At 38.9% G+C, this 144,179-nt stretch overlaps 1 protein-coding gene, 1 long non-coding RNA gene and 1 pseudogene across 6 annotated transcripts; 2 read left to right on the top strand and 1 right to left on the bottom strand.

Moving 5' to 3' along the window:
- Positions 1-13,388: 13,388 nt before the first annotated feature.
- LOC311605851 (prolactin-5A1-like) lies at positions 13,389-17,581 on the top strand (the record flags this gene model as incomplete). The annotated part of the gene is made up of 4 exons (XM_084796708.1): positions 13,389-13,661; positions 15,459-15,566; positions 16,425-16,613; positions 17,399-17,581. The coding sequence occupies 4 exons, from the start codon at positions 13,389-13,391 to the stop codon at positions 17,579-17,581; spliced, it is 753 nt and encodes a 250-aa protein (XP_084652834.1).
- A 57,180-nt stretch (positions 17,582-74,761) lies between these two features.
- LOC311604898 lies at positions 74,762-108,740 on the bottom strand. 4 transcript variants are annotated; one of them, XR_014781733.1, is made up of 8 exons: positions 108,676-108,740; positions 106,471-108,033; positions 105,827-105,928; positions 96,236-96,541; positions 88,456-88,515; positions 87,311-87,427; positions 75,666-75,784; positions 74,762-74,887 (listed from the first exon to the last, which is right to left on the bottom strand). It is a non-coding gene; the product is annotated as an uncharacterized lncRNA (long non-coding RNA). The 4 variants fall into 4 exon arrangements; XR_014781734.1 differs by lacking the exons at positions 74,762-74,887; positions 75,666-75,784 and adding an exon at positions 84,365-84,592; XR_014781736.1 differs by lacking the exons at positions 74,762-74,887; positions 75,666-75,784 and adding an exon at positions 84,365-84,592 and having other exon boundaries at positions 106,471-106,626; positions 108,676-108,721.
- LOC311605093 (myosin light polypeptide 6-like) lies at positions 97,701-98,220 on the top strand (annotated as a pseudogene). The gene has a single exon. The product of its transcript is annotated as a myosin light polypeptide 6-like (transcript).
- Positions 108,741-144,179: the final 35,439 nt, after the last annotated feature.

Raw genomic sequence — 144,179 nt, 5'->3', positions numbered from 1 at the left:
AACCATATGGCTAATATCGACTTGTAAATGAGTACACGCCATATGTGTTTTTATGGGTCTGGGTTACCTCATTTAGGACGATCTTTTCTAGTTCCATCCACTTGCCTACAAATTTTATGATTTACTTGTTTTTAATAGCTAAGCAGTACTCTGTTGTGTAAATGTACCACAGTCTCTTTATCCATGCTTCAATTGAGGGACATCTGGAGTGTTTCCTGTTTCCAGCTATCATGAATAAAACTCCTCTGAACATAGTTGAGCAAATGGCCTTGTTGTATGATTGAGCATCTTTTGGGTATATGCTCAAGAGTATAGCTGTGTCTTGAAGTAGTACTATTCCCAATTTTCTGAAAAAGGACCAGATTGATTTCCAAAGTGTATGCACAAGTTTGCATTTCCATAAGCAATGAAGGAGGGTTCTCCTTAGTCTACATCCTGGCCAACATATCTTAGCCATTGTGTTGGGTATAAGATAGAGTCTTAGAGTCATTTTCATCTGCATTTCCCTAATGACTAATGATGTTAAATATTTCTTTAAGTGCTTCTCAGCTGTTCGAGGTTCCTCAGTTGAGAATTCTCATTTTACCTCTGTATCTCCATTTTTAATTGGATTATTTGGTTTGTTGGTATTTAATTCCTTGAGTTTTTTATATATTTTGGGTATTAATCCACTGTCAAATGTAGGGTTGGTGAAGATTTTTTCCCAGTCTGTAGGCTGCTGTTTTGTTCTATTGGCACTGTCTTTTGCCTTACATAAGCTTTTTAGTTTCATGGAGTTCCATTTATTAATTGTTGATCTCAGAGACTGAGCTTTGGTGTTCTGTTCTGAACATTGTCTCCTGTGCCAATGAGTTCAACGCTGATTATCACTTTCTCTTCTAGTAGATTCAGTGTTTCTAGTTATATGTTGAGGTCTTTGGTCCACTTGGACCAGAGTTTTCTTCAGGATGATAAAAAGCTGTCTATTTGCATTTTTCTGAATGCAGATATTGAGTTAAACCACCACCATTTGTTGAAGTTGCTTAATTGTTCCACTGTATGGTTTGGCTTCTTTGTCAAAAATCAAGAGTCCATAGGTATGTGGGTTTATTTCTGGGTGTTCCATTTGCTTACATTGATCAATCAGTCTATTTTTATGGCATGCACTGCCTTCACCAGAATGAATCTTAGGCATCCAACAAAGTATACATTCTCACAACTAAGCTTGTTAACAACTTCAAAGTTCTCTACAGTGTCCCAATCAGTACTTCACACTCCAGGAACCTCAGGAGAAGGCATCTAGCTGTTCCTCAAGTGATTTGGACAGTACCTTTCTTGGCCAGAATGGAATTCTGCCAAGGTTCAGCATTCCTAATCACCCAAATCCCAGGACTATGTGCATCTCAGTCTATCACATACATTCCTCATAATTTCTATAGCTTTGCATTCATATGTTGTATGAGAGTAGATTTGGTTAAAAGCAAGGAAGGGAAAATGCCATGCTACCAACATTAATAAGTTTCAAATTGCACATCAGAGACAACACTCAGGAACTAAAAAAAAAGCTTCTTCATGAAAGAAATAACACTAACTCATCCAAGACCCCTCACATAATCATTCATCTAAAATCACCTGGCACCTTCTATCTATTCCTGTGGGGCATACTTCATTTGGAATCACTTGGATATCAGAAAGTATATATGTCTTTAGCTGAATAATATATCTAAATTACTCCTAAATCTTTATTTGACATGTAGGAGGACTAAGGATCAATATCAATATTCATATCAATAATATAAATGAAAAGTAATTGACTGTCATTTGGTTCTTAGGTTAATCCTGCAGTCAAGGAAGCTGAGAAGTACCCTGCCTGGTTGGGACTAGCATTATAACAGGTGGCTGATGAAGACTCTTGCCTGTATGCTATTCATAGCCTTTTAAACTACCTAGACAATGATGCTAAAAAGGTTGCTAAATGTATGATGCTCCCAAGATGCTGAACGGCCTTTAGGAAATGCTAAGTGCCCATTCATATTGTCTGCTTCTGAGATAGTCCATAATCGTCCACCTCTTTGGTCCTTCTGTTACACTTAAACATTTTCAATGTGTGTTTGCATACAATGGGTATCTTCTTTTTCCCCTCCACGAGTGTTTTTTTTTTTATTTATTCATGTTTCAGTCTGATTACAGCCCCTCCCTCCTGAGTATCTTATTTTAAAAAGTAAAATTTATTCCTTAAATTTAGTTTCTAAAAAAGATCTTCAATTAATAGCAAATATATTTTAATCAAAAATAAAAATTTTGCTTGGAAGTAAGACCCTGGATAACTTAGTTTAGAATCACAGTGTGTTAACATGAGCCAAGTGATTATGATAATAAGTCTATCTCTTCTGCCAAGAACATGGAAATCTCAAGGTATTTTATGAAAGCCAGCCACTATCTAGGATCCAATTTTACAGAGTAATGACAAATAATACAAATGTTGTACAACTGCACTGACTCAAAATTAATGAATTTATCAATCAAAAACATGGGAGGATACAAGCATAAAATGACACTGGGTTCCTATAATAAGCAGCTTCAATCACATGCCTTCATAGTCTGGTCTCCCAACATTACTATAGACATATTCCATATGCATTCCTCACTCTGATTCTAACAAGGATTGTGTAGGCTACTTTTAAAATTACTTTCATGTTCAAATTATTTACAACTTTCCTCTCAACTACTGGTTGCTAAAATCAAACTGCAGACAAGGCAAAAATCATTAGTTTCTACAATATTTCTTCTTTCTACTTTGATAATTCCATTATTTTAGCATTTCTAGAATTGGATTGAGGATCGGGAGAAATGTAAATTCTCATACCACCATCTTTTGAGGTCATTCAAAGACTTATTGCCCAGAGATTCCCACCTTGAATCCTCTCAGTTTTAGATGCCTTTTGCATAGAACATATTAATGAATTCCTATGACACCATCAGTGGGGACAGCTCTCAGGCTAATGCCTTTGTCAGGAGAATTGAAATGGCCACAGCCCCCATCTACTATTCAGCTTCTTGACCCAACTCTATCAACCAGAAATTGCTCAAGCCAACTTTTATGGAGATATCTCCAACTGATATGGAGATACCTCAATCATCATGACCACTTAACATGCACAATTCTGGAATCCTGGCATTCAGTTCTCATCTCCTCTGTTCATATAGATCCAGAACGGATTAAAATGCCAAAGATATTAGCCGATATTCACCTGCAAAATGAGATGTCATTTTCCTTTGCTGTCAATCCCATGAGTAATTTTATCCACCGAAAAACAATCTCTTCATTAACATAGATGTTATTCACAGGATCACTAATTATTACACTCATCCTGACATTTCAACCCCTAATCTATAAACTCACTTAGAAGAAAAGCAATACATTGAATATAGTAAATTTGCCAACTGTCTCTATATCATATTGGACCTCCTCTAAAGTTGCTGGGATTGCCAGTTTGTTTTTCCAGACAGGATTTGTTGGTCAGAGGTGAAAGGAAAAAAAAAACACAATAGAGAAAATTAGTAAAGACAGAGTGGGCAGCACACAACTACCTACAAGTGCAGGCCCAGGGAGTCTAATGCCTTCATTTTGCATCCCCAGGAACCTATAAGAATGTGGTACCTATGTATACAGTCAGACACACACAGAGAGACACACATTAGACAAACAAAAAAAATCACAAAAAAACAAATAAACAATGTTTTTAAAAGAAAATAAATGTGTAAAATAGGATACAACAGATAATCACTGTTATAATTAATAAAACATGATACTGGCACAGCAATAGGCCGGTGGATCAATGGAATCAAATTGAAGACCCAGAAATGAATCCACATATATATGGTCACTTGATTTTTGACAAAGAAGCCAAATCTACTCAATGGGAAAAGGATAGCATCTTCAACAAATGGTGCTGGTCTAACTGGATGTCTACATGTAGAAAAATGCAGTTGGACCCATATTTGTCACCATGCACAAAACTCAAGTCCAAGTGGATTAAAGACCTCAACATAAAACCAGAGACACAAAATTGGTTACAAGAAAAGGTGGGGAAGAACCTGGAACACATTGGTACAGGAGACAACTTCCTGAACAGAACACTTTAAAGCCTTAAGGTCAACAATTAATAAATGAGACCTCATGAGGCTAAGAAGCTTCTGGAAGGCAGAAGACACTGTCAACAGAACAAAGCAACAGCCTACAGACTGGAACAAGATCTTCACCAACCCTATCTGACAAAGGTCTAATATCCAAAATATATAAAGAACTCAAGAAATTAAAAACCACCAAACCAAGTAACCCAGTTGAGAAATGGGGCTCAGAATTAAACAGAGAATTCTCAACAGAAGAATATCAAATGGCTGAGAAACACTTAAAGAAATGTTCAACATCTTTAGTCATCAGAGAAACGCAAATCAAAACAACTCTGAGATTCCATCTTACTCCCATCAGAATGACCAAGATCAAAAATTCAAGCAACACCACATACTGGTGAGGATGTGGAGAAAGAGGAACACTCCTTCATTACTGGTGGGAATGTACTCCTTGGAATATACCCAGAAGATACTCCAGCATACAACAGGGACATATGTCCAAGAATGTTCATAGCATCCTTATTCATAATAGCTGGAACCTGGAAACAGCCTAAGTATCCCTCAGTAGAAGAGTAGATAAGAAACTGTGGTACATTTACACTATGGAATACTACTCAGCTATTAAAAACAAGGAATTCCTGAAATTTGTGGACAAATGGATTGAACTAGAAATGATCATAATGAGTGAGTTAACCCAGAAGCAGAAAGAGCCAAATGGTATATACTCACTTATATCTGCACACTAGCCCAAGGAGCATGTCCCATGAAAGTCTTCACTTACCAGGAAACTGAGACAGAGGGGAGGACATCCTAGTGGGACTCTAGATGTGAGAATCATGGGAGAATGGCAAAGTTGCAGGATCCAGAGGATCCTAGAAACCTACAAGAAGAACATTATGATAGGCAGATTTGGGCCCAGGGGTCCCACTCAAACTATGACACCAGCCAAGGACAATACAGGCCGTAAACTTCAACTCCTACCCAGATCTAGCCAATGGACAGGACATTCTCCACAATTGAGTGGAGAGTGGGGTCTGACTTTCACATGAACTCTGGTGCCTCATATTGGACCACGTCCCCTGAATGGGGAGACCTGGGGGCACTCAGAGGAAGGATAGCAGGATACCAAGAAGAGACTTGAAGAGACTTGAAGTCCCCTTCAGCCACAGTCGTAGTGGAGGGGAGTAAGAAGAAAATGAGAGAGAGGGAGGAATGGGAGGATACAAGGGAGGAGATAATCATTGAGATGTAATATGAATAAATTAATAAAATAAAATTTAAAAAAAGAAAAGATTCCAATAGGTACAAAAATTGCCAGTGCACATAAGGACCACATTTAGATATCATACCAGTTTCTTCCCTTACAGCTGAGGATTGTGTTTCATCTCAATCCATCTCTGTCATCTGTCTTAATGATATAAATATATCAGAAAACAGGAAAGTGATTATTATTTCTTCATTTACCAACATATTTCTTCTTGTCATTTCTCTGATATACTTAAGCTCATCTCCTTCAAAGAGAGTGGAGGTGCCAAGATCATTGTATACATCTAATTTATTAGTTGTTGAGAGAGTTTAGTTGTATTCAGAATCCTATTTAATTTATTTTCCAGTAATTTATTTATATCTTCCACACAGAGGATAGTAATTTACCAAGGGGAATAGATGGATGAAAAGAGAATTCTATAAAATAAAAGTGCTTGTGATATCATATAAGGTAATGCTAAAAAAAAAAGCAATAAATAAACAATATGGCATAGACCTGAAACCAAACTTTTAACAGAAGAGATGGGACAAGCAAAGGTATACTGAAAAGTCAGTAAAGAGGAGCTACAATGGATAATTAGTAGAAATATAACAACTACTTCCTATTGAAACATAGTGAATCTTTGTTCTGTTCTTCTGTGTATTTCTTCTTCTGATAACATTTAAAAAATGAACCTTGAGTAGTCAGAATAACAGCAGTATTGAGGAAAAAAAGAAACCTAACTGAGAAACTGAATACTTGCAATTCACTCATCACAGACACCACAAGGGCCAAAGGTGACACACGAAAACCTGCTTTTCAGAAGTTTCTGCTGAACTTGTAGGAGAAGGTTTTACAAACATCAATATTACTATTCTAAAGACAGTAAAATTAGTGATATTAAATGAAAAAAGATTTGAAATACAGTGAGGCAGTGACTGCAGTTGAGACCAAAGCTTTCCCAGAATCCCACGGTTAATGGAGAAAAATCACTCACGGAACTGTAAGGAAGGGAAAATTGACCTCTGGCTCCTCAGGTGAATGAGTTCTAATATATTTGCTACCTTCATGAACAGGAGGAGAAGAGAATTTGTAAAAATCTCAGGAAGTTGATAATGACAAGATGTGATGGATATTGATTTACATTCAGAATTGTAGACGCACCAAGATAGGAAAGATGTTTTCTTCAAGGCTGTCAAATACAAATAGCCAAAACACTAAGAATGTAACATTTATATAATTCCTGATTGTGTCATGGATTTTCTTGCTATAGGTAGTCTATTGTATATATTTGTAATAATGTTAAGTGTATGTGTAAAAAATAAAAAAATTATTTTAAAAATCTCAGGAAGAAGTCAGATCCAGAGTTATGGGTGTGGAAAGTGATCATGACCCATGAGATTCTTCTGAATAAGTTGGTGAAAATCTGCTTTGAGACACTTCTGTTTAATAGTGATGGGATAAGAACATAGAATGTAAAGGAAGTCGCAGTGGTAAAGCTGAGGGCTGGAGAAGTTAAACTTAACAGGAAAGGAGTTCCTGATAATCAGTGTCCCTTAAATTGTCTCTGTGGTTGAGGAGCCTGGGAGCTCATTAGTTGGTCCTGTGAGAGCTACCACCAGTCACTAGGAGGAAGTCAGGGTGAGAGCTTTGGAATACGCACTGAAGACTGTTGTGTCCGAGTGTTTCATTTCTGCTAATCCTTTATTCAACTGTGACAATGTCTCATTATGAAAATCCAGAGGGAAAAAAAAAAGAAGATAAAGGAATATAATGTCTATTCATCTCTGTTCCCTGCCATGTGACTTGAACCATCAGGGTATGAGGGGAAAGACTGCATGATGTGAGCATGAAATACAGTTGAAACTAGAAGAGGACAAATAGAATATTTGAGGATGACGCCTAGGAGACATGAATTGTGAATTCAGAGGTCAATGGTTCAACACCATGCTTAGAAACATCTGGAGTGGCTTTGGGTTTCTGTTATGATACATTCTATCTAAAAATGTCATAGAATAATGAAGAGCACAATGCTCATAACTGAATTTTTTGTGATTTCTCTGTGAAAAGTAGCTCATACTGAGTGGCTGGCTTTCATAAAGTATCCAGAAATTTCCATGGTGTTTATAGACTCATATCCTCACCCCATTTTATTCATCTGATCTATATTTACTTACTGTGAATCTAAGTCAAGTTGTGCCATGTTTATTTTCATGACAAACATATTATATGTGGTAATTTTTTATTAAAATGTCCCAGTGCTGTTGATATATTTGTTAGTAAGTGAAGAATATAAATTTTGATAATTAAATATTTAGGATACACATACTCCTAAACCATGCTTCTTAATTCTGTAAGAAGATTCCCACAACATACATACACTAAAAACATTCTTCTTGCTGTTTGTAGTTTAGTGTGTGTGTGTCTGTGTGTGTGTGTAATATAAATGTATATGTAAAAAATAAGAGAAAAGAAAAGAAAGGAAAAAGAATACATGCACTGCCAATAGGTATGCATAGCCAAATGTTAAGAGTATATATATACTCTGCTCTGCTTAAGAATATGGAGAAATTAGTTTGGGCATGATCTATAAAATCCTAAGGGAACTAACTTGAGAGTGCTAAATGTGTTACCATGGATACTAGGGTGAATAAATGACCTGATCAGCTATACATTAACCTGATCTTGGAACTAGATACAAGTACCAGTCCGAGGCACAGCATGACTAGTTACAACCAACTACCTTGTGCCAGAATCCAACCTTGCTCAGTACAGAAAACCCATATTTCATATTGTAAGCTTGACCAAAACTCTGTGACTATGTTGCTCTAGATCCAGTAGGGAGATTTTCAGTGTCCCTTTGATAAATAGATGTAGTGTACCTACCACTCTTATCAAAATGATTTTGAATCCATGGATAGTTGTTATCAGCCTACGTAACAAAGATAAACTTTATAGTGATTGGTGCTTGCTGGCAAAAATGAGTACCAATTAGAGCGATGAGATGAAGACTGCTCCTGTGTTATGGTTGCCTGGTGGTCCTAAAATAATTTTGAAACATGCAACACATTCGTGCTTCAATTCATTCTGCAAATACTTGATAAATGAACCTAAGAGCCCGAGGAAAAAGAATGAAGTAGCAGGAAGTGACTACATTCCTCTCCCTGTGACATGAAATTCAGACATCAGGAAGTAGATGTGATTATGTTGACATATAACCTCACAGAAACTAGTCATTGTAAGCAAATTCAGAAAAGTATGTCTAGAGCTACAATGATAGTCATGAGGCAGTTAGCATCCCCTGAGGGGTCAGAGTCACGAGGGGCTCTTGCTGAGGAGTCCAAATCTCCTTCCCTCCTGTAGGCCACGTCTGCATAGCTTTAGGGGTGGTCGAATAGACTATAAATGTGGTGGGAAGTGAACTGAAGGCAGGATTCTAGAGAAGCCGATCTCCTCAGTTGGTATCTACACCGTGGTGGGATTTTTCAGAGATGCAGCTCTCTTTGATTCCACCATACCTCTGTAAGTACTCCCTTCCTTGTGCTCTCCAAAGGCTAATGAATTCATAATTTTGCACCATTGGCCATTTGCACAGAACACTTTCTTTGCTGTCAGGCAGTACGTACAGCATTCTAATCTTTGCAGCATAAGGTAAACGGTGCAGGATATTTAGAAAAGTGGTTTTCAAAAAGGTTAACCTTCCTGGTTCCAGAGGCACATGAGAAATGTTGAAAATGTATCTTCTTGATTGAAGTGAGGAGAAAAGGGGGGTGTGCTGACGATTTCCATGTGTAGAACGTAGAGATGTGTCCACATAGGGCCCAATGCACAGGACAGCTCCAGAGCAAGGGATAATCCGTGTCAGAAAGGCAGTGCTACTGAAACTGAGAATGGCTGCTGGAACAAGACCACTGGAGTCTATGGCTCTAATTTGTCACAACTCCTATGTCTCGCAGCTGACACTTGCAGGTTCCAAGTCACCACAAACTGACTTGAGGCCACCTAATGAAACTTCCAGTACTCAGCTAAGGTATAGAAGGCTAGCAGATCTTTGTCTGTTTTTTTTTCCCCATTCTTTTTATTTATTATAATTTACTCACATTACATTCCAATTGTAATCCCCTCGCTCATATCCTCCTGCTCCCACCCTCCAACCTCCTTCCACCCTATTCCCCTCCCCTGGACCTCTGACGGGGGGCTGGACAGATGGACAGGGGCCCTCCTCCCACAGTCTGACCTCAGTCTATGGTCTCTCATCAGGGTAGCGTGCATCCTCTTCATCTGTGTGCCTGCAAGGCCTCCCAGCCAAGGGCAAGTGAACAAATCATGGATGTGTGTCTTACAGGACTTTAAGAATTTGGTTCACTCCAAATAAATTTGTAAATAAAAATGTATGTTACAGTAGCCAGTTATTTGCTTTTACATTCTTTTTTTTTTTTTTTTTTTTTTTTTTTTTGGTTTTGGTTTTTCGAGACACGGTCTCTCTGTGTAGCCTTGGCTGTCCTAGACTCACTTTGTAGACCAGGCTGGCCTCGAACTCACAGCGATCCACCTGCCTCTGCCTCCCGAGTGCTGGGATTAAAGGCGTGCGCCACCACGCCCGGCTGCTTTTACATTCTTATAATACTCTTTTCTTTTTGGGGGGAGGGCACAAAAAGAATTAATTTTTGTTTACTTATTAACAATATAAAGAAATTAATCAAATGTGAGGCACCAGAGTACATGAGAAAGCCATATCCCACTCTCCACTCAACTGTGGAGAATGTTCTGTCCATTGGCTAGATCTGGGTAGGGGTTTAAAGTTTACCGCCTGAATTGTCCTTGGCTGATGCCTTAGTTTGAGTGGGACCCCTGGGCCCAAATCTGCCTATCATAATGTTCTAATTGTAAGTTTCTAGGACCCTCTGGATCCTTCTACTTTGCTATTCTCCCATGTTTCTCTCATCTAGAGTCCCAATAGGATGTCCTCCCCTCTGTCCTAGTTTCCTGGTAAGTGAAGGCTTGCGTGGGACTCAGAGGAAGGACAGTAGGTTACCAAGAAGAGACTTGATACCCTATGAGCATATACAGGGGGAGGTAATCCCCCTCAGGAACAGTCATATGGGAGGGGAATAAGGGGAAAATGGGAGGGAGGGAAGAATGGGAGGGTACAAGGGATGGGATAACCATTGAAATGTAACAAGAATAAATTAATTTTAAAATTTTAAAAAAATAAAAATAAAATAAAACTGGAGCTGAGGGTATAGTTCAATGGTAGAATACACACTTAGTGTGAGTGAGGCCCTAAGTTGAATTCCCAATGCCACAAAAAAAGTTAAATAAATAAATAGATAGCAGCTTAAAAAAAAAAAGAAATTAATCAGACATAGGTTATTTTTAAGGAGAGGTCAAGGGCAAAAAAAAAAACCCTTAAATTCTAACTTAGCAATAGATAGACTTAAAAAGCAATTTGCTTTTTTCCCCCAGTAAGTGATATTTATATATTTATACATATGCATGTGTTTATATGTATACACATATAAAGTGAATTTCATCTTGCACACCCACTGTACTTGGCATAGTATTTCACAGGACATCTCTATAAAAGTCCATTTTATACCACAATTTTTTTAAGAAAATGAATTAATAATAATTCTGGTATGTATTTTAGGAAATGTGAAAAAAAAACAGTAGCTTACTTAGACCTTGTATTTATTCATTGATTATTACATTGTGGTGTGTATGTACACCATATCAAGGGTCAGATAAATTCAGGGAAGAGGACCATGTCTTTGAAGAATTAAAGTCACTATAAATTCTAAAAATATTTTAATTAACTAAATATTACATTCAATATATTGTTTCATTAACTTGTAGCCTACAGATTTTGTGATATATTTAAGTATTTTGTCTCTTGAGTGTAGGTAATTCCTATGCCTGAATATTTTCACAAATCTCCAGTGTACTTTTGGACAATTCAAGTTACATTCACAAAGTCTCTGTAAAATTTAGTTCCTGAAGGCTTGCAATTCGTTTCATCTTTTTATTTGCATGTGTGCATATGTGTAGTGTTTGCATTTCTGTGCATGTGCGCCATAGAGAATGAAGGTTTCGACGTAGAGAAAAATCACTCTCCAAAGTTTTTTGACCTTATACATAGAGGCAATGAAATGAAAAGATAACCGTCATGGCTAGTCATGCTAGCAAGCTTGTGCTATAGAGCCCAAGTCCTCACCTGTGGAGGTGTACCTATAGGCAAACTGCAATACAGTCAGGCCTTCCCTTGGAATCTGGGAATTCAAATTGCAGTCTTCACACTTTCTTGCCAAGCACTTTAATCTATATATCCCCAGTCCAAGATTAACATTTCAATATAGAGAGAAACTTCTCAGTAGTATCTTTGAAGTATAAGATGTCTTTTTATAATGGCAGTTGGTGTTCTTTCCCCCTTGAAGTGACAAAGTTCTGATTTTTTTTAGCTTGATGTCTGTGAAAATTACATTGATAATTTTTTGGATTTCCTTGTTATTAACTGCTGAGTAGTATTCCATGGTGTAAATGTACCACAGTTTCTTTATCCATTCTTCAACTGAGGGACATTTAGGCTGTTGCCAGGTTCTGCCTCTTATGAATAAAGCTACTATGGACATGGTTGAGCATATGTCCCTGTCGTATGCTGGAGCATCTTCTGTGTATATTCCAAGGAGTGGAATACATGGGTCTTGAGGAAGCCCTAGTCCCAGTTTTCTGAGAAAGCACCAGATAGATTCCCAAAGTGGCTGTACAAGTTTGCATTCCCACCAGCAATGAAGGAGTGTTCCTCTTTCTCCACATCCTCGCCAGCATGTGGTGTCACTTGAATTTTGCTATTCTAATGGGTGTAAGATGGAATCTCAGAGTTGTTTTGATTTGCATTTCTCTGATAACTAAAGATGTTGAGCATTTCTTTAAGTGTTTCTTAGCCATTCGATTCTCCTCTGCTGAGAATTCTCTGTTTAGTTCTGAGCCCCCATTTCTCAATTGGGTTATTTGGTTTGGTGGTGTTTAATTTCTTGAGTTCTTTATATATTTTGGATATTAGATCTTTGTCAGATGTAGAATTGGTGAAGATCTTTTCCTAGTCTGTAGGCTGTCACTTTGTTCTGTTGACAGTGTCTTCTGCCTTCCAGAAGCTTCTCAGCCTCATGAGGTCCAATTTATTAATTGTTGACCTTTGTGGACAAATGGATGGAACTAGAAATGATCGTACTGAGTGAGTTAACCCAGAAACAGAAAGACTCACATGGTATATACTCACTTATAATTGGGCACTAGCCCAAGGGGCATGTCCCATGAAAGTCTTCACTTACCAAGAGATAGGGATAGATGTGAGGACATCCTGTAGGGACTCTAGGTAAGAGAAATATAGGAGAATGGGAAAATAGAAGGATCCAGAAGGTCCTAGAAACATACAAGAAGAATATCATGATAGGTGGATATGGGCCCAGAGGTGTCTGCTCAAACTACTGCACCAACCAAGGACAATACAGGCAGTAAATATTGAACCCCTACTGTGATCTAGCCAATGGACAGGACATTATCCACAGTTATGTGGAGAGCAGGGATTGACTCTGACATGAACTCTGGTGCCCAATATTTGACCACTTCCCCTTGTTTGGGAGAACTGGTGGCACTCAGAGAAAGAATAAGCAGGCTACCAAGATGAGACTTGATATCCTTTGACTATATAGTGGGAGAAATGGTCCCCCTCAGTCATAGACCTAAAGAAGGGGAATAAGGTGAAAGCGGGAGGGAGGGAGGAATGGGAGGATACAGTGATGGGATAACAATTGAGATGTAATCTGAAAAATAATTTTTAAAAAAAATCAACATCAAATAAAAGAAGAAAAGTACATTGATAATGAAACCAACACATTGTCACAAATTCTAAAGGTGGGTTTTGTCATAGCAGAGGTCCTGTCTTATCAATCTAGTGAAAATTGTTGACCGAATTTCTATAGTGGAAGGTATAGTTATTTTCCACCCTAGTTCAAATATCACATTCTATGCAATGGAAGGCACAGTGCTAGACAAGGCTTCACTACACAGAGTGACTCTTATGACTTCACACGAATCAACTGTCTCTGTGACGTCATTCCTTACAGCAAGGGCACTCCTGCTGCTCCTGATGTCAAACTTGCTCACATGGGAGAATGTGGCCTCTGTGCCCAGGTGTATCATGGCTGATGGAGGCTGCCAGAAAGTCCTCAGCTACATTTTGAACATGACAAGCAACACATCTGATGTCATCAACCACCTTTCTTCTGAAACGTTAAATGAATTTGTAAGTACCTAACTTATTTCTGGCTTCTTCAGGAAAAGGTCCCTATGTCAATAACTGGATGCACTGTATGTTAAATGGGAAGACATCATGAGCCAAATTTCAAATAAGACACATTCACAAGCATAAGAAGGCATTGGCCACTAGAATGTGGAGGAGAAAAGGAGTTAGTTTCACAAAGTCACTAAATTTTGGGGAAAATATTAAAAGTATTTTTAAATACTTTTGAAAGTAATTTCAAAAGATTTTTCTTTAACATATTTTTAAAATTTCTACTCTTTATGGGAATCCCTAAAGGAAATGACTGGAAAAGGCTCTGAATTTCTATTCTTGGGTTCTAGGGAAGGTTCCACTGTCATTCTTTACTTAGCACACTGCTGGTAACCAATAAAGGAGAATCAAGTTGGATAAATACCTTAAATTGAAAGAATTAACATGACTGAAATGATGTTAGGAGAGGAAAATAACAGCCACAACAACAATAATAATGGTTTTTCAAACCCCCCAAATCTGAGAGCCTGTTTAAAAATTTTGAGACTATGAAGTTACCACCACAAAATGAGGACTGTTAGAAACATAAACAGGCCTTATCTTCCTGATAAATGTACATTGAAGTCTGGCTATCTAAGTCATCACAGGAGACAAAATAGATGAGGGCATCAGCATCAAAGAGTTTGAACACAAGACCACCATGTGTGCAATAAACATATATTAATATTGTCCTCTTTAGTAGCTGCTTTGTTTTTTTTTCATTCTTTATTCTTAATTGGCAACCTTTCATCTTAAAAACTCATGAAACACTCATATTTTATCTGATTATTAAATTTGCATGATAAATGTAATAAATGATATATAGGAGCATTCAATATTTTAATATAATTAATATGTAAATATTAAATTATATTTTACATGTAAATTTTTATTGTGTAATACTTTCTAAGGTATACTTTGATACAATTTCAATCAATCAACACAATTACATTTATATTCAGTGTATATAGATGTAGTGCTAATCAAAAGAAAAAACATAATTTTGTAACATGAAATTAAAGGAAGTGTATCAGTTTACTCCAACAGGAATCAAGATTTTAAAGATATATATGTACTTGGTGTTGAATTCTAATCCTGGACAAAGATGGTCATTGAAATGGTATTTTATAAATTTGATGTCACAATGCTTCCTTTGCAAGTGGTAACTTTCAGGAGTGTGAGAAATCAGACCTGTAAAGTTGTGAAGAAATGAAAAGCTGAAAGGTTAGTTGAAAAAATTAGATTAAATCGTCAATGGAAAGAAGGAAATAGACCAAGGGTCTCTTTTTCAATTTCTTAATGTAGGGATTTTAATGTACTCTTGCCATCCAAGATGAGTAGGGGAAGTTTCACAAGACCTCCTCCCCTACAGGAAGAGTTATAAGCAATTAGTGGCTTCCCCTGGATGGAGAACCAGCATTCTTCAGGGAGAAGCTCCTTCATATGCTGTCCAGTCCCAAGTGGTTATTTACAAACACACGTACAGATGAGCAACATCAAATGACGTAGGGGGTTGCATTTATCTATACACATGCATATCTGTTTGTGTGTGTGTGTAACAATAATAAAAAGAGATCAAAAAGTTGAGAGGGAGTGGGGGTCTAAGAACATGCAGGGAGGAGAGTGTGTGGTGAAAATTATGTCAATACAGTGCTTATAAGTGAATTTCTCCAAAAACTAATAAAAATAAATGTTTTAAGCACCTAGAGAAAACTCAATTAATCAATTCCAAAACCCCAACTAAATTATCTTCTTTATTATCACTTCCAGGATATGCAGTATGATCCACATAAAAAATTCCAGAACAAGCCTAGCATAACCTGCCACACTTCATCCCCCTCTATCCCAAGCAGCAGAATGAAGGCTGAAAGAATGCAGGTGAGTCCTAAAAACAGGGTCCATCTAGACAGTGACCACCTTCAGGAATGACGGGAGAGGATAAGCCACCCAAGGAATAAAGTACACATAAAATAAAATTTAGAGTAACTTTAAAGCACAGCCATGAATTGTTCATGAAATATTCTCTATTTTAATCACAGCTTTGTCATTAGGATGAACTTATTACGTAAGAGAGTTTGAATGGATTCAAATTATTGTCATGAAATTTACTCTCACTTGCAGGCATTTGAAAAACAACGAGAGTTGCCATTTTTACTATTACTAAAGCACTTCCTTGGATAGCATTGTATACTACTGATTGTGACATCAATTTTTTTTGACTTATAAGATGTTTCTTTCTGTATTTCTTCTCTTCTGCCTACTTTTTCATTCTTACCCTGGACTTCATTCTCCAGGGTCTTTCCATGCCGGTCCAGTACAATACTATTGATGTTTCATGGGGTACAAATATGGCCTGTCACAACTAAGAAGACAGTGCTAATGTGCTTTTACTATAATATGCTCATCTGATCACCTGCCCATGACCAATCTCAACATAATTTAAAGTTATTATCATAATATATGTGCATATGACATGCATATAATCTTTTCTCCTTGATGAGTCTCTGGACCTGCAATCTATAAGTCTTCTATACACAATAGCAATTGTAGAACATAAGAAAAATGAAGGAAAAGAGAATGTCTATTGAGAGCCAGTCCATGGCTAGCCCTTCACAAACCACTGTATCAATATTGCTTCAGTTAATCAATGAAAACTCCACTACACTGGTCATCACATGCCATTCAACCTGCGGCTGTACACTTATTTTAATGTGATGTTCAATTGTTTTTGCTTAGACTGTCAACCTACTAAATGTGACAATCAGGATGCTGGCTGCCTGGAAAAATCTTCATTACCATGTAGAAAACAAGATGGTGGATCTTGATGAAACTCCTAATGCTATCATACCAAAAGTTATGTTGCTTGATAGACAAATCAAAAGACTCACAAAAAATCTTCAGGACATTAAGACTATACTCAGCCAGGTGAGTTGTTTCTTTAAACTTTACTATTCCTTCTCATGAAAGCTGTAACATCAATAATAAAAACTAAACTTTGGACTAATTCTCTGTCTACTGTAGTAGAATTTAGGAAAATAACCTCATAGACAGTCTTGAGATTAAAGTGTGGTAACTCAGATGTTCTCAAAAGTGCTCCACTCAGCACCCCACAACCCAAGCATCTCAAGAAATTTTAATGATTCCTTAGGAGTACCCTGAATAATGCCTTTCCTGGACAAAGTCAACATGTCCTGACTATTTCAGCACATCTTAACATAACCATCCCTAACCTGGATGCATTTTAACCCACCAGGTGCAATCCTCATAATTTCTGTAGCTTCATGTGCAAGATTTATGGAGAATAGATATTGTTGAAAGGAAGGACAAGAAAATTGTCTACTAAGAAAATTAATAAAGTACAAATCATATATACGAGATAGCACTGAGAAAACATAAAGTTCCTCACAAGAGAACTGTCCCTTGGTCAAATCCATGTCACTAGTCAAGCAGAAATTCTGTCTACTCCTACAATGATATATTTCATCTGAGATCAACTACATTACAAAAGTTATATTTGTGGATCTTCTGTCTACTTTTTAGATAACTAACACATTTGTAGTACCCTGGTCCACATTCAGGAAACTCATAACTTTACTTAATATTTACATTCATAGCTTTCCTCAAAACATTATTCAACATTTAAAAGTAATGAGGACCAACAAATGTTAATAATATAAATAATAACTGGTCAACTATGATTTTATTATTAGGTTCATCCTGAACTTGAGGAAAACGAGGACTACCCTTCCTGGTCGGGAAAGCCGTATATACAGCAATCCAAAAGAGAAACTCAGCTTTTTGGTTTGCATAGCTTGTTCCTCTGCTTGAACAATGATGCACAAAAAATTTCTGATTATGTCGATATCCTGAAACAGCAAATTGTGCTCAAGTGAACGGAAAGCTCTCATTCTGCCTGTCTACTGGGACAGTCCATGCTGATCCAAGCCTTAAAAGATTCTTTAAATTTTATAGTATTTCAAAGTGTGATTGAATGTAAATGGTCACCTATTTTCATGACTTTTATTTTTAATTAAAATATAATTATATCATCTCCTCCTGCTCTCTACTTCTTCCAAATGATTCCTTGTTCCGTACTTCACTGCACTCTCTATAAAATTCATTATGTTTATTTAGTTATTATTTTATATACATATAATACATCATAGTTATATGTATATATAACTGAATAAATATATAAATACAGCCTGTCAAATCCATTTCTTGTTGCTTGGATATATGTTTTTAGGGATGAGCACATTATATTGGATAACCAATTATGGAGATTATCCCTTGGCAAAACTAACTCTACCTCTGTCAATAGTCGTTAACTATTTATAGCCCTTCATCTAGAGGTGGGGACTTATGTGATTTTTTTTCATCCACACTTGGATGTCAACTGATGTAAGAATTGTGCAGGTATTTAGTCATAATGTTGAATTTTCGTGGTATAACATCAATATCACATATATAGAAGACACAATCTTACTATAGACTCCCTGGTCCTCTAGCTCTTGACATTCTTTGCACGCTCTCTTCTATGATGTTCCATGAGCTTTAATTTTGGATGTCATGTTGTAGACATATCAATAGGGAGTGGCCATCTCATGGCCAGTTTTTCTCTCTATTTTGATTAAGAGTACTTTTCTGTAATAATTTCCATCTACAACAAAATAAGCTACTTTAAAGCAGAGCATTGTCATCTCGATTTAAAGCATATTACCATCCTGGTTGTCATGGTTTTTAGGCATCAGAGCTAGGTAATACTATTGATTGTTCTCCTCCCTTGGCAGTTTGCCTAGCATCTTCAGAGTCTACAGAAGCTGGTCCTCAGGCAGGAAGCTTTGTATCAATTTCAGCTCAAATCCTCTCAATCTTGTGTATCTTCAGGAATATGGGCTTACTTCCATTTCTGAGACACAACCAAGGGCAATATCATAACCTACATTTTGGGAGTCTTTTGGACAACCCTGATCAGCAACTGGAAAGGACTATTCCCATGCCTGGAACTGGGGTCTTATTACATAGTCTATGGCTCTTGGGGGAGCATTATTATTCTTAGAGGCTTAACTCCATTGACACTATACATGTGTGGATGTGCACATACCTACTGTATTATATACAAATTAATATGATCCTCTTATACATGCTTAAACATAGTTAATCTTACCTATCACCCTCCTCATTGGCCTTCTCTACTGCCCTTCTCCACTTCCACCTTTCCCATTTCCTTCTGCATGTCACCTAACCCTGATAGTCCCTCTCAAATGCTCCTCCCCCTCCCACCATGGTCTCTTTGTACTTTCCTGCTTTATATACTTGTTCCAGGAAATAAACTCACTCCTGAAATCTGAAGCTAAGACCCATGGACAGGAGATAAAACACAGCATTTGTCTCTCTTGGTGGGTCTGGGTTACTCGCTGAGTAACTTTAGACATATTAATGTCTAACAAACTTCGTTTTTCATCATTTCTTTTGTTCATTTAATAATAAAAATTAAACCCCATCAAAATTTGTCACAAAAATGAGTTTTTCTTAAAAAACACAATGTCATGATTTTCACTTAGATTCACAATAAGTTAATGTGAACCAAGTTATTAGAATCAAGGAACAAGATCTTGATCCTGCCAAGAACATTATAATCTAAAATATTTTATGAATGCCAGCCATTGACTATGAACCATTTTCACAGAAAATGAGAAAAATTAAAATATTATACACTTCTATCACTAAATCACATAAAAAGGATAAATACAAAGGAAAATCCTACTGGACAAGCCTAACTGAAGAGTGCAAAATATGGGGCATGGTATTGGAATCTGAGAGATTGATATAAAGTAGTCAATTAAAATAACACAAACTGAAAAGAATGAATTTCCTCAGACTGAATTGTCCAACAAGAAAATATTCAACAGTTGCAGCATCGTGTTCCAAAATGAGAAAAAAGAATGGTGTTGCTTCAAAGAAGGGAAAGCTGAAAACCTTTGAACTTTGGTAGAAGATAGAATCCTAGAGAAACAAAAAAATCACTGCCACTTCAGTTAGAGTAAATCTGTAGATCTCTATAGTGCTGATCAGTACTATTAAATTTCAGAAAAAAAAATTGTACAAAATATTGAAAAGAGACATGAGGGGATGTTGCCTTACCTACAAAGGAACAAAAAATTCATAACTCAGTGGAAAAACTATCAGCAGAGTGCAGAAACACTGAACTCTCATGCTTTCTGACCCACTATTTAAGATAATCAAAATAAAAACATAAAGAGAAGTGACATGGAGCTGGTGAAATGTCATCGTAGTTAAGTTCAATTGTTGGTTCTACAGAGGACTCAGGTTTGGTTCCCAGGGTCCACATGTTCGCTGCTCTGACTTTCCTTCAGTGATGGAATATTATATGAAACTATAAGCCAAAAAAAACTGCTTTTCTTCCCAACGTATTTTTGGACATGGTGTTTAAGCCCAGCAACATAAACCCTAAGTTTACAGCCATCCTTAGCTCCAGTACCAGAGGATCTCATGACCTATTCTGATCTCAGGCACCAGGTGTGCATAAAATGTATATATGTATATGCAGGCAAAACACTCACACATAAAATAAATGTAAAATTATCTATTAAGAATATATATAAACACCTATATGCATGTATATATTTTTCAGACCAGATGGAATTTTATTTATCCATAAAAAGAATGAAATGCTATTATCTACTGGAATTAGAGATCATTAGGCTTAGCCAAAGAAACAGACTAGTAAAGAAATAGCTCGTATTTTCTGTCATATACAGAGAACGTGGAGCACAAAATTCATATGGTTATCGACAAAAAGTCAGTGTCAAGATTGTTACTTTCTTAAGGTTTTTGACCAAGGAGACCTTGGAGTCCTTCATGAGGTAAAGGCTATTGCCAGTGCTGTGAGGTGTGCAGCAAAGTCACACAGTAAGAGCCTAATCATAAAGATATAATATGTTCTCATTTCAGATATGGAAAAGGCTGATCTGAGTTGATCTCTTCACTGTGCTTGTGAGTTCTACAGTGCCAACCACACTATGATGTATATACCAACAGACATGCTCATCAGCATCTTAACATTATCACAAAGCCAGGTAAAATGTAACCAGTGGTACAATAGTGACACAATTCTTATGGGTGCAACCAACTACTCTGTCCTTAGATAAAAGTCTTATTTTATGTGAGGAATCCGGATTTCATACTGAAAGCCAAGTCAAAACTCTATGGTTGAAGAAGTCCCAGACTCAGCAGGAAAGATTTCCCTGTGGTTTGCAGAAAGAGATCTTGTGTCCGATAGCATATAGATTGTCCTCCTTAGCCTAGGTTGCAGAGACAAACTACATGGTGGTATGGTGTTGCTAAGAGGGACTCATTCCAGCACAACTGAGAATAAATGACTGGTGCTGCAGCATAGTAATACAATGATTTTAACAGAATAAAAAACGTCTGTCACCATTCCATGGCTCAGGAAACACTGCAAAAAGAGTTGTCCAAAAAAATGGGAAAGAGGCTGAAGAATTGGTTGAAGTTAGGAAATAGCTATATTTCTCTAGGTATGACATGACTATTAAAATTAGGGATAAGAAGTGCCTTGTCATCATATGACATTTCTTGGAGCCCAGTCAAAGGGCAAAAAGACGCAAAATAATAGAGACACAGGTAGCAGTGTAGTAAAGACAGTGGGGCTGTTAATCCTCCCTGGGTAGGTTGAGTCACAGGAAATTTGCCTGACATTCCAGAATGGAACTCCTAGATAGTTTGGAAGGCACTGTGCTGGAATATATAGGTGGAACTTTTTTTTTTACATTTTTATGTCTATTTTATTTATTATAATTTATTCACATTACATGCCATTTGTTATCCCCTTACTCTTATCTTCCCATTCCCCACACTCCCTCCCTCTTCTGACTTATCTGCCTCCCATAGACCTTGGGGGTGAGGTCCTACCCCACTGTCTGGCCACAGCCTATTAGTTTTCATCAGCATAGCTTACATCCCCTTCCCCTGTGTGCCCATAAGGTCTCAAAGCTGGACTCTGCTGGAACACTAAGAGTTGTAGGGAAGAGTAGGGAGATAGAAGATCCAGGAGGGAGCAGGAGTTCCCCGGGGAGACCATCAAGGCTGCGGATAGGTGGAAATTTAAATGAGAGCAGGGCTCCACTGAAGTGGGAATCCTGGCTTGACATCCATGCTGTCTGTGAGTTTTCCAGTCATGCAACTCTCTTCAACTCAACCACGTCCTCATAAGTAATCCTTCCTTTGTGCTTCTGTAGTCTCCTCAATTCACAATGTTATGCATCTATGCTTTGGTAGAAGGGTGTGTTGGTGTCACTCAGTCCTAGGAGAACTTTCTAGTCTCTGCTGCATAGGAACACTGCACAGGCACAAGAGATGCTTCCATCAGTGGTTTTCCATCAGGGACCATTGCTTGTCTCAGGTATAGGAGGCAGTGTGTATCAAGTGTCACAATTGGAGTGAGGATGCAAAGGTGAGTGTGTTATTCTACTTGAGTTAAACATTAGGGAGATGACAAGATGGTCACTTATGCACAGGACACAGCTCCAGAGCCTTTAGAAGAGCCACATAATAAAGGGCTGCACTCTAACATTGGAGGTATGGCAGGAAAGAGACCCCAAGAGTCTATGGGTCCAGTATGTCCCAACTCCTCCAGGAAAGAGTAGTATTTTCTGATTCCTAGCATTATTATTGTACTATATAATCTATATTATGTAGATTATATTGTAACATATAATATTGTATATTATATAATATATAATTATACATATAATCATATAATATATATTTATACTTTTGTAATTGCCTTACTTGAATCTACCAAGTAAAAGTTGTAGTTGTGCATTCTAGTTTATGCAGTGCTAGGAATATGTGTCTCAAACTACTTTGAGAATTTGGCTAATGTCAATAGCTTTGTAAAAAAAAACAGCCTGTTACAACTATTTCTCCTCATATTTGTGATAGCATGTTCAGAGTGATGAATTAATAACAACTATAAAATTTATTTTATGGAATGAAAAACTGAAATTGTGACTTTAGACTTTGTAAATCTCTCCAGTGATAAATGGCAATGACTGTGTGTGTTTATCAATATTAAAATAAATTCACAGAAATGCCATTTTCTTTCAAAAATTATAAGTAATATGAATTCTGACAGTGTTATACTAATTTTATATTTAAAGAATGTTTGGTTAGCTGATGTACTGAACAAATTTATTTATGTTTGATCATTTCAGTTACTAAAGTTTAGGAAGCTACACACGTATGAAAATTTAATATGTTTTTTTATTTGGGTAGTGGTTTGTTTTGTTTTGCTTTGTTTTGCTTTGCTTTGTTTGAGGCCAGAAGAAGGTGTTGCATTCCCTGGACTCTAATTTGTGATTGTGAGCAGTCATGTGATTCATTGTGAGCGGTCATGTGGTTCATTGTGAGCTGCTATGTGAGTGCAGGGAACTGAACCTGCATCCTGTAGAGCCAGTGATCTTAACGACTGAACTACCTTTGCAGCTCCAACAATTACATCTTTTATGCTGAGCATTTCTAATTCCATTTATGAAGATTTCTGTGAAAACTACTTCAGCAAACTCACACTTTGATCAGAAAATCTTTTGTTAAAACATCGTTAAAACCAAATAGCAGTTTATGGGTGGTGCATATTTCATGTATTTTTGTTCTTGAGATTACCATGGTTGCTATGTTAAAGGTCTGTTTCTGTCCATCTGGGGAAAAGGAAATTGATGTAAAAACCATCTTGGATCATTGTCACAGGTTTGGAAGTTGGGTGCCAAGCAGAGCGAGTCCTGGGAATTGTCCTATCATGACATTGAAGACAGAGTATTTTTCTTTACTAGTAATGCCAACCATCTGAGCTTGGATTGACCCCACAGCCACACATGTGTACATGTGTGTAGATAGAGCAGATAAAATGTGACACTTGCAGTGCCAGCATTCCACTACTCAACACTTCTAGCACGAAGACTATGTGGAAATCTCTTAAGTACTGGAAAGACTGGCACGTTGTGCTGATTTCTTTCCTTATATCAGGCACGCTCCTGTTGCTGTTGCAGTCAAGCCTGCTCCTATGGGAGACCGCGCTCTTTGCTCCAGGATGGGGAATGGGTGCTGCTATTTGGCCTTTCTGTACATGTGCAGCATCCATCTTCTCTGAGTGCATCTATGGGATCTCTTCAGAATCATTCAGAGACTTCGTAAGTAACCTATTTACGTCCATCATCTACTCAAAAGGAGCCTTTGCGCCAATGTGTAGGGTGTCCTATAGGTAAACTGAGAAAGCATCCCAAGCCAAACTCCAAATAATAAACATTCAGAGATATAGAAAGCATCTGCTATTAAGAAGCGAACAAGGAAGATAGGACCAGTTATGAAATCTTATTTGCAAAAAAAAACAAAAAAAACAAAAAAAAAAAAAAAAAAAAACGATTTTAAAAGTTTTCCAGTGATAAACTATATTGATTTTTAAAGGATAATATCTAGTTGTGACAAAGCTCTCAAAGGTGTGCCTAAACAAGGACTCTGACTTCCTCTTCCTGGGAGCTGGGGCCAGTCACCATTGGTGTTCTCCACTGGATTCTTCACTTGGTGAACTGCAGATATACAGTAAAGAATTGCTTTACAGAAAGAAATTTCAACTGAGAAGAATTAAATTAAAGAAACAATGTAAGCCAGGGGAAAGCAAGGGGATCATAATAATAGCTGACAGCAACCCCAGACCTGAGTTTTTTTTTTTAAAGAACTTTGAATCATTAATTTACAATTACCAAAATAGAGCTGCTCTTGTATTGTAAACAAGTTGTCTAACTTGATGAACGGAGTTTCAGGCTGTATGCTGCGTGCTGAGTCAGTTAAAGAGGCCACAATAGATGAGAGCTTCACTTCATCTCTGAGTATGAACACTGGGTCTCAATAACTATAATAACTACACACTCATATTTCTCATTTTTCATGACTATACTTTCCTTCATTCCTCTTTATTGATTGACAGTCTTGGGATTTATTAACATTACTAGAAGTTCATCAAACTTTCACAATTTGGTAATTACTAACTTCTACACGTATTAAATAATATATACTTAATAAACCTTAATATCTTAAAAATCTGTGAATAACATATACACATGGAAGTATACTTATTGTACTTTCAATTTCTCATTGTGTGATATTTCTAAAATATGCTAATTTTTATGACTGACTCTGTTACAATCAGCACAATTGAATTCTGAAATTTTTATCAGCTTTGCATGACCAGGGGAGATAAATTCAGTGGTAATTGAAAGACAAGGTACAATTTATAATGTCTGGTTTGTACTAAGAGGAAGAAAGAAATGGATAAATACAGCCGTTTATGTCCCATGGCACTGTGCTCAAGTACTACAGAGAGACAAGTGATGTTTCATAGTTTGTTTTGTTCTGTTTTAAAATTGTGTATATACGTGTACGAGAGGGTGTGTAGGCTTCTGCACATGAGCGCAGTACCCACAGAGGCCAGAAGAAAAGATCAGATCCTTTGGAAATGAAGCTACTGGAAGTTGCAAGCCACCTGATAGTAATAAAAGTATGGTCCTCTTAACCACTGAGCCATCTATCCACCCCCAGTATTTCAGGGTTATTTTTCTAACTGAAATGTAATTTCATCCTTTCTACCCTCCTTCTTCTCCTTTCAGTTCTTCCTGTTTCATGCCCACCCTCACCCCACTCACTCTCATATACCCTTTTTCTGCAACCATTATTGCTATGTATATAGGAAAATAGAAATATAAATGCAGTCTGTTGAGTCCATTTAGTGTTGCAAGTATGTGTTTGGTTTTAGGGCTTACCACTTAGAATTGGATAACCATTTGGGGGGGGAGGGTCATCCCTAAAGAAAGTAATTTATCCTTTCTCAGCAATCTTTAATTTTTTCTATAGCTCTTAATCTAAAGGTGGGGCCCTGTGAAATTTCCCCCATGCCCTTTGGCATGTCCACTATTTCTGCCATTGTTTAAGTCTTGTTCAAACAGCCATATTGCTGAGATTTTATGGGTGTAGCTTCTTAATCATGGCTAAAAAGAACACTGAAGAAAGTATATAAAGTGAGAGGACCAGGAAGTATTTATTTACTTATGCTATTGATGCTTGCTTTCCAAATAGTAACTTTAAAGAAGAGTAAGGACACAGAAGGATAGTAAGTAAGGAGAAAAGATGGGAAGCTAGAAAATTAGATGAAAAATAAGATTATAAATCTAATGGGGGAAAATAGAAAAAGAGCCACTTAGTCTTTTCTTTAAAGATTTTTCTAATGGGCGGGTCCACACAGCGGGCACGGGTCCGCAGATTCGAAAGATAAGGTCCCTAGTGCATTCTGAGGAGGAGGATTGTGCTCCAGAGCTACACAGAAATGTTCACCCCCGAGAGTGTGCTGATTGGGAAGAAATACTTAACTCAATGTATTAGAAATACTCAATCTGAAATCATCCAGGATGGCCGTCGATGACACAGTGTCTGATCCACAGAACAGCAGTGGCTGCACAGCCACCAAAGGACCATACTGAGAGCTCCAAAACACAGTGCTGGTGTTTCACAGAAAGAAGGAAATCCTGTCATGTGGACGGACCATGGGACCAGGTTCTAGTGAGCTCCCAGGGACCGAGGACACCGCCGCTGCACTGCTTTTTGAGTTGCAGCCCAGTGCAGTGTGGGCCAAGGAGATGGCATTAGAGGAGGGGGTGCTGTTTAAGTCGAGCCAAGTGAGGACTGCACCACCCACACCACAAGCCTCAAGAACCTCCTCTCACTGGCCAGGGCCAAGAGCTGGATCAAGAAGTGGATTCTAGGGGCAGCACCCAGATCGCAGCCTATGGCAGATGGAGCTTGTGATGGAACCAGAGACTCAGGAGGCACGAATAAACAGAGCCACAAGTTCCCTGGGACAAGAAGCTGAGCTGGGCAAACATCAATGGTTTCTGCAAGCTACTCAACAAAGACTTTGAGGGGCCTCCACTTGCCACCTGCTTGATCGCCGACAAGATCCAGTACCCACAGGAGTAGGAGGCCATCCAGGCCTTGACGGCCAGCAACAATCTGGTGAACTGAATGGGAAGAGGAGAGCTGGCCCTGAGGACATGGAAGCAGGAGAGCTGACCCTCAGGAAACAAGAGCAGGAGAGCTGGCCCTTAGGATGGGGGAAGCAGGTGAGCCAGCCCTGGGGACTTGGGAGGAGCCTGAGAGCCAGCCCTGAGGACACGGAAGTGGGAGAACTAGGCACACCCTGAGGACAGGGGAGCAGGGGAGCAGGCACTGCTCTGAGGACACGGGAGCGGGAGAGCTGTCCCTGCCATGATTACAGCTGGCCTTGCCAGGATGACACTGGAGCGAGAGAGCAGGCCCTGCCCTGAGGTCATTGGAGGAGGACAGCAGGCCCTGCAATGATGACACGGGAACAAGAGAGCGGGCCCTGACCTGAGGACAAGAGAGCAGGCCCTGATCCAGGGCTTTGAGTGGACCTCACCCCAAAATCTACCCCATGTATGACCTGCTGGAACACATGAAGGGGCCTGACTTGCAGATTCAAAGATCAAGAATATCTGTGACACATGGCAACAGTGCCAGTAAGGATCTGATAACAATAGTGTAGGCCCCCAACCAGACCCATGACTTGTAGCAATGAACATTTGAAAGTAAACATATGTGGACAAAAGGCTATACTGCATGATACACTACAGCTTCTGTGACAAGATTTTTTGTTTATTTGTTTTATTTTACTGGTGGGGAGGAGGAGACTGATTTTGGTGCATGATGTGTAAATCACAGACATTCAAAAATTAAAAAATAAAAACAGGCTAAGGTCAAAGGCATGAGCTACTACACTGAAAAAAAAAAAGATTTTTCTAATGTGCCCTCTTCAAAAGTACAAACTTAATCTATGCACTAATGCTTTATACAAGTGTTCATATACTTAGCTCCAAACTCCAAATAACTAAATGTTTTCACCTTCCCAGAATGAACAGCATACTCCAAGCAAGGAGACTCTGTTTAGTATTCCAATGAGCTGCCCCAGTGCTTCCTCTCCTACTCCAAACCATGGGCAATCACAAGCAATCAAGGGAGTGTTCAGCCCAATATCCTGGAGTTAACTGAAACAGTGTGCCTAGCCTACTGTGATTTTGGTTATTATAAGCACTGCTTTAGGTGCGGTGGCCAGGCCTCTGGGAAAATGATCAGCCCAGGGAAAACCATATGAGACAGTTGATAAATTATAAGTAAAATCAAATCTAAAACAAATTTGTGCAAGAGCCATAAATTATTCATGACATTTTTCAATTTACTAACCACTGTTTTGCCCCCAGATCAAACGTTTGATTCTATAAGAAACATAGAAATTATTTAAACGTAACTTGCACGCTAACATTTACAATCCCCTGTGGGTGTCAGAAGCAGGAGTGGGGTTGCGGTTATTATATTATTAAGAAGATTCTGCTATTAGCGGCATTTTACACTCTTGAAAGCACAGGATTTCTTCCTGACTCTGCAGGTTCCCATGAATACATTCCTTCTGTCCTTAGCTGCTCAGTCCTACTTCATTTCACTGTCTTCTTGGTCTTTCCAAGCATGACTTGTAAAATACTACACATATTTCTCAGGCAGCCACTGTGGCCTCTGAGGACTAGGTCAACCATGCTAACTATGCTTTATCCTTGCTATAATCTCTGCCATGGACAGCCACGCAGAACTGTATTAACATTGTTACAAACAAGCCTCAAAAAAACACAAAAACCTTGTTACTAAAACTACACTAGTTATCACATGTAATTAAAATTGTAGTTGTATACTTATTTTAATGTAATATTCAATATTTTTTTTTTGCTTAGTCTGAAATCATTCTGAATATGACCATTTGGGACAGGAGAAGAAAAATCTCTAAAATATTTAGTGGCCAATGACAGTCTGTCCAAACAGTGAGCCTACCTTCTCATCTGCTTGATGTAAGCTAAGTAACAACAGTACTGTTAAAAATAAATAATCAACCCTAGAAACTGATTGTTTGCAGCAAATACGTAGTCACCCATCAAACTCAGAACATGGACCAAAAGTAAAGTAAGAAAATCTATTTCCCAGGAATTTCAGCTGAATTCCTGTAGGCCTGATGTACTCTCTTAAGAAAACATGACAATGTGAGAGCCTGGCAGTGGGTAAACCACTTGCTTTTTATCAGCTTCTTTTGACACAGGTCTTTGGTTAAGATCATGGTTACTCAGGAACAGCATCTGGTAGTGTTAAATTACTGCGTGCAATTGGGTTTGAAAAGCTCTAAGGCTATCAAGGTAGAGTGAAGGGGGAAATCCTGATTTAAAAAACAAAAACACAACAACAGCAACAAAAGCCCACATCACTTTTTTGTTGTTATTTTAGAAGTAGGGCCTGATAAATGTTTATTATTAGCCCTATAATTATTATGACAGTGGTACTTTCTAACCCTCTATCAGTCAATAAAAAGACAGCCACATGCTATATGTTTTAAAGTAGCCTTGCTTCACCTAGAGCAGGGCAGATACTAATCCCCTAAACTATCTTCTATACCTCCCTGTCACACTCCCATACCATCTACTTCTAATAGTCTTTTAATAGCGTCTATCAAGCTACCTCCCATCCATAATCCCAAAAACTTGCTAATGTTCGTCATCTGGGCAGAATCTTCCATCCATGCTGGCCATGTGCTTCTTCCTCCACCTAACCCATGGCGCTGGCCTCCTTCTTTCTCTTCCTTTCTAGTCTCCAAGAATCTCATCAGAAGCCTGGGAACCTTAACCATGCCCATCCTATTGGCCCTGCCCCTCCCAGTGTGTTGGCTTTTTATTGGTCAAGCAGGAACAAGGTTTTAGGCAAGGTAACAAATATTTTGGGGTATGTGAACTTGCTCATTTGGGCAACAACCAGACCAACCTCCAACATCCCTTGGTGACAAATATATCAAAACTTGAACCTGGATCAGGTAGGAGTCCCAAAGGAAAAGATTGACAGGAGGCAGATAACTATTAGCTTTCTAGAGTCCAATCCAGAAGGAGTTCAGCTGGACACGACATGACAACTCGCTTGAGAAGTGAAAGTGAAGCCACTGTTCACTACCATGAAGGAAGGAGAATTTGTCGGGTAAGAGGCTCCCCAGTTAGGCCTCCATCATAAGTAAATGGAGGGCCTGCTTATCCAATGTCCAACTGCAGGTTCGTTGGCCCCCAACAAATGGAAAGATCAACAATGCTTGAACTTTGTTGCATGTTGCAATCAAACATGCCCTCAATCACAGATACCTGAGAATTATAGAAAATAACCAGACATGACTGGATATGGAAATAAAGTAGTAAGGTAGCAATAAGTCTCAGTTTGACTTAGTGCATGTAATGACCCACTCAACCCACGTACAGTAGACTGGCATAAGTGAATGAATATGGAAACAGAAGCAGGGAACTTCACGCCTTCTCACAGGGGACATGGTCCATATTTGACCCCTGTGACTAAAAATACTGAAAATGGACCCAACAAGAGAACATGTACTGAAGCCCCACACTTGGAGAATTGTGCTTGAGGGTATGGACTGTTCGGTAATCCTGTATTTCATGGGGAAAGGGAATATGAGGGAAAACATTGCTCATCCTGAACTGTTCACCGTCAACAGACAGTGGCGGATGATAAACTTTTAGATACAGGAAGGGCTAAGGGCTGGTGATAAAGGGAAAGACTCCTAAGTAGGCAGTGTATGGCAGGGAAGAAAGGCTCCTGCTCTTCTTTGGCTCCTGGTATCACCAAATTTGCAAGAGATTTAAATGCACTGAAATCATACACTCTGCATTCTGGGAACAATTCAATAGAAACCTATATGCTAAGCCCTACAAGAAAACATTAAAACCAATGTAAATTGAAAAGCAAATTTCCAAATAATCAATATGCAACAAGAGAAACCTCAGAGGAAATGCTATGAAATATTTTACAAAACCAAACACGCATGCACGCACACACGTGCACACACACACATATCCTTAAGTCTCACATCAGCTAGACTCCCACAGAGTAGGTTAGAGAAATCCAGATCTCTTACCTTGGGATGCATGAGATCTCCCTACAGATGCATCACCGTTGGGATTGAAATTGGACTATATCAAGATATGAACACCCATGCCTATGGGCTCCGCAGTTTTGTGATTACAAACAAGAATTGAACAGCAGATTAGTTATTTGAAAGTGTTGCATAGGTACACAGTGGAGTTTTATTTAGTGTAAACAAAAATGAAATCTTCAAACTTGCAGGAAATAAAAATCAAGCAAAGTAAGACAAATATTCCCTCACTCTCCTACATGAAGATCATATTTACAAGATATGTATATGAGTGGATGGAATTGGGAGTATAGGCTCATAACGTAGAAAGCGACAAAAGGAAATCAGTCAGTCGATAGGGCACATATGACATGAAAACCGGAAGAGAGGGAGAAGGGCACAACACAGGGGAACGTCAGGAACATAGGGAGGTGGAAAACTAGCAAAGTGTAATAGTGTTGGATGTGCAATTTTAGATGTCTTTCATAATTAGTTATTAATTAATTAAGAGAGGGACAAAGTGCATATACATATAAAGTAAGTAGACCAAAGCAAAGATAAAATATTTTTAAACCAGTTGAGTCAGTACCAGTGAACAGAGGACAAGGCCTCAACAACACACAGCACAGGCCTTTGGGCCCTGGGGGTTTCACATGCACACGTTAGAACTCCATTGTGGAACATGTAGGTCTACACAACTCCATGTATTACATGTGTGATTAGCTCCTTAAATACCTCCCCCAGGATATGCATTTCAGTGTTGTAATTAGACCTGTGGTGCTCTGTGCAGTGCATCTGCACCCTGGCCCATTGTGGGATTAGTCAGCTTAAACCAAGGTTTTGCCAGTCTTCCTCATTGATATATGCTAATTTTGAAAGGCATACGGACAACCATCTCTACTCTATCCTCCTGTCTTAGACATGAATTTGATTATCAGTCTTCTGCTAGCTTATTATTTATAGACAGTGAACAATATGCCAAATGACACATAAGATGCCCATTTAGAGGACAGTATCAGATAATAAAGAAACAAGGTAGGCAGAATTGTTTGTTAGGATCACAAAAATGCAAGTTTATTTACTATTTTGCATGCTTTAACAAATGTCAGTAAAGACCCTCAAAATTCTAATCAAAATCACATGAAAGCAAAAAGAATCCTAGGCCTCTAAATATTTACCCATAATGCAACAATATCTTAGGCTCAGCAGCTATACAAACCTCTGTTAGTTGAGATCATTTGTCCTACCACTTTGTTCTACAAACTAAGGCAACATAAGTAGAGAGAGGGTTGTGTGTGTGTGTGTGTGTGTGTGTGTGTGTGTGTGTGTGTGTGTGTCAAATATGGAGATAAATAGTGCAGCCAGAATAAAAATTCAAATCCAAATTTCCTACATGATTAAGGTAACAGTAGGAGGTGCTTTGGTAGATCTTTTACAACCTGCTAAAGGAATAAAGTCAGAATGAGAAGACAGAATGAGAAAAGGGCAGTGCTCCAAAGAACAGTTTTGTCATTGAGTTCAGTGAGAGTTCCTAAGAAAAAGCTGGGTTTTTTTTTTACTTTATTAATTTATTCTTGTTACATCTCAATGGTTATCCCATCCCTTGTATCCTCCCATTCTTCCCTCCCTCCCATTTTCCCCTTATTCCCCTCCCCTGTGACTGTTCCTGAGGGGGATTACCTCCCCCTGTATATGTTCATAGGGTATCAAGTCTCTTCTTGGTAACCTGCTGTCCTTCCTCTGAGTGCCACCAGGTCTCCCCCTCCAGGGGACATGGTCAAAGGTGAGGCACCAGAGTATGTGAGAAAGTAATATCCCACTCTCCACTCTACTGTGGAGAGTGTTCTGTCCATTGGCTAGATCTGGGTAGGGGTTTAAGGTTTACTGCCTGTATTGTCCTTGGCTGGTGCCTTAGTTTGAGCGGGACCCCTGTGCCCAAATCTGCCTATCATAATGTTCTACTTGTAGGCTTCTAGGACCCTCTGGATTCTTCTACTTTGCCATTCTCCCATGCTTCTCTCATCTAGAGTCCCACTAGAATGTCCTCCCCTCTGTCTCGGTTTCCTGGTAAGTGAAGGCTTTCATGGGACATGCCCCTTGGGCTAATATGCAGATATAAGTGAGTATATACCATTTGAGTCTTTCTGCTTCTGGGTTAACTCACTCATTAAAAGCTGTTTCAAACAACAGATACAATGCGTATGGGCTTCAGCAAGGCTGGGAAAGGTGGGTCACCATTCACAGAAGCAAAGATGGCATAACAGTGGTTGACATTCAAGATGCTTTTGTGAAAGGATACATTGAAAGGGTGGGATTCATCACCACCAGCGTGACTATGCAGGTGACTTAAGATCCAGTGTGAAATTATAGAGTTTGAGTGCCTTAATGATGTAAAGAATGTTTCTACATCAGTGTCTGCTGGTGTCAAATGAACATCAATTAATAGTAAATCCAATAGTCCAATAGGCACTGGAGGTAATGGGCAGGAGTGAACGCAGGTGGGATAGAGAAGTGATGGATTTAGCTTGTCAAAGGATGACTCAGCATTCTTTCTGAAGAGATTATATACTGTTATTATCTCCACTGCACAAAATTATACTGAGGTGAATGTACCTCTATGACTCATGATGTATCACCGTATTGGCAAATTTCAGAGGGATTCAAATGTCCATTGAACTTATTTATTTGATAGACTTGAGAAAGTTAAGATGAGCATTGTTCATTCAGTAGGCAGATACAGACTAGAGAGCACCATGCTGCAGCCAGTCAGACACACAGAGCCAATTGAAGTTAGGAATATCCCCACTTAAGTCCTGAGCAGGCCCAGGAGTGCAAGACAGCTGGACCTTACCAGATCCCTGGACTTTTGCAAATGCCAAACAGTGAGAATTGTAATTTAGCATCAGGAGCTAAATAGTGGAATATCTCACATTCACCAGGCAGAACCCAACATTTTTCTTTGAAGGAAACAATTGGAACAAGCAATTGGATCTTTTCATGTTTATTACTCTGGGATATTGTGGTAAGGCCCTCTAGATGACGTCCACCTTTAGAAATAGATGTCATTATGTAATGCTAAAATCTCATGTCTTAAGTATTCAGAAACTATCTAGAACAGTGGGCATTGCAGGTAAGAATTTGATAGATGGTGCTTGCTATGGGTGCCCCAAAACCACAAGGTTATTGAAAACAACCAGCGGAGCACTTGAGGTCCTCTGTAGACTACAAGCTTCTGTAATGACCAGCCCACATGGTTACTAGTATATTCTACAGATGTGGTTTTGCACCTCTCTTTGCTATCAAATTATTGAAACAATGGACTCAATGAAATTACATTTTCTCCAGAAATCGCTTATTGTTAGAAGGAAAAGCTTAAGTCATGGACTCATCCTGCCAAGGAATTTGCAGCCAGAGCTAGAACTTGTCTCCTAGTGTTTTGAAACTTGTGAGATGATCTTTGCTAAGACTTAGCACTAACACAACTGTGGGAGGCTAAACAGGCTTTAGCTGAACTGCTTATGTATGTATGTATGTTCTTTGTCTTCTATTTTAAATTTGTTCACATACCAGGACCCCAGCTTGGGGTCACTAGATTTCTGAGTCTGTTTTCCTAAGGTTGCATCAAATGAATCTTCCTTTTCTGCCTTTTAGTATTGGTCCAGCTTTTTAAATTGACATTTCAAGATTTCATGGACAGCACCGGTTTCTCGGGTCCGCTCTTTAACCCAAAGTCTGAAACTACAATTGCCACTGCTGCTTCCTGCACACAAAACCAAATAATAAGACTCCTGGTGCAGATAAAACATGATAGAGGCTTTAAAATATGGAGAAGTAAAGATGAGCCAGGGCTAGAAACACCCAATGATTTTGAAGATTTGATACTGTTAAAAAAAAAAACATTCATTACACAGGGTAAAGTATCTAATGACCTGCTCAGCTACATGTTAACACAATCAGCAAGCTGTGCAAGTTATAGTTACTAGCCTAATAGTGGTACAATGTTTATAGGTACAACCACCAACCCTGAAATTAAATTTCAACTCTGAGTTACAGAGGAAACCAATGCTTTGTACTGGAAACCAGGCCAAAAATCTTTGACTGGGTAATTTCTGGGCTCAAATAGGGAAGCTTTTCCTGGTGTTTTAATAAATAGATCTGGCATATGCCTATCATCTCTCTCAAAAGATGTCTGTTACCATAGGTCAGGTTGGAGAGACAAACACTATGGTGATTGGTAGTAATTGGCAGAAATTCCCAGCAAATTGCTGAGAATAAGTGACTATTGGTGCTGCCTGGTCATTAAATGGTCACAAAAGAGTCAAAAACACCTACCACTTAATTCAGATTTGGGCAACATCACACAAGAGTTGACAAAAAGAATGGGAGAATCGTAAGGAAAGGGGTGAAGTGTGAAAAAAATAGGCTCTCAGAGTGTAACATGAAAATATGTCACAAGAGAGCAGAGGTATCTTGATGGCCCACGACATAAACTAGACCTTAGTCAATGGACAAAAATAAGCAATATGATGTAGATATAGCTAGGCTTGAGGTTATGGTAATGAGGCTATCATCTTTCTCTGGATCCCAGATGTTATTATTCACCCAGGTCTGCATAGCTTACTGGGTGGCGAATATTGGAAAGGTAACCAAATGAGGAACAGTAGTGGAGCTGCTCACCCATGCTGCAGTGGGATGTTTTTTTATTCAGACAAGCAGCTGTCTCTGACTCACCCATGCTCCTGTAAGTAAGTCTTCCCTTATGCTCCTCTGATCCTATCAGTTCATACTTTATCAAGCTGTGTTTAGGGAGAATAATTTCTTGGTGTCACATAGAGCTTAGAAAACTTTTTAATCTTTGGTGTATAAGGCAGCTGTATGAAGCACAGTAGACTCCTGGTGAGTGTGTTTCTCTATTTAATTTAGAGGCTAGAGAGATGTGTCGGCAAACTCCAATTCACTGGAAAAAGGAATGATGCATATCAAAATAGCAGCACAGCTTAAACTGAGAACCATGCCTAGAATAAGATACAAGACCACAAGCATCTAAGGGTCTGATTTGTCAGATCTGCAGGAAAAGGTAAGTAATGTTTTTTTTCATTACAGGTCACTATTATGAATTGCTTAACTTGAATCAAACTAATGAAACCTACAACTCGCAGTCTAAAGTAGACAAAGCTAAAAGATGTATAACTCACACCCTCTGCAGAAGTTGCTTAAGGCCAAATAACTATTAAATCAGAAAGTCAGGCTGCTGTTAACTATTTCCCTTTATTCTATTGATACTATTTTCAAAAATAATGAATTTATAACAGCTATGTGATTTTTTTATAAAATGGGAAACAGTATTAGACTGAAAGTCTCTCCAGCGATAAATGAGGATAAATGGTGTGTGTGTGTGTGTGTGTGTGTGTGTGTGTGTGTGTGTGTGTGTATGTTTCTTTATGAGATATAAAGTAAATTCAGTGAAGCATTATGTTCTCTGAAAAAATTATGACTAATTGGGTTTTCAATTATATTGTTTTAATTTAATTTTAAAAATTGTTTAACTATCTTGAATAATGCATAATATAATAATTTTATAATAGTATGCATATATATGTTGGCTACTTGAGTTTAGAGATTTTCACAAACATACATTAGCAATTCCCAGCTTTATATGACTCCTTCCAATTGAATTTATTTACATTTATTAAATGTTTATGAAACTTAGTTCCAAAGGCTCACATTTTTATAGCCTTCAGAGCAGTATCACTAGAGGTAGAAGCAATTTTTTAGGTGGAGCATACCTCTTGTATCTTTCTCTTGAGATTGAAAATTGTTGACATGTTAGAAATGTCTTCCAAAAGAACACTGAAGATGAAAAGAAAAAGAATCCTTGAAAATTCAAAGGAAGGAGTCATACAGAGCAGAAAGAGGAGATGAAATCAAGTCTCTAGGGCATCTCTTATGCTATTGAGGACAAAGTGTAATTCTTAACAGGAAGAGGAAGATCCTCAGCTGACAGTGACCCTCAGAGCAGCAGTGTGCTCCCTGTCCCCAGACCCTCAGCTGTGGAAGATGGAACAGGTGAGGTGCAAAGTCCTTGAGCTTGGCAATTTTCTTCCACAAGCTACTAGTGAGAGGCCTCTGGGGAAGTAATTCACCCAAATAATCTACCTATTTTCTCAGTATATTTTGATAATTTCAAAGTCCCAATTTTCTCATGGGTTTTTGTAAAACTCAAATTTAAAAATTTCTAAAGCCTTCTGCAAAGGTACAAACCCATAATGAGCTAGCAACTTCAGTTATGACATCACATTTATGACAGGGCTTTCTTCAACCTCAGGGTTAAAAATTCCATTCTTCTAGCTCAATCCATTTGTCCACAAATTCGGGAATTCCTTGCTTTTAATAACTGAGTAGTATTCCATAGTGTATATGTACCACAGTTTCTTTACCCATTCTTCTACTGAGGGACACTTAGGCTGTTTCCATGATCTGGCTATTATGAATAAGGCTGCTATGAACATGGTTGAGCAAATTTTCTTATTGTGTGCTGGAGCATCTTCTGGGTATATTCCAAGGAGTGGAATAGCTGGGTCTTGAGGAAGCCCTATTCCCATTTTTCTGAGATAGCACCAGATAGATTTCCAAAGTGGCTGTCCTAGTTTGCATTCCCACCAGCAATGAAGGAGTGTTCCTCTCTCCCCACATCCTCGCCAGCATGTGGTGTCACTTGAATTTTTGATTTTAGCCATTCTGATGGGTGTAAGATGGAATCTCAGAGTTGTTTTGATTTGCATTTCCCTGATGACTAAGGAGGTTGAGCATTTCTTTAAGTATTTCTCAGCCATTTGATATTCCTGTGTTGAGAATTCTCTGTTTAGTTCCAAGCCCCATTTCTCAATTGGGTTATTTAGGTACTCTGGTGCCTCACATTTGACCACGTCCCCTGGAGGGGGAGGCCTAGTGGCACTCAGAGGAAGGACAGCAGGTTACCAAGAAGAGACTTGATACCCTATGAGCATATACAGGGGGAGGTAATCCCCCTCAGGAACAGTCACAGGGGAGGGGAATAAGGGGAAAATGGGAGGGAGGGAAGAATGGGAGGATACAAGGGATGGGATAACCATTGAGATGTAACAAGAACAAATTAATTAAAAAAAAAAAAAAGAAAGAATGCCCTGTACTCCATGCATATGTGTAAGTTGTTGCTCAACTAGAAGAAAAAAGAGAAATCTGTCAAAAAAATTCCATTCTTCATGTGTTTATTCTCATCAGGCATGAAGATGGAGCAAACAGGACTGCACTGTTCTTGTCACATTTGTGACAAAACTGCTGATATCAGACATTGAATTAAAAGATATAAACTAGTGAGAGTCGGATGAGTGACAATCATCAGAAACCCCAAGACATCAAACCACCTTAAGAGGATGACATACACACCAACTCGGGATTAATGTATGGTCCAAGTGTCTGACAACAGCACATGCATTTTGTGAACATTACAGAAGCCAAGAAAGCTGACAAGTTTTCAAATTATACGTCTATGCAAATATGGTTTTTAATGAAACATTTATAGATAGAGGTTGATTTTACTTTTCCACCCCACCTGAAATATAAGCTGTGTTTATTGGTTTCCTACACAGGTAATTTGTAATTTCACATTCAAAGAGCATCTCAATGGTTTCCTTCCTTATATTGGGACACTCCTGCTGCTGCTGCTGCTGCTGCTGCTGCCAGTCTTGCTCCAGTGAGAGAAAAGTGGCTTTTCCCCACTGTGTAACTTGGAAATAAATGTTCCCAATGGACGTTTGACTTAGCCTGTATTGTATCTAAGTACATCAATATCCTTTCTTCCAAAATCATCAATGAATTTGTAAGAACCTCCCTGTACTTATAGCTTTTTCTAAGAGAGGACTTCACACCAATTACACCTTAATTAAGAAAGTGTCATAATCAAATCAAGTAATACACAGGAGCATGAAAACAGGCACCACTTACATGTGAGCAAAGAAAAGGGGACAGTTTCATAAGGTCTCCAAATTGCAAACTTCAGTGACTTTAAACATGTTTTTCCCGGTCTGAAGTAGTTCCACTGTTTAACTTTTAAATTTTTTAATCCTGACAGAAAGCCTTAAAAGGTAGAACTGAAGACAAATGCTGTCTTATGTTTCTAAATGCAGGGACCAACCTCCATTGAGACTCCTTACTTAGTGCAATGCAGATACCAGCAAAGGAGAATTACATTGCAAGGACTAGCTGCAATTGAAAAGGATTAAAATCACATACAATACAAACAAGGAAAACACAACAACAATATCAGTATTAATACTAGTAGTTTATCAGAAAATCTTTAACCTTCAAGGTCTTGTTCAAATTATAGGTATGAGGTTGTTATGAGAAAAGGGTAGCTGACTCAGAACAGTAAGTGGGCCCTTTTTTCCAGATGAAGGTTCTTTAAAGGCTGAATCTGTGTGCTGCTTGCCAGCCCAGAAAGCCACAATAGATGACAGACCCAGTAAAATAAGCTTGAACACAAAGTCACAATGTCTAAGTAGCACAATTCATATTTTCCTATTATCCCTGATTGTCTTTAACTCCTCGTTCATTTTTATTTATCATTCCACATTCTTCACTATCCTAGAACATCTTAAAAATCTCTAGCAGTGCATTAAATTTTCACAATTTTGATGATTATTAATTTTGGATAGTAGTTAAAATATAAACTTAAGACAATATAGGATAATATATAAACACTATAGTATATTTCTTATATTTTAATTGTTCATTCTAAGCTTCTATGCTGAGGTTTCTATGACTTTCTGACAACCAACACATTTGCATTATGAACTGAATTGAAGATCTATAAATAAACCCACACACTTATGGACACTTGATTTTTGACCAAGAAGCCTAAACCATACAACGAGAAAAATGGAGAGAAAGTCAAGGAAATTCCCCTAAAATCAGGGACTGGACAAGGCTGCCCACTCTCTCCATATCTCTTCAATATAGTATTTGAAGTTCTATATAGAGAAATAAGACAACAAAAGGAGATCAAGGAAAAGAGGAAGTCAAATCATCCCTATTCGCAGAGGATATGATAGTGTATATAAGTAACTCCCAAAATTCCACCAGATAACTCCTACAATTAATATACACCTTTAGCAAAGTGACTGGATACAAAATCAACTAAAAAAAGTCAGTAGCCCTTCTGTATACAAATGGCAATCATACTGAGAAAGACATTAGGGAAACTACACCCTTCACAATAGCCACAAGTAATATAAAGTATTTAGGTGTAATTCTAACCAAGCAAGTGAAAGACTTATATGAAAAAAACTTCAAGTCTCTGAAGAAGGAAATTGAAGATGACATCAGAAGATGGAGAGATCTCCTATGTTAATGGATTGGGAGAATTAATGTAGTAAAAAATGATCATCTTATCAAAAGCAATTTGCAGATTCAGTGCAATTCCTATCAAAATACCTACACAATTTTTTAAAGACCATGAAAGATCAACTCTCAACTTCATATGGAAAAGCAAAAAACACAGAATAACTCAAACAATGCTGTACAATAAAAGATCCTCCAGAGCAATCTCCATCCCTGATCTAAAGATGTACTATAGAGCAACAGTAATTAAAACAGCATGGTACTAGCATAGCAATAGGCTAGTTGATCAACAGAATCTAATCAAAGACCCAGAAATAAATCCACACACCTATGGACACATGATTTTTTGACAAAGAAGCCAAATCTATACAATGGAAAAAGGATAGTATCTTCAACAAATGATGCTGGTCTAACTGGATATCTACATGTAGAAAAACACAACTAGACCCTTATTTATCACCCTACACAAAACTAAAGTCCAAGTGGATTAAAGGCCTCAGTATAAAATCAGACGCTAAATGTGTTAGAAGAAAAAGTGGAGAAGAGCCTTGAGCTCATTGGCATAGAAGACAACTTCCTGAACAGAACACCAACAGCTCAGGCTCTAAGATCAATAATTAATAAATGGGACCTTATGAAACTGAATAGCTTCTATAAGGCAAAGGACACTATCGACAGAACAAAATGACAGCCAACAGACAAGAAAAAGATCTTCACCAACCCAACCCTACATATGACCAGGGGCTAATATCCAAAATATATTTTGATAAACTATGTTTGATCAACTATTTGCCTTTTTAGTTTGGCTAAGGGTATATTTTTCTTGTTGACTTTCTCAAAGAACCAGCTCTCTGAATTGTTTTCTTTGTTTCTAATTTATTGATATCAGCATAAATATTGTTTAAATTTGTGTCTGTTCACCTATTTTCCTCTGTCTATGGTGATTGAAAGTTTTGATGAGTATACTAATCTGGACTGGCATCTGTGGTCTTTATTGGGTTTGTAAGACATATTCCCGGGCCCTTTTTGCTTTTATGGTCTCTTCTGAGAAGTCATATGTGATTCTGATAGGTTTGCCATTATATATTAACTTGGCCTTTTTCCTTTCCAGCTTTTAATATTCTGTTCTTTGTTCTGTACATTTAGTGTTTTGATTATCATGTGGTGCGAGGATTTTCTTTCTTGTCTAATTGGCATTATGTAGGCTTCTTGTATGCTTATAGGCTTCTCTTAATATTGGGAAAATTTTCTTCTATGATTTTATTGAAAATATTTTCCAGGCCTTGGAGTTGGGAATCTTTTCTTTCTTCAATGTCTATTATTCTTAGGTTTCATCTATTCATGATGTCTTTGATTACTTGGATGTTTTGTGTCAGGAATTTTTTTTTTAGATTTAACATTTTCTTCCATTGTGCCTTTTATACCCTAGATGCTTTTCTCCATCTCTTGTATTCCATTGACAGTGTTTACCTCTATAGGTCCTGCTTTTTTCCCTGAGTTCTCCCTCTCCAGGCTTTCCTCAGTTTGTGTGTTCTTTGTTGTTTATATTTCCATCTTCAGATCTTAGACCATGCTTTATTGATTTCCTGCACCTGTTTGTATTTTCCTCCATTTCCTTCACTGGTTGTATTTTCCTGTAATTCTTTCAGTGGTTTATTCATTTCCTCTTTAAAGGCCTCAAACTGTTTTCCTGTACCTTCTTGTTTTCTTTAAAAATCTTTATTCCTTTCCTCCATTATCATTTTCATAAACATAGATTTAATGTCATTTTCTTGAGTTTTGGTTGTACTAGGGGTCAAGGATGTTTGCTGTAGGATGACTAGGTTCTGAAGATGCCATATTGCTCTGGTTTTTGTTGCTTGTGTTTTTACACTGGCCTTTAGCCATCTGGTCGTATATGGTGTTGGCTGGTGTATCCTCTCACCCACTGGAGTTCTGGGGGTGTGGAAAAAGGTGTGGGAAGAGCCTTGGGCAGGAATCTGGATTTTCCTGTAGCTGGCCTCCTCACATTGTTTGGGAATGGACTCAAGACTGGTGGATGGTCCACAGGGACTTGCCTGAGGCTCTCCTCAGATGTATAATCCTGGTGACCAGGTGGGCTCCTCAGGAGCCTGGGCATGCTCTTCTCACTAAGGAAAGTGCTAGAGTCCTCTCTACCTTACTACTGGTTTTCTTGCTCCAATTGTAATGAGGTCCAGCTTCACAGAGACTATGCTCAGACACTGTGCTCACTGAGTCGGGAAGCCTGATGTTGAAGCTGTGCATATGCACCCCGGTACCGGAAGGTATCCACTCCAGGGGAAGGTCGCAAATTGAGGCTGAGAGCAGCAGTACCTCTATCTCACGGTGTGTGCCCATAGTAGGAATCATGCAATCCCAGTACCACAGACATAGGGAGCAGGCATGAGGCCTGGGGCTGAGGCAGTACCAGAGGAAGCCTGGGAATTTTTCCCTCAGTTTAGCCAGGTGATCTGAGATAGAAGAACAAACATCTTCCACACAATTTTTTTTCAATACTTCGTCCTTGGTGGCAAAAGTAAGAGACATAAGACAGATGCTAGGACCTCTGCTCTGATCACACCCACCTTTCAAACTTGTGACATTGATCTGTACTGGTTTCATCAAATTGTTTTTGACAGACAAACATTGAAAATATCAGTAATGTCTCATTTCCAGAGCAAGAAATCATCAAGTATGTGTCACATTTTAAAGGCTTTTTAAATTTAGTGATATGATTCTGAAAGACTTATTGGTATCAAAATTATCTCATTCTAGGATGATGTCAGCAGTGAAAATGGTTGACACACAGGCACAGCCTACTTGGACATTGAAGACAGGCAATTCCCAGAGCAAGGAGCTCGTAAGACTAGCCTTATTGGCAAGTTCTGAATTGCGATAGGTAATAAAACTATAGAAAATGATTGGATACATCAATCTGTGGCCTTCATAGGGAACACACATAGATACACATACACACACACACACACACACACACACACACACACACACACACACCAACCACACATACACACATGAAAATGAAAAAATAAACAGTGAACAAATGGGAGTCCCAGAAACTAGGTTTCACAGAACTTTTAGTAAAAAGTATTTGAAATGTCCCCAATAAAAGTGTAAATTTTAAAAGATTTTCGGGGTCTAGGTAATTAAATACCTAAATTTAAGGTATTTAAACTCAAGTAACCACAATAATTAAATACATAAAATGTACGGTGTAAAAAAATAACTAAGACATGTCAAGTGTGGTGGCACATGCCTATAATCCCAGAACTTGGGAAGGCAGAAGCAGGTGATTCTCTGTGAGTTTAAGGCCAGCCTGATCTACAAAATGAGTCCAGGACAGCCAAGTACACAAAGAAAGAAATCCTGTCTCAAAAACACACAAAGTAACTAACTAACTAAACTAAAATATGTTGAATGTAAAAATAAAGGGTAACCAGAATCCATGTTACTTTTAAGTTTTCAAAAAATGTGCTCCCCAGAATTAATATTTACAATTTATAAATGCATAAAAGCATGTACATGCAGGCTCACACACACACACACACACTCAATTTCATATTTCTCAGCTTTGAAATATCTACAATCTAAATGGTCTTCTGTTTTTGTAGTTGTCATTAATTCATTTATGTTTCTTGAAAACTTTATCAAGAATGTAAAGGCAAATGGTTGGCACTAACATGTGTTTCTATTCACAACGTCATTTGGCTTGAAGCAAATTCTCAAAGCCATATAAGACACACGTCTGCTAGTATTGTCTACCTTAGCTGACAACCGAGTGCTTCACTATGCTGATTCACGGTTAGTACTCATGGCTAGCACAGACTTGTAACCAACAATTGTTACTTGCTTATTTATGACATTGAGATGGATTGGACACATAGACTCCCGTGTCTTATTCCAGATAATCTGTCAATTTCAGTTGTGCTGCCATTTTCAAATGGGTTATTCTTTGTTCTGCAGTTGTCCTGTGTATTGAATGCTGTGTATATCACCCTAGTGCCTGGAAATGAAAAAGAAAATATAGGCACTGTTTCCTTTCATGTGAAACAAGATAGTCTCTACTCACTGCCACATGCTTCTGGAATAGGTAAGGCTCATCTGATTGACAACCACTCATTGATTACTTCCACTGACCATTTCCTCTCCCCGTTCTTCTCCCACAAACCTTCTCATGTACCCCTCCTTGATCACTTTTAAGTTCATGGCCTCCTTTCTCATTAATTATTGTTACATACATTTATGTGCCCATTCAGAGTTTTTAAATATATTATCAAAAATATAAAGGCAAGTACTTGGCACTAGCTAATAGTTCTTTTAGCAGAGTCAATTGGTTTGAGCCAAATTCTCGAGAGATAGTATACGACACATATCTGTGTACCATAGGCTGAGAACAGAAAGTTTCATTAGGTTGATTTAGATCATTAAGTCCAGAGCTGTGACCTGGAACAAAAAAGGTTACCTGCTTTCTTCTGGAATTATGACACATTGAACTCATAGAGTCCTGTGGCCTGATTCCAGATAATTTCTCATTTGGAGATGGACTAATTCTTGTCTTGAGGCTGCCCTGAGTAGTTGAGATTGTGCCAAGCTTTCCCTAGTTTCTGCACAAAAGATGCCAGTAATGCAAAATAGCTTGTTCTCCCCACATCAGAGGAGATACCACAAAGTCTATAAATTTCTAAATTTCTCTGAAACAAAAAAAAGTTTTGCTTCATCTAAGAGTCAATTGTGTCTTGTTCTTTTCATAGCAAAGATTATGAATTTTTTACCTACTACATGAAACCAAAAGAGTATTATATCCAAGTGTAGGTAACTTGTTGTAAAATTATAAGTTAATTCAGCTTGGAGGAGCATAAAGAAATACAGGAAAATTATTGAATCAAAGGCAGCTGCATCTCTGACAATTCTCTGCAGTCTTTATTCAAACTGAGGAGAGATGCTTGTCTAGGCTCCTATCTTCAGCTAACTTTCCATCACCTATTTCATCCATCTGGCCACTCCCAAAGGGTTGCAGATATGGCCTGCGGGAGGAAATGATATGTGGAAACCCAGGTGAGAGTCTCATGACCCTGACTCTTCCAAGAGTGTTAATTGCCTTATGACCATTATGGCAGTCTAGCTACCTCTACATTGGTTTCTTTACCTCACAAATGGCCTTCAGTTAGGCTGGGAGTGCTGGGAGCTAGGGGTTCTGAGTTTCAATTGCTCCAGCACTCACAGATGTTACCGCAGAAGAATGTAGCAACCTCCTAACCCTTCATCCTTTCCTTCAGGCTCTTACATTCTTCTGTCAACCTCTCTGCTAAGTTTCCTGCTCAGTGAAATATGTGATAATCTTTCCATTGATTTCTTAATGAGCTTTGGGACACCATGCCACAGTAACAATAGTATAATTCCATCATTGTAATATGACTCTCTCCCAGTAACCACCAATCAAGTGGTCTTTGCAGTCATGTGCTGTATTCATGTACTTTGAAAAGTTCACATTTATTAAAATGATGATGTAAGCCTCCATTTTGTGGCAAAGCTAGGACCTCCCAGCCACAGACTTTTTTTCATGGCTTAGAATACACAACATGGATTGCCATTTTGAACAAGTCTTTAACCAAATCAGAAGGAGGTTGGTTGGTTGATTGCCTGGTTGGTTGGTTGGTTGTAGCCATGTATGTTATGCCACTATTGAAATAGCAGTTATAATTTGCCTGGCTTAGTTATTGTATTAACACATAGGTTAGCAGGTCATCTCTTGATACTTCACCCCAGTATCCATCATAGTTTAATTTGGCATTAACAAATCAGCAGGCACATTGCGAGTCCCTGTCTCAGGCCTAGACTTAGTTATTCATACATTAAAATCAGAGCCTATAATATCTTTATCAATCGTTGTTTTTTTTTACCATTTGTTTTTGGCATACATACAACTCCAGTGCCTCTGCCAGGGCTTCAAAGTCTCCCTGGTTAAAAACTATTAGGAGACGAGCCACCTTGTCAGTGACATTTGTCAATAACCTTATGGATTTTATGTATCTTTGAACAACATGCATAATACCTACTTCTCCGTCCTTAGCTGCTATGTTTAGTGTTCTTCTGGATGGTTTTCTGAATCTGCAAGACATGAGGTGCCCATGTTATCTAATGTCACCTTTTACATTGGACCCCTATAGACTTACTATGACATCCATTTTGGAATTCAGTATCCAAGGGAATCTTACAAGCATTATCAATGACTTCTAAATTATAAAAAGGTCCCATTCCTTTTTTTCCAATCATCTCCTCCAAGGAGCAATGTTGAACTCCACAAGCTGTGAGGGTCACTATTTATTTAGCTCTTGATAGTGCACTGTTCTCCATAAGTCAGTGGACAGTCTCTTCATCAGACATTCCCAAAGGGCCAAGGAGCTGGCAAGGTGTAAGCATTCTGTACTGTTAGGCCTTACCTGGTGTCAGTGGGTGAGAGGACGCATTGCCACTCACCACCCCACTGCACAGGATACATGAATCTGATTGGTTCCAGGTTGGTGCTTTATTGACCATATCTTCCTATTGAAAGGGTCTAGGCCTTCATGAATAATGTTCTATCTGCAAGTTCCATTCCTTTCAAATATACAAGTACAATTTACATTCAGTCCCTCTTAGACAGGACTCCCCAACTCTGGTATATACCACATCTACCAAAAGCATACTCATCCCTAAAATTTGCTTCATTTAGTGGAGATAATGACACTACAGGACCGACCTCTGTGGGAATGTTGACTACCTTCCCCTACAACAGGCTATCTCCTTCCTAGCCTCATTGCTGCTGTGTCCCTCCACTGCTGCTGCTTCCTCTGGTTCAGTTTGAGGATGCCATGAATTGGTGTTCCCCTGACATTATCGTTCACTAAAAATACAATATTCCTCCAATGTGTAAGGCACTAAAGAATTCATAATTCAATATTGTGTTTCCTATCACTTTGCATGGCTTTCTTATATAAACAACATTGACCATCCTTTTGGAAAACAGGCTGCAGCGGTTCCCTCCCCAAGAGATACCCTCTCATCACAACAGCAGGCCGACTGTCAAATTCTCCACACCTCTTCACCCCTTCAGTGAACTGTTCCTCACACTTAATCGTGTTCCCGAATCCCATAAGCATCACATACGATGGCTCTGTCATCCCCTTCCTATAAATTCACTTGATGTTATAAAAAATCTTCCCATTTTCTACCCCTGAGGGACTACCCTTTTTAATCCCATCTTTGTTTCTTTAGTGCTTTACAAATTTATATGTCAGGTATGGCCACTCTGATCCACAAAAACATCTTCTCCTGTGACTGTGATGTTCTGTGGACATTTGGGCTCTGTGTTTTAGTCTTCTCTATGTCTGCTGCATGAAAACTTTGTGGATGCCCCTTGCCTTACCTTGAGTATCAGCTGAGAGCAATGGCTTTAATGTATTATAAGTAGTCCTATGCCTGGGGCTGTTGTATTCTTAGGAGGTTTTTATGCTTGCATGTAAATTAGAATATATCTTTCCAGGCTCTTTACTGTTGTTTGCAAGCAGAATACTGAATCTATGTGGTCTTTTGAGGGTTCCTTCACAAAAATTCTACCTGCTTCTTCTTCCTCCCATCTGAGAGTGCCCTCTAAGTTTCTCCTTTTCTGCGCCATGTCATTTGGTACAGTAGTCCGCATTAGTAACAGCAGGCAAGCTGGAGACAGATAGTCTCATCAAAGAAATAGCAACCATGATGCAGAAGAGGATGCTGGAGATTGGCATCAGGGAAACCTGCCAATGAGAAAGGAGAAATCCTGGCCTTGGCTAACTGAAGCCCAGATGGACTTCAGAGAGCCCACCATGCCCTGTGGCTCACTGCAATACAGGCATGTGCATCCTTGGTGGACATATCAGTTGCCAAGGACACTTGCAGTATATAAAGTTGTATTTACAATTCCATGTGACGGCACATGTATGACAGCCACTGGAGCTCAAGGTCCTGTGCTGTGGTGTGTGAAAACCTCAGCCTTTACTGCATGAACTCTAGCTGAGTTGCTGGTGGTTTTCTCCATACAAGTCCACATCTTCCCACTCTTCTTTACTCTCTCGTTATTTTTGTGTTTATAAGGTTAAATTAGTATATGCAGTGTAATGTTTTATTAAGGCATGCATCTTCACAGAAAGTTCAGGGTTTTTTTAAACTTTTTACCCCTCTTCCTCTCCCAATATTTCTGAAATGACTTTGCCCCACACCTTCTACTATAAGTCTCCTTTTACATTTGTGTCCTGTATAGCCTTTAGACTACTGCCCTTCCTCAACTGCTCTTTGTGCAGTCTTGTCATCTCCTTTAAAACTTCCCAGCCTACACTCACAGACCCCTCCCTCTTACTTAGGTACATTATAAGTAAGATTTTTACAGAGAGGAGAACATGTACTATGTATCTCTGACTTCAGGTCATCTTACTTAACTTTCCTTTCCTGCAAATTTTATAATTTTTTTTCCTGTTTGTATCATTTAAATGTTTGCTTTTGTGTTTCCCTTTCACAAAGTTGCTGTTTGCTCAAATTATTGTACTTGGCATTCCTCATTTAAATGTGTGCACATTTCCTCTCTCACTCTCACTTTCTCTTCTCTCTCTTCTCTCTTCTCTCCCTTCTTCTTCTTCTTCTTCTTTTCTCTCTCTCTCTCTCTCTCTCTCTCTCTCTCTCTCTCTCTCTCTCTCCTTCTCTCTCTCTCTCTCTCTCTCTCGCTCTCTCTCTCTCTCTCTCTCTCTCTCTCTCTCTCTCTCTCTCTCTCTCTCTCTCTCTCTCTCTCTCTCTTTCTCTCTCCCATTGTCTCACTGTGTACCAGAGGCTGCCTTGAACTAACAACAGAGCACAGGCTATCCCCTTTCTCAAAGCAATGTTTCCTCAGCCTTTGGACTTTTAGAACTCTAGGGCTGAATGAACCATGCCTGACTTTCTAATAAGTATGTTCAGGAGGGATTTTTACTGAGAGCCATTAAGTTAATTTCTACTCTTTCCACTTTTCTCTTTTCTTTTCTTCTCCTCCCATCTTGTTGCCATTTGCCTTAAATTGTTGGTTTTTTAAACTCTTTATCTCAGCTAGCCTTAAGTGAATTTTAGAGTAAAATGTTTGCTGGACCATACCTTCTAAATGACAGCAGCATGGAGACTCGGGCACTTGAACACATGGGCCAGTAATGGCTGCTCTGCCTCCTCCACCATGGATGCTCCTTGTGTCCTTCCATCTTGTTAGTCTCCCTAGAACTTCAGGAGCTGCACTGATGCTTCTCAGAGGGGCCAGCGTGTTTCCCTGACTTTCTGTTTGCGTGCTTTCCACACTATACATGACCTTCCCATCTCTCTTCTCTTTTTCTAGTATCTCAAGTTTCTCCACAGCGGCATAGATGCCTGATTTCAGACCTCCGTCTTTCTCATTTCTTCATTCAGAATTGCCTGCCACTGCTCCTTATACTGCTTCTTGCACTGCCCCTGCCTTGTATTTTATTTAACCAGAGCTTCTTGCAAGCTTTACCTTTGGAACTGTCTTCCATCACATATAGATTGCTAAGATGTGTGTTGATTAATTAGTACAAATTTACTCTACAGATTTCTGTTTTTCTTTCATGATTGTCTGAGACAACAATGTGTGTGATTTCAATATTTAAATTTGCTGTGCTCTGTTGTTTGGCCAAGATGTGGTCTGTCTTGTATATGGTGCCTGGTCCAGCATTGATGCTGCTTTACTGCACAGTCTCAGTTTCTGAAATGGGATCTTTACAGCTTATAGATTAGATGTATATTTTTTTCTTTCAGCTCAATGCATTTCTTTCTTTGGGTATTTTGGGAATTTTTAACTGGTGTGTATATATTTGGGATTTAATGTCTTCTTGCTTGGCACACCATTTAAAATGTGTGTGTGTGTGTGTGTGTGTGTGTGTGTGTGTGTGTGTAGGGGGTATATGTATGTGTGTAGCGTGTTTAGCCTGTAAGTATATCTGTGCACCATGAGCTGGCCTGGTATCCATGAAGGCAAGAAGAGGACATCACACGCCCTACTACTAGAGTTACCGATGTTGCAATCCACTATGTGAGTGCAGAGAATGGGACCTGGGACCTCTGGAGGAGCAGTCAGTGTTGTTAACTACTGAGCCATCGCTCTGTACTCTGGACAGACCTTTTTATCCTTAAGTAATGTTTATGTCCTTTGTAGGTAATAATGTCATTTTGAAGTCTCCATTTATCAGATATTGATATTCACTTTTATTTTGTTTTTTACTAAGTATAGAGTATATATGCTTTCATTTCTTGGTGCCACTATATTTCCATTTTTTGTTATTATTTCCTTTAAGTTGGAAATACAAACAGGGTTTCTTGTTTGTTTGTTTGTTTGTTTGTTTTCATTTTTGTTTTTTTTTTCAGATGGGCTTCTTAAAGTAATTTTCTTGTGTACATTTCCCTGTTTCTAGTTCTCATTTGCATCGCTACAATATGCTTTGGCCTTTTCTCCCCTCTTCTACTGGTCCCGTTCTCTGGCAATATCTTTCTTCTTTCTGCTTTCATACCAAATGTGGATAGTTTGACCTCTCCTTTCACATTTATATGGGTTCCAGGGATAAAATTCAGCTCATCAGGCTATGGAGGCAACATTTTCTTTCCACGGAGCATGTCAAAAACTTGTGGGCATTTATGTATATTTGTGCACAGTTAAATCTGATTTCTACCTCCAAGAAAAGATAGGCGACATTTTGCCCATTTTAATTCCTCGTTTCCTTCTTTCCCCCTTATGACTGTCCTTTAGGACTTGTTCACTACTCTTAGTTTCAATTTTGCTTTTATATCATATACACTTATATTATATTCACTTTTTTTGAATATACATTTTCCATATGATGGAAACATGATATTTCTCTTTGGGTCTGGCTTCCTCTGCTTCTGTAATAGCTACACAGTTTTACATTTCCACTCACAGTGTATAAACATTGCTATGTATTCATGTCCTGTAGGCTCAGTTTTCTTAACAAATATATTTTATTATGAACTTATTAACTGAGAGTACCTCACTTATAACCCTACTAACCTAAACAATAGGAAAAGAGGATAAAATAATACACAAAACAGTAAGGTTATCAGTTCCAAGGAACGACTCTCCTGGTGTAATCAGCAGGATTTCTTCTGCTGGAACCTGGAGCAACCAGAACCTGGAACCTAAGCAAGAGCCCAGATCCCTGAAGCCTTCCCTCGAGCAATTCTCTCTAGGAGCATCTCGAAGTGGACTGATGAACAGCCAAACCTATCCCAAGTCTCCAAAGGCCTCTTTGCTGTTTGGGGCTCGTTTATATACCTCCTCCCAGAGTCTGTTCATGGATATTTTCAGCTGGCAACAATCAAGCTCCCGCATGAAGTGATTTGTCTTCTAGTGGATTAACATCACCTGTTCTCTCACAAGACCTTTCCCCATCCCACACTTGTGATCTAAACAAAAAACGTTTCTCTCTCCTTCAATATCCTCCCAACATTTGTTGTACTTCTTCATGGAGCACTTTTCAAAATGCTTGTATGCATGCCAGTGTCCTGAGAGGTTCTCCCTTCCATCTCAACATTCAGAGTCCATATTAACATTTGGAACCATTTTGAATTTAGTGTGCACAATGTTAGAACTGGGGACATGGTTTTCTTCTTCAAAATGGAGATATTCAGATTTCAGATTACAATTCATTGACAATCCATGTTCACTCTTTCATGTTTCAGGACCTTTGTCACCTTATTTCTGAGTCTGTCATTCTATTTCATTGGCCCACACATCTGTTTTTGTGGCAGGAACATGTTGTTTTGTAAGAGACAGAGAGAAAGCATGAAGTGTTAGGAAATTACTACATTCCCCTGCAGTGACATCTAGGAGTGCTGATCTATGACAGCCTAACTGAAGGCCATGTGTAGAAATAAGTAAACCTATTTAGATGTAACTAGACTGCCATAATGGTCATAAGACAGTTAGCACTCCAGGACGAGTCAGGGTCATGAGACCCTCACCTGGGTTTCCACATATCATTTCCTCCTGCAAGCCATCTCTGAAACCCTTTGGGAGTGATCAGATGGACTATATAGGTGATGGAAGGTTAGCTGAAGGTAGGAGTCTAGAGAAACATCTCTCCTCAGTTTGAATCCAGACTACAGAGAATTTTCAGAGATGCAGCTGTCTTTGACTCAACCATTCTCCTGTAAGTATTTCTTTATGCTCCTGCAAGATGAATAAATTCATAATTGTACAACAAGCTACCTACACTTTGATAGAATACTTCCTTGGTTTCATGCAGTAATTAGGAAAACTGTATAACCTTTGTAATAAAAGGCACAAGACACAAAGGACTCTTAACACAATAGTTCTAAAATGAAATTTCCTTGTTTCACAGAGATGTAGTAGAAGTGGGGAGAATGATTATACATATTACTGGCATCTCTCCTAGAGAGGATAGCTTGGCACATCTCAAAAGCTCACGACAGCCCCAAAACAAGAAATGATCCGTCTCAAAATGAGACTTTACCTGGAATGAGACCACAGGAGTCTACAGATGCAGTTTATCACCATTCCAGAGGGAAGCAGTAACTTTTTCTGGTCCCTGGTCACCACTCTGGAGCAACTGACTTGAGTCAACCTATTGAAACTTTCGGTCTCAACCCAAAGTAGGCAATGCTAGCAGATGTGTGCCTTATATTGTCTGGAGAACTTGTTCAAGCCAAACGATTTTGTACAAAGAAAAGCATGCTAATATCAAGCTTTTGCCTTCATATTATGGATAATATATTTAACAAAACTCTATTGGTACATATATGCATGTGACAACAATTAATGAGAAAAGAGGCCTGAGCTTGGAAGAAAGCAAGGAGGATTACATGGGAAAGTTTGAGAGAATAAGGTGGAGGTGAAATGATGTAAATATATTATAAACTCAAAAAAAATACAAGAAATATAAAAAACTGAATTTGTAGCAACTAAATTTGTTTTATGAAATGTGAAACAAAAACAGTAACATGGCTAGACTGATATATCTCTTCAATAAGCAATAGAAGGTATGTATGTTTGTATTTATCAAGTATAAAATAAATTTATGGAATCATGCTGTTTTTGAAAATTGAGATGATGTGAAATTTGACAAGACTTTAATTTTATATTTTAAAATGTTTGGTTAATAACTTTCACATAGACTACTTTTTCTGATATATTTCATTACTTTGGGTATTTAAGATTAGATATTTCCCACACTTAAATCTTATCAATTCCCTCCTCTTAGTTTGGACATTTCAAATGGCATCTGTCTATCAAAATTGCATCTATCTATCGAAATTGCATCTGTGGAACTTGGTTTCTGATTCTCACAGGTCTCTGATGATGTTTTAGGTTCTGGTTTGGGTTTTGTTTTTTTTTTTTTTGTTCTTGTTTTTGTTTTTCTTTGGAGGGTAATCACACATTTTCATTTTCATGTGTATGCATTTGTATTGTGTGTGCATGTATCCATCTTCTCATGCATATGTGTGATGCTTGGAGGCTGGAGGATCATACCAGAAATCACCTTTAATGGATCTTCCACCTTATTCATTGAGACATCTCAACTACAATCATCACTTACCTCTAAGGCTAGCTTTCCTATTCAGATTTCTCTAGAGATTCCTTGCCTCCACCTTTTAAGAAGTCCTGCTCCTACCAGGCGTTTGCTTAGACTCTGAATATCCTATGGCAAACATTTTAACTACCACGTTCCACCTAGATCCGCATATATTTCTCTCTGAAAGTCCTCTGTGGTGGTATAACTAACATTTAAGAGGCCTCTTTAACGTGGTACATACCTGACCTTTCCTCTTGAAATGACAAATAACTAATGCTTTAGAGGCCTTTCTGTCAAAAGCACAATGATGGTGAAATCAGCACAGATCACTGTCATGGGTTTGAAAGGTGGGTGTGGTCAGAGCAGAGTTCCTAGAGCCTGTCACATCACATCATGAAGGACAAAGAAAGCACTGAGGTAATTTTCATAGTGGATGGTGTTGGTTCTCCTAAGCCAGCTCAAATGTACTAAGCTGTGCAAGAGAGGTCTCTGTGGGGAGGCAAGGCCTCCCTAGACAGGGTGATGCTTTTCACTTCACATTGATAGACTATATAAGTGACTTTCTTCTTTACGGCAGGGGCACTCCTGTTGCTGCTATTGTCAAACCTGTTTCTGTGGGAGAATGTGGCCTCTGTGCCCACGTGTGAAGTGGTAAATGGGCAATGCCAGCTGACTCTCCAGTACTTGCTTAATCAGGCACATGACCTATCTAAGAGCACTAAAAGCCTCACTTCAAGAGCATTCAATACGTTTGTAAGTACTCACTAACTTCTGACTTCTCCCAAGAGGAGCTTTCACAGAAAGATCTGGGCATTACTGCAGCTCACTGGAGACCACTCACATGTAAACGTCATATAATATGCCTTCACAGGCACAAGGAACCATTTGCCACTGAAAATAGGAGCAGAAGAATGGAATAGTTTGGTGAAATCTCTAAATTTAAAGGGGGAAAAAGTCTGTAAGTGATTTTTTTTCCTCAAAAAAAATCTTTATATTTTCAATTATTTTTTAATTAAAAAATTTTCCACATGTGACACAAAGCCCTAAAATGTATGGCTGAAAAGAATCTCCACCTTCCTTTTAGGGGTGCTGCAGTCTTCAACATCACATTTCACTTAGCACACACAAAAAAATAAAATTAATAATAAAGCAGAATGGCTGTGAGAGATGGCTTGAAATTAAGAATTAAGATAAAAGAAATAATGCTGGGAGGAGAAAATCAATAGTAATAATGAAAATATTAATAATAATTGCTTCTTGGAAATCCCCAAACATGGAAGACACTGTAAGATGTGAATTTATCACTCTGAAGAGAACTGTTTTACAACTATAAATAGACCTTGCCGCCTTGATGAAGGTGTTTTGAAGGCCAGATGTTGTCCCTTCCTAATCAGTTAAGGTGGCAACAATAGACAAGGACTTCAAACAATAATAAACTTGAAACACAAGCCCTAATATGTGTAATCAAAACATTCATATGGTCCTATTTATCCATAGAAATTCTTTCATTCTGTAATCTTGACTGGCAATCTTTCAATTTGTTAGGATCCTTAGTAATTCACTAAGTTTTACAAGTTACAAATAAACTTACAATAAAATTTAAATAATAGGTATTTTAACTAATATAGTTAATAAAATATAATGTCAATAAATATTAATATGTAAACAGTAAGTAGATGATCTGTATTTTAGTTTTTCATCTTATAATGCTTCTGAAAATTTTATGCTTGAGTTTTTAATGAGTGATTTTATTATAACCATCAAATTAAACTTTGAGTATTGAGGAAATCACTATAGTCAAGGTCTTCAGACTGAGTGATAGTTTAAATTACTGGAAGCCAAAGGTTCCGAAACATAGATATGTACTCACGGGGCCACTGATAATCTGGGAAAGAGCATCTTTAGAAAGCACTAGAATTTTGTTTTTGTTTTATCATTCTTCCTTTCAAATAATAACTTTTTAGAAAGCATGAAAAAACAAGAGAATAATCCATGAGAGAAGTTAATACACTCCAGTGGCAGCTGGAAAGTTGAGATTACAGGTCTAATGCACCAACTACACCAAAGCTTCATTTTCCTTGGTGCTGAGTTTCTATAGTTTGTGTGGTACTCATCCTTTAGTAGTAAGCGTAGAGAAGCACATTACTGTACAGTTCATGGACTCATTGACTCAGTTACCAAACTCACTGAATGTTCTCATCATTTCCAGAAGAAAGAGTACACTTATGGTCCAGAATTCCAGGGCTCTTTCCCCTTTATGTGCTACAAAAATGGAATCTTCCCTAATCTATATGACACAACACAAAACCAAGAGATTCAGGTAAGTTCTCAGTGTGAGCTACTCATCAAACCAACTTGAAGCTCCATCAAATTGCAGGTCATTACAAGAAGAAAAGAGAAAACTGAGCAATTCAAGGAAAAAATCATTATCATCATCTGATATTGTTGCCATCCCCTTGGTTGTTACTAGTACGTCCTATGAAATATTGTATGTTTTACAAGAGGCAAATATGGCCTCAGATGCAATTTTGGAGTATTAGAAACTTCTAAATAGTAAGTATTATTCACCTTCCCATTCTAACCCTTGGCACAACAATTTTAATGTCTTAAATTTAATTTCATCAAATGGGTTCACATGCAGCACATATAATTTGTGCTCTTTAATAATTTTCTACATCTACTATGCACATTCTGTATATCTGCTATGCTCACTTATGTAAATATGGGGAGAAACAAAGGGAGAAAATGTCTGTTAAAAGCTTTTCCATGTCTAGGCACTCACAGAGCACTATACTAACCCTGTGGCAAATGATCCTCAAAAATTGTATAGCACAAGCTACAAACACTCCATTAGATATCATGCAATTCAACCTGCAATTTTTTTTCCTAATGTGATGCTCAATGGTTTTGCCTAGACTGATGTCCTTTTGAGAGTGACCATAAATCTGTTGGTTGGCTGGAACAACACCCTGAGGGATGTATTAGCAGATGTTGCTGATATGGAGCCAATCACTGGTGTTGAAACTTTTGTATCGAAAGTCAGAGTGATAGCTGCAAAATTCACACAACTCAAAACATTACTGAAGGATGTCAAGTCATTACTCTACCTGGTAAGGTCCTGCCTTTCATTACTTTGCTCTTGTCACTCATGAAGGTTGTTACCCGGTAGAGGCCAATGCATTGGAAGTATCTCTCCTGGAAGAGTGTAGTTTAGGCATGTTCATACAGACCCTCGTGCCTAAGGGCTTGTTGGCCACTCCAGCCTTCTCAAAGGTGCTTTACTCAGCATCTCACAACACAAGGCACTCAGGAGACAACAACTTCTCCTCAGAGTAGTTCTGGCAGTACCTAGGCAGAGGGAACGTCTCTTGAGATTTCAGCATCACTGCTCTGGCTGCATCCTAGCCCCCATATGCATTGCCCATCATTCTGTGCCTTTGTTTCCATCTAGTGGAGGCGGGGGGCTAGATTTGACTGAAAGCAAGAAAAGGAAAACAGTGAATTAACAAAATTACGATGCACAAATGGTATCTCAGAAACAATACCAAAGACACTGAAAGGTCCTTCCCGGGAAAGCTGACACTAGCTCTTCTACTCACTTTCAGTCAAAGCCATCTCTGCCCATTTTTGTTAGGTCATACTCTGTCTGAGACCAGCTGCATATCAAAGATCTGTGTTGGGGTCTTGTGTCCACTGTTCATAGAACTAACAGATCTATGGTTGCCTGCTCAAAAATCATGAACATCTATATTTTTGGGCTGAGGACTTGTTTTCCTAAGTGTCTCCCAAATCTTTATTCAGCATTTAAAAGCAATACAGGAGAATAATGATTAATAGCACACTTAATAAATGCTTATCATTTGGTAATTAGGCTCGCCTTGAACCTGAGGAAGATGACTACCCTATCGCTTATGGACTTCCATCCTTACATTTGTTAAATGATCCCTCTCGCCTTATTTTCTATTATGCCCTTCTCGGCTGCCTGAATTATGATACAAAAATGATCGTCACTAATGTCAAGGTCCTGAGATACCAAATGATCCCTAAAAAGGTTAAATCTCCATCCTTTCTATTTAGAAATTCTCAGAAACTGATGGGATGATATAGTGCTATGTGGACCCTTTCCCCTAAACGTTCTTGTTAATTATGTACATTTTCCATGTCTACTTATGAACTAAGGGACTCTTTTCAAAGTATTAAAAAACTGATGGTTTAAAAATATCATGTCTGTAAAGGTTTATTTGCAAATGTTTCCCCGACTCTTCCGTAGGACTCCAGGAGCTCTGTCTAATGTATGGCTTTTGGGTCTCTGCATCTGTTTCCATCAGCTACTGGGTGAAGCCTCTCAGAGGAGTTGTGCCTGGCTTCTGTCTATAAGTACAGCAATGTGTCATTAACAGTGTCAGGGAAGTGTTGGGATTGAAAATCTGCGTGGCTGCTGACCTCTCCATTGGGTTTCTACCAATTTTTCTTTTGTTCCTGCTCATATATACAGAGTATATCAGAAAGTCAAATTCATTAGAAATAATGTACCTGAAGAGTGAGGTGCAATTCTCCCCTTGATTTCAAGCCCATAACTAATCATCCTTATTATCAATCAACCTTTCCATACACACAGACATTCTAAACAAGGTCACAAACCAGAACACCCAAACCTGCAGCTACAATTCCTAATAGTCCATGTCTACATTGTGAAAAAGCATGGTGGGGGACGGAATTGCAATCCATCAACTGCCTCAAAGCAAGTGAGAGTGTGTGGTCATTTCAACACCACACCTCCTTGAAGGTGAGGTTATTAAGCTGTCTTTCTGCAACAAAGAACTTTCGGAAAGAGAGGAAAGGAAAAAAGATGGTAAAACCTAAAATAAGTTAGAGGCAGAGTGAGAAGTTTAATTGTCATTGAAATGTCAGTGTAGGAAAATGAAATCTATCTTTATTTTTAAACCTAATATCAGATACCCTCTCAAGCTCTCCATTACTTCCCTCTTTCTTGCTTTCCTTATAATGTCAATTTTGTTGCGATATTCTTTCCCTTAATCTGTTGAATTGCTAAAGCTCTAGGTCAAGCGACATGAGATGATTCCATATATACTCAAGAAAATCTACTCCAGTCCCAAATTGCCAAACTTACAGGAACCAGGCTCAGCTAGAATGCCTTTTTTTTCCCCTTAGACCTAATGTTTCTTTCACTGCAAATCCTACTTCTGCCTTGGACTGCGATGATTTAAATCTCTCTGAGCAATGCCATATCATAATATGTGACCTCTTAAGTGCATGCAACATGTCCCCTCTCTAGTATAATCCAGCCTGAACCTATCACAAGCATGAGAGTTGGTGATATCCTTGTATGTGTTATATCTAAGTTACTGGTTTCCCAAAGTATGGAGTCTATGTTTCCACTTATTTGCTACCAATGTATATATTTTTCCAAAGCAGAAGATGGTAACTTGTCAGAAGACAATGAACAACCCTAGAATTAATAGAAAACCTGATTTCTATTGAATTTAGAAACCAAGAATAAGACAAGTGGCATACTACTAGCATACAACAGACACATAGACTGACCTATTAGAGGAGAAGACTAGAAAACCCTTCACATGGCTACAGTATCCTGGTTTTGACAAAAGGTTTCAAAAGCTTATTTTGATGGAAAAGGGATCATCAACAAACAGTACTAGGAAATCAGGGTCTCCAATTACAAAAAGGAAAAGTATACTCAGTTATAATTCTACCAAAAACAAATCCTAAATATGTTACAATGTTAAAATGAATGTGGACCTGGAATGGTAAAACTGCTAGATGGAAACAAAGGGAAAACTCTTCAAGACACAGGTATAGGCGAGGTATTTCTGAAAAGAGATTCCAGCAGATACCGAAAGGAATATAAAGAAACAGCCACTTTCATACACTGGAGGTGCATGTGAACTGGTACAGCCATTGTGGAAATCAGAGTGCGAGATTCTCCTAGCTTCCCAAGCATAAAACTCTCACGAGCTCCTGCTATACTGCTCCTCTGTAGCTACTGAAGGAAACTGAGTCAGCATAGCAAAGAGACAATGCACACAGGTTCTCAAAAGCCAAGATAAGACTAAGTCTAGATGTTCACCAACACATGAATAAAGAAAACGTCATGTGGATGTGACCTGTATATATTTTTACACCATGGAGACTCATTCAGCCCTAAAATTAATGAAATTAGGTCTGATCTAAGAAAACCAATGGAACTGGAGACCACTAGGTTAAGATTCATAAAGCCAATGTCATAGGTTTCTGTTATGTGCAAAGTCTATATAAATATACATTTTAAAAAAGCAATACAATATATGTGATGTAAAGGCAGAATTACAACTGCAATCAGGAAAGAAGTCTAAAAAGGGGAACAATGATAGACATGAGGAAGGCGATCACAAGGCAGAGACCACATTTTCCCCCATATGTAAGACGTAGCTTTCACTGTGTAAGATTATGCCGAATCCCCTGAGCATTCACTGCTAAGATATCCAGAGTAGTCAGGTGAGCTACACCCAGGCTCAGCAAGCTTTCAAGCCCAATGACCTGAAGCAACTCCTTGGGTCCCGCATAGTGAAATGAGAGAACTGACTCCCCCAAATTGTCTTTTGACTTCCATGTGTACTCTGTAGTATGTGCCTGTACATACATGTGTGTCCGCACACATGTGTGTACGTGTATGCAATAAAATAAATACAAGCATAACGCAAAAGAAATGACAAGTCTGTCTATGATATACCAAGAGAACATTGATTTAATGTTTCCTATATTTACAAAAATGAAAGCAGACAAGTTTCCTAAGTATACAAGAATCCACAGTGCGATGAAGCCATTCCCACAGCTACTATCCAAGCTTGCAGGGGTGGAGATTATTTATATCATATTGCTTTGTACTGATGTGAGAGGCAAAATGAGCCCATGAGGTTCTCATTGCACAAATGTACAAATGAATAAACCAAAATCTAAATCACAAATGCAGAACCAGGTAATATAGAAGAGCAAATAAAATGAACACACTGCCACCAAACATGTACATAGTTAGTTGAATTTTCCCAACAGATAAACAGATAAGCACATTCCAAACTGTTCTTCAAACTCACAGGCACTTTATTTTTGTTTGTTTGTTTGTTTTTGGTTTTTCTTTTTTTAATTAATTTATTCATCTTACATCTCAATTGTTAGCCCATCTCTTGTAACCTCCCTTTCCTCTCTCCCTCCCGCTTCCCCCCCTACTCCCTTCCCCTATGTCTGTGACTAAGGGGGACCTCCTCCCCCTGTATATGCTCATAGGGTATCGAGTCTCTTCTTGGTGACCTAATATCCTTCCTCTGTGCACCACCAGGCCTCCCCATCCAAGGGACATGGTCCAATATGGGGCACCAGAGTTTTTGTGAAAGTCAGATCTCCTTCTCCACTTAATGGTGGAGAATGTCCTGTCCATCGGCTAGACTGGGTAGGGGTTTGAAATTTACTGCCTATATTTTCCTTGGCTGGTGCCATAGTTTGAGGAGGACCTCATGGCCCAGACCCACCTGTAGTTTTCCAGGACCCTCTGGATCTTTCTATTTCCTCATTCTCCCAGGCTTCTCACACCTAAAGTTTCAATAGGATGTCCTCCCCTCTGACCCACTTTCCTGGTAGGTAAAGTTTTTCATGGGGATGTACCCCTTGGACTAGTGTCTCGATATAAGTGAGTATATACCATTTGACTCTTTTTGCTTCTGTGTGAATTCACTCATTATGATAATTTCTAGTTCAATCCATTTGTCCACAAATTTTGGAAATTCCTTGTTTTTAATAGCTGAGTAGTATTCCATAGTGTAAATGTACCACAGTTTCTTTATCCATTCTTCTACTGAGGGACACGTAGGCTGTTTCCATGTTTTGGCTATTATGAATAAGGCAGCTATGAACATGGTTGAGCATGTGTCCCTATTATGTGATAGTGCATCTTCTGGGTATATTCCAAGGAGTGGAATAGCTGGGTCTTGAGGAAGCCCTATTCCCATTTTTCTGAGAAAGCGCCAGATAGCTTTCCAAAGTGGTTGTACTAGTTTGCATTCCCACCAGCAATGAAGGAGTGTTCCTCTCTCTCCACAGCCTCGCCAGCATGTGGTGTCAGTTGAGTTATTGATCTTAGCCATTCTGATGGGTGTAAGATGAAATCTCAGTGTCGTTTTGATTTGCATTTCTCTGATGACTAAGGAGGTCGAGCATTTCTTTAAGTGTTTCTCAGCCATTTGATATTCCTCTGTTGAGAATTCTCTGTTTAGTTCCAAGCCCCATTTCTCAATTGGGTTATTTGGTTTGGAGGTGTTTAATTTCTTGAGTTCTTTATATATTTTGGATATTAGACTTTTGTCAGATGAAGGGTTGGTGAAGATCTTTTCTCAGTCTGTAGGCTGTCGCTTTGTTCTCTTGACAGTGTCTCCTGCTTTACAGAAGCTTCTCAGCCTCATGAGGTCCCATTTATTAATTGTTGATGTTAAGGCCTGAGCTGTTGGTGTTCTGTTCAGGAAGTTGTCTCCTGTGCCTATGTATTCCAGACTCTTCCCCACTTTTTCCTCTAACTGGGTTAATGTCTCTGGTTTTATGTTGAGGTCTTTAATCCACTTGGACTTGAATTTTGTACATGGTGACAAATAGGGATCTAACTGCATTTTTCTACATGTAGACATCCAGTTAGACCAGCACCATTTGTTGAAGATGCTGTCGTTTTTTCATTGAATGGATTTGGCTTCTTTGTCAAAAATCAAGTGACCAAATGTGTATGGATTCATCTCTGGGTTTTCAGTTCGATTCCATTGATCCACTAGCCTATTGCTGTGCCAGTACTATGCTGTTTTAATTACTGTTGCTCTATAGTACAGCTTGAGATCAGGTATGGAGATTCCTCCAGAGGATCTTTTATTGTATAGGATTGGTTTTGCTATTCTGGGCTTTTTGTTTCTCCATATGAAGTTGAGAATTGTTCTTTCAATATCTTCAAAATAGTTTGTAGGTATTCTGATAGGAATTGCATTGAATCTGTAGATTGCTTTTGGTAAAATGGCCATTTTTACTATATTGATTCTCCCAGTCCACGAACAAGGTAGATCCCACCATCTCCTGATGTCATTATCAATCTCTTTCTTCAGAGATTTAAAGTTTTTTTCAAATAAGTCCTTCACGTGCTTGGTTAGGGTTATTTCTAGATATTTTATATTGCTTGTGGCTATCGTGAAGGGAGTAATTTTCCTAATTTCTTCCTCTGTCACAGACACTTTAAATGTGCCTTCTTTAAAAATTAGTCCTAAGAGCAGAAATATTACAAAAAGTTGATTGTAAAAATTCACCAAGAACTGTACAAATGATGAAAACTAAACAGCTAGGCTATTCCATATGAGAGAGAGAATCTAGAGAGATTGGAAAAATATTTTTTGTAAAATCAAAAATCCCCGTTTTTTTAACAATATACCAAAATGTACCATCAAACAACATAGGTACATGAAAAAAATATAAATAGTTATCTCAGAAGAGATTATAGCAGAATATCGAGACATGAGGCTGAGCATGAAATAAGAACTCCCAGTGTGCTGGCTGGCTTTAATCATGCCAAAATAGAATATGCTGGATCCTGGGGTAGAGAGTCAGCAATTGATCTGTTTATCTGCATGTTAATACAAACATTGCCCAGGCAAGATGTAACCACTAATCCAACTAATTTGTGAGGAGATTCAAGCCCTGTTCTATAGCAGGAGGCAAAAAAAACTGACTGGGAAGGTTCACGAAAGCAGTAAGAAGACTTTTCCTAGTGCATGGATAAATTGATGTGATGTGCCTATCAGCCTTCTCAGAATCTACTACATCCATAGATTATTGCAGTTATCAGAAACTCTTTGGTGGTATCTTGTCATTGGCAGAGACACATACCAGTTAAACTGCAGAAAACAGACGAGTAAGGCTGTGGCCTGATGACCTAATGATCATAAAAGAATAATTGATGGGCAGGAAAACTGTCTCAGCATTTAAGAGTGTTATTATAGAGGAATAGAGTTTGGATCCGAATGCCCTTGCCAGGCAGATCACAACCACCTCTAGCTCCAGTTCCTGAGGATCTGATGCCATCTTCTTCTTGTCTTTACAGGCCCCCATGAACATGATCACATACACTTAGATGCATCAATTTTTTAAAAAATCAAAAGCATATATAACCCTATCTATGTTTAGGGACCATTGCAGAAGAACTGATAGACAGAATATGAACCTGGTGAATAGGGTGGAGTGTTAGGAAGCAGATGCTTTCCTCTGAGTGCCAGCAGCATAATTAGGTTTCAACCAGTACAGTCAGCTGTGGTAACCTGTTATATAACTTAAAGCCAAGCAAGTCAGGAAAGTGAGCAAGACAATACAGACATAGCTATGTTTAGTGTGATGGTGTTGAGCCCCTAAGCCTCCCCCCAGAAGGAGGAGAGCAGTGGAACCTTCTGGCAGGATTCTAGGTCTTCCTCTTTTTTGCTTCAAAGTCATGAATGACTTGGGCAGTTCTGCACAAGAGTATACAGACAGGGGGATCCAAGATGGCGGCGAGCAGTGTGGACCGTGTTTGAAAGCTCCAGCGAACAATTCAGGGAATTGCACAGATTTCTGAGCCAGGAACACCAAGGTCCCCCCACCACGGCAGCAGAAGTGCTCCACGGTTCGGAGGGACCAGGGTGCGGAGGGCCTGCCTGCCCCTGCACACGGGAGGAGCGAGGACTTTCTCGGATCAGAGCGGCGGCGGTGGGGACAGCAGTGCCATCAGCGGCTCCGGCAGCGCTAGCGGCTCCAGCGGCGCCAGCAGCGGTGGCTGAGGTTTGCAGCTCAGAGCCTTCCAGTGGAGGCGATTAGTGTGGTGGACGGTGGGAGTTGCTGCAGGAGAGGGGACTCTGGACAGGATTTGGGTCGCGTGGTGCCTTGAGACCCAGGCTGGACTCAGCGGACGGTTCGGCCCGGAGTCCTGGGTTTGCTCAGTGAGCTGTGCTGTGGAGAGGCTGGCTCGGCTCGGCGGGCAATTCTGCCCGAGGCGCAGCTCCCCTGCTGTGACACAGGCTAGGCTGAGTGCCCGCTTCTATCCTGGGCTCCGGCATACCGCAGACGCAGTTTTACTGCAGTGACGCGAGCGGGGCAGAGCGCTCAGTTATATTCTGGGTGCTTGCCCAGTGCAGACGCAGTTTTTCTACTGTGACGCGAGCGGGGCAGAGCGCTCAGTTATACTCTGGGTGCTTGCTCAGCGCAGACGCAGTTTTCCTGCTGTGACGCGAGCGGGGCGGAGCTCTCAGTTATACTCTGGGTGCTTGCCCAGCGCAGCCTTGGTTTTCCTACTGCGACACAAGTTGGGTGGAGCGCTCGCTTCTACCCTGGATGCTTGCTCAGCACGGTCTCAGTTTCCCTGCTGTGACGCAAGCTGGGCGGAGCGCTCACTTCCACCAGGTGCTTGTTCAGTGCAGTCGCAGTTCTCCTGCTGTGGCAGACAGTTCAGACCCTGAGAAACTAGCTGAGCTCGACACGTGGCTCGGGCCCAGTATCCCTGGCTGGACTTGGCAGGGGACCCAAAAGGTTGTGGATACCTTGGCCTCACCCAACAATCATTCAGAGACCCAGAACGATTGCAGGACCCACAGCAAAGGGAAGCTGAGGATCACTGGTGGTGAGAGCCCAAAACTACAGGGATAACCTCCTGCCATCCACACCAGTGAAGTATCAGGGCTTCCAGCCTATGGAAATCATGAGAAAACAAGTGAATCTATCATCAAACTCCCTCCACTCAACTCTGGAAGTTACCCAACAAAAACAGAGACGGCAAGATGTCTAAGGGACAGCGTAAAAGCATTCGCAAAAAACCCCAAAACTACATGACGTCTCCAGTTCCCAGCTATCCCAAAGAAAACAACCAGGAGAACTCACATACAATGGAAACACAAGAAAATGACCTCAGATCCTTGGTAATGAGGATGTTAATGGAGGAAACAAATAAAATTCGAAATCAGATGCAGGAAGAAGCAGCAAAGCAGGTGCGAGACATAAAAGAAGCACATAGAGTGGAACTGGAAAATTTTCAGGAAAATATAAACAACCAGATGAAAGAAATTAAAAAATCTGTTCATGATATGAAAATGAAAATGGATTCAATGATAAACACACAGACAGAAGAAAAACGAGAACGTGAGGCCTCAGAGAAGAAGGCGAATGACACAGTGCTGAGCTTTTCTAACAGAATCCAAGAGATGGAAGAACGAATCTCAAGTCTAGAAGATACAATAACAGATCTTGAAGCAACCAATAAAGAAAATGCCAAATCTGGAAAACTCCTGACACAAAACATCCAAGAAATTAAGGACACCATGAAAAGAAGAAATCTGAGGATAATAGGCATTGAAGAAAGAGAAGATATCAGACTCCAAGGCCCAGAAACTCTTCTCAGCAAAATCATAGAAGAAAATTTCCCCAATCTAAAGAAAGAGATGCCTATAAACATACAAGAGGCATACAGAACACCAAATAGAATTGACCAGAAAAGAAAAACTGCCCGTCCCATAATAATCAAAACACAAAACATACAGAACAAAGAAAAAATATTAAAAGCAGCAAGGGAAAAGGGCCAAATAACATTTAATGGCAAACCTATCAGAATTACACCCGACTTCTCACCAGAGACCATCAAAGCCAGAAGGGCCTGGACAGAGATCCTGCAAACCCTAAGAGACCACAGATGCCAGGCCAGACTACTTTACCCAGCAAAACTATCAATAAACATTGATGGAGAAACAAAATATTCCATGACAAAACCAAATTCAAACAGTACCTATCCACAAATCCAGCTTTACAGAAGGTACTAGAAGGAAAACTCCATCCCAAAGGGTCAAGCTACAATCAAAACTACCCAGGAAATAGATAACTATACCATGGCAAAAACACAACTACACAAACGCTCAACTGGAACCAACATCAAAATTAAGACTCTTAATAGTAACTGGTCGTTAATATCTCTCAATATCAATGGTCTCAATTCTCCAATAAAAAGACACAGACTAACTGAATGGGTGCATAAACAGGATCCAACATTCTTCTGCATTCAAGAAACACATCTCACCCATAATGATAGGCATTACCTCAGGATAAAAGGTTGGAAAAAAATATTCCTAGCAAATGGACACAAGAAGCAAGCAGGCGTAGCCATTTTAATATCGAACAAAATAGATTTTCAACCAAGATTAATCAAAAGGGATGAGGATGGACACTTCTTACTCATCAAAGGTAAAGTCAACCAAGATGACATCACAATTCTGAACATCTATGCTCCCAATACAAGGGCACCCACATTTGTAAAAGATCTGCTAAAAAGGCTTAAACCACACATCGATCCCCACACAATAATAGCGGGAGACTTCAACACCCCACTCTCACTGAAGGACAAGTCATCGGAACAGAAACTAAGCCGAGAAATAACATCATTAACCAATGCCATGGGTCAAATGGATCTAACAGATATCTATAGAACCTTTCACCCAAACAAGAAAGAATATACCTTCTTCTCTGCACCCCATGGAACCTTCTCCAAAATTGATCACATTGTAGTTCACAAAGAAAGCCTCAACAGATACAAGAGGATTGAAATAATACCTTGTATCCTATCAGATCATCATGGGCTTAGGCTGCAATTCAGCAACAATAGAAATAACAAAAAGCCTACACGTATGTGGAAACTAAACTCTCTGCTAAATGACACCTGGGTCAGGGAAGAAATAAAGAAAGAAATCAAGGAGTTTCTGAAATTCAATGAAAATGAAGGAACAACATACCCAAATTTGTGGGACACATTGAAAGCAGTGCTAAGAGGAAAATTCATAGCACTAAGTGCCTTTAAAAAGAAATTGGAAGCATCACACATAAACACCTTAACGACACAACTGGAAGCCCTAGAAAAAAAAGAAGCAGAAACACCCAAAAGGAGTAGACGTCTGGAAATAATCAAACTCAGGGGTGAAATTAACAAATTAGAAACTAAGAAAACAATCCAAAGAATCAACAAAACCAAGAGCTGGTTCTTTGAGAAAGTCAACAAGATAGACAGACCATTAGCCAAACTAACTAAAAGGCAGAGAGACAGTATTGAAATCAACAAAATCAGAAATGAAAAGGGAGACATAACAACAGACACTGAAGAAATACAAAGAATCATAAGATCCTACTTTGAAGGCATATATGCCACAAAAATTGAAAATCTAAGGGAAATGGACGATTTTCTTGATCAATTTCACTTGCCAAAGTTGAGTGAAGAACAGATAAACAAGCTAAATAGTCCCATTTCCCCTACAGAAATTGAAGTAATCATTGATAGTCTCCCAACCAAAAAAAGCCCAGGGCCAGATGGCTTCAGTGCAGAATTCTACCAGACCTTCAAGGGCGAGCTAATACCGATACTCTTCAAGCTACTCCAAAAGATAGAAAGGGATGGAACATTACCAAACTCATTCTATGAGGCCATAGCCTCATTGATACCTAAACCTCACAAAGACTCAACAAAGAAAGAGAATTTCAGACCAATTTCTCTGATGGACATCGATGCAAAAATACTAAATAAAATACTTGCAAAACGAATACAAGAGCACATCAGAGATATCATTCATCATGACCAAGTAGGCTTCATTCCAGGCATGCAGGGATGGTTTAATATACGGAAATCCATCAATGTAATCCACCACATAAACAAAATGAAAATAAAAAACCACATGATCATCTCTTTGGATGCAGAGAAAGCATTTGATATAATCCAACACCCATTCATGTTTAAAGTTTTAGAGAGATCGGGAATACAAGGCACTTTCCTCAACATAATAAAGGCTATATATAGGAAGCCAATAGCCAAAATCAAAGTAAATGGTGAGATACTTAAGGAAATTCCTCTAAAATCAGGAACAAGGCAAGGGTGCCCACTCTCTCCATATCTCTTCAATATAGTACTCGAAGTTCTAGCCAGAGCAATAAGACAACATAAGGAGATCAAGGGTATTCAAATGGGAAAGGAGGAAGTCAAATTATCCCTATTTGCAGATGATATGATAGTCTACATAAGTGACCCTCAAAATTCCACCAGAGAACTCCTACAGCTGATAAACACCTTCAGCAAATTGGCTGGATACAAAATTAACTCAAAAAAGTCTGTAGCCTTCCTATACACAAATGATAAGCTTGCAGAGGAAGAAATTAGGAAAACTACACCCTTCACATTAGCCACAAGCAATATAAAGTACTTAGGAGTTACTCTTACTAAGCAAGTGAAGGACCTGTTTGAAAAAAATTTCAAAACCCTAAAGAAAGAGATTGAAGATGACATGAGAAGATAAAAGGATCTACCTTGCTCATGGATAGAGAGAATTAACATAATAAAAATGGCCATCCTACCAAAAGCAATCTAGAGATTCAATGCAATCCCTATCAAAATACCTACACAATTTTTTAAAGACATTGAAAGTTCAATTCTGAACTTCATATGGAAAAACAAAAAACCCAGAATAGCTAAAACAATCTTGTATAATAAAAGGTGCTCTGGAGGAGTCTCCATACCTGATCTCAAACTGTACTATAAAGCAATAGTAATTAAAACAGCATGGTACTGGCACAGCAATAGGCTGGTTGATCAATGGAATCGAATCGAAGACCCAGATATGAATCCACACACATATGGTCATTTGATTTTTGACAAAGAAGCCAAATCCATTCAATGGAAAAGGAATAGCATCTTCAACAAATGGTGCTGGTCTAACTGGATGTCTATGTGTAAAAAAATTCAACTGGACCCATATTTGTCACCTTGTACAAAACTCAAATCCAAGTGGATTAAAGACCTCAACATAAAACCAGAGACACTAAATCACTTAGAAGAAAAAATGGGAAAGAGCCTGGAACATATTGGCACAGGAGACAACTTCCTGAACAGAACACCAACAGCCCAGGCATTAATGTCAACAATTAATAAACGGGACCTCATGAGGCTGAGAAGCTTCTGTAAGGCAGGTGACACGGTAAAGAGAACAAAGCGACAGTCTAGAGACTGGGAAAAGATCTTCACCAACCCTACATCTGACAAAGGTCTAATATCCAAAATATATAAAGAACTCAAGAAATTAAACACCTCCAAACCAAATAACCCAATCGAGAAATGGGGCATGGAACTAAACAGAGAATTCTCAACAGAGGAATATCAAATGGCTGAGAAACACTTAAAGAAATGCTCAACCTCCTTAGTCATCAGGGAAATGCAAATCAAAACAACTCTGAGATTCCATCTTACACCCATCAGGATGGCTAAGATAAAAAAATTCAAGCGACACCACATGCTGGTGAGGATGTGGGGAGAGAGGAACACTCCTTCATTGCTGGTGGGAATGCAAACTAGTACAACCACTTTGGAAATCTATCTGGTGCTATCTCAGAAAAATGGGAATAGGGCTTCCTCAAGACCCAGCTATTCCACTCCTTGGAATATACCCAGAAGATGCTCCAGCACACAGCAAGAAAATTTGCTCAACCATGTTCATAGCAGCCTTATTCATAATAGCCAGAACATGGAAACAGCCTAAGTGTCCGTCAATAGAAGAATGGATAAAGAAACTGTGGTACATATACACTATGGAATACTATTCAGCTATTAAAAACAAGGAATTCCCGAAATTTGTGGATAAATGGATTGAGCTAGAAATGATCATAATGAGTGAGTTAACCCAGAAGCAGAAAGACTCAAATGGTATATACTCACTTATATCTGCATATTAGCCCAACGGGCATGTCCCACGAAAGCCTTCACTTACCAGGAAACTGAGACAGAGGAGAGGACATTCTAGTGGGACTCTAGATGAGAGAATCATGGGAGAAAGGCAAAGTAGAAGGATCCAGAGGGTCCTAGAAGCCTACAAGTAGAACATTATGATAGGCAGGGGTCCCGCTCAACTAAGGCACTAGCCAAGGACAATACAGGCGGTAAACCTTAAGCCCCTACCCAGATCTAGCCAATGGACAGAACACTCTCCACAGTAGAGTGGAGAGTGGGATATTACTTTCTCACATACTCTGGTGCCTCACCTTTGACCATGTCCCCTGGACGGGGAGACCTGGTGGCAATCAGAGGAAGGACAGCAGGTTACCAAGAAGAGACTTGGTACCCTATGATCATATAGAGGGGGAGGTAATCCCCCTCAGGAACAGTCATAGGGGAGGGGAATAAGGGGAAATTGGGAGGGAGGGAAGAATGGGAGGATACAAGGGATGGGATAACCATTGAGATGTAACAAGAATAAATTAATAAAGGAGGGAAAAAAAGAGTATACAGACAGTGGAAAGTTAACTGCAGACGGGACTCCAGTCAAGTAGGTATCCTTGGTTGGGAGCCCATGTTGCAGCAAGCTAGTTCAGAGATGCAGTTGACTCTGACTCAACTGTATGCTCACTTGTGTTCCTCTAAACCTAACCAACTTGTTGCTTCACTGAGATGCCCTTAGGTAGGATAATTTCTCCAGTGCAGCACTGTGTTTAGAAGGTCATTATGATGTTTACTGTATAAGGCAAGGACACAAGTGGCAAGAGAATCTCCAACAGTAGGGCTCCCTTCTATGTCTGTGGCAGTGTTGTCTCAAATTCTTTAAACAGGGTGAGTGTGTTACTGGCATATAATGTGTAAAAACTATGGTGACATCACACAGCCTCCTGGCACACTAGGCAGCTCTAGGCATGAGGAATGGCCTACCTAAAAGTGGCAGGGCTTCAGAAACTGAGAGCCTTGACTGAAATGAAACCACAGGAGTCTATAGTTAATGTGTTACAACTTCAGGAGGAAGAAAACCAAACTTTTCTGCATTCTTGTCACTGCTATGAACTTCCCGACTTGAATCAACATAATGAATCTTTCAATTCTAGAGTCTACTGCAGACTGTGCTGGCAGATGCTTACAGGATACTGTTTTGAAAACATGAGTAAAACCAAATTACTTTGCATAAAGAAAAGTGAGCTAGTATTAACTGTGTGCCTTTCTATTCTTGAAAAAATTCAAGAAGATGAATTAATGACAACTATACAATCTATAGTTTTATAAAAGTCAACACAAAAATTAATGTATTAAAACTCAGTCTAAGAAAACCCAGGTGTTTAAAGAGAAGGGTGTGTGTCTGTGTGTGTGTGTATGTGTGTGTGTGTGTGTGTGTTTACCAATTATTAAATAAATTGAGAGCGACAACATGTTCTACGAAAAAATTAAGAATAATGGGAATTCTGAAAATATTATTTTAATTTTCCATTTAAACGTTGTTTAGTTACCTTTCATATTGCACAGGTTTATATTTTAATAGTTTTGTCACATGAATTTAGGTACCTTCCCGCACACAAATCAGAAAGTCTCACCTAGTTTTACATTTGACACTTCTAATTGCAGTTGTCAAATGTTCTGTGGAAGTGAGTTGCTGAGGCGTTTTTCTATCTGCAGGATGAAATGGTACCACTGAAGCTATAAAGCCCCTCTACGTGGTACATGTAAGTTAGGTGAAAGCACATATCATATACTTGTTGGAGGACTATATCTGTGCACATGATGGTGAAACCAGCACAGACCACTGCCTCAGATGTGAAGGGTGATTGTTATACAGAGCAGGGAAATGGATAAAGGCAGACTCTGACCACTTGTCTCAAACACCAAGGACAATGTACTGGTCTTTACAAGTAAGAAGAACAGCTTCTACTAACACTGACCCTCGGGACTTCCGATGTATTCTCTGTAGCACAGACACATGGTACGAACTCATGGGTTTGTTGTAGGGACCACTGAGGTACAAAGTCTGCAATGCTGGCTTCCTATTTCCACACACTGCTAGTAAGAGGACTATTGGGGGGTGGAACCACCCATGGACCCCATCTATTTCATCACTATGATTTGATTGGAATTACAAGGCCCAGTATTTTTACATATAATGTTCAAATTTAAGAAGAAACTGTGCTATCACTTCCCTCATAGCCCAAGGAACCCTGTGGAAAAGGAGGAAGAAGAAGTAGCGGAGACAGAGGGAATGGAGGATGCCAGGAGAGAAACTGAGCAAAGCCTTTATGAGCTTGCAGACACTGATTCTTATGCCTTTTCTTGGGGCTCTTTTATTTGTCTGGTGCCTTGTCTTGTCCAACTTTGAGATGATGATTTTCAATTTATCTTATTATATTTTATTCTGTTATGTTTTGTTGTTAGCTCTTAGAAACCTGTTCTTTTCTAATAAGAGACAGAAATGGAGTGAATCTAGATAAAGGAGGACATGGGGGAAAACTGGGAGGAGTAGATTGAGGGGAAACTGCATTCAGATTATATTGTATGAAAAGAGAAAAGGAGAGGAGATGGAGGGAAGACTGTATGTAGATTATGTTGTGTGGAAAGAAAATCTATGCCAGGCGGAGGCACCATGCAGATGACAGAGTTCCCTTCATCCTTGGTGTCGGGAGGAATCCAACCATTACTTTTTGTAGCCATACCAGAAAGGTCAACTCCGAGTGAATCTTCCTTTTATTTAGCAGGGACACTCCTGTTCTTCATCCTGTCAAGCCTGTTCCTGTGGGAGAACACAGGCTTCATGACCTTGTGTCCCAAGAATCCTGTCTAGTGGCAGCAGACCCCTGAGGAATGTTTGACTGCTCAACTCTCTGGTCCATCTACATCTATGGCCTGTCCTCAGAAATGTTCACTAAATTTGTAAGTATCTCTCTTAGCTCTTCCTCAAAAGGGCCACCAGCACAGCTCAACAGGAAAGCATCATGAAGCAAAATTCAAAGGATACACTTTGACAGGAAAAAGAAAGCATCAACCACTAGAATGCAGAACAAAGAGAATGTTTCACGGATTCCCCAAAACTTGCAAGAATAAAAGATTTTTAAATTATTCTGATATATACTATATTATCTAATTTTTTAAAATATGAAATCATTATATGTTTTTGTGACTGATTTTTTATCATACTGCAGCTACAGTATAAATTTCTCATCAGCCTTGCTGGTCAAGAATATGGATGCAGAAAGTATGAGTAATAAAAGTCATGGTATTATAATGCCTTGTTAAAGTGATCATCAATCTAGAACAACACACATCAAAGAGATGAATGACTATAGATACATATGCACTATAGCATTTGTCACAAATATTACAGAAAATTGATACTTAGAACCCTTAATATTTTCTAATTTCCGCTGTTTACAGTACTTGTTTTTCACATAGTGACTTTTAAGAGGAGTGATTAAAAAGTAGTAAAGAGAAGTGATGGCAGGTTGGAAACTTAAAGGAAAGAAATGAGGTTAATGGAGGAAGCAGGAAAATATTCACTTTCTTAATGCCTTGATTTCAAATTTCATTCAGTGCTCATTCTTTAAAATTACACATCTATCAAATGTATTAATATTCTATTCACGCATTTCCTTGCAGAATTCCCAAGCTCTAAGTGACTGAATATTCCATTATCTTCAAGATAAATAGTATGGCCAGAGCCAGAGTTTCACTTGTAAGGTCTTCAACATTTCTTCTCTGAATACTCCAAAATCAAAGGCCAGACCCTACAGTTCCAAGTGAGTCCTCAGCTTTGGTTTTCACCAAGACAACAGAAGGAATACACTGGCTCTGTAGTGCTGTAACTTGTTACAGTTACTCTAACAATGTGTAACCACACAGGTTAAAAAAAATAGACTGAGGTTGAGCAATCAAAGAAAAATTACATGCAGGAAATATCGTAAGTAAAGCTAACTGCTATGTCATAATGTAGTTACATCATAATGTAGCGGATGTATAACATACAACGCCCATTAACATGACATTATTCTAACCAATGTTTTATGTTGCTATAAGCTGAACTGAATATGACACCCACAGTTAAATATAAATTTGTATGTATGTAAAATAAACAAAACTTTAGTTGTTTTAATATGTATTATGAGTGGATTTTTATTGGCAGCCTTGTATACCACTGACCACTACATCATCACTTCTTGACTTTCAAGACTTCTTTGTTCTACTTCTTTACTTTCATGTCCATGTCTCCTTGCCTGGTTTGTCCTCTCCTTCGTTTTATCTTAAAAAAAAATAAACAAAGAGTCATAAAAAATACCATTAAGTTCCTAACATTGCAACCATGCCCTCTATTGTAATGACTAATATACACTTCATGCCAGTTCTACTTTAACGTTAATATTAAACATTGTCTTATATCTATATGCTTCCCCTGAAAATACAATGTATTCTATTTTTTATGATTTTATTAGTGGTATTAGTATTCTGTTATATCTGCAATTCTCAGCAAAATGAAAAGAAAAAAATCCCACCAAATAACATTTATTGAGAGAAACTACATTGATATGAACACCACACACTATTGGCTTGACACATTTAGTCCCAACCAAATTCTACAAGATAAGAGTAATGGGTTAGATGTAAAATTTTACATTTCCATAGGTATCATCTACAAAAAAAAAATGCTTTATATACACAGAAATCACAAAGGAATGAGCTTCTTCTGCTTCCTGGAGAAAAGCCTCTGTGTAACTCGTGCTACTGTATTTCATTTCCTCTTATGTGATTGTCTACTCAGCCTGAAGTCCTAATGAGATTGGTACATAGTATATTGAGCACACAGAAAACCCCCTGCACCATCTAGTGACTGAAATAAGTAGTCTACACAGAGTCAGAAATACCATCTTTTCAAAAGCTAGAGATACTGAGGAAAATGGCAAGGGACTGCTTGAGGAACTTAAGTGGATACTTATCAAGGCAAACAGTCTCTTTAAACATCAAAACTTTTCCCCTACATGAAAAATGTGGCCTAAAATGAACAATGACCTTGCAACTCTTACCTTTGCAAGACTGAAATTTAGGCAAGCAATCCTGTAGACAGTTTTAACCACTGAAAGGTGGCCAACAGCTCTAACCATGTCACAGGTGCTCACCTCAGTACTTCACACACCAGCTATCTCTGCAAAAGAGGTAAGGTGCGTTTTTAACCTGCCTTATTTGGTTTCTTATACCCCTATCTCCTTTCCAAGCCCCCAACACTAGGTAGGAGAGAGAGAAGGTTCGAGGAGAAAGGGGACTTAGACCTCTGTAGACTTATTTCCTTGGGGCAAGTCCAATCTTGGTAGCAAGGATATCCAGCAGTCCAGCAAACCAGCAAACAGCAAACAGCAGCAGGGCAAGCCAGCAGCATCCACCTTCTTCCTTTGAGTACCCTGTCCCTCTCTGGGCCACGGCATTTATACCCTCTAAGGGTCCGCAGAATTAAACTATCTCCAGATGTCAAAGATCATGCCCCAATCAGAGCATGAGACAACCATACAAACTAAAGCAGCCCCATATCCCATACTTGGGATTAAAACAAAAACAATTCTTATATAGCATAACTGAGTTTTTAGAGAAAAAAATTTCCACCACAAAGGTGAGTCTTCTGACTACGCCCATTTTTTAAATCACAGTCAGTTCTCCACTATCTGCATCTTACAGCCTTATGTGCAATCCTCATTCTGCCTAAAGTATTGGTTAAATGCATCATACTAAATATACATTAAGATAAAATTTAAGAAATAAAATGATTGTTTACATTATCAGAGCATAAAGAAGACTGGGCACAGGAGCAACACAGAGAACTGACACTAGTTTCTTCGTTGCTCTTTGGTCAAATCCATGTCTACAGTAAAGTAGAAGCTTCTTGATTCTCCACCCCCCCAATCCCATATGAACATACCTCTCTGAAATCAATTGCATGTCAGACAGCACATACATGAGTTTTGCTTCCAGTGGTTAAATGATTATATTAACAGTATATTCACGAAAATCATAAATATCAATAACTTTAGCTGAAGTTTTACATTTCTACTTTTTCTTCAAACAATACCAGCTATTGTTTCTGGCTGTTGGGTTCACCATAGAACACAAAAAGATGAAGACAACCCTGCTTGGCCAGGACTAACAGACTTGCAGCTAACAAAGACACTTGGTTTTTGCTTTTTATAATATGATCCACTGCCTGAACAGAAATTTTAATATGGTTGATACCTACCTCAAGGTCCTGAAATGCAACATGGCCCAACAAAACAATTGCTATGCACTTATCCATCCTGTTGCTACTAAGTAATCATTGACCATCCATGCCTTCAAGTCTTTTAATTTTATCTATTTTGAATACATACTTGATTAGAATGAGTAGCTTTGTTTTTAAAAATGATATTTTATAAATGTTAAAGTAAAAAAAAAGTTTCTTTGCCCCTTTATATAGAAAATACCAGTAATGTTGACTGGTACCTATCAAAATCTGTTGCGAGTAACAAAAACTAGGCATTCGAAGACCATAACTTGCAACTCATTGTAGAACCACAGGTTATTGATATAAATTGTTAGGATCAAAGTAGAAGGTTATTAAGCATGGATATTTCAGGGCATCTACTCTGGGTGGGTCAACATACTCAGTACAGTGACAGGAAACACAAGTTCTTCACAGCTGCAATATCTCAGGACCCTAAAACTTTTAAGCAACTTGAATGTGTTAGGTTACAAGGAGGAAATGGCTGCAAAACTTCTTCACAGTTGCCTTCAGCCATTCTCCTGTGAATTCGCATTTACTTAACATTATCTTCTAAGTTTATATACTCTGGTTTGAAAGAGGCTTCTTGCTTCCATCCTCATATTCAAATTGTGAGTAGATTCCTCTCACCCTGTAGTGACTTGTCACTTGGTAGGGAAGAGCTGATCAGTTGTCACAAAGTTTCTTCCCTTTCCTTTTCAGGATCCTCTTGTTTATGAAGTTGTGGGATACAGTATTAAATTAAATGGATATTTCTGAAATCACTGACCAATAAAGTGGTACTAAAGACTTATTAGTTATAGGGCTCAAAAAGAGTTACTCTTTAGTGGCAGGTGCTTCTCTCATAGACATGGTAATGGGCTCCTAAGATACTACCAAGGGAAACACCTCAAAGATCATGATTTTATTAAAAGAATTTCTATGGCTTGATTTCCCTAGCTACTAACCCCAGCCCCTTGAGAACTACTGTTGCATTAAACAGTATAATGTGTATCTATTTGGAAAACTTGTATTTATCCTATGAGACAATAAGAGAGCAGAATGTGTTATAAAAAACAACAACAGTATGGATTGAATCGTAAATTAAAATGTTAATTTGTTTTGAGAAGCCGTGAGAGTGTAGAGTTAGTTGAAAAAGAGATCCCGAAACACATTCAATTTTGAATATGATACTTTAAATAAAATTGGCAAACATTCTGAAAAAGAAAAAAAAAGCAAAAACTTGGGGGAATCATAAAGCCATGGTTCTTTTGGGTAAAATGAGAAAGAGAGAAGATTCAAAAAACTGCAGGAATTTAAGAATAGATAAATGAATAATTGAAAAATCTAACAGAAGAGAGAATGAAACAATGTTATATAATTATATTATGTCCACTTCAACCAATAGATTTTTTTTTCTTTTTGAAACAGGAAATCATACAGAGCACTAGTTGACTCTAAATTTGCTATGTAAATCAGGACCTGGGACATAAAGGGCCTGGGTGCATCACAACACCCAGCAATGAATCTGTTTTTAAAGATTGACCAAAAACTGTGGGAAAAAGTTTCTCAACAAACAGTATTTTGATGAGCTGCTGAATTCTACTATTCTGTTGAACCAAGACAACATTAATGTTCCTCAAATTATTCTATAACATACAGAGAGATGGCCATGGCCCAATCCCATTATATGAAGCCAATATGACTCTGAGACCAAAGCAGACCAAAGATTAGTTTTTGCCACCAAATTATCATCAATTTAGACATACTTGGGTAGAGAGAATCTTTTTTTTTTAATGCCTTCATAAAATTATCCTGTGGTCAAGTCTGTGGTGGTATTGTCTTGATTAATATTGATGTTGGAATGTCCAGCTCATCATGGTCAGTAAAACCCCTGGGCTAGTCGTCTTCAGTGTATAAGAAAGAAGACTGAGCAAGGCATAAGGAGCAAGCAAGGAAGCAGCACTCCTCCATGGCTTGTGTTTCAGTTCATGCCTCCAGATTCCTGACTTGAATTCTTGCCCTGACTTCCCTCAGTGATGACTGTGATGTGTAACTATAATCTGAAATAAACTCTTTCTTCCCCAAGTTTTTTTTTTTGTCATGGTGGGTTTTTTTGTTTGTTTGTTTTGTTTTGTTTTGTTTTGTAGCTATAGAAAGCTAAGACAGCAGAGAAGCATATATTAAAAAAAGAAACTGTAGTCATTTTTTCAGAGAAATATAACAACAAATAGTCTTAATAAATGTTTGCAAGTCACACAGCAAAAAAGTCATTGACGATGGTCAAGTTGCTGTCTTTCAGGGATGCAAGGCTCTTTCAAGTGATGCAAATCACTGAAGTAAGGCAGTAGGTAAATAAACTTGGGGACACAAATCACAGAGCCATCTAAACAAATGCAGAAAGGGCCTCTGACGAGTCCAAAATTCCTTCATGAGAAGTGTTCTTCAGAACCAGGAATAGAGTGAGTGTACCTAGATATAGTATAAGCTGTGAATGACAAACCTTAAAGCCAGGTTTATGCTTGATGAGCAATAAAGGAAAAATTCTTCCTAAAATCAATAAGTTTCTATTCTTTTTCAGTATTGTGCTTGAAGTCTTATCTAGATCGTTACATTAAAATCAGGAAGGTTTGTATTAAAGAGATTGTCAAATAGTCAGGTAGTCCATGTTTGTAGATAAGGTGATTCTATGAATAAAAGACTCATGACTCTACAAGATTTCTAGAAATGACAAACACATTCAGAAAGCAGCAAAATATGAATTCAACATTTAAAAATTATATATCATTAGTTTACAAATTATTATATGCAAATAGTGAACTTGATGAAAAGGACCCCATAAAAAGAAATTGTTATCCATACAAGGTGCAAAAGGTAACATGAAGTTTCTAGCAGTAAACCAAAAGAAGAGGGTTAAGCTCTAAGATTGAACTCTACAATGAGAACTTGACAATAAAGAAAGAAGTGATTTACCAGTTAGGAAGAATGTGTCTATTCAGAGACAAGGAAGATAATATTGTGAAATGATTATATTATTAAATACTCTAAAGATTTATTCCCCAAAACTGACTGACAGAAACACATGAAACTGAAAAGCTTCTGCACACAAAAGCTCGATTCAAAGAACGGAGATAAAGTATACAAAGTGAAACAAGGTCTGCACCAACTAAACATGTAGCAAGGAACTTAAAAAGCTATAAATAAGGCAAAAAAATAAACTTTTCAATAAATGAGTGAATGAGATGGGCAGACATTTATAAAGGAAGAAATGCAAATGGCAATCAATACTTGGCCTCACTAGATAACACAATATACAAATTAAATTGCCATAAGGTTCCATTCCATACGAAGTAGATCAATCAAGAGAACAGATGATAGCTATTATGGGAATCACTGTGGAAGATCATCAAAGAAAATAAAAATAACCATACAGGTTCCATCTATACCACTCCAGAGGGTACAAAAGACTGTAGGTCAGCATTTCACAGAGATACTTGCATATCAAGTTTATTGATGCACTAATCATAATGCATAGGATATGGAAATAGTTATGTACCTATCAACAGATAAAAATAAAAACAAAATATGGTGTATATGCAAAATGGAATTTTACTCACCTGTAAAGAAAAACATAATTATTTATTTTACAGAATACTAAAAAACATAAATCAGAATGAGTAAAACAGATATTGTATGTTCTCTTTTACAACACGCACATGCACACACAGACACACACAGACACACACACACACACACACACACACACACACACACACACACACACAATATTGAAAACAAGGCCTATAAAGAGAAAGGGATAGGTCTAAAAAGTGAGTGAGGAGGACAAATAACAGAGCTTAACTGAGAAGAAAACAGATTAAATATTTTATTAAAATATGGAACGTAGATTTAAATTTTGTGTATGTGTTATGTGAGAGGAGGCAGACACTTGGAGAAGGCAAGCATTCAGCTAGGCAAAGGAGGACAGAAACTAATAAAATAGAGATAAAGTACAATACATAAAATCAACCAAAGTTGGTTCTTTGAAAAGTTAATAATATCAATAAGCCATTAGCTTATCTGACAAAAAGAAACAGGGTGAAGATGCAAAATAATGAAATTAGGGGCCAAACCAGTGTAATTAGAACCCAACCGAGTACAGTAGAACATCATTAGGAATCACCATCAAAACATACTCTGAAATGAGGGTGTCCCAAAAGAAATCAAAGAATTTCCAAGTGCATATTATCTACCAAAATTAAGCCCTGAAGATATAAATAACTTAGACCTATTATAAGCAAAGAGATTGCAAATATTATTAAAAAGCTTCTCCTCAAAGAAAAGCCCATGGCCATATGGAATTCACTGCTAGAGTCCACCAAACTTTCAAGGAAGACCTTGCACCAATTCTTCTTAATTTGTTCCACTAAATAAAAAGTAACGGAACATCACAAAGTTCATTTTATGAAGCCAGTATTTTCCTGACAGTGAAACCAGGTAAAGATACAATTAAAAAAGAATAATGGAAATAAATTTCTCTGATGAGCATATACTTTTAAAATCTCAACAAATTACTTGTAAATTAAATTTGGGAACAAATCATAAAGGTTATATATTATGACTAAGTAGGCTTCATCTCAGAATGACAACATAGATTCAACATACATAAATCATTAAACATAATACACAAAGAAATAAATGTAAGGATGCTCAAAAGGCTTTTGACAATGTCCACCTTGCTTTCATGGTAAAAGCTCTGGAATCTTGAGGAAGAGATGTAACACACCTAAAAATAAGTCTATACACAATAAACATAGACCTACATTATATTAGAGAGAGAGAGAGAGAGAGAGAGAGAGAGAGAGAGAGAGAGAGAGAGAGAGCGCAAACCTATCCCCTAAAATCAGAAGTGAGACAAGCATGTGCATTCTTTCTCATTTAATATCATGTTCAAAGTGATAGCCACAGCTATTAGATACTATAGGAAGACATTTTTAAAAGATAAACTTAGAAAAAAGGAACAGTCAAACTATCTCTATTTGTGGATGAAATGACCTTTGCTTAAAAGATTCCATTACATCCACCAGAAAATTATTGAACCTAATAAACAGTAAAGTTAGACGATAAAAAAAAAAATATTTTTTTAAAAAGTAGTTTTTGTTTATAGCAACAGTATATTCACATAGAAAAAAATTAGGAAAAACATTCCATGTGAAATAACTCCAAAAAATGAAATTAAGTACTACGAATACAACTAACAAAATAAGTGAAAGACCTCTACAGGAAGAGCTTCAGAATACTGAAAAGGAAATCTCCTAAGATACTAGATGATAGAAATTCTGTGCTCCTGGATTACAAAAGTAACATTGCAAAAATTGCTATAGTACCAAAATTAATTTACAGACGGTTTGTCTCATGTTTCACAGTGCATGAGTTCATATGGAAGCTCAAAAGTCCATGGATCACCAACGCAATCTTAATGAGCAAGAACACTATTAAGGATATACAATGCCCAACCATGAGGTATACTGCAGAGCTGTAGTCACAAAGAAAACCTGGGACTAGACAGGAAGATCAGTGAAACAGAATAGAGGATCCAGGAATAAAACAATAAAGCGCCAGGTAGTGGCGGCACACGTCTCTGATCTCAGCCCTCAGGAGGCAGGGGTAGGTGGATCTCTGAGTTCAAGGCCAGCCTGGCCTACAGATCGAGTTCCATGATAGCCAGGGCTACACAAAGAAGCCATGTCTCGAAAAAAATCTTTTAAAAAAATCAGAAAAATAAAACAGCAGTAAGTCAAGATGGCGGCACCAATCACGCACTCTGTCTGATCTACAAGACTAAGCTGAGGAACCGGCCTGGGAGCTACAGCTCACTAGGGCTGAAGTGGCCTGAGTGAGAAGGGTCCACATCGGGCTATCCAGTTGGTTCACGGAGCCATGGAGCCATGCCTGCCTGCTTTTCCTCCTCCTCCACAAATTATCAGGTTTGGCCTTTCAAGGTACATTCGCTTTCCAGGTGAGATAGCGTATCGTTGGGATTTCTGCCCGCAAGAGTCTCATAGGCATGTCTCAGTAGTATGTTGTCAGTGTCGGTGAATGGGAGAAAGTTGCTGCAAAGCAAAGGAAACATTCTAATACTAGGTTCTTACAAAATTGAACTCCATGATGTATAAAAACAGGTCCTAACTAATTTCTCTCCTCTCCTACCTGCTCACACTGTTTCATCTCTTCTATTGGTTTGGAGTCTCTGATACACTGAGTGGGGATCCTGGCAAGATGGCAACGGCAGAGACCCAGGTCTAATCAAAGCAGAAGTATATATTTCCTGTTAAAGCTTATCATGCCTAAAAAAATAAAATAAAATAAAAAATAAAAAAATAAAGAAAAAACCCAGTCTCGATGTCAATCCAGCACACATAATCTGTTTCACAGAATTTCTCAGATGAAATGAGTGAAGATTACATCAGTGGACGTACTTGATGAACTCTGATTGGGATGTCTGCTTGTTAAAAGCTTCATCCTCAGGGTAATACTGACACAGGAACTAGGGAGGGAATGCGTGAAAATGTTAAGGAGTCTTCAGATTGCTGTAGACTTGCTCTGTAAAGTACTAATAGAACCCAAGTGCTTGTCTCTTCATTCTTCTGCTTTGTCTTGTTTCGTTTTGTTTTTTAACTTCTTAATCATGAGATGAGCAGTTTCGTCCCACCATGCACTCCTGTCAGGGAGCTGCACTGAAGCACCAGCGATCCAAACATCAAATGTTGCTATTCAGTCAGACTGCCTATGCCTCCAGAACTAGGAGCTACTTTACTAAGCTGATAAACTGAGGGCTTTTAGCGACAGAATTCTCATTGTACACTGATATTCTCTACTGGCTCCTCTTTCGCCTCCCAGAGGACCTCTTGACCCTTAACTCTACCTTTATCTTCGTCAATCATGTTCTGGGACTCTGGAGGATAACCTTACCAGGCCATATCCTCCTGGCTCCTTGCACTTCCGGCTTCTGCCTGACGGGAGGCTCTAGCCAGCAACTGCAGAACCCGAAGAAAGATTCATGAATTTATTTTTTCCTGACCACCTTTCTTTTGGAAGGTGCCCAGGTGTCTTCACGAAGCCCAGAGCTCTGTGCTAAGTCTGTCTCCCGATGCTATCGTGTCTACAAACCTCTCCGTACCCATTCTACTATTCCTTGCCTAAGGTAGCCACTGTAGACCTAGAGATGTTACTGTCACCTTGCTACCGGGGATGCTTGCTTGTTAGCCTTCAGCAGATAGCTTCTCATCAGCACTTAGTGGTTAACAACGTGTGAAATATTCTACTTTATCATCTGAAGGAGCCACCTCGTTCTCTGGGCTGCTGCAGGTGTTTAGAAAGTAGTAAGGGGGAGGAGGTCCCCCCTCGGTCACAGTCATAGGGGAGGGGAGTAAGGGAAAAATGGGAGGGAGGGAGGAATGGGAGGATACAAGGTGATGGGATGACATTTTAGATGTAATGTGAATCAATTAATATAATATATTTTTTAAAAAAAAGAAAAAAAAGAAAGCAGTAAATGAAGATACAGATCCAGAACTAGCCAGGAATGGTGACTCACAGTTGTAACTCCAGTACTCAGGTGATAAAGGCAAGAGGATGTTGAGTTTTTGGCAGCCTGAGGTACATAGTGAGTTCAAGGCCAGTTTGAGATACAAGGTGAGCGTCTGGCTCATGAGGAATATTTTTTAGCTGGACAAAAAAAAAAAAAAAGGATCAGCATTATTGTGCCAGTAACAGGAGTATGACACCATTTTTCTTAATTCTAAAACTATTACTATAGGAACACACATAGGTGTCACACGATTATATAAAATAACTATAAATTTAATTTAATATATTTTACTTCTCTATTACAGCTTTTTAGCTAGTACACTTGGCATTTGAAAGTTTGTTATCTTGATAACTGCTGTTGGAACTCACTAGATATGCCAATAAGGAAGAAACCTTAGAAGTAAATTAGACATCTATTTCACTTTAGAGATAAATACATACATCCAAGAATGACTCTTTTGGATTCAACACTGAATCTGCACAGCTGGAAATCTTGTTTGCCACATTAGATCCCTGAGCCTTATAACTTTATACACACTCTGCACATTTGCATACGTTTTAGAGGAAACACTGCAGTGCACACACAAATGAGAACAAGAATCCATCTTGGAGATATAAAGACTCCCTAAAATCACACGATTACCATGACTTTATGGAGTCCAACAAATAGCACCATCTAGAAAGAGAAATTGGCCAGCTCAGCTGTTTCTTAAAAGGATTACTAATTTTATGCATATTTTATATCCCTGTGTTTTAATTACCAAGTAAATGCTTCTGCTGCCCTTTAAGATCCATGGATTTGTTTCATGACTGATAATCAGTTCAGTCCTAGACTATCCAGTTACCAGCAATACTCCTTCAGGCAAGATTGTAAATCATCCATGGGTTCAGACAAACACCGCATGCCATATGTCAATATTTCTGCTTACATGTCCTAAATGTATCATCAAACTGCTTTCACTTGGAGGCTAAGGTATATATCAGATACCATTTCAAGAATATGTTCTTTCCTCCAGCCTTTCTTTCTCCCTGTGTTTACAGATGTCCCTCCACAACCAAACAGAGAAAGGGAAATGTACTTTTTATGGTAGTAATTTTTTCTCTTCTCCCTTTCCATTTATTCATCTGGGAGAAAGAAATAAAAATGTATGAGCAGTGGAGTTGAGTCCACATAAACTTCATCTATTTCTGGCCAAGAGCAGACTGATACACTGTCCTTATGTGGGACTAACTTACTGTTTCCATTGGCTTTTTGCTTAATTTAGGATTTCATGTAGCGGATTTCTCTAAAGTGGTATCAAATTTACAATGACAAGAAGAGGGAGAAGAAGAAGCCAGAAGGTCAAGGCAAAGCCCCACAGTTCATATTCTCCCTCAACCTCTTCTGCCAAAGTATTGAGCTTGCTTTGAGTAAAGTATCATGGATTTTCAAATTCCACGCACCATCCAAAAGTCAAGCCCATCTACAAACATTTGGGGGGATAACTGACCATGGCTCTGACCAAACGGAGGATTTTGTTAAGTTGCAAAAGGATAAATTCTAAAATAGTGGTTGCTTGGCTCCTCAAAAGAGTTGTTAGACAAAAATAAATCACTCTGACTTTTCAGCATATATGTTTGACAGCCTGAAATCAAACACCTTCATTGTTTAGTGAATACTGGCTGGGGTGTTATTCCAATTAGGCATAAAATGAAGACTAGAAGACACATGCTGTTTACTAAGAAAAGCGATCCTTTGAGTCCTAAACTAAAGGGTGTTCTGAGGGATGTAGAGAACACTGTGCTTTCAAGGCAAGGGCTGGGTACATGTACATCTACTCTGGAATAGGACAGAAACACACCCTGTTTGCTCTTTGAAGTCCAGCTGGGCCAGAACTCAGAGGGGCATAGCTAAGTGAGATTCTGCTTCCAAAACATTGAAATAAATGTCTTCTAACTGACATTTGAACCGAACAACCATTCTAAGAGTTGTTTCTATAATGAATGAGTTCAAATTGGCTTACAAGTTAACATTTGGAACAAAACCTTTCCCAGATAACAGACTTCCTACCCAGAGGCAAACAGAATTAAACAAAAATATAAAAAGAAGAAGAAAGAAGAGAAAAGAATAAAAATCCCTGAGGCAGTTTTCCTTTGCCTGGCAAGTTCTGAGATGTTACAGGAAGACATTGAAGAAACCAAACTTAGATCTTTTGGGTAAAATAATTTTAGCTTTACATATTGAGGATTTAGTAAATTCCTTTGCCGTATTAATTTAACTTAAGCCCTACCATTCAATTAATGCCATCTGCATAATTACATTTCAATTTCCATAACCCATTAATTTATTTATTAGTAGGCAAGAGAACTGGAGCTTGAAAAATAAGTTGTTAAAATGAGTCAATCATTTAAAATATGATTAACTTCTAATTTGTGTATGTGTGACTGTGTGTGATGTATTTGTGTGTGTGTGTGTGTGTGTGTGTGTGTGTGTGTGTGTGTGTACATACTGAGAATAGAACCCAAGTCATTGTATATGCTAAGCAAGTACACTACCACTGAGCTATGTTCTCACCATTAGTCGAAGTGCAATCTGTAGTTATCTTCCCAACTTTAAAATGCTTTGTAGAGTGCCCTGAGACACATCGTTCAGGTATTTATAAGTCATGAGTATATTTGTTATCCATTCCTCCTAATTAGAATATAAGGTACAGGGGGACAGACATATTGCATTTTTACTACTATGTCTCTGGGACGTATAGTAGTTCAGGATACAAAGGTGTTGAGAAAATGAGTGAGTAGATGCCTAAGCGGACACTGTCCTTGTGTAACTGTGGCAACACCCAACAAAAAGAACTTAGGGGTAGAAAGACTCACCTTAGCTCAGCTCATAAGTCGTTGGTTCCACTGGTTTGGGCCTCATGATGAGATGGAGCATCACAGCATCCAGACGGAGTGGCTGCTCCCCTCACAGCAACAGAGAGGACAGGAGGCCTAGAAACAACACAGAACACTCATGACTGTGGCCCCTGGCAGTCTACTTTGTCCAGGTAGGTCCCACTTCTATTTAGAAGTTTCCAGAAACTTCCAAAGTGATACGATCCAACCAGGGTATCAAGTTCCAACAATAATCACATGGGAATATTTCAGATTTAAACCATAGTGGTTAAAAAAAAAAAAAAAGACTTGTCTATGTTTGTGTTTTCCAAAACTACTAAATGCTGAAACTGCTTAAGGTATATTCAAATATGTGGCTGACCCATTGGCTAGAAAACTAAATAATAAGTATATACTATTTTATTATGGGTAGATGATATGATAATCTTCAAAATAAAATTCTATTATTCCAAGTGTCTTTCAGTTATCAGTAAATCACTAGCTAATAAATTCATTCCCAATTTAGTCACAATCTCTGTCCTTGCCAAATGGTTTTTATTTTCTATAACTATTGTAAATAGAATCCTGTGAGGCAAATACTAAAATAATAATAATAATAATAATAATAATAATAATAATAACAACAACAACAACTCTAAGCCTTTAAGCTGATAGCTAAATACCAGTGTTATTTTATACTAAGAAAGCTCTTGGCCTGAAACTCAAGAGACCAAAGTTCTAATCAGATTTACTCCATCAGTTTTGAGAAGCTGAATCCTCATTAACTCACTCTGAATTAAATAATTCCGTAAACAAAACCATACAGATTTGACATGATTTATAAGATCCATTATAGCTTTAAAAGTCTATCAGAGCAATAAATTATTAGCAAGGAAAAAAACCATAGCACATATAAATAATTAATAATTATGACGATAGGTAACATACACAGTCTTAAGGGCCAGGCCTTCTATGTACTGAGTGCACCGGCACATTAAAATTTCTCAAGCAAGACTACAAGGTGGCTCTCATAACATTTTAGAGGATGGAAAACCGAGGCCAGGCAGTTCATTAACTTGTACTAAGCACCCAAAATGCACAGTTGAGGACTCTAAATGGTCTGCGCTTCTTCGGACCTCACTCACCCACACCTTCTCTTCTCCTGATAGTCCTGGTTATGACTCCGCTGAGCTTTTTTCTGGACCCTGGAAACACAAACACAGTCCTGCCAAAAACCTGTTTGTATTTTCTTCCATCTCCTTGAAGGAATCCTTCTTTAGATCTGTACATGGTTGGTTTTCCCACTCATAATTGAGGTCTTAGATCAGTGCTCCTCAACCTGTGAGTCCCAACCCCTTTGGAGGTGGCATTAGATATCCTGCATATCAAATGTTTTACATTATGACTTATAACAGTAGCAAAAGTACAGTTGTAAAGTAGCAACAAAATATTTTTATTAGAGATCACCACAACATGAGGAACTACATATATTAAAGGATTACAGCATTAGGAAGGTTGAGAACCACTGCCTTTGCTTAAAGATTAGAGACCAAGGACTGAGGAATGAGAGAGGGGTAGGAGGAGAGAGAGAGAGAGAGAGAGAGAGAGAGAGAGAGAGAGAGAGAGGAGAGAGCAGAGAGCTAACCTGTTATCAAAGTCCTCACTGCATATGCCCATCTTCCCTTCCTTCATCACATCCACAGCTACCTACCATTGTCTTCCTTAGTTGTTTTTAGCTCCTTCCCTGACTGGAAAGCATTAACTATTCAGTGACATGGATTTTATATTATTTACTACTGTCCCTCCAGTGTATAGAATTATCCAGGCTCCAGAGAAGTTATTGGATGGAGAAATAAATGGATGAGTGAAAGAATGATGACCTAATAAGAATAACTTTCTTGCATTCATCTTATTTATTCAGAAAGCATGAATGCTAAAGCAACTCACAGGGGATATGGCATCTCTTATGTGCCATTTAAGTAAGAAGTAAATTCAGACAAAGGAGAAATGAGTTTACTGACAATATTTAGTAGCAGCATTTCTCAGAATTTCTACTTTACTGTCAACTTGGATCAAAATAATTATGTAAACATTTCATTTTTTTTATTAAATGAGTGTGTTCATTTCAAAGAGGAGTTCAGATCTTTTACTAAATCACCAAAGAAACTGAGTGACAATATGAGTCATCTAAAACATTAAGCTTACAAAATCTAATACTTCCAAGAAGACTTAAATTTTATATTAAAATTTATATGCTTAAAGTGCATGGTACCAGCAACCCGCAGAGGCAGCGGGAGCCATTTCCTGTACTCCCTGGGGAATGCCGTGAAGTCACAGTTTGTCAGCACAGAAAAGGAGCTATGTAGAGGAGAGTCAGCAGGCCTTTAGTCAATTCTGACAGCATATGGAGCAAGCTAGAGAACACAGGGTGTCTAGACTACAAAGCCACACAACGATGGAGGGTCAGTGTTTTCTCTGTTCTCAAAATGTTCAGGCTCACTTCCATAAATTATTTAAGTTCTCCTTTAAGATCCATTCACTATATTTAAAAAAGATAAAAACTAAAAACATAATGAAAGGAATCAAGGCAAAGAGCCTGCTATACAGTAATTTCCACTGACATAGAACAGACTGTATTGGAGGGAAGCTGCTAAAGCTGACAACCTAAACAACACAAAAAAACTTCAGAAAAATCCCTGAAATAGATCAGAGTCATTAGATATCCCCTGTTTCCTCAAGTTTATAAAAGAGGTAAATCTAATAATATATTCTTATTTAAAATGTAAGTTTCAAATGAGATGAAAAAAGAAAATTCAATAAGCTGGAATTTTACTAACAGAATCCCATTATTCCAGGTATGTGTATATGGCTTGTGACTAATTTTATGATCTTTAAAAAGTTCTTAACTTCATCACATTTCTATACTTTTCTTTGATTCCAGGTGACTCTGGAAGACAACCCTATAGATGGAAAAATGTTAGCTGCCCTAACCTAGCCACAGAGAAATGACATCTGGGGATTAAAAACAAAACAAACATTATTCTGGAAGGGAAAAGGTGCAGGCTAATGTGTGCAATTTGAAACGGGGGGAGGGGGGACAAGGGGGATGGTCATGAGAGAGGGTCAGGCCAGACGAAAGAGGTTTTGAATCCATAGACAAAAGCCTGTTGTCTTCAGAAGGAATTGTGGTCAAAATGTTAAAAATCTACTATGATGTCAGGAAGAATGAACATCCCACAAAGGCCATCGCCCATGGTTAAAATTAATATGCATAAGTTTCTAAAATGTGTCAACAAGAACCCTAAGATCACCAGGATACAAATACATTGACATCACGTGTAGGTCCCTTATTTGAGACTGCAGAAAGGAAGATAAACGGAACTTAAAACAGTGGCTGTACTTGAACAAAAGCAGAGTAGGCGCTTACCTACATCTCCCCGACAGTCTGGGACACCCTTACCATTGCTCTGGCCATAAGAGCTGCTTTTCCAGTTCACTAACTTTTTATCTTGTTTAATCCTGTTATAAATATATGTTGTAATATTGTATCAGTGTAATATATATATCAGTGATCTGTTGATCTAGATCACTGGTTCTCAACCTTCCTAATGCTGAGACTCTTTAATATAGCTCTTCATGTTGTGTTGACCTCTAACCATAAAATTATTTCATTGCTACTTCATGATGGTACTTTTGCTACCACTATGAATCATAACGGTAGCAAAGAAAGGGGGAAACAGAAAGGGGAACAGGACGGGAAATCCAAATTTTGTTCTGATGACTCAGTACCAGCTCGGACTCCAGCGCAGCAGTCTAAAACCTCAGCATAGGACAGAAAGTCCTCAGATTCTCTACTCTCAGCAACAAGTAAGTTTTTTGTTTGTTTGTTTGTTTGTTGTTTTGTTTTATTTTTGTTTTTTGTTTTTGTTTTTTGTTTTTTGTTTTGCTTTGCTTAGGGGTTAGGGAGGGAGAAAGACAGAGGCAGGAGGGATAGAAAGTGGAGAGACAAAAGACAGGGGAAGAGGAAGAGGAAGAGGAAGAGGGCAGCTACACCAGGAGAGTAGAGCAAAGGGGCAGGGAAATTTAGAGGGGGTTTTAGTTTATGGTTTCTTCAGAGGAACAAAGCCAGACCCAGCATGTACGCAGCCACACCAGTCCTGGGCATACGCCTGAAGGAACGCAAGTTAACACCACATATAGCTAACTGCACATCCATGTAATAGGCCCGTTCTGAAATCAGTCTGAGCTGTGACTAGGATGGATACAGAAAATAGGGATGGAAAACTAAAGAACGTGCAGCATGGAAAGAGTGGGGTGAGGGAGGATGCAGAGATGAACATGGCCTGAGCACATACAACATCTGAAGGAAATTGACTTTAGGAACCCATCAGCATGCATGATGAGTGTACACCTGTGAAATTTTTTTCAAGAAAAAAAAATAGGAAAACAGAGTGCTTCAGCAACTATACCATCGTTTAGCAAATACCTACAAACAAAAGCAAAAAACAACTGAAAACTTTATGTTAGGTAAATAGCTTCAAGAGTTGAGGACATAACACCTTACCAAATCCTGCCTTTTGTATTCTGTTTCTAAAGTTTAACTGCGTTACATTTTTTTCTACTGAATTACTATAATGAATTGCACATAGAATTTTAAAAATTATAATAGAAATTAACCCTAAAGGACATTAAAGTTCATTTAAAAGATAATGTGTGCTTCTTAGTAAAACATCCCTTTGTACTACATTTAGAAGTAGGGTTGATAGGAACAGTCCTCAAATAACAGTAATGGACCCTTCTCCAGCATTCTTATAAAAGTCCATGGTTCCCTCTTTGTTTTGTTTTGGTTTTAAAAGAACTTCAATTTAGAGACAAGAACACCTGAAATTTCTGTGTTAATGACTTTAAAAAAAAATAGTCACGTTACTGCTATATAATATGTGCTGATATATAAAACAAGGAAACAAATAGGTTTTATTCAGTACTTGATTGTTGCAACAGAGCAGACAGGACACAGAGGGCACATGAAAGGTGAAAGAACGCATTGAAAATGCTGAAGAGCCTCTTGTTACAAGGAATGGTAAATTATAGTTGCCCATGACATTTGCTGCTAATCATAACAATCATCTTCCAGGACAAGGAGATCACGATGCCCAATCACAAGGCAAGACTGAGCTTCCTGCTCAGCCTCCCAGGCCTCCCGCTGATGTTGATGTTAATGTTGTGGCGCCCTCCAATTAGGAATTAGAGTCTTCACTTTGAATCTGTTCTGATCCATTTTTAACCCTTTACTAGTCAAAGAGCTCTTTGACTTGACACTGAGCAGTCATAATGAAAAAGAAAGAAAGATGAGAAAAGAGATGAGATGCACAAAATAAGTGCAAGACACACCTTTCTGAAGCAATAAGCTTTCCAAATAAGTAAATGAAATATAATAAATGTGTTTGTATGATTTAATTTGTTTTACATGATTCTTGGGCTAGAATATCTTTTATAAAGAAATTAGAGCATTTGTAACCTCTGTCTTTTAACCACAAATATAGCTGAAGCTGCCAATTGCAGTGCTAAGTTTAAAGAAGAAAACAACTATGAAAATAATCATTGAAAATTAGATGAACAACACTAAATTACATTGTACTTGATTTTACAGTATGAGTTTTATACCTTCGTATGTATGTGACATATGTATTCAGCTTATTGCTTTTTAAATAATCAAGGTGACCTTGATCATCACCATCTTTCAGTGTCCACAGAGCCCTAGCTCAGGGCTGACCCATAAACTGTACCTCATGCTGAGCTAGTCACTTACTGTGAATTTATAAAGTGAATTTAAACTATTTTAGCAGCAAATGTGACCCAGTTTTTGTGGGACCTAACACACATTTTTTAAGTCATTTTGTTTGTTTTGTTTTTCACATTTTTGAAGTCTTAGCTTAAGACAAATGTAAAATTATGGATTCAAAATGAATGTAAAGTGAGTACTTAAGAAAAAAATAAATCACAACTTCAATTTGTAAATTATATACTATAAACATATGCTCAAGAAGAGTAAGTTTCTTTTCAAATAACTGGTTAAACCAACATCTACATTACATTTTACCTTACATGTTTTTGGCTTTAATCTGTTTGGTATCTTAATAGGATAAAACAATTTTAATTTTTTCAAAGAAGACTAGATAATAATGTAATCTCTTTTCAAGCATAGTAAATCAAAATTCACTTTTGTTGATAGTTCATAGTGATTCTTTTTGGACCCTTGCTAAATTATGCATGACTAGCAACTTTGTCAAATTTTGTATTGCTAAATTTGGAAAGCATCTACCACAAGCATTTACAGTTTAGGACAATTTCCCATACCCAGGTTCTACCCTATATAATTACGTATATTGCCTCTTACTCTTTCCTTCATGCTCCACCTTGTTCAGTGCCATGGGAAATGTGCAAATTGTGCTAACATGTCATTTCAAGATATTGATGAGTGCATTAATTCCAAAAGCCAATCACCATGACAGTCACAAAACACAGCATATAAAACTGTGAGGCACATGAACCTATCCTAAGGAGCCCAAATAAACACATTTCTAGCTCATCTTAATCTGAAACTCAATTCCATAAAAGCCATAAACCATAAAAAATTGGATGAGATGACAAAAATACAGATTAATTTTATTGTGTTTTATAGGTATAGTTATAAACCATAACATTAAGTTGTATATTTTATTATTTATTTTATGCATATCATATGCCAGTAATTTTTGATTCCGAAGTGTTGCTCTGGTGAGAGTCTACTTAAGGAACATAAACACACAGTAAATTGAACAGAGAAGGCTCAATATAAACAATAATCATCCAAGAGGAATAAGGGCGTTGACGTAGGGACAGCTATGAGAGGACACTATTCTAGTTCATTTCTGCTTCGGTGATTAAAACACTGACCAGAAGCAACTTGGAGAAGGAGGGAATTTATGTGGCATATGCTTTTAATCACAGTCCATCATCAAGGAAGTCAGACCAAGAACGAAAGAAGAACTTAAAGACAAAAGTATTGAGGGATGCTACGTGATAGCTGTTCACAGTCTTGTGCTTAGGAAGGATAGGTTCTTTTACAACCTGTCCGTGACTGCTGGCCCGTCCACCCCAGTCGGTAACCAAGACAATCATCCAGAGGCATGTCCATGGGCCAATCTTATCTAGACAATATCCTGATAATATCTAAACTAACTTCTCAGGTGACTCTGAACTAAGCTGACAGTTGAAACTAAGTAGGACAGAGGTGTTTTCCTGAGACTGCATGAATACTCTTTTGGGAAGTTGTGCTTGCAGCCCACTGGATGATATAGAAGACCATTCAATGATCTGATCCAGAGTTCACTCACAGTGTGAGACAAGCAGAAAAAGTCAAACAAAATACAATTTCCATGTCTCAAGTGGATCAAATCTTGAAAATAAGAGCTCAGGCAAGTCCATTCATTGATAGGTTGATATACAGCCCTTAATGTGTTGTTTCTATGCAGGAGGACTTCAGTGAAGTACCAAGTAAAGTTTTAGTGGACAATAGTTGGACTGTAGCCGGTTGGAGACAGTCTGGAAGTTGAGGTGTTGGGTGACTGTTGGCCAATAGAGCAGAACAAGAACTTGCGATGTCTGGATCGTTGACAGGGAAAGATGATCCACCTGCCACCACTTCTATTTGTCAGTTTTCCCTACAGTTCCAGAGAGTGCAACAGGACAGAAAAAGATGCAAAATCCATCAGCATCAGGAGGTAAAAAGTTAAACTCTCTTTATCCAAAAACGATATAATCATTCATGTAGAAAACACCATGAGACTTATCCCGAAAATAGTAGAATAAACAGAAATTTTTATGGTATTATCAGATACAAAAATCAATATCAATTGTACTTATTACAAGTTTATCAATGGATACTCAGAAATGTAAATGAATTATCTCAGGTGTGCATGGTGGTACACTCCTATAGCAGTAGCTCACTGAGACAAGAGAATCACAAGTTCAAAGCCAGTCTGAACTACAAAGTTAGTTCCAACCACCTTGGGCTAGCTAACAAATCCCTATCTCCAAATAAGACAATTACAAAGCTAATTAAAGTAAACATTACTAATTATACAAGCATCAACAATATGAAATACTCAAGGATACCTCCAAGAAAAGATGTGCAAGATTTAAAAACTGAAAATCATGAAACTTTACAGAAGACTTAAATAAATGGGGAAATATATTGTGTTCATGAACCAGAAAATCCAGTGTCGTTAAGATTGCAATTCTCCCCAAACTGATCAAGATACTGAAGGCAACTCTAATATAAATCTCAGCAGGTTTTCTCATAAAATTGACATATTCTAAAATTCATGTGAAAATAAACAAGACCAAACTGCTTCTTGGGAGGGAAATGCATTCAGAGCACTTTTCTAACTCCAATGCTTATTCTAAAGCTACAGCAATCAACACAGGGTATTCACTTAAAGAGAGATAATTGTATCTATGACACATGGAAGAGATTCCAGAAATAACTCAAGAGAGTTATGGGCAGCTGAATTTTGACAGTTTTGAGAAAAAGAACAGATTTTCAACTAATAGTAATTAAAATAATTGGTTAGCCACGAAGCAGAAAGGAAAAGAAGCTTTGATCTTTCTTTGTACCACATATGAGTTTGCAGAGGGAATATAGAGGGAGACCAGGAAACGTTTGGGGTTCTATTTATTAGCTTGGCTTTGGTGAGGTTTATGTATATTCACATGCTTTAAAATAAATTAAGCAGTTAAAATATGTACAACTTGTTTCATGTCAATGTTTTGAGGAATTTATTTTAAAAGCTAAGGTAACTGTGCGTACCCAGTGTCTAAAAGTCTTTTATGAATGCACTCACATAGACAAGCACACATTGGGTACATTTGATGGACACTTACATTTATAAATCGGAGTCACTATTGTCAGCATGTGCTGGTTCCCATCACACGTGCACACCGGCTCTTGAGGAAAAATGAACTGTTTCTGCATATGGAGACAATGTGCATTGCTTGTTGGAAATCAAGAGGGATTGCATGGGCACTTTTGGAGCACTTTCCATGGTAATTGGGCTTCACAAGTTGGAGAGAATGTCTGTCTGGACGGCAAAGAATTCTGACAACTGCCGCAGAGGCCCAGATACCCACACAAGAAATCAACATCTTGTACCAAGGCTCAAAAGTGTAAGCTCAATGACTCGATCTGTGCTACAGGAACATGGGAAGTGGGGAAAATACCAAACGTTAGAAACAAACAATTCAGGTGGCCTTGAATGCAAAGCTTTAGATGATATGGAAGGAAAGCAAAACCAAGAGAGATCACACAACTTGTTCAAACCTTGGCCATAGACCTAGACTTGATGAGCCTTGGGATCCAACTTCTGCCCCATTGCAATTTTTTGTTTTTATGACATCCTAGCATCACTCTGAATATCTCTCTCCTAAGAATGCATTAGTCATCCCCTAACATAAATGCGTTCGGCTGGTTCCCTGTGACATTCTGCATCATTTAAGTACATTTCTGTTTAACCATAATGAAAAATATCCCTGCAATTTTTTCTTTTGTCAAACCCATCTGCAGACCCTAGATGTGACCTTTTTGAAAATTAGTTATTTAATTTATACACACTCAGGACAATGTCCCCTGATTTTGTGCCTATCTTCTTAGAACTCATCTTTTATTATCTGTGGTAAAGACAATAGCCTCTGTCCTTCATCTAGAATAATTGTTTAAAATCCTCTTTTGAAACAACAGCACCAGGCTAAGAGTAGTTTCTGTAACAATAGACTTTTTAAAGACAAGAAAAAATTATGCAAAATCTCTCAGGCACCTCTTAATTATATTGCTACAATCCAGAAAGAATTAAATTAGTTTAATTTCATATTTAAACATCCATTTATTTCTTTTCTGATTGCAAAAGCATTTTTATGCTCACTCAAGATACTATAGAAAATAGAAACAAGCTTTAAAAGCATTTAAGTCACTCATAAAGTCACAAAAACAAATGGAGCCACTATGAATATTTGATAGGTTTCAATTAAATAAGTAGATATATCTATAGCTAAATTAGCCAATAAACTATAGAGAACATTTAAAAGTTTACTATTTTATAAGAATTTACTAAAATTTATTTTGAATCTTCTTTTTTAGTTAAGAAAAATATAATTTTGTTCAGTCACTGATATTCTTTGCCGTCTGATTACTAAAAGATCCATGTTATTCAACCATATTTCTGTTTTGTAACTATATGAACTTTTCCTGGAGGCACAACATTTATTTACTCCAGACATGGCATCTGTGACAGAACAAGAAGTGCTTTCACGTTCATTACTGCTGGAAAAGGTCTCAGAGAGCTGAGCAGCCAATATGTGTGACTTCACCAAGGCCATACCGCAGAATTTAAGGAGGCTTTCCAGCTGTTTGACCTAACAGGTGATGGCAAAGTCCTGTACAGCCAATGTGGAAATGTGATGAGCACCCTGGGCCAGGACCCTACCAACCCAAGGGGGGACCCCAAAAGTGATTAGATGAATGTGAAACTGCTGGACTTTGAGTACTTCCTGCCCATGCTGCAGACTGTGGCCAAGAACAAGGACAAGGGAACTTACAAGGACCATATTGAAGGCCTTCATGTGTTTGACAAGGAAGGAAATAGAGCCCTCATGGGTGCTGAAATCTGTCATATCCTTCTCACACTGGGTGAGAAGATGACAAAAGAGGAAGTAGAGCTGCTGGTGATGGGACATGAAGGCAGCAATGGCTATATTAATTATGAAGAGCTTGTCCAGATGGTGCTGAATGGCTGAGGACATTTCCACATCCCAAGCTTGTGGCTTGGCCAGTGTGAGATTTCTGTGTGGCCCCAGAGGCTCCTTTATCACAAAATCTTACCAATCTAGTCTCTTTAGATGATGTTTGCCTTCACCAAATGAAATTTGCTCTTTGCCCCTCCCTCAAAAAAAAAAAAAAAAAAAAAAAAAAAAGAATGCTCTCACCCATGCCCAGTTTAGTGAACCAGTACATTTAATTAGGATACTAAGAGGAACAACTACATCACTGAAGACAATGTCTCTCTCCTAGAAACCCTCAGCCACCTGTGTAACCTCAGGAAGGGGTGGGACTTAATGAGCCTTTCACCAACTCCATGATGAAGAATTAATATGCAAGACTCTAGTTATTAATATTAATCTCAGAGAGTTTAAGAGGACAAGCATAAGCATCGTGCTATGCCTACTCCCAGCAGTGTTCCAAAACATCCTATCCTACCTTCCAGGTTTTCCATTATAGTCCCCAAACCTTGCAGGGGTGATACAGTCATCCCATTTAGGGATGAACATTCAACAATCATTCTCAACATGTTGAGTCTCTTCAGTAAGCACTTTCCACTGCAAAAAGCATTCCTAACCAAGTATGACAACAGCAGTAATCCATAAGAGTAGATATAAATGATCAAAAGGCAATTTGACAGTCATGCCGTATCCTTTTATAAAAACGGTGGTGATAGTCAACCCAGTAAGACCTATGATCTCCCCATCCATGGGCTTTTAAGAGGACTTGTGGTACCAGATGAAATTCCCTTCAGTGGAGCAAGCCTTAAGTCCCTTCAGAAAGCACGTGACTATAGCACTGTTTCTCATTCTTCTGATGTTCCAGCAGGCACATTGGACTGGCGTATATAGTTCACAGCTAAGTAAGAGTGTAGGCAATTCTCCCCAACAAGGCTGGCACCATGAATAGTAACCAGCAGAAAAGAAGCTTCTGCCTTGATTTCTCCACATCGTACATCCAAAGTACATTGTGTCATCATCAATAGGCTCTTATTTTGCTCCCTTGGGTACCCAAAACAGTAGCAATACCCTGTATTGTTTGAAGCTGTTGATCTTCAATATGATACAACACCAACAACATAGCAAGGGGCCATGCCTCTCAAGTCTAGCTTATTGAGTCAATGAGTTTAATCTAGGTTATTTACAGTAGCATGGATGAGGGGTACTAACAAGGCAAAGGGAACTAATGAGCACCTATACCACCCAAGAAAATATCTCCTTTCTCCAGCAACTGTTAATTGATTATATGTCCTCAAAGAGGGTCAGAACTCATAAGACCCTCCCACCTCCCTGAGGAAATGTTAATGGGCCCAGCCTTTATTGGATCTCATTGTTGCTGCTGAAAGTCCAGAAGACAAAGACTTTGTCGTGCCTAAAGGTAAGTGTTCCTCAACAATTTTCCTTCTAGCATGCTTGAGCACATACATCCTTTTGACACGTTTATTATAAACAGATTGAGGACAATTACATGCATTTCAACTTTTCTTAGCATTTATAATATAGGAATATACCAATATGGTAAGCTTAAGTTGAATAACAAAATTTACCAAGAATAGTGAAGTGAATCCAAATTTAACTAAAGTTCTTTTAAAAAGAAAAATCTGTGACAATTACTCTTGGAAAGTAAAAATGGAATGCATATCAACTGTCTCTTTCCAATCCTAAGCATCTAGCAAGAAGAACAGAAATCTAATTTTAAACCCTTGGCTTCACTTCCCTGTATAGTATTCACAGAATGAATGCTTGCACTCACATTCCCAGTATTTGGAAATTACAGTAGATTTGAAACTGAAAGACTCTAAAAGTCTAGTTCTTAGAAAATCTACTGAAGATAATTTTTTTTTACAAAGGCATAAGAGCATGGTATCTGTGTGGTGATGAAAAGGAAGCTGGAACTACCATCTGATGGCATGTAGGTTGAATTTCTAAAGATGAGTTGATATGCAGAAGTGATTCAGACAAGAAAGGAAGGGGACCAAAGGCGGAGGTCTCTCTAGTTAAAGACATAATCACAGGAGTATTAGCTACTGATTAAAGCATGTAAATGCCACGTGTAGTTTCCCTACCCTTTGTGTCTGTGCAGCAGATCCTTGTACTAGCTAATCGGAGTTCATAGTTCATACCTCATGCACTATGTGTAATCAGGTGGGAAAAAAAATCAAGAGAACAAGAGGTAAAATCATCCTTGCCCAAAAGACACGGACTGGTGTTAAAATCAGAAGTGCATTAACGTTACAGGCTGACTTTGGTTCTAAATGGTATGTATAAGGATTTTTAGGAAGAAAAAAAAAATCATCGCCTAAATGCAAAACTACTACTCCCAAGTGCCACCTCTCATCAGGAACCTGCTTTGCACGGTATCAGGACTTTGGAGAATCCAAATATTGCTGTCCCAAACCAAATAACAAGCTCCCCATCTCAAGCTTTTTCATGAGAATTATAATGCAAACTTCCTCACATGTGATCAGAACAGAGTAAAAATAAATGATACCACATGCATTCTACTAGACGATGGTTACATGACTGCTCACTTATTGGCAAAACTATACTTCTCTGTCTGTCTGTCTGTCTCTGTCTCTCTCTCTCTCTCTCTCTCTCTCTCTCTCTCTCTCTCTCTCTGTCTCTCTCTGTGTTTTTCTCTTCTTTTTCTTTCTTTTTAACTTAAGATGAAAGAAAGAAAGAAAGAAAGAAAGAAAGAAAGAAAGAAAGAAAAAGAAAGAAAGAAAGAGAAAGGAGGGATGGAGGAAGGGAGGAAGGAATAGAAAGAAAGAACATCAAAGAAAAAAATGTAAAAATGGTGGTTGGGTAAATACCTCCTTGGATAGAGTCCTGTGAACCCATGTAAAACAGGATGTGATTATATATCTATATTTATACTCATATAATTTCAGAGTTCCTTTAGTGAGCTGGAAGAAAGAGACTGGAGAATCTTCAGAAGCTTATGGGCCGGCGAGCCTGGCACACATATGCAGTGACAAACAAGAGATCCTATATGAAACAATGGGGCGGGGGAGGGCGGTGCACAATGTCATCATCAAGAATTCCATATGCATTCACACACACACACACACACACACACACACACACACACACACACACACACACACACACATACTTTAACTATATGTCTTCAAACAGAAAAGAAGTTAAAGAGATTCAGAAATCGAATTTAAAGTGAACCTTTTTTTGTCTATGTTTAAACCAAAGTCTGAAGATTGTATCTATACAAATGAGCATCAATGAGGTTCAGAAAATATAAAAATGTTATCTTTCTCTAGTTCCCTACCCTGCTAATCACTATTATTAAGCACATATTATGCTGCATAATAAGACCAGGTCTGGAACCAAATGTTATAATGGGGAAAAGCCTGAATTCCCTTAAAATGACACCGATGAAGGTTCTGGAGGTGAATCACTTCTGAAGATATATGTATATTTTAATCTACTGAAAGGGATTGAGTGAAAAACCTTCAGGCAGCTGTCTTCTTCACTTATCCCTGTGCTGGGTGATGGGTGCATAGAAATAACCTTATTTTTAAATGTTTTATTAGCTCATCTCCGTTGGTTCCTAACAGTGGTGGGCGGTCTCTGAAATTTATGCAAACCTCATGACAGAATAGAGATCTGGACTCTATTAAAAGTAAAAGTGCTTTTATTTTTGGCCACAAAACACTTTTTATCCTTAATGAATTGGTTAATTTCTTGTCCAACCACAAACCTTTTAGATTGTCAGAAACCTCCCCTCAGGCAAAAACACTTCTTTCAAAAATGAGCTTTTTCTCCAGCCCTATTATATCTGTCTTCATGTCTCTCTGCCGCTCTCTCCCTTCATACCTGGCTCTCCCATAATTACATACAGAGACTATAATCAGTCGAGGCTGCGATTCTCAATGCATTCCTGAAGTGGTCTTTGTGGAAGAATGCAAGGGTTCAGATCTTTTAAGAGAAACAACTGCTGCAGAAGAAGAGAGCCTGGAAGTTTATGGGCTGGGAACAAATGGTAGATTTAAAGCTGTGTGTCAAAACCCAGCATTGTTCCTAGTAGGATACACTTTTCCAGATTTTTTTTTTAAAGAATGCAAAATCAGGTTAGCTAGTACATGCAATTCTAACCCTTTCAAGGCTTATCACACTTCCAACATTCAATAGCCATCCTTAATGCCATTACCTCTGGGACAACATTTGAGCAGGTCCCTGCAATCTAACGACAAGAGACTCAGGGAAAAGGCTATGGTTTAAAAGCCTGGTTAAAGATTAACACAAACAGTAATAAGAAGGTTCTTAGGAAAGAATCAGGACAGCTGCAGCTGAAGCCTAGCTACCTGCTGAGGGTTGCTAAGCAACTTGGGCCTACCACTGCCCCAAGGGTGTTTTACTTTACAATTAGGATTTTTGAAGGGGAAGAGGGGGGAGGGGGTGGGGATTCCTACTGAAATTAATGTAGGTTCATATATATTTATACATGTTGTTATGTTATTTTCTTTAATAGGGTGTCACTCTGTGTCCTTTCAAAGATACAGCACACACTATACATGGGGTTTTTTTTTTTCTGTGCATAGCTGACAAGAATCTAGCAATAACATGGAGTTTTAAAAGTGACATTTTGACTCTAAGGGAGGAATTATTTGCAATTTGTTTTGAACAGAAGCTTAGTTCATGTCAGTGGTGAACCTCCAGACAATCATTAGTTTAAACTGCCTGCTATGTGTTTAAAAATTTCAGTCAATTTAGAGCTGATCTGAATTGCAAATGTGATGCTAATGAGCCATTAGGGAACTGCACGTCTCCTTTTTTGCACTTACAACTCTCTGCTTTAAGGAGCTCCAACTACACTGAAATATGAAAATATCGTTTTAATCATGCGCATTGTCAACAAACACAGAAACGGTGGAGAATCAGAAGTGGTGAAGGGGTGTTCAGAGGCTAAGCGTGGGGCCTCAGCCGGGATGAAGAAGCAAGTGTAACCTTTGCTGTAAGGTAGATGAGTCGAAAGATTTCCCCAAAACAAATACCAGTTCTGTTTGTCATGCGCTGTGATTCTTCAGGCTCAACATCTGGATAAAATTTATTTTCTTTGGATTTTGGAATTAGAATTCACTCAAACCCTTTATGAGGTCACTTGGGAAATCAAAGGAATTGCTTCTACGGTCAGATTTTAGCTTCCAGTGCAAAATAATGAGCTCTTAAGGGTGCTTGTCCATGCAAACTTTTCTGCAAATAACCCATTTTGGTTTTCTAGAATACTGTATGCCACAGTAGACTCAAAACCACTAATGTCAAGAAGTATTTTGTTTTCTCTAAAAGCTCTGATATTGGCACCAAATCATGTGATGGTATGTGATATGGAATCTTATTCCTCCATGGATTCTTCCATCATTCCTTCAGGAGCTATAAATTTAACTGAACAGTGAAGAGAGAATTCAGAAACAAAAAGAAGTGATCTTCTATTTCAACTCATGTGTGTGTGTACGTGTGTGTGTGTGTGTGTGTGTGTGTGTGTGTGTGTGTGTGTGTGTGTGCCTGTGTGTACACAGATGTACATGTGCCAATCAGTGTGTGCATGCACTGGTGAGGAGCGTCTTTAATGGCAGCTTCCAGGAGTCTGTTCTCTAGAGGGAGTTCCAGGGATCAAACTCAGATCCTTGAGCTTCTGAGGCAAGGGCCAGTTCCCTTCACCTTCTTAAATCATGTTTTTGCTTCTTAAATAATAATTAATTTCTTAATTAATTTCAAAGCTTGGCAGAATCAACACAAGGAGAAGCTAACTAACTGGTCAACTAATGCCCTTTATCCAACCCTTTGTCATTGTTTGTCTTCTGTTATACTAGCAGTTCTCAAGTTGTGAGTTCTGATCTTATTGAGGGTTGGACAACTCATTCACATGGGATCATTGCCTACGACCATCAGAAAACATAAATATTCACGTCACTATTCATAAAAGTAGCAAAATGTGAGCTATGAAGTACCAACAAGAATAATTTTATGGTTGGAGGTCACCTATATTTAAGGGCCTCAGCATCAGAAAAGTTGAGAACCACTGTGTTATATCAATATCTCTTTGCTTCAGAACTCAAAGCTAAAGTTTGTGCTTGAGTGTGTCTAGGCTTATATCCTGAGGACCCAAGAAATTCTGTTTCTGCCACTTTCAGGAATCTTTGGGAAATGTGGAGAGATATCTGTAATGCATTCATGACATGTTTTCTCTCAATTAAATTAAATATTTGCTGAGATACAGCTACAACAGAATATCATCAGTCAATATAGGAGAGAATGAAAGGATTTGAGATGCAAGGGGAAAATCTTAGTCAGTTTCACTTTGGGAAGCCTTACTCATCCAAGGTCAGAGCCCTAGCCAATCTCAATATTTGTTTATTTTCTTGCGAGTGAAAGACAAGGACATGAACTCTGTGATATCACTTATCCTGGTAAAAGAAACTCTCCCTAGTGTCAGCTCTTAGACTATGTCAGACCTCCAAACGAATAATAATAATAATAATAATAATAATAATAATAATAATAATAATAATAATAATAATAATAATTTAAAACAATTAAAACTCACACAAAGGGGTCCTTTTGCACACTGCATCTTTGCATGTGGTTCGAGATTATTGTTCCCCAGTCTACCCTTATCTGTGAAAGGGGATTTCATCTGTGTCTAAACTGATCATGCACACCAACGAAGAAAGCAGAACAAGGCGGCCTTGTGCATTTATCCCTCCTTTATTCATCTCTCACTCTCTCAGCAAATATTTTCTGAGCCTCTTCTTCCTGCAGGGAATTGTACTGGGCACCCTGGGGAACACAAGGATGAAGTGGACAGCAGATCCTGCACACTAGGAATTTACTGAGCAATACATAACTTTTGCATGACAGTCACAGAAAGGCATTAAGAAGCAGCTGTGCAGAGACCAGTTGACGGGCAGCACTGGGAACTGTTAAGAATCCAATGTCTGGGTGTTCCCTGGACTTGAGATACTGCTCCTCTTATATAACTCCCCAGTTTTTAGTTTCCTCATCTAAAAAATAAGATCTGCTTAAAAGACAATATATATCCTTGGTTGGCATCTTATCTTCTTCATAAAGCTGTTTTCAATTTTCTAAACTCTCCAACTTCCTACTGTCCCCTCCCTCAGAGATTACCTCAGTTCCCATCCGGCAGAGAAAATGGACTCCATCAGCTGAAAACCCACAGATTTCCTGCCACTAGCCTCCAGTGGCCACAGAAGTTAACCCCGTTGCACGCCTTCTTTCCACCCGCCCACAGAACTGTGTTTCCCTGTGCTCTCAAAGCACAAGGCTTTGGAACCTGACTGCCTTCCCTGCTCCTCTCTTTCAGGAAGTCTTTCTACTGTCCCCTCACCCCCAGCCACTGCCCTGCAAGAGCAAGTGCTCTGTTTTCTGCCTAAAGCCCACAGACATGTGGAGCTGAAGGGATCACTACCGTCTTCCAAAGAGCAAAACCAAGCATGTCAAACACCCCACTTCAGTGTCCTGTGCCTTCTCCTCTGTGTTTGTTGCTGCTTGCTAGTCACAGGATATTTACTAGACATTCATTGACTGTGAGATTTAACACTCGTTGCTGGTGCTAGAAAGATGGCTTTGGTGGTTAAGAGCACTCCTGTTCTTGTAGAGGATGTAGGTGCAGTTCCAAAGCTCGCTCACCGCCTTCTATAACTCCAGATCCAGGGGATCCCACTCATTCTTTGGGCCTCCATGGGTGCCAGACATCCATAAGATGCATGTGCATACATACAGGCAAAACACCTATATACATAAAAAAATAAATCTTTGGCAGTAAGTAAAAATCAATTTCTTTTTAATTTTAATTTTATTAATTTATTCAGATTACAAATAAATTATTATCCCATCACCTGTATCCTCCCGTTCCTCTCTCCCTCCTGCTTTCACCCTATTCCCCTCCCCTAGGTCTAAGACCAAGGGGGACCTCCTCCCCCACTGTATGGTCATAGGCTATCACGTCTCATCTTGGCAGCCTGCTTATTCTTTCTTTGAGTGCCACCAGGCCTCCCCACCAAGGGGAGATGGTCAAATAGAGAGTGGGGACTGACTCTGAAAAAAATCTATTTCTTAATGGTATGCCCACACTTCACATGAACAATACCAAACCCAATGAATACATAGTAGCAAGCCCAGGAATTCTGGAACAAAAGCAGTTTTTAATGTCCTTGCTATAGTCTGCATACATTACTTAGATTTTCACAGCAGTGGGGAAAAAAAAAGGCAAGCAAACAAACAAAAAACAGTGACAGTAATTTAAAAGAGATAAGTAATTTGTTTTGGCTCACAGTTTCAGGGACTTTAATCCATCTGGAGGGGACAGGGCGGCAGAGCAGAGTGTTCAGAAAGCCACTATGTTATCTGGCTTTCTTCTTTTTTCACCTTTTCATTCCATACAGGATAGCTCAGCCTCATTCTAAGTGGCCTTTCCCTCTTAGTTCTCTCTGGAAATATATTCAGAGATAAACCCAGAGGTATGCTTTACTAATCTTCAAGGCACTTCTCAAGTCAATCAATTTGGCAGCCAAGATCAACCATCACTCTGTACTTAGTAGGCCTATGTATTACTAGATTTCATCCACTGTATATACATATATACAATCATAACAGATTCCATGGTGAATTAACATGTATGGGTGTATCCATCTATAGAAGAGGAAGAAGTATATATAAAAGAGAATGATATATACACTTAATAAACACTGCTCATTCAGTCAACACAGTGTTTTTCAAGGAGTATCATCATGCTGTAATGCAAATGGGAAAATGTGCTTTGCAGAAAGCTTGCAGATAGTAAATTCTGGAGGCTGGGCTGGAACTCAAATTTCTGCAATGTGTGCAAACCAACCATATTACTATACTGTCTGAAAGTCTAAAACCCACTTCTCAAAATCTGAGGTGTAATGCCTGTGTTCTACTCATCTCTAATAGAATCTGACATTAACTTTAATGACTGAAGCTTGAAGAAAATAAAACACCACGTAAAATATGAACAAATTAAGCTACAACTAAAGACACAAGCACTCCCTGGCTTACTTGCATAATGATAAATACTGGCCAGGCGATTTCTGTTTCCGCCTTGTTCCTATAAAGCCTGGCCTGTACCTTTCGAGACATCCTGGTAGATGTGGTAGAGGTCAACGTAAATCAGGGAGAGGTCAGTGTGGTGTTTCCTGTTCCACAGCATTCCTAGGACCTCTGCTCCTGCTTAAATCTGCATCCATGAGGGAGGGTCAGGGTAATGAATGTCACAACTATTCTGCAATCAGTAACTTCCTGTCGACTATAAAGCCCAGCATTTAAATGTTGAGTCTAAGAGGGCTGGGTACCAGCTGTTGCTGTGAGAGCATGAGGACCTGAGTTCAAGTCCCAGTACTCACTTAGAAAAAGATGAGATTGAGTGGGTGATGTCCATTTGTAATCCTTGACATGGTCAGGGGAGGTGGCAAAGACAGGAGGTGCCCTTGAGCCACTAAGACAGAATTGGCAAACTTCGGACGCACTGAGAGGCCTTGTCCCAAAACCACAGTAGACAAGGCCTGAGGACAGCACCAGACATTGACCTTTGTTGTCACATGTACCACATCCTACATTCAAACATGTGATCACACACACACACAGAGACACACACAGTATCCATTCTTAGCTTTGAGGTCAGCCTTGGCCTGAACATTGGTCTTCCTTGGCTTGGTTTCCTTTCATAATTTAGGGAGTCTCAGGTTCACCAACATTGAGCCTCATTGAAGGTTTGCTTCTCAACTCTGCCAGTTGATACAGGTTCAGAAAGAGACCGGGGATCTCTGTAAAGGACATTGTTGCTTTGGCTGTCTCCAGCTAGATTTTATAGCAAACTACAAGAAAACAAACAAACAAACAAACAAACAAACAAAAACCCTGCAGCTTGTCATGAGCCTCTCAGTTTCTCCTTGTGAACCCAGATTCAGTTGTGTATTCATTAGGTAAATACTTTTTTTCTGTCTACAATTTTTAAAAATGGGAGTGGAAAATTTCATTTTGACTCGTGTGTATTGGTTGCACCCAGCAATGAATGAGATTGAGGACACTATTTAAGATGTTCGTACAATGCGCACCAGAGAAACCCAACCTCCCTGCATGTGCTCCAGCAGCAGCTTGTTATCTAATCACATTTACTTGTTAAGGAAGGGCCAGCCTGAGTCACTGTAGCCAGGATGCTCCTTCTTTACAGCCTTCCAACCGTTTTCACTCCACAGACACATCTATGGAAGAAGACCTGCATCTTTAGCTCTAAGCACTATTTTGTATGATAGCCAGAGATTTCTCTTTCCCAACATGGGGACATTTGGAGCAATAAGCAAAGCTTCACAAAGACAATTACGCACATTGTAAAACAAGGCCAAGTGGCATTAACAGTGAATTTACCCACTTCATAGTCTCATAAAATAAAACAAAACATCCTCCCAAAAGGAGCAAGCTCCATGAAGAGGTAAAAAATATCTTCAGGATTCACTTACTGTTGGTAGAAATGTGAAATGGTACGAGCATGGAAACTGTCTGGTTTGACTCCCATAGTATTCACCCGTTAAGGTACCAAAAAGAATTGTAAGCAGGGGTCAAGGAGCGACCGATAGCCCTATGATCAGAGCATCAGTCTCAATAGTCAGGAGATGAAATCAGACTAAGTGACCACATACAGATGAACAGAAAAGCAAATAAAACAGAAATATGAGGGGGAATATGACTCGGCCACTAAAAGAAGGAAGGAAGGAAGGAAATGCTAAAACATGATCATCTGGGAGAATTTTGAAGGCATTAGTGGTGTGAAATAAAGCCAAATACTCTATCTATTTATATAAAGTAACTCGTAGTGAAATTGAAAATGGTAGAAAATGGAATCATGCACACAGAATTTTAGCTTTGTGAAATGAAGAAGGATGCTGATCATACAGTCTGAATGTGCTCAGTGTCACTAAGCTGTGCATGTAACAACATGAGAGGGGAGGAGGAGAGGAGGACAGAAGTGAGCAGGAGTGAGGGATGAGGTTCTTAGCAAGTACCCCTTGGGCTACGAATTTTACTTCAGAGCAGCTTGGAAGGAGACGCCTGTCACAATCACCACTATTGTCACCATTTTAAGGATGTGTAAATGGAAGCTAATGTGGAATGAGTGAACTATTCGCTCACAGCTACACAAACAGGAAGGGGCGGGCCTTGGCTGCACATTCAAACTGTCTAGTGGGAGACGTCATAAGATTCCAAACTATGTTCTGTCACTTCATAAGCAGGGCTGTTGGGTGTTATCCAACGTCAGCTTGCTACACCAAACAAATTAAGATATTTATTCATTTATATATTCTACGGTTGATCTACAATTCTGGGATTGTAGGATGGGCACTTAGAATGGTAATTTTTTTTTTTTTTTTTTTTTTTTTTTGTCTCTCGAAGCCATAGATTCATGTGTCACAGTGATTTATATTTGTAGAGCTTTTGTCATGAGTGATCACAGTTTCATTTGTTGAAGATATATATACGACGGTGAGGTTTGCTTAAGTTCCTTGGTCTATTTACTGTAGCAGCTCCACAGTAACATCCTGGTTATCACTTCCAGTTAGGTCATATAACTAGTAAAACTGAAAATAGTTTAACTTGTCCAAGGCCAAAATATGTCACATGAACTCATACCATTCTCTGTTGCCCAACTTTTAGCATGCTTACGAGTCACTTGGTTTCTCAATCCTGACTTTGACCTTGATTTAAATATGGTTTGAGACACTAGCAATGCCGAGTTATCGTTCATGCAATATATATGTTTTGAAAATGTCCTTTCAAAAAAAAATATTGTTGTCAGTTATCTTTCCAGCCGGAGCTAGAAGGCGGGAGCACTGAACCGTCACTCCCGACATCCAACCCATGATTGTATTACACAAGAGCTCTAAGACTGGAAGCCTCACAAGAAAGACTGAGAAGGAAACAGGGGAGTGTAATTTGGAGAGGCAGTGGGCTTCCTTAGAACGTTGACGATACCGCAGCCTAACAGGTCTTGCTTTAGAAGATCAGCCTCGTAAGATTAGTTTTCACATAGCACACTCTTGACAGCATGTATTATTAATGATCTATGAGTGATGAAGGGGAAAGTCACATGAATGGAATCCAGAAGGCAAACAACAGTCCCTCAGAAGCAACTGAACCTCGTCCAACTGCACCATAATTTGGGGAATGAGCTAAAAAAAAAAAAAAAAGCAGTGCTGAAGAAAATACCATGCATGAACTAGTGATTTAATCTGTAAAAAGTGACACTGGAAATTAGTGGGAGAGAGGGGGAGAATGGCCGCAGTGTTAAGGAGTGTTCATGGTCAATCTCAGTGGAGCCGGCTGTATGTGTAACCCTGAACTTTCAATCAGCTGAGTCTGAAGGCTTTGGGGCTTCTAATGTCTCCTGGCTCCTCAGGGCTGGCAAACTCATTTGGGTTTGTGAAGGGTCAAATGTATTGAACTCCTGTCAGACTTTCCAGGGTGGGTAAAAGTCAATAATTTTCATCTTAATCCCAAGGCTCCAGTGTGTTCAAACTGGGAAATCTACTCCATATGTTTGTGATCTTAGTTCACAGAAATCCTGAAATGATTCTTCAGGAGTTTTCCAAGACTCTTCAGCTTCATAGGTTTGCTATGTTTGCATCATTATAATTACATATTGATGAATATTGGTTGAAACCAGTGACTTTGCCAACCATCTAGTCTTTTCTCAGTACTTTTACATCTTCAGTCTCCTTTAGGTCTCACAGCCAGCCAACAAGTCCAATGGCACCATCCCCTGTGCAGACGCAGAAGCCTAGATAGGTAAAGGCCTTCACGAGTGTCCAGTTCTCTGTTCCCACAGCTAAGGGCTAGATAGAGACTACCTGATCCCAAGCTCACATTCTTTTCACCACATCACACTATTTTTCAACCCAGAGGGCTGCTTCATGTGGGCAAGGACAGCTATTCTGTCTAACCTGTGGACTATGCCCTGGTTTGAGAGGAGATGAAGCCCTTCTTTGTGCTTCCTGCCTCGCAGCACATTTCCCAGCTGCCCTTCCAGAGATGTGGACACCTATATTACCCTACATAGCAAAGCCTCTTCATGTGGATTTTTACAACTATAAAGGAAATCACTCTGAGGCAAAGAAAAAGTGAGGAGATTGAATTTGAGCTCATAACATTTTTTCCCTACGTGTGGGTGAATGTACATGTGTGTAGACAGGGATACATACCTGTGCACATGTCTGCCAGAGAATGGTGGGTGCCCTGTTTCATCGCTTCCTGTCTTACTTACTTAAGACAGTCTCTCACAGAACCCGAAACTTAACATGTCATTTTTCAATGAGAGTTACTGGCTTGTGAACTTCTGGGATCTACCTGTCTCAGACCCCCAGCTCTCGAGTAACAAGTACATGCGGCCATGCCCATCTTTTTTTTTTCCGTGGGCTCTGGTAATTTGAACATGAGTCCTCAGTCTTGAACAGCAAAAGCTATAGACTGAGCCATTTCCCAGCCATTCATTTTAAAACAGCATAAAAAAAAGAAAAACATTACTTTGACTCTTTTCTTTTTACATTAAATTTTCTTTCAAGTATTGTAAGTATTTTCCGTGTTTCTTGAATATAAAGTGTAGACTGTTTCCCCGATTAACAGTCTACATTTTTTTGCAAACATTTGAGAATTTTATTTTTAGGCTAACATGGAGAGACGATGCCACCTGGTCAAGAAGTCATGAGATATTTACAAGGCCAAGCTGACTTGCTGTGACTCACCAGCTCCTGGCTTTGTTTGCATGAAGTTCAGTGTTATCTCTTATCTGAAGAAAACAGATATCTGACTCACTGTGGGAATATGCTAGCAAAATTTCTGTCTAGTACAATAGGATATCACCAGCCATTCTCAAGGGCAAAAACTAAAAACATGAAAACTAAAAGTAGAAGCAGTGGAAAATAATTTTAAGTATCTAGTCTGTGCCAGGCACTATGTCCAGTATTTCAGTGAAGTTCTAAGGTATTTCTTCTGGGGTTTCCCAAACCTTCTTGGCTTCTTACACTTGGTACATTTGAACCCTTGCAGTTACGTATTTGAAGCTTATTGTTGAAAAGGGTGACCTGTGTGACAAGGTCATGTAAGACCCGGAAAGAACACTAAACTCTAACTCCTTTTCATTTCATTAAATGGTGGCCTTGCATTTTGAAATGCATATGAAAATAGTCACTTAACTGCATTCCCATGCCCTAATAGCTATCATGAAGGAATTCTTATAGAGTAATTCATGCAGCCGTAGAACTTGCCCAGTAAACATATTTTTTAATGATGTTGACCAAAGCACACTCACATGGCCATTTAAACAGGTGAGGTGATCATTATATTTCTCTCCTTTCTAAACAAGGTTTCTATTCATTTGAGAAATATAACATGCCAGCATGCATGTTAGGAAGAGATAAGACTTGCCTCAGCGCCAATGCTGGGGAGGGGGTGAAGGCACAGGTTCAGGATGTGAGTAGAAAAGACTGAGATGCAAACTATATTTTATCTCAAAGGAGCATATGCCTTTAGGTATGTTCTTGAAAGCTCTACAGCCCAAGGAGCTGGGGGAGCACTACAGAGTTGTTTATTTTCCTCATCAATACAAAGTGATTTATCTTCCTCACATCGTGCTTTAACTCATAACTAGAAAATGTTAATCAAACACTGAGCAAACAATAACAAGTTACTATTCCCAGTAAGTCAGTGAAGTGTTATCTATTGGCCGGCTAAGACGCCATTAATATTGAAATGAGCAACATCGCCGAGCTCATTTGAATCTATTATCTCTTAAGTAAAAAAAACACTGACGTACAAATTTTGCATTTTTCTTTGTGTGAGGAAGGCACACATCACTTGAAAACACTGACAACATGAGGAACACAGGCAACCTCAGAACCTTCAGGAGAACTCCGTTGTCATTCTCCCTCCCCCCCATCCACCTCCCCCCATTCTCCCCACCCCACCCCACCTCCACCTTTGGAAGCTTCAGTTATATCCTCTTTTGTTTTCCTTTTTCACAGAGACATCACTGGCCTGGTAATGTCAAAGCCTACCCCAAGACCATTATGGAGTCTGCTGTGCAAGTAAACTCTTAACACAGATCTCATTCTGACTCCTACTCTGGCTAACTACAGAATAAATTAGCTCAAACCTGCCTTACCCCAGCGCATAGAACCAAATGACAGAGAACCCTCAGTCTTCCCATCCACCTTGAGCTTGGGGTGATTTGATTGGTGCTCTTACTCACTAGTCTCAAACTGCCACACAGGCTTGGCTGCCTGTCAGTTATTTCTGTTCAATTGGCATTTGGTCACCCACTCACTGTGATGCACCGCGCAGATGGCTTGGGTTGTCCCTACTCCTGTCCAGAAGAATTACACCGCAATAAACTTTCCTTTAGTGCCTGTCAGCTAGCAGTCCTCCTGGCTATTGCTTGGCAGTTCCTACCATGTGATTTAATGAGGATGTTTCCTAAGTGGTCCTGCAATAACTTCCTGAAAGATCTAAGAATGATGCCTCTGCCATGTAGAATCTGAGACTGTCATTCTGCCAGAGTTCTCTGATTTTGACTTTGGTCTAGGATTTGATTTGTATATAGTAGCCACCCAAATCTCATAGAATATACTGTAGCCTCTTACTTGATTTCTTTTCATTTTTCCAAATAATCTTCTCATGTCGTATATCAAGTTAGAATAAGAAAAAATAAAAGAGTGCAGGGTCCTAGAAAGATGGACCACTGGTTTGTAATTCTGACTGCTCTTGTAGAGGCCCTTGGTTCAGTTCCTAGCATCCAAGTTAGCTGCCTCAAAACCATCTACAACGCCAGTTCCAGGGGTGTGATATTTTCTTCTGGCCTCTGTATGCACCAGGCACATACACACATGCAAGTACTCATACAAGTAAAATTAACCTTAAAATGCTATGTTAGGCTCCTCGCTGCAAGCATAGCAGAATATCATTAATAGTGTGCGGGGTTGGCTTTCTCCTATGGGGTAGAGATTCTATTTCAAAACAAAGAAAGAAACACTGAATTCCAGCTGGTAAATAGGAAAATGGAATACATCTACAAGGAGATTGTGGTTAGAATCTGGTGTTAGGATTCCTGTTGTAGTTTTCTGTACGGGTACTGTTTTATTATAGGCCATTATACTGAACTCACTCAGCTTCCAGAATCACACATAATGTTCAAGCCATCTCAAACAAGGGGCAGGTCTCAAGCTCCTGTAGAATTAAAAGAAATTCTAAAAAATGTCTCTCCAATTAATTCAGAGATTGAAAACAGGATGCTATTCATCATTTTCATGGTTCCATAGGTCGATGGATGAGTCCAACAGATAGATATGATTTTATAGATAGTTAAGGTGAAATAGATAAGGTCTTCAAAATCCTCAGAGACATACAGAATATGACATTTAAAGATGTTTTTATTATTTTAAAGATTATTTGACAATAAGACAGCTTAACCCCTGGCAACACCCAGCCCATTTCAAAGAAGATGATGAGCATCAGAGAACCTCCCTATGGAGATGGCTTCAAATGTGGCAAACCAGCCACTGGACAAAATGTTCTCATTTCCGCCACAGACAGAATTCTGCCTAAAAACGGGCAAACTTGGATGCAGGCAGAATCAAGCAAGCCAAACTCTGCAATGACAGGGTAAGCAAGTCTTCACTAGTTCCTGCCTCACAAATATGTCTGTCAGATATACTGGGCCAGAAGGCTAAAGATGATGCTCCAATGTTATAGAGAGTTTTTAGCTCAGACACTCAGACAGCAAACTGTCTCTGTCTTTTTTTTTTTTTTTTAAGCTGCTAACCTGCACTTTCTGTATACTCAGTAATTAATTTGATTCCTTCTCAAGTCTCTGATGGGGTTGAAGCCCTGATAGTTTAGTTTTACAATTAAGCTTGGTTGTTTAGGGGTTAAGATGTTTTTAGGTCTAGGCAGATGTTTTAAGCTGATAATGATAAGATATAAAAGACCTTACTTCAGAATTTTAGATGCACCAAGATAGGAAAGATGTTTTCTTCAAGGTTGCCAAATACAAATAGCGAAAACACTATAAATGTGACATTTATATAATTCCTGATTGTTTCGTGGTTCTTCTTGCTGGATGTAGTTTATTGTACATATGTGAAATAATATAAATGTATATGTAAAAAAGAAAAAATAATTTTTAAAAAATGGTATGATCTTGAGGAAATAGATACAGGAAGAGAATTATAACCTTTCATTTTTAACATTTCTATACTGCTCAGTGTTTTTTAAATTACCATGAATTGCTTTTTGCAATGATTTAAATAAAATTCTCTGAAATATTCTTTAAAATAGCAACAATCTACTGGAATCTAAAAAGCATGCCCTCTGAGAAATGGCAGGGACCATGGCACGCCTGCCCGGTGAGAGGTGAACCCATCAAAGGAAGTGCTGCAGCAGGAGTTTAGATCACATGGGTAATACAAGCCTTGTTAGGAATACCCACTGAGATAGGATGAGACGGGATATACCCTAGTGTGGCCCTTTTCCTGAGGTCAGATTTCCTACTAATGGTTTCAGCTTAATGGAGTCAAAGGTTAGTGACAGAGATTAGCGCAGGGAAAATATAAGTGATAGAGCTGAGGAGCAGCCACAAATTTCAGCATAAAAGGCAACTGTCCCTCCATTGCTGTCACACCATCACACCCAGATCTCCTGTTTTCCTTCAGTTTAATTCTGTCTCTTTGTATTTTGTGAGCTTGACTCTACCAAGGGAAGGGAGAATTTAGGATTTTATTTTTTTGGTCTGGCTCAACCTATAGCAGTGTTATTATTAACATTACTATTGTCGTTAATAACTCAAGTAGATGCTTTTCATACCCAAGTCATTGTGTTACCCTGACTCCCTTTTGTGAGGACTGCATCCCATCACCCACATGTAGAAGACGCCAGCTGGCAAGGCTGCGAGAGGATTGCCACTTCAGGAGACAGGACTAAGTATGACTTAGATATTTGGGGTGCTTTGCCCGCCCCCTCTTTAAGGCCACTTATAGCCAAATTGTGAAAACAGCCCAGCCCCTCCCTCTCTGTGGGACTCATTCTGTAAGGTACTATGGCAGAACAATCAGAAACTAGACGCTTTCTGAAGACACATCTTCACTGTTTTCTTTCCCTTCCAGATCCCCCTCACATCCTCTAAGAACTCTTCACTCCCTAGATAAAACAATTGCACAGGAATTCTAATCTGGAGGCTCCAGCCTACGGAGTTCCCTCAGCAGACACTAGCATGTAGGGTCAACTGCCATTTCTTTCCCATTTGGGCAGTTGGAATCATTAAAGTCAAACTGGCTTCAGGAGCAAAGGCTAGTAATTTCAGCTTTAAAGACATGAGGACCATGAGCTTAGCTGAAAAATAAAAAGCATGGAAGCTGAAATGTAGCCGTGTGCCTGTCTGTCTTAAAAGCCGATATAAGTCACAGCTAGTTGAGAGCAGCGATCGGTACTGAACCTGAGGACTGCCAAGATGACAGGATCAAGTGTGTCATCTGAAAACTGCACGTACACCCAGAGAGAATGTGAAACATATTGTCATTGAACACTGTCATATGTTTTGTGGTTAGACTGTGTCATCCCAGTGACAGCATAGCCTGCAGAAAAGGTCTCTAAGGAAGACAGAGGACAGGTCTTTATCTCTTCAGCTCTCCTGAGACCAGGGGAGCAAGTTTCAATTAAAGGCAATGGAAGAATGAGAGCATCTCACAGCGCTAGGAACAAGGAATTTCTATCCTATTTCACATTATCACGTTTCGTATCATCACAAAAGGAAAAGGAAAAGTAGTCACAAAAGATCCATAGGCATCTGCCTTGCACTTCCTTTCACGGCCTTCTCTTTACACTCATTGAAAGAAGCCTAAGAAAGGACTTTGTGGGCAGCAAAGCAGAGTATAATTATGTGGTGAGAAAAGCTTACTATTAATAATATTAATAAAAGTACACCTCCCACAGGTACACACCAAGTGTTTTAGATATATTCAGCAGAAATCAGTAAGTAACAAATGGTGGGATCCTAAGCTAAACTAGCCTAGCATTCAACACAAAGCCTGTTTTTAAACTCACAGCAGAGGCCAATGAAGAACAGCACACCAATATAGGGGCATCCACTATGGAGAATGATGTCTCAGGCATTATAGAGGTGCTGAGATATTGAAGCCAGCAGGTCCATGCTGACTAGTGGCAAGTGCTGCATGATACTGAAATTATAGAAGCATAACTTTCAAGTTTAAAAATGCATAAGTATCATTTGGACAATGATAAATAGCATAGGTTTCTGGGTCCCAGTCTGTTTTTCTGATGTTCACATTTAAGATGTTCAAATGTAGAGTCTAACAATTTTGACATTTTTAGTAAATAGAAGACAATGTGGCTCTATGGAAGCATCCCTTTTTAGGAAAAGTTATTGGAGAGACACGCAGCTTACTAATAGCCAATGAAAACAAAGAAACATAAAAGCCTCTGGTTTCTCACAAAGTCTCCACCTCCTACTACAGGATGGGTGTGGGAGGACTAGTCCAGAGAAGCCAAAGTCCTCAACCCAGGTAGCCTGGTAAAGACTAGGACCCAATTGAGACAAGTGGCTCTTTTAATTTGGGAAGCGGTGACTGCATTTTGGGGTTCCATCAAAATCTTGAACCACAGAGTGTCCCTTCCCTTTGAAGTCTATATAAAAGGCCCAACTTTGCTATTAAGGGTTGGAATCCCTTGCTTGATTGAAGATAGTGAAAAAGCCTTCCATTATAAGAGATATGTGCCCACACCAATGAAGGATCCATAGTCACTGATCCCTAAAAGTGTGTAATATGCCTAAGCTCATCTCAGTAGTTGTTTCTAAGGGCTCAGTCCCCATCTGGAGACACCCAGGACCAGTGCTCTATAGCACACACAGTTTCTGCTAAAAGTCTACCCCTCTCACCTGTTAGCCTTGCTTGTTCTCTTATACCAGTGATGTATTTTCTCAACCCTATGTGTGAGCATCACAATGTCCTTTAGACACAGGACACTCATATGTTAATGCGTCTATGGCCTGAGAATCTAAAAGGACTATCTTAATTCAACTTGAAGAAATTCAGGAAAATCTGTCATAGATCTGTCTTGGACCACATACTCATATCTTGCATGAGAAACTTCACCTGGATCCATAAAGGCCCTGTTAACAACATTCTGGGTTAAGTTCTCACTTCTATAGCCAACGAGTCACAGCCTGTTGTGAAAGGGAGTGAGTCAGGACAACGTAGAAAATGGACGGAAAGCACAGTAGTTTTGAGTGGGACTGATGGGCCAGAATGCTTGCATACATTTTCAGTGTTTCTGATAGCTTTAAAAAGAGGGACAGTCTGGGGACATAGATCAGTGGATAAAGGGATTGCTACACAAGTGGGAGAACTCCGTTTGATCTCTGGAATCCAAGTTGGAAAAAAAATACGAGCCAGGCATGGAGGCACATGCCTGTAATCCCAGAGTTGGAGAGATGGAGACAGGCAAATAACTGGGGTCTCCGGGGCCAGCCAATTTAGCCTAACAAAACAAAACAAGAAAAAGTGGATGGTGTCTGAGGAGGAATGACACCCAGTGCTGTCCTCTGTCTCCCCCTACCCTCTATGTATGAAAGTACACACATTTAAGAAAAAGAGGAAGAGATAAACACAAGGAAAGAGCGTGGCCATAATTTATACTCCATATGTTTGTGTTTGATGGGTATGAGAATCAAAATCAATAATTAATCCTGGTTGCAGTAGTCAGAAATTTAAACTCAAGCTGGCTTAGGTCAGAAGAGGAAACTCAACCCTGCCTCCAGAGTGCTGGGATTAAAGGCATGCTCATCAGGCCTGCCTAACTATGGGAATGTTGTTGATGGCCAAATTGGTCATATGTCTGACTTGGGTACCAGTCACAGACAATCAGGAGAAAAGTGTCCAGGCGCTGGAGCTTCTTGATTTCATCCTCGTGAAAGAGGAGAGGAATTATTTAAGAGCACAAGAGAAGCAAGGGCTTTTTAAAAATGGTGACCCAGAAAGATTCTCCAAAAGAGGGGATGGCATGTTTCAGTAAAACCAGAGCAACAGAAAGCTTGGACTCCATTTAAGACAGCAGAGTGGCAGGCAGAGTTTGCTTTCTACCAGAGGCAGCAAAGGTGCAAGCACACACCTGCAAAGGCCATATGATGAAGCAAAGCACGGGAGACCCAACTGTACATTCACTATCATCCATGGTAAAGACAGAGAGAAAACATGTGCCGGGGGAATAAGTACCTGAGAGAGCCCTTAGGAACCACTAGGTTTGATCACATTATTATTTAAATCAGGCAGCTAAAACCTATAGAAAAGGGGTTCATTCAAAGCCACTATTAGGTGGCAGGTGCCAATAACTCCTCGGTCTGCTCAAGGTAAAGCCCCCTCCAACCATGATTAGCAACATGAAAAGGCATGCTGGTCACACTTGTTTTTCAAGGTTCCCGCAACTTTGAATCACTGCCCTGGCCCGCACAAGTTTCCAAGGGGAAGTAATAAGTAAATAAATAAATAGTTCAAAATACTATCTGAGTGAGCAACTCAAAAATTCAAAATTAATACTAAAGAGTCCAGGTTTTGAACCTAATGTAACATACCCTAAATTAATTGTATAAGTAATAATTTAATTACTTCAATTGTAACCTGTCTGAAAATTATAAGGCCGAGGTTTGTTTAAAGAGAGGGAATGAGGGAGAAGGATTGCATATCTAAATATGCATAGATAAATGAAAAGGCATTTAGCATATAAATAGAGCCATATATGATAACCTGATGCAAGAAGCTAAGGGGAAAAAAAACCTATGGTTCATTCTTGATCTTTTTGGAATTCTTAATTATGAGGAGATGGATCTCATTTCTCTGTATCGTTCCAATTTTAGTATATGTGCTGCCGAAGCGAGCACTGGATCTCATTTCTCAGAGTGCATAATTTCCCTAAAAAAATTCAACAACAGAATTAGGCATTTATGGACTCACTTTCCAGCTTGTAGGGCAAAAACTGCCATCTTACACTCTGCCCAGACAGATAAAAACCAAAATAGCATGCCCACTTTATGCTCTTTACAAATGAAGATTTCCGTGACTGTGTCTGCACTGGAGTATGACTATCCAGTCTGGAGTGGTGATGCATTTGGAAGGGGTTAGGGTGTAGGTCTTGTTTTGGAGGAGAGTGGTATATATGCACCTGTGATGTATGGTAAGCCTGTGTGAGAGTGCACATACATGAAGAGGCCAGGACAAGAGATACGTGTTCACCCTCTCCCTCTCGCTCTCACTCTCACTCTCGCTCTCAGCTGGCTCTTGCTCTCCATGCTATTCACTTGACGCAGGTTCTCTCACTGAGCCAGAAGCTCACTATTTTCTGCTAGGCTGGCTGGCTGGCTGGAGATCGGTAGACAGCTACCTGTCTCTGTTCCCCAATGCTGAGATTACAAGTATGTGCACTCTGGTTGCCTTTTGAAGTGAGTTCTGGGTGTTGATCTGTAGCTCTCACACTTGCAGATCAAGCACTCTTATCTACTGAACTGTCTATTTAACCATGCATGGGATCAAAAGAGGTGGCTTAGGAAATAAGTGTGGGTAAAAATCACGAAAACTGTACCTTTGTCATGTGAACATACAAGAAAGCAGTCTAGAGGAGGGGAAGCAAATGAAACTGAGAAGGAATTAACTAGAGGAACCAAGAGGGTGAAATCTCTGAATCTCAGTTTTTAATTTCTTTTTAATCCCCTATTTTAATTTGCTTTAAGAGATCAACTATGTCATTAATGTCATAAGATAAAAATGGAAACTTGATCTTTAGATAATATGAGTATAGTTTTGATGGGAGGGATTGGGAAAATGCAAGGAAAGGCTGTTCCCTTATGTAATTATAATAATGAAAAAGAAAGAGAGAGATGGAACTTTTCCTCTCTCACTGTTTCCCTAGATCAAATCCCCCAGTCTCATCCCTAGTGCTGCAATAGCAGCTGCAGCCTTCCCTTCTACCTGCCCACACCTTCTGTGTGTTCCACATACCATCTCCTGCCAACCTCCCTCCCTTAGGTAATCACAGCATTCCAGTCCCCAACTCCAGCAGGCAGCTTCTGCTAGTTCAAATGCCACACTTTCCAGAAAATCAGGTAGGCTGCCCGCAGACCTTCTCTTCTCTGTGTGTTCTCCCAGACTCAATCCTGTAGTCTTATCCCTAGCTCTGCAACAGAATACAAGCTGCAGCCTTCCCTCATTCCTTCTCAAATCTCCTACAGATACCACAAAACATTCCCTCCCATCCTCCTTCTCCCAACTTGTTGCTTTGTCCCAGACCCAAACTCCAGCATGTGGCCCCTGTTACCCCAAGGGCTGCTCCTCTCAGGGCAACATGTAGACTGAAGGCAGACCCACATGCTGTCTCTCCTGCTGCTCCTGAGATCCAATGCCCCTAGTCTCAACTTGAGTTTTATAGAACCTGCTACAATGTCTTTTTCCTCTCTGAGTCTAGCCCCAGGGGATCACAAAGACCTTCTCCTACAACCTTCTTTTCTCCCACTCATCCCAGCCTCCAATACCAGCAATCACTTCCTAAGAGCATACCAGCTGAATAGTCCAGGAAAACAGGCAACACATAGGATCACACTCTCCAAAAATCCAGACAGGAAACAAAAAACAAGGAACAAAACACCCACCTAACAAAGACAAATCAGGAAGTCAATACTTATACTGTTGACCATCCCAATGTATATTCTAAGATGCCAGCATAAAAACACAATTAACAACAGTCAGGGCAATCTGTCCCAACTAGAGCCCAGTTAGTCTACCACAGCAGATCTCAAATATTCCAACATAAATAAAGCACAAAAGGGAAAAAATTAAAACACTTTTATGAATACAGTACAGGTCCTTAAAGAGAGAAAAAGAATACATGGGACAGAGAAAATGTTAAATCTAAAAAACTCGTGAAAAAAAGGCCTGGAAATCTGGGAGTTCATAGATGAAAGCTAAGAATAATAGGCATAGAGGAAGGAGGAGAGTCCTAGCTCAAAGGCCAGAAAATATTTTCCACAAAATCAGAGAAGAGATTTTTCCTAAACTGAAGAAAGACACGTCTACAATGGTACAAAAACATAAAGGGCACCAAATAGATTGGACCAAAAAAAGAAAGTCTCCTCCCTGTATAATAATCAAAACGTTATACTTACAGAACAAAGAAAGAATATTAAAATGTTCAAGAGAAAAAAACCAAGTAATCTAAGTAAAATATAAATGCAGACTTATAGGATTAGGCCTGACTTCCGAGTGGGTACGCTCAAAGCCAGAAGAGCCTGAATAGATGTGCTCCAGACTCAGAGAGAACACCTGTATCAGCTCTGACTGCTATAGCCAGCAAAATTTTCAATCACCATAGAGAGAGAAAATAAGATATTACATGATAAAGTCAACTTTAAACATCTATCTAAAAATCCAGGCCTACAGAAGGTGCTAGAAGGAAAAAGCCAACCAAAGGAAGTTGACTGACACACATAAAAATACAGGAACTAAATAATCTCACAACAGCAAACTCAAAAGAAGGGAAGCACACATACATTTACACACCACCACAACCACTACCACCACCAACAACAACAACAACAAAATAACAAGAATCAACAATAATTGATCATTGATATTTCTCAATAACAATGGTTTTAATTCCCCAATAAATATACATAAACTAACAGAATTGATGCAAAAACAGTATCCATCCTTCTACTGTATCCAAGAAACATACCTTCAACATAAAGGACAAAGATTATCTCTGGGTAAAGGCAATAAAAAGATATTCCAAGCAAATGGTCCTAAGAAGTAAGCTGGCATAGCTATTTTAGGATTAAATAAAATAGACCTTAGACCAAAAACTATTCAAAAGAGATAAGAAAGGATACTACATACTCATTGATCGAGGGATGAAATCAATAAAATTGAAACAAAGAGAACAATACAAACAATCAACGAAGCAAAGAGTTGGTTCTTTGAGAAAATCAACAAAAATATAGAAAACCATAGCCAAACTAACTAAAAGATACAAAGAGAATATCTAAATTAATAAAATCAGAAATGAAAAGAGGGACATAACAGACACAGAGGAAATCCAAAGAATCTTTAGATCATACTTTTAAAACATGTGCTCCACAAAATCAAGACTGAATAAGCTATTTAAATAGGTCTATAACCCCAAAGAAATAGAAGCACTCATCAAAAATCTCCCAACCAAAAATGTCCAGGGTCAGAAAGTTTTAGAGCAGAATTCTACCAGACTTTCAAAGAAGGGTTAACATCAATACTTCTCAAATTATTCCATGAAACAGAAACAAAAGGAATATTGCCAAATTCATTGTATAAATCCACAGTTGCCCTGATACTCAAACCACATAAAGATTATACAGAGAAAGGGAATTACAGACCAATTTCCCTTATGAATGCAAAATACTCAATAAAATACTCCCAAACCAAATCCAATAACATATCAAAAATATAACCTCCAAGACCAAGAAGACCTCATCCCAGAGATGCAGAGATGGTTCAGTATATGTAAATCAATAAATGTAATCCACCATATAAACAAACTGAAAGATAAAGCCACATGATCATCTTATTCAATACAGAAAAATCCTTTGACAAAAATCCAATACCTCTTCAAAATAAAAGTCTTAGAGAAAGTAGGGATATAAGCAACATTCCTAAATATAATTTTTAAATACAATTTACAGCAACCCTGTGGCCAACATCAAACTAAATGGAAACTCAAAGCAATTTCAATAAAATCAGGAACAAGACAAAGCTGTCCACTCTATTCATATTTTTCAATACAGTACTTGAAGTTCTATCTGGAGCAAGAAGACAACTGAAGATCAAGGGGATACAAATTAAAAAGTCAAAAGTCAAAATACTATTATTTCCAAATAATATGACATACATAAGTGACCCCAAAAATTCTGTCAGGGTACACCTACAGCTGATTAAAAACAAAACAAAACAAAAAACAAAAATCCTTCATCAAAGTGGCTAGATACAAGATTAACAAAAACAAAAATAAAATCAGTATATAAATTATATAAAAAGGAATCAGAGAAACAATACCCCTCACAATAGCCACAAACAGTATAAACTATCTTTAGGTGACCCTAACCAATCAAGTGAAAGACTTCTGTAACAAAAACATCCAGTCATTGAAGAAAGAAATTGGAAAAGATATCAGAAGATGGAAAGATATCCCATGCTCGTGGATCAGTAAAATTAACATAGTAAAAATGATCACTCTATCAAAAACAATCTACAGATTCTATGTAATCCTCATCAAAATGTCAACACAATTTTTTACAGACCCTGAAAGGACAATATACAATTTCATATGAAAAAAAAACCCCGGAGTAAGTATAAACTTCCAGAACAACAAAAAACTTCTAGAGCTATCACCATCCTTAATTTCTAGCTGTATTACAGAGCTATAATAATAAAAGCCACGTAATATTGCTATGAAAACAGACACATTAATCAGTGAAATAGAATTGAACACCCAGACATAAATCTACACACATATGGACACTTGATTTTTGACAAAGAAGCTATAGATATATACTGAAAAAAAAGAAAGATCATCTTCAACAAATGGTTCTGCTCTAACTGGCTGTCAGTATGTAAAGAATACAAATGGATCTAAATTTATTACCCTGCACAAAACTCAAGTCTAAGCAGATTAAAGCATTCAACATGAAACTTCACTAAACGTGACAGAAGAGAAGGTGGGAAACAGCTTTGAATACATCAGCACAAAAGACAACTTTCTGAACAGAAAACCAATAGCACAGACACTAAGATACAATTAATACATGGGACCTCGTGAAATGAATAAAGCTTCTATAAGGCAAAGGGCATCGTCAATAAGACAAAGTGACAGCCTACAAAATGGGAAAAGATTTTTACTAACTCCACATTCAATAGAGGACTAATATCCAAAATATATAAAGAACTCAAGAAAATAGATATCAAAAAAACAACCCAATTTTTTTTTTAAAAAATGGGAAACTGATCTAAGCAGAATTCTCAACAGAGAAATCTCAAATGGTTCAGAAACACTTAAAGAAATGTTCAACTTCCTTAGTCATCAAGGAAATGCAAATCAAAACTACTTTGAGATTCCATCTTACACCTGTCAGAATGGCTCATAACACAAGTGACAGTTCATGCTGCCAAGGATGTGGACCAAGGGGAACATGCATCGATTGCTGGTGGGAGTGCAAGCTTGTACAGCTACTATAGATATCAATATGGTGGTTCATCAGAAAGTTGGGAATCAATCTACCTCAAGAACCAGCTATACTGCTCTTCATCACATAACCAAAGGACACTCCATCCTATCACAAGGATACCTGCTCAACTATGTTCATTGTAGTTTTATTCATCATAGCCAGACACTGGAAAGAACCTAGGTATCCCCCAACAGAAGAATGAAGAAATTTTGATACATTTTCACAATGGAATATTACTCAGCAGTTAAAAAAAATAACATCATGGGAATTGCAGACACTTTGATAGAACTAGAAAAAAAATCATCCTGAGTGAGATAATCAAGACCCATAAAGATAAATATGGCATATATTCCCTTACAAGAGAATATTATCCATTAAGTAAACGATAACCAAACAACAATGCATAAGTAGGTTAATTAAAGAGGAAGAGTGTCTGGTGTGGTGGAGAGGGACACACAAGGATCTCCCTAGTTGGAAAAAATAGAATAGATTTTATGGGCAGACTGGGAGCCAGTGGGGATGGGAGCTGTTATCAGGTGGTTAGGGAGATGGGATGGACGGAGAATGTGAGGAGATACAGCTGGAATTGGGGGGAGAAGTTGGGAGATGTTGTTGAAATATAGTACAGTGGAAACTTCCTGGAATCTGTGAAGTTGATCCTAATGATGACTCCTAGTAATTGAGGACATGGAATCTTAACTGGCTGCTGTAGCCAGGTGAGATTTCTGGTGGCAGGACTAGGTAGCATTCAATTAAGTTGCTGGCCAAGGCGTTCCCATGGAAATCCGCAAACAATCCAGGCTGTTGCTAAGATAAAAGCTTGCTTTCTACAAACTGACATTTGGGTTCCATTACTGAAAACAACACTCCCCACAACTCATTAAACATGGAAAAGTTGAGCTGATGCTGACGTGGAGCCCTGACTTCTGTATTCTAGTTTCTTTGGTGCACAAAGGTCCTCTGCAGGCTACCAAAAGAGCAATGTGGACACCAACTTAGTCACAAAACCCTTGACCTACAATCTGCCTGCATAATGGGCTAGGGCAATGGTGTCACAGAACTTGTGCGAGTAGCCAACCAGTATCTGATTTGACATAAGGCCCACTCTAGGAGAAGGAACTCACAGTTGACCTTGCTTGGGCAACCAAGAACTGGAGACTGAATAGCCCACAGATATAAGGCAAAATCAAATACTACTAGGCAAAAATAAGTAAATAAACTTATTTCTAATGGTATTATGGTATACTCACAAGCCAGTGCTTTATCCAGTAATCATTAGACAGGCTTCCTCCATCAGCAGACCGGAACAGAGGTGGAGAACTCCAACTAGACAATATGTGGAGAGAGTCAAATCCATTCCCTTAGAACTCAGGGAATCCTGCAGAAAAGGAGGTGGAAAGAGTGTAAAAGCCAGAGGGGATGGAGGACACTAGGAAAACAAGGCCCTGTGAATCAACTAATCAGGACTCATATGTGCTCACACTAACTGAAGCAGCAAGCACAGGGTCTACATGGATCGTCACCAGGTCCTCTGCATATGTATCATGTTTATTAGTATAGTATTTTTCTGGGGCTCTTGACTGTGAGAATGACTGTGTGGGTCTCTGACTCTTGTGCCTGTTCTTGGCACTCGCTTTCTTCTGCTGGGTTGTCATAGTGATGAACTGTGACATCTCACCTGGATTTGACAAGAAATTAGGATGTGTATATCAAGGAAGAGCAAAAATTAGGATTGGTGGAATTTCTGATATTAAGTTAAAGCAGCAGAAATAATTTAAAAATACAGAAGATGGTGTGTGAAACATGGAAGATTTAATTTAGAGCTGATCCAAAGGATTCTGTGATTGGCAGCAACCAACATGGAATTAATTGGGATGGATAGTTAGGGTAAAACAATAATTAAGACTGTGGGGAAAGAAGTCAAGGAACTGAGAGGTGGTGTTGGGGAGATAAATAATGTGAGTGTGTAAGTTACAATCAATGCTACAGTCTTGGAGCTATAATTTCAGTGTTCCAGGGGTAGCAAGCAAATCTTCCCACATATAAATCATGCACAATTGTGGCTCAGAAACTATCACACTGTGTGACTTCGAGAGTCAATTGTGGGTTCTTTATCTCAGCCTGCATTATCTGTAGTCAGTGTCAAAAAGAAACCAAAATCTTCAAGTCCCGAAATTCGTTCCTCCATTTCTTGGATTCTGTTAGAGAAGGTCATCAAGCCAGATCTAGCCAAAGGGACAAGACATTCTTCACAGTTGAGTGGAGAGTGGGGACTGACTTTCACACGAACTCTGATGTCCCATATTTGACCACATCCCCTGGATGGGGAAGCCTGGTGGCACTCAGAGGAAGGATAGCAGGCAACCAAGAAAAGAATTGATACCCTATGAGCATATACAGGGGGAAGATGTCCGCCTCAGTCACAGTCATAGAGGAAAGGAGTAGGGGGAAAGCGGGAGGGAGGGAGGAATGGGAGGATACAAGGGGTGGGCTAACAACTGAGATGTAATATGAATGAATTAATTTTTAAAAATTTAAAAAATTAAAATAAAAAAAGGAAACCAAAATCATGGAAGTGGCATATGATCTCTTAAAGGCTTTAGCTCCTCATTTCAGTGTCTGGGAACAATAGAGACAGCCCCACTCCCTGCACCAACTAGGTGGCAATGTGTAGAAGAACACTTAGTGATTCCTACCGGCTGCCACCATGTAGGCATTCTCTCATTAATAATTATTTTAAAAGTACGTCTGAGAGAATGATTAGCAGGCCTCAGGAGGCTGTGGGTACGGGCACAACGAAGGAATCAGCAGATGGTTTAGGGTTGCTATGATCAGTCAAGATGTGAAGGGCGCATGTACTAGAAATTACCTTCCTGTTATACTAAACTCTATCAGAAACCTGTGCATCTTATAGCAAATATCTGAATATAGAATGAAATATTCAGTCATTTAGGTCTTTCTTACAGCAATAAATTTTAAGCATTTGGGGAATGGGCTGTTGAGGAATCTGATTAATATGGGGCTAACTATAATCCTATGTGAATAACTAAGTTCTAAAGAATGAAACTATAGGAATAATAAAATTTTACTGAACATAATTTATCCTTTCCTTGATGATTTAGAAGACACCTTGACCTCCCATAGTGACTTAGAGACATGCCTATGAACATCAATTAAAACTGAAGTACGGATGTACAAGGCAATAACTCATCTGGGCTTTTTGCATGCTGGGAGCTCAAGCAGGGCAGCAGGAAGAAAAATGACATCAGGAATTAGAAGGAACTCAGGATGGAGAAACAATCCAGGTAGCAAGACCTGTTCTCTAGAGTAAAACCAGCAGATGAATAATGACATTCAAACAGCTAAGGGACCTTGAGTTTCAATCATATCCAGAGGGCACCATCCGGGTGCTACAAACACAAGGCCAGAAAACAAAAATCACTGCACTCATGCAGACAGATCATATGCCTCCAATTTACTAGGTCAATCGGGTAGCAGCAGGTACAAAGTGTCCAACTGGTGGGATTTCTTTGGAAGGCATGGTTTATTGATGTAGAGACAGGAGTTTCATGGGACCAAATAAGCTGCTGGTCACTGTAAGGTTCAGGACAAAGGTGTGGTTCCAGCAGGAAAGGCAAACCAGAAAACTAGATTTAGCCACAGGCATAGGCAGGAAAGCTCCAACTTAACAAGCCTCTTGGATATCAGATGTACGTGGGTGTGCTGAGTCCAGAGTGTGGGCACTTGGGAAGCAGTGAGGCTCCTACTGATGGGAAAAAGGAGAAAGGGAACATGACCCTTTTTCCTTTGGGTTGACTGCGGGTGTGTCTTAGGCAAGAGATCATCTTCTTGGGAGTGAGGAACAGATTGGAGAGTAAAAGAAGTTCTATGAAAAAATGAACAACATCGGAAGTTGTTTACTCTGTGGGAAGCCCAACTAGCAATGCTTCATGTAGATGTTGTGATATGCACTTCAACACATTGTGGGACATAATCCTGAAGTTGTTATAGTCCCCACTTTAATATCTGGGCCAGTATTCAAACAAGAAGAAAAGAAACAAGTGGTTTATAATGAAAATTCACAGAAACATGTCGAAGAACGTCTTTAGTCTAATAAAGGGTTAACTTCAATTGTTTATTGTCTTAGCCTCCTTAATTCTATCACCATGGATAAGAATCTCCAGCTAGCTCCACAATGGAGAAGCAGGTGCAACTGCACTTGGAACAGGTGACTAGGGATAAGAGGAAGTGAGTCTATTCAGGAAATATGGTAGGAGCAAGGAGGAAAATGTACCACATTTAAGAACTGAGAAGGCCTTGAGGCAACCATGAGAGGTGGCAGAGATGAGAGGATACAGAGAGTGGGGAGGAGATAGAAGACCGAGCGTGCGGGAAAGATTCCAGACAGAGTGATAGGACTCTGTGTAGAAGGCCCTAGGAATCAATTACAGCTCATCCACTGCGGCATGTGATGGATGCTCAGATTACAGCAAGTTCTCTGAGAAGTCTTCCCAAGACAGATCAGTGGCCTGACTATGCAGAGAAAATGGGACATTATCAAACGCACAAGCCAGAGACCTTTGAATTGTTAGTAGTGTCAAGGTAGATTTCATCCAAGAGACCCTTTATACATGGGAAGATCTGGGGTTGTGTTTTAAATTTATGTTGATTAAAATAAAACAAAATAGACACATATTTTGCCTTAAATCATTAAATTCCATTCACAAGTCTTCTATCCTGTTTGTACATCTATCAAACATTATATAAAATAAGGAAGGCTTTACAGGGAGCTTGGATTAGTGTTTGATCAACTCAAGTAACACAAAGTAAATTCTCCCTCAAAACAGGCAGATTGATTAAAAAACTTAATTAAATCCCCTTTAAAATTTAAACTTCATTTACAAATTGAAGTAGGACACTTGAAATGCTTGATTGGATGCATTTTTCTTCTTAACAACCAAAATGATTCCAAATTATGAACAAATCTTTGAAGTTTAAATAAATTAAACTTACAAATGTAACAAATTTAAACTTCTTCCTAAGCATTCTGACACTGATTACAAATTTATTGGTATGCATTTCAACAAGAATAACCCTCCCAAATATTTCTCCCAAATCAATGGAGTACATAAATTGGAAGCAAAGACTGATTTCTCAGATTCTACTTGGAGCCTTCTTATTGAATACTGAGTTAGAGCTTAGGCAACAATGGAATCCCTCAGAAATTCAGCAACCCATCTCTTGCCACACCATAACTACCACTCTATGGCAGTGGTATAAAAAAGAACAGAAAAGACCATTTCCTTCAGCATCTGAGCTAGTATAGGATAGGAGGCAAGATTACCCCGGGCCACAAGGTCCTCAACTCATCCTTTCCTTCCATTCTTCCCAGTCAAGGACAACAATCCAAAATTCATATTTTAATTCTCAGTCTCATATGGAAGTTTTCTAACTAGATGGAACCAATGCAAAATTAAAGTAAATAACCTAGGAATGCTGAGGAAGAAAAGTCTGGTCTGCTCCAAAGAGCCTACTTGCCCTAAAAGAAAAAGATACGAAAGTGTTGCAATTAATTTACAAGTATGGCCTAATAATGTTTATTATTAGCCCTATAATTATTATTATGGCAGTATTTTCTAACCTGCTAGAAATCAATGAAGACACAGACACCTGTTATATTTTAGAATAGCCTCAATTAACCTGAGGCAGGACAGATATTAATCCCCTAAACTACCTTCTATGCTTCCCTGCCCAAATCCCATGCCACCTACTTCTAATAATTTCTCTCAAGCTACCTGCCATCTATAATCCCAAATACTTGCTTATTAACATCATCTGGGCCAAATCCCCATCAATGTGGGCCATGTGCCTCTACCTAAGCCATGGTGCCAGCCTTCCTTCTTCCTGCTCTTCTCTTCCAGTCTCTTTCCCAAAAGCCAGAGAACCTTAGGCACAGCTATCCCAATTTCCCTACCCAGGTGTATTAGCTTTTTACTGGCCAAATTGGAATAAGTTTTTAGGCAAGGTTACATAGCAATCTTGGGGTACAGAGCCAACAACCGGTAGTTAGCATCAAAGTATATCTGACCAACCTCCAACACGAAAGCATGGCTCTCACAGTGTTTGTGCTGTTTCTTGGTGTGGATATGTAACCTCCCCTTTATTTGATGGGTGTTCAGGCCTGTGTTTGCTATTACTCCAACATGTCGGGCTGTGGCCTAGCTGAATGACGCTGGATTTTCAGTCTCAGGGCTGCTCTGCATTTTAGGGTTTAGCCTCTAACTGGTCCCAGATAGGTACGGTAGGTAGAGTGGCAGATAGGTATTCAAACAAATAGGGAGGGCACTGGCTTTGGGCATCTCCAACTGGGATGCTGGGTTGAGTGCCACAACACCTAAGGACCAGCCATGAGTAGGGATGTTTGAAAGTCAGTTCATCTGATGGCCTGACTCAAAGACTTCCCTCCTGAACTCTGGTTGGAACTTGTTTTTGGATTCTACGCTGAAGTTGTGGTTAGGACTTGAGATTCAGATTTGAAATAGTCCCAGATAGGTGTGGTGGGTAGGGTGGGTGATAGAGGAGCAGGTTGTGGAGAAAAATGTATCTCATTGGCTAGAGGTTACTACCTGGATCAGTGGCAAAAAATTTCACTGTAAGATTCATGTTACACTCTTTCAGAAAGTAGCACAGGCAATGTTGTAATTTGGTATAGCAATGTATTTTGAACTGAAAATGAAGTGGCAAAAGATATAAAGATACAAAGAAAAGGGATCATTGAAGTGGCTCAGAAGGTAAAGGTGTTTGCTGAGCCAGCTTGACTACCAAGTTTGATTCTCCAAACCCAAACAATGGTGAAAGGAAAGAACCAGTTTCACAAAGTTGTCTTCTGACTTCTAAGCACGTACCATAGTACATGTGTGTGCATATCCACATACATAACACACACAATAGTAATGAAATAATTAAAATTTATTTTTAAAAGATAAAGCATATGTGGTCATCACATAAGTGATGGCCATAAGTAAGGCTTGTCCTAATTGTCCCTAGCTGGTCAGGGTGTGGTGAGCATCACAAAGGAAAAAAAAAAAAGGAACAAGATCAATCATACAGACACAAAACACAGGCATAGGGGGCTCAGCACCAATCTGCAGCCTGAATAATACCCTTGAAAAACAACCCTTGCCACCACGCCTCTTTCAAGAACAGAAACATGAAAATGAGTCCTACGATAAATAGCCAAAGAGAGAGATATATCAATTAACATAAATTTCAAACATGGCTTTTCCTCAATGTAAAATCCAAACAAGGCCAGTACTGGCTAAAAGGGGGCAATCTCTAACAACTAACGCCCCTTTACAACTGACCTACCTTTACAATCTTCAGCCAATTAACAGTGCCATTGTATTTTCTCATCAGAGTTAATTAGTGCTACTGACTCAAGGCTGAGCTTGGGAAAAGAATCCCTCTATTGCCAAATAAGAGAAATTTGACAACACAACATTGCGATACTATGGGACTATTCAAAATATTTAAATGTATGGGCGTTTTTGAGTGAAGTGTCAAGCCTGAGCTTTGTCTGTGCCTAGTTACGGTCTTCTAGCTAGGAACATCTGTAGCACATGAGAACTTACTAGAATTCTTCACTTTGCAGTCCTTCCCAGATCTGCTGACTCAGATATGTTGAGGGTCCAGAGAACTATGCGTTAATGCAATTTCCAAATGGATCTTTTTTGAAAACTGTTAATTATTATTTTCTTGAATATGTGGCTTGTGTGTGGATTAAAGAGGCCGACATTTGTGGAAGCTGTTCTCTGTCTATTTTTACCTAGATTTGGTGATCAAACTCAGGATGTCAGACTTACATAGCAAGTGTTTGTACCTTCTGAGCTGGCTCAAAGGCCAATGTATCTGATTCCTTAAGGTCTCTGATTCTTTTCCAAGTTTTAGAATGGTTTTCAAAATCCAATGAGAGTGTACATAGAAACATAGGATCAAATAGAAAAAAAAATTTTTTTTTACTATTTTCTGGGGTCTATTTCGCTTGTGCAAATACCTGCAAGTCTGAGATAAACGTGCCTTGCAGAGTTTTCCAAAAACACTGGGAAATGCGATAATAACTTCATTTTCCTAACATGGTTGTCCATTTACACTGAGCATTCTTTATCAGCATAAGCATGTTAGAGCGTTTCCACTCTGGCCTACTTGCTGCACAGAAAAAGGAAAACAAATAGGCTTTCAAATGGCAACATCATCTAACATTGATCACTAGAAAGATGCCTACCGGGGGCAAGGAACGTAACATTTATTTTCAGGTTTGGGTTTTTTAACCACAAAAGACATTTCCTTAGCTCTATGAGTAAGAGAAGAGCTGAAACTAACATGTTTGCTATTAGTGTATTTAAAGGAGATGCCAAGAAATTGGTTTTTCTGGAATTCAGATCAATTTGGGGACTTAACAAGCACACTTGGAAACATAAACCTACAGGTGTTTGTCTTGATTTAAGCTTAAGTAATCATTGTGCTCCCTAAATGAATACATTTATCACAATGAGCCATAGAGACTATTGCTCACTTAGTGGTTTTTTCATCTCTAAGATAAAAGAGGAGACTCCAGGACAGAGTTTCTTGTAAGTACACAGGATGGACTCTGGTTTCTCAGGAATAAGCATGAGACAGTTCTTCATCAGAATATAGTGAATTCATTAATGTTGTTATACTCCTGAGAAAGAGGCAGGAGCCAGATTTCCTGAAATAATAAGTACTCTTTTACAGATTGACATATATCAGTTGAAAAGAAGTTACCAGTCCTTGCAAATGTAGTATAAAAAATTCTTCTAGGTTACATTCCAGTCAATTATTTTCCCACACATCAAAGAATTTTGCAATCTAAGGGACAGGTCACCAAGTTGATGAAAATCTGTAATTCATGATATTCAAGGAATTGTTGGATCAGTGATTTAATCTTCAGTCTGAGAAGATAAATCTCTTACCATTTGAGAAAAGATTCATTGAACTATTGTTTTATATTTTTGGTTTCATAATCTGAATCTATAGCTATGTGGAAAAATACAGGGGAAATTTTTTAATGAGCCATTGCATATTTCTTCTAATAATTTGAGTTTTCTTAAGTTAAAATAAACTAGTTCATGAAGTAAGAAGTTACTACTCATGCAACATCCAAACAAAGGGTAGGTGATGAAATACATGGGGTTTCTTCATTATATGAAAAGAAAAGTAGAGAAAGAAAGTAGGGTACATAAGAAGAGTGATATGTGACTCTGGGGAAATTGGTTAATTGTTCATTCTTTGATATTATAATGTATAAACTGGACAAGAGATAGACAAGGCTGACCCCATGATTCCTGGCATGTAGGGATCTAATACATTTAAAACAAATTTAACTCACAGCAAGATATGCACACATGTCGTGATGAACATCATGACATCTGCCCTACAATCAGCTACTTTGTAGTAAGCGCATCTCTCTGAAACACTCTATCTTTATTAGAGTTATGGTGGTTTTTCCATTTAGTTATGCTTCTGTCGATGTGATAAAATACTCTCACAAAAGCAACTTAATGGGGGTACAGTTTATCTTTGCTTATAGTCTCAGTACATAGCCCATCACAGAGGGGAAGTCATGGTGGCGGGCACTTTAGGCAGCTGGCCTCATTGCATCCTCAGTTAGCAAGTGTAGGAGATAAACGTTAGTGCTCAGCTCTCCTATTCAGTCTCCCAGCTTTGGGAATAATCTTACCCCAGTCAGGGTGAGTCTTCCCACAGCAGATAACCACACAATGATACTTCTTCATGGGTACACTCGGAGGCTTACCTCCTCCTAGGTAGTTCTATACCCTGTTCAGCTGAAAACTAACACTCACAGGCCTTTTGGAAGTCAACTGCCTATAGGCACCATGGAATTAATCAAAATTCCTAGAGATAGTTGGTTTTATTGGTTTGGGTACACTATATATGCAATTGTCCCATCTCTGAGTCTATTCTCTATTGTGACAAAGTCCTAAACCTTGGAAATTCATCCTGGCCAGAAATTTATAGCTTGCATTCTGAAGACTGAAATTTTAAAATTAGATTATGGAGTGTAGCAAGGGTCTTGCTCTGTATCATAACAGAGCAGAGCAGAGGAAGGGGAAGTGTGCAGATAGAGAGAGAAGGCCCTGCATGTAAAGAATGGCCGACTTTTATGTAATCTGCAATCGCAATACCTACCAGTCACTGGGAACAGCATGACTCTCTCTTATTGACCTGCCCTCCCCCTGTGCCTTCATGCTTTACTTTTGTCTCTGAGTACAGCATAGTGAAGACTGATTTCCAACACTTTAATGCACTGATGTAACCAGCATATGGTACTTTGTAGGTTCTTATTTCTTCCACCCTTCTCCACCCTTTTGCTTTTTCCTTTCGATTCCCTAACACTAAATATGAATGGGGGGGGGGAGGATAGAGAGGAAAGGAAAGAGATTCCTGAATAAAGTCAGGGGTCAGAAAGGGGAAGACAGACATTATCCTTAGACTGCGTCCTGCTGACTGAGGCATCCAGTTCCTTGGGGCATGTTCAATCTTCACCATCAGGATATCTGAATTCGTCTGGCTGTTTCTTCTTTGCACAAGACTACTTAACAAACTGAGACCAACAGCAACCAACAACCAACCAACAACTCACTCTATGGGGCTCTAGCATTTGTATACTCTCTGAAAAATTCCCAGAATTCCAAATATCATACAACCATAGAAACTATCTGCATCTGGAAAAACCATGCCTCTGATAGAGCATGAGGCAAATCATAGTCAGCTGCTGCAAAGCAGCCCTATGTCCCCACACCTGGGATTTAAATGAAAACACATTCTTATAAAACTTCAGTGTTTTTAGAGAAACCAATACATCCCAAATTCTCACTATATTCTGGGACATATTCAAATCACCCCAAAACAGAAATTGGTACCAGAAATGCGGTTATGACTTAGTAGTAACAGGATAACATCTGAGTCATTGGTCACAAAGGCAAATAATAGGTGGTAAGAAAAAGTTATTGGAACCTGAAAAAATATGATGTGTGTTATGTATTTATGTGATATTTCACTGGAATACCATCTATGATAGCATGTAGAGTCAACTCCTAAACTTGGCTGATCTTGGACTTAGATAAAGAGATTTCAAGCAAGAATTTTGCTAGAGAGTTTAGCTGGACTGTTAGTTTTTGTTTTTAACTTTTTTAAAATAGTATACTATGAGTAAATTGAAATGAGCTCGTGATTTTTAAAAAGTAGCACGCATAAATAAACATCTATTTCTAGCCTTTCTAGCAGGGTTGAAAGATACAATTATGTGCTGGATGGAATGATGCCCTCCTGTAATCACAGCATTCAGAGGGCTGAGGTAAGAGGATCCCAAGTGAAGCAAGCATGGTCTGTGTAGTTTCTCTGTCTCAGTGACTCGGGGACAGTGCTTGCAGCTCATTGGTAGAGTTCTTCTCTGGCATACCCAAAGCCCAGCGTTCAGTCCTTAGCACTTCAAAAAGTGGGAAACATTAGGAAATTCTTGAAGAATTAAAGTTAGATTTGATCTCAATGTCAAGACCAAATAGTTTTTGTTTGTTTTTTATTATTTAATTCATTCATTCAGATTACAGCTCAGTTGTTATCCCATCACTTGTATCCTCCAGTTCCTCCCTCCCTCCCTCCCGCTTTCACCCTATTCCCCTCCTCTAGATCTAAGACCAAGGGGGACCTCCTCCCCCACTACATGGTCATAGACTATCAAGTCTCATCTTGGTAGCCTGCTTATTCTTTCTTTGACTGCCATCAGGCCTCCCCTCGAAGAGGAGGTGCAAGGCCAAATCTTAAGCATGATTTGAAACAGCCCATTTATTGCTTAGTGCTTTCAAATTACCCATATAACATCGTTTAGTTGTGGGGTTAACAATTTCTTTTTTCAAAACAAAGAGAATATGAGGATGGCCCACTCATGAAGACAGTAGGCTCAAAAACTCTCATAGGGGGAGAACTGTAGCTTGGAAAGAATTTTGCAAATAGCTACTTGTTGCAGAATATGTGATCCCATTGTGAACTCTGACATTATGAACTGTACAACTCTTTTTCTAGTTGTAGAGTGATTCAGCCCTAGCACACACCTTTAATCCAAGAGCTTTCTGAAAACAAGAGCTAAATAAAGTTAACCCTAGTTCAAGAGATGGAGCAAGAAACTGACTGAGGTTAAATAGAAAGGAGGGACTTGGAGAGAAGTTGTGGAGACATAGAAATTGCTTATGGCTTTTTCCTCCTGGGACGTTGGGTAAACTAGCAGGCCTAATCCTCTTGGGATGTCAACTGAGCTAACAAGCTTTTGGCCTTTGGCTTTTTCCTTATGGGATATGAGCTGAGTAGAAGGCTTTTTCCTTCTGGGACATTGGCCAAGTAGGAAGACTAGCTGGGTGCTTTCTCTGCCTCTCTGCGCCAGCAGGTTTTCACTCCAGCATCTGACTCCTGAGTCTTTACCGGGAAAACCAAAAATTTGGGATTTATACTCCTTTATAATGACAGATATTGACACATGGAGCTATTTGGGCACTGACAACAGTTTCATAGATTGTATGAGCAATGTGCCATCATCCAGGAAGAAAAAGGTCTGGGCAAGTTAACACTTATGAAAGCACATTTGAGTACCAAGTTTTTGCCATGATGATATTTTGGTGATGTCTATTTGGTACCTAAGGAGAAAATATACTCTAATGCTCTCTTCATATATCCCAGGAGAATGGCAAAAAGAAGGATGCTGCTAAAGGTAAAACTGGGAATTGTAGAAACTGAGTGCAGAGCACTCCCAGGCCAGAGCTAGGTTATTCAGTTATCTGGTGTTCTGTTACTGTAGGAAACACCACTTGCTCTATTTAGTGGAAAATAAGTCTAGAGCTATGAAACATGTATTTGCATCTAATAATTATATTTAAAGATCTATCAAAGAAGCGTTCATTTAAACAGATTTTAATTACATATAAGCTTCACTATAGATAAAAGTATTTTAATATAAGAATAGCATTTATTCAACATACAATATTTAAATATGCTGATTTGCTTACAGGTAATTTAATTGAGAAAATTAGGCAAATTTAATAGTGCAAAAACTTCTAACACCTCACTAAAGTAAGATTTAATTGGCCTAAATACACAGAAGTACATAAACACCATTACTTTCAAAGAATATATTGATTGGGTTTTCTTCTTTTATCATAGTTTTGCCTCACCTGGGAAATTTAATACACTTACATTTAAATTGCTGAGCATTTAGTTAAATCTAAGACTGCCATACATTTATATATGTTAAATACATGTTCCATTACAAGAGTGCCTCATCAGGCATGGCTCCAGACCAATATCATAAAGTATTTCACCCAAGCAAGCCACATGAAGAATATTTTGTTCCACATAAAGATCATATAGAATTCTGTAGGAATTTGGCGATGGTTAGAAGATGGTTGGTTTGCTGAAATTATTTTATTTTGCTTTAACGTTCAAATATACTTTCATCAGACACTGAATTCTAGATGGGCAGGTAAATTTATAATTTTGAGATTGTGGTTTACTATTACATGGTTCCTCCCATTTCTGTTCTGAATTATCAATGCTTCCTTCAATGCAAATATTTGCTCCACTGTTTTCAGTCTGTACTTGTCTCTTTCTAAAGCAATTTGACTATGAAATACCAGAAGCAGTTTGTCCCAGGAGCAGCTGCCCTTGTTTGGAACTTCAGAAGAATCTTAAAAGTGAGCTTTGAGTGTGTCTTTAGGTTGGAAAAGTAATTTGCAATATCCACGCTTTCATTTTGCATGTTTCTTAAGATTTTGCTCTTTTCTGTTTCACTATAGTTGATTTACATTGACCTATGTGTGTCTGTGTGTGTACATGTGTTTACAGTGTTTTTCTGTCACTCTGTCTTAGTCCTTTGATACAGGGTCTCTCACAGGACCAGGAGCTGGTAGCAGCCAAAAAAACCTCAATGATCCTCTTATCTCTGATCCCCAAGCATAGAGACTTCTAGGCATGTGGCCAACCACATCCAGATTTTTGTGTGTTTGCTTGGGATTGTTATCTTAATATTTTCTTACTTTCAGAAAAGAAAAAAAAACAAGCCCCAAACCCCTTTTAAGTCTAAATCTGATAACAAATCCACGTAGGCATGTCTTGATTTTAGTAACATTATAGTTAATATTTTTCATGACTCTGATCTTAGCCTTGCTTTTAGCACATGGTGACTTGAACAAAGTAATCAGGGCTTCTTAGAATCCTTAGCTATAATGTACAAAAATTATCATTATATATTCTGACTCCTTAGCCTGATTTGAAAGTGGAGAAAAATGGACAAATTGGATCTTTCTTGTACTTTTAGAAACAGCACACTGCCTGAGGGCCTAAGCAGCTAAGTCTGAATAACCTGAGATTCTTATACTATTTATCTTCATTTTGGTCACATTTTCTGCTTCTTTAGCACATAGAGCTAGTTGTTGTTGTTGTTGTTGTTATTGTTGTTGTTGTTATATATGCAAAGATAATCTGGCCAAATCATTTGGTGCTCTGGATTTTGTTTTCCTGGATTTGTGTTTGATTTTTCTTCCGATATTTCAATCAGAAGCTCACTTTTGCTTGGTTGAGCGTTTTGCTGATTTCTTTTTTTAATTATTATTAATTTATTTATTTGTTCCTTTTACATCCTGGTTAGAGCCCCCTCCCAGCCCCACCCTTCCTCCTCTGTCCCTTCTCTATTCCTCAGAAAAGGGTAGCCCCCCCCCAGCCCCTGCTCCTACCCCAGCTCATCAAGTTGCATCAGGATTGATTTTGTCCTCTCCTGCTGTGGCCTGGCAAGGCAATCCCATCAAGGGGAAGTGATCGAAAAGTAGGCACTGGAGTCCATGTCAGAGACAGCCCCTGTTCCCTTTACTAAGGGTTCCACATGAAGCCTGAGCTGCCCAGCATTTTGCTTACTTCAATCCAGGCTCAGGTTGTTAAGGATCCTCTTCTGTTTGCTCCTGACTCTTCCTCCCTGGATAAAATGATCCTGAACACTGGAGAACCCAACTTCTTAATTTTGGTCTCAGACCCACAGGTGTGGCACACCTTATTAACCTCTCAGTTAACCTTGTTAACTGCTATATGCGCAGTAGCAATAGGATGAGCCTTTAAAAGTTTAGCCAATACAAAAAGCATCTCCAAATTTGGCTGCTCTGGCTCTCCGAATTGTACATTGTGGATAAGGTATGGGCAGTGGAGGAGGTTGAAGGGGGGAATTAGGTCTTGTTATTAATGGAACCCTAAAGAGTTCCAGTACAGAGTCACATTGGGAAAGCCACAACCATTCATCACCGTTTAGCTAAGATAATTCCATCCACACCTGTGGCTCTGGTGTAATAATTAACAAGTATCTACATTTACTCTCAAAAGCATCTCAATTTAAAATATAAATTCTAAGTCCATCCTGATCATAAACACTAGTTAAGCTAGACAGGGAAATAGGTGATGGCATACCAGATTGGAGGCCTTTCAAGGACAAAACAAACAAACAAACAAAACCAAAAAAAAAAAAACCCAACAACAACAACCTACTGAAAAACACAGAGGAAGGAAGGGATGAAGCTCCCTGCTGTATTCAACCCTATAATTAGCACAGCAGTGAGAGCTTTCTTGAGACCAATGCAGAGAAAGGGTTCTTCAGACAGAGATTGAAGAATGAGAGGCCTTCTAGCAGGTTTTGTAACTGTAGGTGACCAAAAGCCATCTGGCAGAGCCAGAGATGGTTTGGGAAGTCATTACAATAAATAAAGACACAGGGAATACAGAAGAAACTGATCGAGGAAAGTAAAGTATGAAGCAAATTCTAATAACATACAGTGACTAGTGACTTGGAGGGAAGCAAAGATGACACCACACAATCAGACTCAGAATTTTGTCCCAATGTTTCTAAGAAGTTTTATTGAAAACAAAAAGTGTGTGTGTGTGTGTGTGTGTGTGTGTGTGTGTGTGTGTGTGTGTGTGTGTGTAAATCAAATTGGATGTCAAGTGTTTTCTGGGAGCTCACTGAGAAGGCCAGACTAGCCAATTAGAAAGCATAAGGATCCTTCTGTGCCTGCTTCTGAGTGCTGGCATCATTGGTGTCTTATGCTGTGGGCAGGCTTATTAGTGGATGCTGGAGATGTAGAGTTCTCAAGATTGCACAGTAAGCACCTTTCCAACTAAGCCATATCCCCAGACATCAGAAAAAGATATTATATACATGCTTTCTTGTAGAAGAATTTTACTTCTACAATGTGGCTGCTCTGGCAAGGGATCACATCCAAAGGCTTTCTAGGTCTATGTGATCTGGCTGGAATGACACACCTTTAATCCCTCTGGATGAAATACAGATGTGCCCTTAGGACACATCTTTAATCTTAAACAATGCAGGTAAAGTTAGTTTGTAAAAGGAAGCACCCATGTTTGAAAGTAACGTTTAATTGAGGGCCAGACAAAGAGAAAGACTTGCCAAAGTGGGTAAGAGATAGGATACACCCAACTCTCATGAGAGCAGACAGGAAAGAGATGCTACATTGAAAACAGTGCCATGGAGTTGAGCACAATAGAGCAGGGTACAGTAAAGAGAGTAGAGAAGGCAATACAGTAGAACATGCTACAGTAGAGAAAAAGTAGAGAAGCAAATATGGTAGTGTATGGTACAGTAGAGAGTTCAGTAGAGAAGAGAGCCAGTTGAGTTGAGGTCACTCAGTTGACAGTCGGTGGGGAGTCAGTGCAGCGGCAGTTCAGTTCATGGCAGCTCAGATCAGGTCAGTCAGTTCGGCTGAGTTAGCTTGCATTCGGTGCAGTTCAGTTGAGTGAGTGCAGTGCAGAGGAGTTGAGATTGTTCGTGAGTTTATGCAGAGGCAGTTTAAACACAGAGAAGAAGGGACCAGAAGACCAGGAGAATTGACAGAGTTAGTTTGAGGCCAGTTGGAGCAATTCAGTCAGAAGCCAAGAGAAGTCAGATTGAATCAGTCAGCTTGGAGAGGAGGTTTGAGCCAGAACAGCTGCATTGAACCAGCCAGCCAGAATTCAGAAGGAACTAGAAAGAGTGAGCTTATTCAGCAGTCAGCCTCTGAGACTACAATAGCATCAAGGAAATAAAAGATACCTTTACACTTTCTGTTTTCTGTTATGAACAATCCATTCTGCTATTGTTATATAAATAAGAAAAGACTAAGGGATATTGGAGAAAAGGAGCCAGAACCACAAGTTTTGCCCCTAGTTTTGAAACAGTAGCACACGGGCATGTGTCTTTAGAAGTTCTGTTATGAGAGAAGTGAACACAGAGGCATAGTTCTTTTTGTGAAAGCAGCCTCTTAGATTCCTTGTCTCTAACAAAATGGAGACTGGATTGGATAAACACAGGGCATTTATTTCTTCCTGTCATGAATTCTGGAAGTCTAAGATTAGGGGACAGTTGTCCAAGAAGTCTCCTGCTGTGCACTGTCTCTTTCCTGGTGTGTTCACCAATGGTGGGAGTGAATCTATGCCCTCTCCCCTCCCTCCTTCTCCTCTTTTTTCCCTTTCCATTTCCCCAACCCACTTTCTCTGCCCCCTCCACCTCCACCTCTCTGTCCCCCTCCTTCATCTTCTGCCTTTGTTTTGTATTGTTTGTATTTTAGGTCACGGCCCCATCTTTATGAAGTTAAGTCACCCTCACTGTCTCCTACCTAACAATCTAGCCCAGTTGCATTCACAGTGACATGATTCAGCATGTACTTTTGTGGTTAGGGATACAACTCAGCCAACAGGCACATGTCACCATCTTGTTTTAGATCCTTCTGTTGTTTTAGGGTCATGTTTAGTCCAGATGCTGAGGGGAGCTGATACTCCAAAGATCCAGAAGTCAGAAATTGAACAAACCCTCTTAAAAAGGCAGCAGGAGAACACAGATGTTCATGCTTTAGTGACTAAGGAAATGGAAAGGGCGAAAACATAGCCAGAAAGAAAATTAAAACTCAAGTTCATAAAATCTTAGTCCCATCAGGGAATCCCGTCATCTGCTGCCTGCTTTCCCTCACCAAGCACTTGACAGCTGGGTGATATCTAGGTGCCTGTCCTTGGCGTCCTCCTCTAAATATGACATCAGAACTAGTGTTATCCTCACCACAGACCTGCAGGGAGGAAGAGACCCTGGACCCTTGATGTCCCACTTACGTCGCTTTGTCATTTCATCTCATGTAGGGAGATTGCTCATCACTTAAACAGTGTTACTGAGGTATACTATAAATCAAACACATTTCATTCATTTTAGCTGAACAGACAATGAACTTTAGTATATTTATAGAACATTGCTACCATCATTAACCTAATTTTTTAAACATTGTAGTCAGTCTTTTAAAAATGCTGCTTACAATGGCTCTCCACCAGAACCCTCCCAGGTCAACCATTCACTGTATTCTTTCCTTTTCTCATTGTTGAGACCAAATATCTGAGCTGAACAATGTTAGTGAGGAGGGGCTTACATAGACTCACAGTTGGGAGCACAGTCCATCACTGTGGGGAGGACATCATGGAGAGAGCATGAGGCTGCTTGCTCATGCCTGGCAGAATGAGAAAGCAGCAAAGCGGGGACCTCTGGCACTCAACTAATGTTCTTCAGGC

This window comes from Acomys minous (assembly GCF_964271855.1).
Source record: "Acomys minous genome assembly, chromosome: 9".
Taxonomy (NCBI): domain Eukaryota; kingdom Metazoa; phylum Chordata; class Mammalia; order Rodentia; family Muridae; genus Acomys; species Acomys minous.
This window is presented reverse-complemented; position numbering and strand designations above follow the sequence as displayed.